We start from the raw sequence: 142,637 nt of genomic DNA, 5'->3' as shown, positions 1-142,637 counted from the left end.
TAAAATCTTTTACATATTGGCATTTGGAGACTGCTCGATTTGTTCAGCTTTCAATTTTTTAAAATAAGCATTGACTTTTACTTGTAAAAAAGCCACAGGTTAGTCAAACGTGGTTAAAACTGTAAAGCAAGTAAGTTCAAAGATACTACAAGAAGTTTCAAGGCTCTGTGGGTCCTGGATCATGATTTTTGAATTCAAGCTTGGCAGTGCTATCTTTGGGCTGCCAGGCTGGGCCCTGATATCTTAAACAGAAATCCTGATAGGAAATTGCCAGTTGATTCCCAGTCATAAGCAGGAACCACAATTTTTGTATATATCCTCATAAATCAGATTTCTGATGCCTGTTTTGACATTTGGCACATAAAGCAGGTAGTAAAGTAGTAAGAGTGAGAGTTCAGCGTTCAAAACTAATGAACTGGTGTGCTCAAAGTGCAAGATGCAGGTCAAAGTGAGCTTGAAGAATTTTTAAAGATTTTAAAGATTTATGATCTAATAGCGCCCACAAAAACATACAATGAAGAGCAAAGCTTGATTGCAGTGGAGAGGAGGAATTATACAAATCTAGGCATATTTATTACACAGTTAAGCCCAATGGGTTAAAATGCCCACAAATAAAGCACATTCAGAGCCACAGCCACTTCAAGGGTGAGCCATAACACTGAATTTAATTTTCATATAGGCAAAACACCTTCATTTTGAGGCTCTGTAAATGAGTTGGGAGGTGCTCTGAAACTCCAGGCCCCAAAGAGAAAGTCTGTGTGAGTTTGGGAGCTTTCCGGCTTCATTCAGCCTCACCGTGTTTAGATCCTTCTCTATTCACTGCATCACTAACAGTTACCAGCACTTCCCGTCAAAAGAAAGCTGGAAGAAGTTAGCAGTTTTCCAAATACAAATGTGCGTCAAAGAATGACTATACTTGTGTCTTAGTAAACAAACCAATAAGGGAACACTGTTGATTAATCCAACAGCACCGTACCTCCATTAGCTCCCCACTTTTGGCCTTATTTTCTTTTTGCCATGCATTCTAATAAAGTATTTGCTTTTTGTTGATCATTGTACATTGGAGCCCTGTGTTTAATTGCATAGCTTTCAATGTCACTCAGGTTTTTTATTTTATTATTATTATTATTATTTTCTTTTCTGAGTAGTTTCAGTTCATTTATAGTCTGGAAACATACTTCAAATGACTCCTAAATACATTACTGTGTACCCACCAGTACGTCTCCAGCCACCGAGCAGTGGCTGTGCCTGGTTTGCTTGGTGCCCTTTGCGACAGCTGTTCCCAACTCCTTGCGTATCGCCCTGTACTGCTGGCATAACAACACGTACTGTCAGTCCCTTCAGTCCCTTTCTTCAGCAGCCTCTGCTTACAATATTTTGTGGATGCAGCCATGGCACACACCAGTTGCATGATGCATTTGATGTGATACTACCAACTCTTTAATCTTTGTAATCTAATAATCTTAAATGGCTTGCAGGAATGTGGTATCTAGCGGGGGGGGGGGGGGGGGGGGGAGGTGGGGAGGAAACAACGCAAGGGGTTTTGAAGTCATCTAACCATAAGGATGTGTGTCCCTTGGTGAGCAAGAGCTTGGGATCAACAGTCTCAGCCCTGTGGTACCCCATGAATGGTTGGGGTCTAGGTGCTGCACCACGGACTCGCACAAAGATGCTGCTGTTTGTTGTCTTGTGTGCCAGAACATCAGCTGACAGCCCGCCTCGATGCGTTCAGGCAGACAGGGAGAAGTGTTTTGCCGTAAACGCAGTACGGGCTGTGTGATGTTTATTTAGAAAAGTGGAGACTGTAAAAAGGCTGCCACAGAATTTGATCTATTTCGGCAGTAAAAAAGCCTAAAGGAAATTTTTGGATTACATCTGCCATCGCTAGAATTGGATGGGGAGGTTATAGATAACAATCAGCTGTCTCGTGGACCAGATTATACTGTCTGGTAAATCTGAAGACACTCCATTGATTATAGGAGAAATGTTTATGATTTACTGGTGGTGGTGGAGGCAGGGCAGAGTAGAATCCAGCCCTGTAAAGATGCCTGCTTGTTAGACAGAGTGAGGGTGAGGAGACAAGGTAGAAGGGATGCTCTGTTTAGAAAAGATACAAGGGTCATTGTAAATGACAATTAGACAGCTCTCCCCCAGCTCTGACATGGCAGCTCTGTTTTCAACCTGAAAATCCTTTTTTTTTTTTTTTTCAAAAAGAAAATGCTCAGGGAAATAACTCAGGGGAAAGGAGCTCCATCTCATCAAAGATTATGCATTAAGCAGACAGATAAAAGATCTTTATTCCTAGGAAACGCAGTCCCTTCTCTCTCCAGTAATTACAGAAGTCAAATCAAAGTTGCTGTTAACGTTATTTAAGAAGTAATCTCTCTTGCAACAACACAAGTGACAGTTGTGAACTAATTTCATGCCAACGGGATCTAATCTGAGGGAACTCATGGGTCACACTTTCTGTAACCTTTTATTTATTCATATTTTTGCAGTCTTGTAATTTTAACACGAAATTGGTATCTCAGACCTTAGACCAACCCATCAGTTGACTCGATTTTTTATGAGCTGTCTTTGAATCGTGAAGCACCTTTTTACATGTCTCAAAATACTCAAAGCCTTTTTTTTTCACCCTGCAAATATCAAAATTCTTATAGTATGACAGGTGAGTCATTAATTTGTGTCAAACTCCTCCACTATGTTTTAAGCGAGGATATTATGTGTTTTTCTCTATGAATGAGGAAAAGAAAATGAGAAGGAGAGCTGCCGCAGGTGTGTTTGCAAACCTGAAAGAGAAGTGTGAAATGCTGGCTATGACGGGGTGGAATCAGACACGCAGCTCCGTGCCCTGTGCTCTGCACAGAAGCAGTGTGAAATTCCCCAAGCAGCAGACACACGGTTTTGGGATTTGGTTTTTCTCTCTCTCGCTCCCACCAAGCCGTGAGCCGCTAATGCATGCAGCACATCGACAAGTCCAAAGGTCCTGGGTGGCCGGGGATTTGTTCCAATATTTATTACCTTTGATGCATGCATGCATAACCTGCCGGCCCATCCGCTTTGTACCTAACCCACAGAGGACACACGGGTTTGTTACGGCTCTCAGCCTCAGTGTGCGGCACGGCAGCTCCAGCTGCCCTGACTCATCCTCGTAGCGTTTGAAGTCCCCTTTTCTGGCGTTGGCACCGGGTTAGGTGGCAGCTGACACACACCAAGTGTTCCTCGGCCAACCCCAAGGTTTCTCGTGGCTGGGCAAAGAATGAAGCAGAAGCTCAGCTCGTGTAATTTAGGTAGCACAGATGCTTAAGCACGATTCACGTTGCTGATGCTTTCCTTTTAATAGCCTTACACGGCTTACAATTTATGCAGTGCGAAAAGGTGTGACTTAAAAAAAAAAGTGCTTGTAGCAAAACAGAGTTACAAAATCTCCAGAACAACCAAGCTGTGTTTTTATCCAAAAAAAAAGTGCCTGTTGTCAGTTTGGGAGAAGACAATTAATTCTAAGTGCTTTTGGCTGTCTCAGTGGCAGGGTGACCTTTATGTGAATAAATACAATAATTCCATTTGATTACAGAAAGAAGCAGCTTGATAATGGTAGCTCCCCATCTTCTACCATCACCTAAAGTGCAGGGGGGAGCAAACACCAGCCTGTCATTCTGCTGGCATGCAGATAAGCCTAAAAATTTGATCTTGTGTTACAATAATTTAACATCTCCCATTGCTAGGAGTCAGAGCAGAGAGAGTGACTGACTGGAGAACAGTGCAGAGAATGCTCCTCTTTGCTTTCCTTTAAAAATCGAGATGCATTTAACTCTCTGTTTTTGATGGAATCACAATTAAAAGAGAAAAGGAAAATATCAACCTTCCATTTGTTAACTATAAAAATGCAATCTGGCAGTGCTGCTGGTGGTTTGCTATTTCCCAGGTCAATAAATGGCTCCCCTGACTTTAATAAACATTGATGCTGCAGGCTTGTTCTACAGTGATTGAACCTTTTTATAGTTTCAACCACTCACATCGCATGAAAGCCTGAAGATTTTGTTTGATTTTTTTTTTCTTCCTTTTTCAGGAGGGTTGGTTCTGATTGATTAAATTGTCATTTTCTGAGTTAGTTGCTGAATTATAACTTGGCATTTTTAACCGTGTGATTTGTTTAAAGAGACAGCTTTTTGATATAGCAAACCAGCTGAGAATTTTTAAGCAGTAAAAGGAAATTTTACTCACTTTGTTCTCAGCCTTTCATCACTGCCTGCCAAAAAAAAAAAAGCTCCTGAAAACAATGTAGGGGCTCTGATATGAGGAGAAGGTACTTAGATTCACACACATTTCTTCCTTGTTTCATCATAGATCTGATCTGGTGGTATTCTATTGCTTTTGATTAGTAGTTGGACACCTCCTCCTTGTTAACATGTTTATCCTTCCAAGAAGAGAAGGGGAGGGAAAAGGAAGGGAAGGGAAGTGTAAATGTGAGTGCTGCTCAAGGTGATATTAAGTGGCAGAACTGTACTCTGGACAAGCTGATTTATTCCTTAATAAGTAAATGGATTTCTTTGCACTAAAATGATGGGCTCTGAGCATTCCTAAGTCAAATAAATGCAAGGTTTTCACCTGCATACAGTCTGTGCCTGGTTCAAGGGACATAGACCTTGTAATTCTTTAGATACTGAGCAAATGAATGCATCACATAGACATGATTTTTTGATTTAACTAGCTGCCACTTTCCTTCTCGGTGGATAACTGCTTGGTTTCAAGGCCTGTTTTATTTATTTATTTATTTTTCTTTCCTTCTCTCCCCCAATTTAAATCAGTGTTTGAGACAGTAAAGCTGAAATGAATGAGACTCACATAAAAAAACATGTGTGTTCAGAATGTGTTTGGAAAGAAAGGCCAACAAAACCGTCTTGTAGCACATAATGGGGTGTCTTTGGCTTTTGATTTACAGTGCCTGCAGGGGAAATGGAATAATCTAATGGGCCGAATATGGGAGATCTTGCGTTTGTTCACTGCAGTGTTACCCTGGTTGGACTTTGAAACAGTGCTTAGCTGTGGAAATCTCACGGTGTCAATATGAAATACTGAAGTCCAATTATACTTCTGCTTGTACACTTTCCCCTCTCTGGCCATTTCAGCTTCTGCTCTGAAATAATAACTTACGACAGCAGAAAGCTGAATTTCAGCAGTGAATTATACCCCTGGCCTCTACATTTAATTGCATGATTCTGCAGGAAACCACAATCCGTCTTGGTCCCTCAAATCCTTTTTGCCTGTGTCCCTGTGTTTCTCTACCGTTCATTCAAAACCTTAAAAGTGCAAAATAGCTGCACGAAAAGAGGGCGAATTGTGAAACGAACATTTAAACTTCTTACCTGCCACCGATTCCTGAAGATTTTTCACTAAAAAGGAATGGGTAGAGCTCAGTATCACTGGGGTATGAAGTGCTGCAGAACGTGGATGCTTTCCTGCAGCGCTGCTCCTGCTGGTTGTCCAAAAGAGGGGTCAGGAGGCCACTTTGCATGTACCTGTCCGGGTACGATCCTGCTGGCCAGGTGCTTTACAGGATGGCCATTTTCCCCCACAGTACCAAACTGAAGGTTTGACAGCAAGATACCGATGCACGAACAAATGTTTAATAACAAAAGGAAGAAGCGAGGTGTTCTTCTGCAGCTGTTAGTAACCACAATACGATAACATTTTCAGGAGAGTCACTTGTGTTCATTTCAAAACCATCTTGAGGCCATTTTGCAAGGTAGGGAATAAGCTGGAACATGAAAAAGGGTAAAATATTCATTAAAGCTGTAATGATTTATATCATAACATTATGAGGTAGCACACTTTACCTCCGTACAGTTCCTCAATGAATGTTTTCCTAATTTCCATAAGTAATTGACCTCTCATTAGCAACTCATTAGAAAAATTGAGGTGATGTGACAAACGCAAACCCACTGTGACAGTGAGTCTGCAAGTGAATAAATTATTGAAAACTGATGGATTCAAAGTGAAGGACCACAGGAACTTATTTCTTTGACTGCAGAAGATTTCATTTACATCTGTAAAGTAAATAACGTTCATGTAAATATACATAGCTGCACACTCAACAGTTCTTAAAGCCATGCTTCAGCTCATGGCTGATTTTCAAACACCATGAACCTTCACATCTTCTCTTGCAAGTGCATAGGAAAAGGAATTAGCCAAATAGTTCAGAACATAGGCAAGTCCCTGGTTTGACGAAGATGCCAAAGCTGAAAAAAACGAGTACAAATTCTGAAACACGGGCTAAGCACATGGCTTAGTTCTTCAAGGAACTCAACATCAACTGGTACTTCTCAATGGCTCCAGTCTAGATGTGACACCTACCAAAACAGGGCTAATGCTGAATTCTTGCCTGTGAGCAGCTCTTTCAGAAGGGAGGTGGCTGCTGCCTTTTTTTTCGTAGCCATTGTCAACCAGCATGTGAATGTTAACAAGCTCAATAACAGATTTTGCACGTACCGAAGTGTTAACTTTAATAACCTTCTATATCTGCCTTTTTAGGGATCAATAAATTGATTTCAAGCTAGTTCTTCATCACTGTAATATTGGGAAGAGCGAGCCTGATGTTTAACATAAAGTTTTATGAGTCCTGGATGCCCCTGGACAAACCCAGAAAAGAGCCTTTTCTTTTTCAGTATGTCCCGATAACCACCTGAAACTTATTTGAAAGTAACCCAGTTTATGGGATCCAAGTTAGCTTTTCATTGTAAAGCTACATAAAGATGAGAAAGGCAAAAAAAATCCCTTTCCAAAAAGTCTTGTAGAACAAAGACGAGATAAACAGATGCACCGTCATGACCTTTTGCAATACCAGCTAGGAAACTGCAGATCCTCTAAGGAAAATAAAAGCAATGGAGTGCTAATGTAAAACAATGGGAAAAACCACTGGCTTAGGGCTGCCCTGGCAAAAAGGCCAGTGAGAATCTCTTTTAGCGTAGGTGACCATCTGTTTTGCTTTGCCAACTGAACTGCAGAAGAAAGGAGGCACTGAAGAGGTCATGAGGAATCTCCTATTATGGAAGAAAAATGTATTTTTAAAAGCTCACTCAAAAATCAGACTACTTAGCTTTCCATGACATTTTAAAAGAAAAGGTTGAAGAGAAAAGAGATGATAAGTAAACAGTGAAGTTTCATGGTATATTGATCGCACCATGCCATGGGGCTATACCAAGTAAGTAGTTCTGTGGCATTGCCCTTTTTTTTTTTTCTGCAAATCCTCCAGGACCTACTCATTGGTTTCAGCCCAAATACAGAGTGAAATCTCCTCTGTAAAGGGTTTTAGAACCAGCTATCACCTCTTTCTAGATCCATAGCTGAAATGAATTGCAGAGCTGGGTAGGAAACCAAGCATGATACGAAAAGGGAAAGCTTAGGATATGTTACCCAAACATCTGTCTTACATTCAACATCTCCTCTAGGATTTTCAGGACTGTCATAGAAACGACGCTTTTAAAGTCCTGGACAACCATTAAATTGGTGTAAACCTTCATAATGATGTTTATTATCAAGTCTCTCTGCATAGTGCTGTATGCTCTTCATTAGAGCCCACCCTTCCCACTCAGTTGCACACTCCTACACCGCACTACAAGGATGACTCACGGGCAGAATTTCTTTAGGATTTAGGAATACATTTGGATGTCAGCCAGTTGTGGAAAATATGCATACTTCCTCTTATACCCACGCACGTACTCAATATATTGCTTTACATATGGGATCTGAATCAGTAATACTAAAAGCCTGAAGTTGAAGGAAGAACAAAATGCACTTACAAACATGTTCCTTGCTAAGGTGATTTTTTTTAAAAATCATTTATTCCATCATTTTGTGAGAATGAAATATTGCATGGTATATTTCATGATGGAAGTAACTACCAAAAGAAAGAATATTTGGTGGAAATAACACCCCCAAAAGAAATAATGTTCTGTATATGGACTGAGTTTAAAGAAGTCATAGTGCTAGGCATAAAACTAATAATTTAACTGAAGAAATTAAAAACACTCCCCTCGCTTCCCCAAAAAACAGAAGGAAAATGCTCACTTGTGGCAAAGACTTTGGAGTATACCTGTACTGCCTGTTAGTGGGCTCTCTGGTTACCCTACAACTATCTGCCTTGCACCTTTATGCCAAAAGCTGCTAATGGGAAAATGAGAATATTATCATTACGTCTCCGAACATGATTTCCAGACCTGCAATATCATGTCAGAGTCCCATGTGGCTAGCAAATCTGCAGGTGTTCAGAAGCCCACCAAAATAGCCTTGAAAGGGCATCATAAGTAACACCAAGAAAACAGCTTTTCTCTTGTTGTTCTTGCAGCACATTTTAGTTGTTGTATGCAAAATGGTTTAATATCACCTTAATCCCAGCTTGCTATGTGAAAAATGACCCTGTCAATTTGATAGAGAGGTAGAATATCGAGAAGTGGAACATTTTGTCTAATAGGGGAGAGCTGACAAAGACAGACGGAATGATGCTTAAGTGGATAAAATTGACTTGATTGTGAATTCCAAATGAAATTAAAAATATTACACCAAGATTTACAGGGTTTGTTTTCTGTCTTTTCTGTGCTTGCTTGTGCCATTATTATTTCAGTTCAGCAGCAGTATTATTTTCTTTATTGATAAAAGCCAAAGGCTGAATATCGCAAGACATTTGGCAATGCTGATATAAGTTGGAACTCCCAGTTGTGAAGAGGTTGCCTATCGATGTTTTTATCATCAACCCTTATGAGGGCTAACCCTCACTGCAGCAGCCTCAGTGAACAAGCGCTGATGTAGGCAATAGCATCCCTTATTTCTCCAGCTGCTTAGAATAGCTCTGCAAGGATGGGACCCACAACCCTGCTAAGTTCCTGCAATGACTATTACCATAGCTGGTCAGGACAAGGCTTGGGTGGGAGACACCATAGGGAAATTGTCTGAGAAAATTATTTTCTTAAGATTTTCAGTAGCTGCTATAAAAAGTCTGAACTTTTATCTATTTCTCCCCTGCTCTGCTTTATAAACAAACATGACACTTTATTCTACAAAGTGATTTCTTTCTGAGTTATAGAACCACAGAAAAAGCATATAAAACCCACAGACCTTATTATTTTTGGATTCTTGAAACTCAGAATTGATTTAAACCAAGTTCAGCAAGTAATATTTCATCCTCATCTGAGAAACTATATCCTGGGTTTCAGACAAGAGTAAATTTTTATGGGCACGTTGTAATTATAAACCCTTGAGAAACAAATTTGTAATGGGGACACCAGCACCAAGCTCCGCTGTAGTTGCTCTGTAGAGTGCTGACACGAAGAGGCTGAAAATCCATCCTCCCAAGAAGGAGCTTATTAAAAGACTGCAGTAGTTTTAATGACATTTTTTTGTGACATCAAAATTATTTCATTTGGAATCACAGAGCATCTCTGCCGCTGCGTTTTTGCAGGTCTGAGGAGAAAATACTGCTGCAGCTTCAGCACTATGAACAGTGACTGAGGGAAGCAATCCAGGCAGATAAATCTGGGCTGCTACTCCATCCTCTGATGATGGGAGATGTAAATTTATCTGCTTAATTACAGCAGTGTATAATAATTATCACCAGGAAGGCAGGAAAAGTGTTTGGAAATACCATACAGGTTTTGCAAATGATCTGGGTTCCGCTTTTCCTCCTAAATTGATGAATAATAGCTGAAGTGTCAGTGATAACTGAACTCGAAATGAGGAGGTTTGGCTCACATCAGATATTTGGAGACTGATATTCAGCTCTGTAGAGATTCTGGATTGATTTTCATGCAATACTTCAAGCCAAATGGGTATTTTTCAAGCAATACCCATTTCTGATTGGGCTATCTTCTTACTATTTATCTAGTGTCATTTGTAGCCATGAATTCAAATTAAATCAGGACAAGGTGCTTGGCCCAAATGTATCACGCCATAAGAGACTAAGTCCTTTTCACTTGATCAATCTTTAGCCACACTTCTCAGCTCTACAGGTAGGACACATCTCACAGGTGAACAAATAACTTTATCCTCATTTTTGAGGTGCTCAGGGAGCCCCAGAGCACCTCCTGGCCCAGAGGCAGAGCTCCAGACTCAAGCTGTCCTCTGCTGCAAGGCACAGCCTCGTGTCCCATCCTACAGCCAGGCTTTCACCCACCTCAAAGCCCAACATCTCGCCTCTGGCGGCACATTTGGTGACTTTCATAGAATCTCCTCGAGTTTAGTCCCCAGAGGAAGGGGCTGAAGCTTTGCATGGGCTAAAATCAGACGTGTGAGACAACGTGTGGAGGCAACAGCATGCAGCGAGTTTGGGAAAGCAGGCAGACTGCTGTGGGCTGAATGGGAAAAACGATTCCTCTAGGAGACAGCCCAGTTTGTGTTACAGCCCATGAATCGAGGAACTTTCGGCATTATCTATTTAATTGGTCAGACAGTGAAGAGGGGAATGGAGAAGGGCAGAAAACCCAGCTTCTCCCACAGGGTGCCTGGGTAGCCAAAACCAGCTGTACAAATCGGGAAGCACAGCAGGGCTGGGGAAGTTTGGCAGGGTTTGAGGAGCTGAGTAATTCTGGGCCCGTATGCTGAGGGAAAAATCCCACAGGTTCCCTGTCATCTGGGCCAGTTCAGTCCTACACGCAGAGCTCACCCAGGGGCTGAATCCAGCCCCTTCTCAAGTTCATGGCAAGGCTCCCGCTGGCTTCAGCGGAGGCAGGATTTGTCCCTTCACTAGACGATCATATTTGTATTCAATACCCTGCAACTTAAAATGAGGATTAGCCGAATTAAACTCTAATTTGTATATCTCAGGCTGCCAAACTGCAATTAACTTTTGTGCATTTGAATTAACAGGGAAAATTTGTTAACCACCTTTTCCTCATGGAATTATCATTTTACACTTCTGGAAAATTTCTCCAGAATCTGAGAAGTAGCCCACACCCCTGTGAACCTACTCCTCTTAATATCCTGTAGTTATTAGAGCAGGGAACAATTTCTCACCCTGTTGCTTTCACAAGCACCTTCTGCTTGCCCAGCATCGTTGCGGTGCTGCGCACCTTGCTGATTTGCTTCGTGTTGGCCCCGGGCTGCACAGACCACACAGGGCACTTTTCACAGGAGTCAGGACTCACAGCTTTAAACCCACCCAAGAATAACACCTACGTGCATAGCCCCTAGCAGATATCACAAACAGCTGCTATTTTATGCTGTTTTTTAACCATGCAACATGCAAGCTAACAATCCCTTATTTCCTTCTCCCATGCAAAGCTACGAAGGGCATGCAGGTTTTCCCTGAGTGCTGGGCACACACATGAAGATTGGCATGGTAGAATAAAGGCAGCATAAAGCAATTGGAGTTTTCTGCCTTATTTTCTGCTCTTCTTTTCTTGTATGTGCCCAGCTGGACTCAGCCTTACATGTACTAGGGCTAGTAATGCTCCAGTTGGAGCTGAACACTTGCAGGGTGTCTGCTTTCCTGCAGCATTTTTCCATGGGCTGTAGCACACCCTCCCCAGTGTATGAAACAGGGGTTATCTTAACTTGAAACTTAACATTCCTGGGAAAAAAAAGAAAAACAAAAAAAACACATGTAATTTCAGTTGTTTTTTTTTTTTTTGTTAGGGGAGAATATATAAGAACAGATAGCTTTTGATTTATGTACCACCCTTTTATAATAAATACATTTGTAACAACTTAATGAAATTTTGGAACAAAAGTTCTTCTACAGAAGAATAATCTTTAACTGGTGTGAAATGCCTCCCTGGGACTTTGTCAGGTTTTAATTTCAGTTTGAATAAATTATTTGAGACACCAGGCTAGGAAAGATAAAGGTGAATTTCATCTACTTCCAGCTCACCATAATGGAAATAATGACTACTTTAGCCAAAAACAAGTTTCCAATTAGTTTCTCTAAAATAATACTATTCCCTTTTATACAGATACTGTAGCTCATTTTGGAACCTAATTTTGATAATATATAAACATTTCTAAAGCTGCTATTCCCACTGAAAGGATGGCAAGTGCAGACTTTGACAGCACACGTTGGGAGCATATCTGTACTAAAAAGCAGTCTTTGCTTTTCTTTAAAGAATAATAGTAGAAAAATCAAATTAAAATCTTCTTAGTGATGAAGTCATCTGTCCCCAAAGACTTTATTTTAAGTGGCTGGATAATGATCATTAGACAAGACATTCTGAAATTATAAAATTCATTTCTTCTAGAAGAGAGATAGTCAAACTTTAAAAAAAAAAGAGTGCTTTGTGGGGAGGGGGACTTCAAGACACAGGAAAAGCAAAATAATGCTGGCTCTGAAATGCAGCTGAAAGTGGCTAATTCATTTAACATCTTAAATTTGGAAGCAGACACTAATGTTGCTTGGAAAATGAAAAAAAAAAATCTCAAGACTAGGTTAATGTGCTTGAAAAGATCCTTTGAAGGGATGTAACAGGACTATGCTCTGCTCAGTCCCACCTAGCAACCTCTTCTGTTACACCACCATCAATACGTCTGTACAATTTAGCAAAAAGGAGTGCTTCTGTTTAGGCAGATAGCTTTTACACAAGACAAGAACACCAAGATCCAGTATCCCATACAACGTACTGTACTCACAAAGATAACATCCATGCAGCACAGCAATCCACAGCAGGCCTGATCAACAAGTCTCTGAATGAGTCCCTCCAGCAGGCAGGCGATCTGATCTTCTGTGCCCCTGCAAAGGTGGAGCTCTAGGATTTGTCTTGGACCTCACTTGGGAGCACATTTACCCCCCCCAAACCTCCCATACTCTCCTCTACACCCACACCTTGATAGAGCAAGGCTCAAAGCCCCCAAACCACACCTTTAAAGGCCCTGAAAAGAAGCGTGATTTGGCCAAAAGCACAGCAGCTGTGGAGCTCACCAAGGCCTTTCAGCTCCTGCTTAAAGCCTGCTTAAAGGCTGGAGGCATGTGCCCCGAGCATTAGCTGCCTAAACGAACTTTGCATCCCAGCACAGCATCACTTCGTTAGCTCTTCTGACTAATGCGATATAAACGTGGTGGTTTCTGCCCACACAGTAATGAATAAAAGCAGTGACACGTACGGTAACATGAGTATGGCTTGAACTCTGACCTCGTGTGAAGGCAGCCGAGATGTGTAGCCCTGTTGCTTTTTCCGTCCCTGCCAAAGCAAAGGAAAAAAAAAAAAAGGAATATTACGGAACAGAATTTCAAAGACAGAACAAAAAGGCAGCATGAGGTAAAACAGATGTATTAAAAAAAAATTTAAAACTACCTTTCATAATGTATAAGCCTCATTATCACATAATCACATAACATGTGTGTGCAAAACTATGATGGAAAAGATCTTCTGGGATACCCTGACAGTTCCGGTGATGTTTTTGGACATTTTATGGTTTACTCTAGCTGTAATAATGGATCTACTGTTAGAGAATAATGGAAAACTATTCCATACTGAAAGCCTGGACAAATAGCTGGGATGTATATTTTATGAAGGTAGCTCATGCTGACATCAAAACCTCCTCTTGGTCTTACTGGCTTGGGTGTGGGGGCCTTTTAAGCCAGTACCTTGTCTCTGCCAGCTGCCAACATGAAATACTGCAGAGGAAAGTGTAAAGATCAGGCAGGAGGCAATTGTAAAACAATTCACCCTTCACATTAGGCCCCGGTCTTCCTTTTTTTGTAACTTCTTGCTACCCAAGTTTTATGTGAGCAAATGATTGCGGAGTAAACCTCTGGCTTATGGTGTGACATGGTGTTAACAAGAGACTCTTCCAACTCCTGTGATGATACAAAAAAGTTTGTCATAAACCGCCACCAAAGGGCCATTTGTCACTGGTCAGACTGACATCTGCCCATAAAGCCATCCAAAAGGTTTTGAAATAAAGCATTTGCAAACATCAAGTGCTGCTAGCAGATGTAGAGACTGAAAAAGACCTCATGGCCCCATGAATTGCACTAAATAATTAGACCAGGCAGTTTGTCACGCAAAGAAGGAGGGTAAGAAAACGAGGGCAAAGCTGAGCAGAAGTTGGAATTAGCAATTGCTCTTTGTGTGTGTTAATGCAGAGCAAGATATATATTTATGTTTGCTTTAACCTTAGTTATTAAAGATGTTTTATGTGCGATTGGGACCCAACTCAGCCAGGGCAATGGCATTCTGCAGGTGGGATTAGCTGACAGGTGGGGTATGCTGAAATCTCACCTTGCCCTGCAGAAAAAGAAGGTGTATTTTACAGAGCTGTGTATTACTTGGTGCGAGGTAAAAGCAATCCTTTGAGAGCTGGAATATGGATTTTATATTCCATGAAAACTGCCTCATGAAACTGTGCATTAAATGGGTTCTTAGATACACGTAGCTCAATAAGTAAAACTAATAACTCTACCCATGCAATAAGGAAACGAGTCAGTGGCAGTGTGGAAAAATAAAGGAAGGAGAGGGCAGTTAATCATGTGTATGCTGAGGATCTTCCCCACTCGGGGAGCAGAAGGGGGCCCGTCATTTTGTCAAGTTGCATGTAGAAATCATTGGCTGGAGAAACAGTAAAACTTGTGTTTGATGGAATGGAAACTCAAAACCGGCATAAACAGAACCACTCAAAAATAATGAAATGGAGTTTAAAAGGCTTTATCGCATTCCAGGTTCAGCACCAGCAGCTGAATTTGCATATTGCAGAAAAGCAACTGCGGAGGTGGAAACCAAGAAAATGCTGTTAGAGACAGGAACACAGAGCCAAAAGAGTCCCAGGAGAGTGATAGCAAATTCAGAGTTGCTGAATGTTTCAGGGTAATCCTTGAGGACTTTGAGTTTCTCTCAGTCCTTCCCATGCAGAAAGAAAAGAGTTAATAAATACTGTTAGTGCTTGGGGAATCACTCACAAGGGATCTTTTGGCAGAGTAATCTTCATATTTAGAAGTATTTTCTCATTACATGTAATAGGATGATGAACTGAGAAATGATCTCAGCCACTTACGATTCTAAAAGCCCCCAGCCTGAATAATCTATGCTGATTTAGAGATAATAGCATCAAAGGCATAACTCATTTAGCACAATGTCCATTTACTTACTCTGAAGACTTTCGCTTCCCTACAACTATTTTTACAGACACTTATAAAAGTTGATAATGATATAAAAAGAATAACATAATCAAAAAATGACAAGCGTACAGCAAGAACCACTTTGTCCATGGATGCACTACAGACATACAAAACCTGTTCCTAATGAAGTGCAATACAAATTCAAAGAGAAAGAGAAAGTGGAGAGCACTCCCATTCTGCACTCATTAGAGTAAAAAAAACTGACAGAAAGGATGCTTTTGTGTGCAAGAAGCTGCGGTGGTATTTATGAGCTGAGAGCTGCACACTTCCCGTGCCAATAAGAACATGTACAGCTTCTCTGATGTGGTTTCTCTTCGATAAAGAAGTAATGCTAAGCCTTGATTTCCTGCTGCATCTGCTTAGACTTTGCTCTTTTGGTGGCAGAAGCCATACTTTATCATGTCTCTGTACATGGTCTACAAGAATATGTCTCTGCAGTGGGCTCTCTGTTCTCCTACAGCATGTGCACTAGCTCACTAGCAGAGGCAGCTGTCCCCAATTGCTCAGGATCACAGCCAACAGTTTCCCCGTTTTGCTTCCAAGTCCTCATGACTGTAACATCCTATTTTCAGGGAAAAAAATGTTTTCCTATGCATGGGACAACAAATGTCAGGCTGACCTAAAGAGCACTCTTTCCCTACGTTTCCCTTGGGTTCTCTCCTCTTCAGAAGGTGATGATGAGCTCTTTCAAATGCCGTTTGTGTCATCATAAATCATCCCCCCCCCCCCCTTTTTTTTTTTTTTAAATGTCACAGAGGTTGTGCTTTCACATGTCCCATTGATTTTAGGCAGGTTTTGTATCTCCAGAGCTGATCACTGTAGGGGGTTACTTGTAAACTGCATTTTATCCCTGGTTGTTATCCTGGGTGACTTGGGTTCAGGCACAGGGGCAATGGAGCAGCATGGCAGCAACAAGGGATGAGCGTTTCACTTTTACAAAAGAGGGATATTAATAAACGACACTGATTTAACCTTGCTGCTTGGAAAAAGCCAATCTATCTTCTAACCGATTCTCTTGATGTAGCTTTTTGTCATGTCCTTCCTTTCCTCTAACCAGCTCTGTCCTGTGAACGCACCCACCCTCACAGGTCAGTATGAGAAGCAGGCTGGTGGTGTGGCTGTCCATCTCCGCTTCTCTTAATTCCTCAAGGCTTTGCATTCTTGCACTTCATTTTTTTTAATCTTGTGCTGTTTTCTCCTGTGCTGAGTCCTTCTGGAGTTAGATTCCTGTTTGCTTATGTAATAAAACCATGAATTATTAACAGTATATAAAATATTGACAAACTGTTCTCTGAGATAGAACAGCTTTAAAGTATTGATTATGAATCCAGAGAGTTATAATTAGTTTCTGCATAAGAGATAATTAAGTTATTATTGTTTCTCTTTCTTCTAATATGGTGATGGATAGAAGGTATTTATACTGAACTCTGTGAAATCTTATTAAAATTAAGGCAATAGGTTTACAGGCACTCAAGATAATCAGGAAATAAAGCATGATGGGGAAGAGTTTACGTTTTCAAAGAGCTCAGCTGGCAATGTCCACTCGCTGTGTAAAGAAATCATCTCAGGGAACTCCTGGACACCGAGGCGTGATTGACTTCAGTGGAGGCAGAATCTCATTTCAGTTTGGTTCCACCAGAAATCACACCAAGGCTGCTGCACTTTGCATGCTCGTGCACATTCTGGACCTTGTGGCTGACATCAGTCAAATTTGACTGGGGGTACAGTTTTGGAGGTATTTAGTTTCCACAAATTTTTTGGATAAACTTACAGACGAAACCATTTCAATGTTAGTGTAGCTCTTGTAAGGCATCAGAAAATTCACAAAAGGGCTCAAATTCAAGATGACATGACACTGGTAAGTAGTTTTTATGGGTTATGCTGCTCCAAATTGATTTGTGCATCCTTACGGTTAGATGCTTTTGCCACAAGGGTATGTCTGATGAAAACCTAACTTTAGTCAGTGGAAATTACTGTATTGGCAGAGCATTCCCAAGCTGAACTGGGCAGCGTGGACTCATCCAGCCTAACTGAGTGTGTTTGCCAGTGCTCCACCACAGAGCCCTTGGCCAGAATCCCTCTACAGTAAATAGGGAGTGGGGGTTAATTCTCAGGTATAGTTCATCTGAGCAACTTTGGGAAGAGAAGAATCACTGCAGACATTTAAAGTTAGGGAAGGTAAGCCCCATCCTCAGAGTGCAGTGTTGCAGCACAGCCAATAGGAGATGCACTGCTGAAGTGATGTGAGTGACAAGACCCGTTGTATAGCCCAACAAACCGTACAGGTGTGGTGTCCATGGGCATCCTACAGTGGAAATTCAATCCCAAAAAATACTGCAATGGAGGAACTATGAGTAGAAAAGCATAAGAAATACATTTGCACATCTCAAGAACTGTCTTCAACAACTCAAAGAAGACACGAACTCTGCCAGTGAACATGCTATTAGGATTTCAACCAGATTTGTAAGAACAGACTCTTAAATCCCACCCTACGGGCCGAACCCACTCCACATCCCTGAAAACAAGCGAGGAAGCCTCATCCCTGGCTCTCGCTAATGCAAGAGGAGTCTGGGGGAAGGTCTGAGCCACACGCATGACGAACATCTCCCAGACAATGAAGCCAACTTGAAAGTGTGGCTGTCTGTCGGTGCACGGATGCAGTGGTGCTCTGCCAGCCGTTAATAGGATTTCATTGTTCAACAGCTGCTTGAAAGTACCCCTCTCTTCTGCTTTCGTGCCGAGATACGATCATCCTCGCAGAGGGCTCTGGTCCTGCACAATCACCGTTTTCCCACCAAACAGTTCAGACTACAATGTCTGCCCACCCCGTGAACAAAATGGGGCACCTAATTGAAAGCGAGCGCTTCCTTGCCCCCCTCCCTCCCCAGCACTACATCGCGTTTTCATCGTGCCTTTTGTCTGCTCTGCGTCAGCTGAACCCCCCCCCCTTTCTTGCTCGGAATAGAAATAATCCCTGCTTCCCCGCAGCAAACATGAAAACCTGTGCACAGAGCACCAGCACTAAATGAGAGCTGCTGTGTGCTTTGGGAGGCAGCAATGTTTCAGGGAACGAAAGCAATCCCTCATGTTTCTGAGGTGCATGGCACTGATTTGAACTTCAGCTCACGCCGTGGTTAAAGCAGGACAGAGGGGATGGGGACACATGGTGGGCAGAGGTTCGTGGGTGGCTGTCCTGCAGGATTTGTCCTCCAGCTATTGTTTTTCCAGCCCCCCAACTGGAAATGTCTGATTTGCTGTGAAAAAGGGTTGCAGGGAAAAAAAATATCTGTGGAGTATGACATTTTGGGAGCACACATTGCCTCTCGCTCCTCCAAAATGTGCTGTACGGGCAAAGACTGCAGCTGTGCTGGTTCAAAAGCTGCCTCTCAATGCTCTTCCCTGTAAGCCAGCAGCATTTTTGGGCTCAGAAGACCAAACAGGCAGGGTCTGGCAGAGTGGTGGCCAAGAGAGAGCAATGGCTGCGGGAAAGCAGCTGCGTCCTGGTTCTGCCAGGTGGCAGTGCCCTTACGGAGGGCAGGAGTGAGCTGGAAGCCATGGCTCTGGCAGCATTTGCAGGAGTGCCAGCCCACATTGTGCTGCCATCTGGGTCTCTGTGGCCACTGACGGAGGTGCCCAGCTCCACCAGGCGGTCCCGAGAGCCTCTGGTTAGCCTTTCTCCCTGGCTTCGCTTCCACCAGCAGTGCTGTCTTTCATGATTTTCCCAGCCCTATCCTTTGCAGATGAGAAATGTCAAACCTCTGGCCACGTGATTAGACCGAGAAATTCCAGCTCCCCGCTCCTGAACAGGCTGAGGGTAATGAATCCATTGAAAATCAATGCCCCCTATCAGCAGTGAAATTGTTGTTGCAGGAAGAAGGTCACTCACGGCTGCTGGCTTTGATGGCTCCCTCTTCCCTGGCCATTCACCTGCTGGGCTCAGACCCCCATTAAGGGGAAAGGGTTTTCTCCATAACAGAGGCGAGAGCACAGAGTGATGGTAAAGAGAGGGTTACCTCGAAAAAGTGAGGTTTGGGTCTGATGGAGGCTTTTCCCTGGGCTGTCACAACAAGCTCCTTCTAATCAGGGTTGCCCTCACAGAGTGCAATGTCCCTCTGTAGCAAAAAGGCAGCGAGGCACTGCTCAGAACAGCTGTTACTTGGAAGCAACAAGTAACTACATGTCTTGCTCTGTTTTTTCCCAGTGTGGATACAATTACAATATCTTGTACGTCTATAGGCAGACAACACACTTGAACAGAAAGCCTTGCATCCCTTGCATCTGTTATTATCCCTCGAACAACACATTTACATCATTATTAAGTCCCCCCAGCTCTCATACCAATAGCAATCATCTGTCTGGGTGTTATAATGGGACTAGCAAATGTATATGTCAGCAGTGTTTTTGGAAGGCTACGTTGTGCAAATGGGCAAGTATATGAACTTACTTCAATTTCAGTGTCTCTACTGTAAATTCCAGTGCCTCACTTGCACTTTGGACCAGAAAAGGAGGGGGTGGAATTGGCTACATTCACACAAACAAGGATTTGGCCATACATCTTCCAGACACGTTATGGAAATTAATTTCTTCCTGTCTTCCCCCTCTTTCTTGAAGATACAGAGATACATTTGCATGGATAACATAAAGGCAAAGCTCAGTTAATCGTTGTGCCTAACTCATCATGCCTTTTTGATGGGCTGATTTTTATTGGATTATTTACCTTGCAGAGCTTCACTATGTCTAAATTCTTAAAAAAATCCCTCCCATGTCCTTCCATAGAGCTGGATTCAACAGCAACAGTTGCCACCTGTTTCTTACCATGCAGTCTTTTTCCTCTCTTCTTTCTAAATGTTTGACACAACTGGGCAGAGTCGACATCCCATTTTCTCCATGTGTGACATTGCTCAGTGGCAGCTGCTAAAAGAAAAGCCCCATCATAATCAGCGTGTTTTGCCTGTAGCATAAGGCATTTCAGAAACATTGAAAAGCTGAAAGGAAATAGAAGATAAGTTGGAAATCATGAGCTGAAATGTGCACTTCCATTTCAGAGATTAAATTAGAAAAATATATTATCGTGTATTTAAAACAGTATCATCAGCCAGCTTGACAGCTCATCTGAGCTCACGCTGGGCTGCTATTGAAGAGTCTTGGGCTAGCATCCAGCCTTAGGACTTTCACATCTCTGATATCCAAAGGCTGGTTCAAACTGTAGGGCACTGCTGCTTGGTGGGGAGCAGAAGAGGTTTCTGCTGGAGCATCCTGCTGACTGCAGCACTTTGCAAACTCAAGGACAGGCCAGCATTACCATTTTAAAGTGCTGCTGACCCATCAAGTGCGAGGAGGAATAGGAAAATAATAATGAAAAATTTGCACAGCTGGAGAAACGGCTCAGATAGAACAGACCTATGGAGAACATAATGGGCAGGTAGGTGTAAATAAGCAACCATTTCCTGGTCATCAGGAAAAGGTCTTTCCTCATCAAGAAAAAACAGGGCAAGTCCAGAGAGCACTGAATCTGTAACAGAACTCCCTAGGGAGAAGGCTCTGGGCTTGCCAGTCCCTCAGTCTGGCTCCATCACTGAACGTGATGAAAGACTGCTGGGGGTCATGAGTTTACATCTGGACAATATCACTGATTCTTTCCCATTTGTACTCTGTCCTGGAAACATGCTTTTGGGCACAGTTAGAGGCAAGGTGGCAAGAGAGGTGGAGCTTGGGTGAACTTTCCTCCCGTGTCAGGATAGAGACAGAGTTTGCATTAATATATGCTGATCTCTGCATGTCTCCATTAAATGGTTTTACACATCTGTAATTATTTCCTATATAATTGAATGAAGGGACATTTATTTCAGAATTGCATATTGCTTGCCATCAAGATGAGCTTGGCTCGAACCACCCACGGAGTACAGAAATGAAGCATTTGTTCCCATCAGCCAACTCGGAAGCAAAACCACAATGATGTCTTTGGACATACTGATCCAAGTCAGGGGTCTGTCATTCAAAAGAGAGATTATAAAAAAGGATTGGCTATAGGCTTGATTTCACCAGTGTTACCCCTCTTGAACAGGGAAGCTGCTGAGCAAGGCAGTGTGAGGAGAGCAAGCAGAGCTGGCATTAGTTCTGTCCTGTGTGCACCAAGAGCGCAGTGCAGCCGTTCTTGCAAGGAGCACACGTGGGCTAATTACAGCTTTCATCTGATTGATTTTTTCTTTGTCCATTTCATATTTTTCCAGTAGTGCTTTTAATATCAGAAAGTCCTCTGGCTCTTTGACTCTCCCATTTCAGCTGCATCCTGGGCTCCATTCAAAATTATGATACAATCCCAAAACCTTGAGCGTAAGCCAGGCTTTCTCTTTCCCAAACTGGCAGGCTTCACGAGAAGCAATGAACATATTTTTCACAGTTATGCATCTTGCATCTGACTCAGGTTGTTGTTATTATGCAGTAAGTGTTTCAGTCTGAACATTAAAGAAAAGAAAAAATGTCAGGTCCTAAGGGGGGAACGAAATCCACTAATCCAACATAGGCTTTATTTGCTTGTTGACTACCAACCAGTGCTGAGGACGGCGGGACTCCCAGAGCTTCAAACAGGATTAGAGGGTAGGAAATAGGACATTTATTTCAACTCAGATTCTTATTTAAGTTTTTATTCTGGCTACACAGCTAGGTATTTGGACATCTGGCGAAAACTCTTGGCCACTCACAAGCTCTGAAAATGTTGTTAATCTGTAAAATCAATATTGTATTTAGGAAATTGCTCACCTACCTGCATGTTTGTGACTACTAATTCATCCATACACTATTTCTCGTGTTATTAACTATGTAGGAAAAGGCATTACTTTCTCTTCATCACTCTTGGACAACTTATGTCACCTTGTATTTATGACATGCAACACAATGTAAATTATTTTATTACTGTTGATTTGTATCAGCTGGAATGTTTCAAAAATGTAAGTAATTTCCGTAAGTGGGATCCATGTGCTGGTTAAAAAGTGCTTGAACACACCTAGCTGATTACATGAGAGTATGCTGGGCATGCACAGATGCAGTGTGGCCCCTCAGATCTCAAAAGACCAGTCGTCCCACCTGTAACCAGTGCTCTGATTCTCACACTGTTAAAATAATGAGCTGAATCTTGCTTTGCTTAAGAATCAGGAGGCTTGAAATAGAGACTGTGGAAGTCAAACAATGGGGTGGTTGCTGTAATTTCCTAAAGCTGTTGTGTTTGATTTGCCTTTAACTCAGTTAAGTATCTTGGCAAACCCGTAATTTGAAATCTGTAGAGGCTGAGCATCACACCCTGCTAGGCCTATCAACAGATGGAGGAATTCCTGGAGGCAAAATGTATATCCTCGTGCTACTTTTTTTTCCCTTCATTGTAATACTAATCATGCATTGAAATTATTAGTGAACTTGGAGACTGACAGATTTATGTGTAGCGGAGGGTGCCACTGGAAAAGCGTGGGACTAACAGATGCAGGTGGTAGGGGGTTGCCAGTCACCGGCTGAATTTTGTTGTTAGCAAAGTAAAAGCTGATAATAAACAAGGAAATCAGGTCTGCAGCCCAGAGAGCAGAGAGCTTGGAAAAGATGAAGGTGTTTGGATTGGAAACATGCAGCATGAGATGAGACCCGAGAGCTTGCCCATCTCTTGAGCTCAGACCAGAGCCATGAACCTCACGTGCTGGATGTGTAGGATGAGCCGTGGGAGTTACAGGGTCCTGCTCAGTCCATGCCCTTTCCTGAGGAGAATAAAGCCTGTCATTGTCTTTGTGATGCCCTGACACCGAGCTTTCCAAGCCTGCACCCTGGCAGCCCTTCTGCTTCACACCATTGCAATTAGCTCCTAAAGGAGACCCTGGGTGCACCAGGCTTGATTCAGGGTCTGCCAAAGACCTAGCAAAAAAACCTATAACTTCAGTCATGCAGCGGGGGCAAGCAGACATATATATTTTTGACAAATGAACTGGAACGAGCTTAAAGAAGTCTATGCATTTTCTCTTTACTTAGCTTGTTAGTGTTTTCTTCATTAATCATTGATATTGGAAATAGCTAAGTTACTGTGGGAGTGAGCTGACATTATTTTTTCCTCCAAAATAATGCAGGTTTATGCAGGTGCTTACAGAGCACACCTTACTGGAGTATTCAGTGATGGCACCAGCTGGGTTCACTCCTGCACCCTCAGGTGAGCTGGCAGGATTTCAGACCACCTACATCCCACAGCAATCTTCTGTGGCTTCCCTCTGGCATGGTGCATTGTGTCCATCTTCCCCGAAAGGACAGTTCTCTTTGCGAGCAAAGCTCTTTAATAGGATGCACATCCCAGGGTACTATTTGCTCCAGTTGCCCTCTGTGTGCTGTTATGGTTTTACTTTTAAAACCCTTCAAAATCATGTGCAGACTGAAAAAAAAAAACACACTCCACCCTCCAGAAAAACAAGTACAGGTGAACGTTAGTATACAACACAGATGGAAATGAAATTAATCATGCAGAAAGTGCCAATGACTTATTATACATGAACAGGACGGGAAGTACGTTTTGTCTAGTCCCAAGGCATTTTAAAATAACAGTTCAGCATCTTCTCACCTGAAATGTATCGTCTTATTGATTTTGAGCTGACTTCTGCAGATTGACTCCATCTGCCTATTTGGCTGTCATGCTTTGAAGTCCTCAACTGCCCAGAAAATGGTGCCCCTGCCATTCCCAAAGATGTTTTTAATGCAGCTGTTTTAAGGTGAACTAGAACAATAGCCCAAAATGAGAGTAGCCGAATAATAACACCAGCCAGCTGGGAATAACGAGCACACAGCCACAGCTGAGCTCTTCTGCTATGGGATGGAAAATCTGGGTCGTTTTCAGGATTAACCATCTACACAACCAGGATAAAATATTTTCAATTGGAACAAGATTTTGTCAATTTTCACTGTACAACATGGTCGAACAAGAAAGAAATGTCAGGTCACTTATTGCACCAATTTATCTGCCAGCTAAATTGTTCCTTCTCAGGCCTTCTGGCAACATTCAAGACTTCCTCAGATATCTTTCAGACTGCCCCAAGATTTCCTTTTATCAAGTATATAATTCTTTGCAATAAAAACAACCCCATTGGAGTAAAACACCAGGGGAAAAAAAAGAGAAAGAAGTAAAACTCTGTAGATATGGGAGTGAAATGAGAGCATCTCCCCCTTTCAGGCCTGGAATTGCATTTCAGGGTTGGTTCACTGATCACAGGCTCGGGCTGAAAGGGCTCCTGGCTGGCGCACGCAGCAAGCAAGTCTGGTGGAGCGTGCAAGGCAGAGGGAAGCCTGGCTGTGCGATTTCGCTGTGCTTATGTTTAACATAATCTTCAGTCATGACAAATTTATGCAGAGCTAGAACATTTCAAAAACGTTAATGCAAATGTAAAACGTACTTAAAAAAAAAAAGTACATCCCCTCCTTTGCAGCCTTTGTGAACGGGATCAGTTAACGGTGCTTAAGCCTGCAAATCCCAGGCTCATCTGCGCCACGGTCCCCTCCCGAGTGATCGGTGTGCTCCCCCACGTGCTGGTGGGACTCACAGGGTTTTCTCTGGTCCTGAAGCTGCCTCATGTCCAGAAACACCTTGCTCATAGCTGGACAAGCTTGGAAAATGCTTTTAGGTTCATTATCACTCAAGAAAACTCTGGAGCACAAAGTTGAGCTGAGGATCAGGGTGAAGGCTTTTTACCTGAATGAGGACCCGAAGGCTTTGTTCCTGCACAGTGGAGGACGAGGCAGAAATGATTCCAGCACCTGGCAGAACGAAGCAGGTGACTCTGAGGGTTTCAGCAGTGAAATCTCAAGCACAGATCCCCGACTCCAGCTCACCCGATACTTCCTTTCATCTCTATTGGAGATGATCCAGCTCTGCCCAGCAGCTCCCGTAGCTCAGCAAAACGATCAGAACAGCATGCCAGTAATCCTGGCATAACGAGAATGACACATTAATCTCACAGCTGGGCGTAGCCACCAATGGCCAAAACTCTGTGCATGAGGGAATCGAAGGAGCATTGCACCGTTTGTGGGTTGTGCTGTTCAAGGCAACCCAGGGCACGGGTACCCTAAAAGGCACGGGTGATTTTGAACACAAGGTGCTTAATGAGATGCAGAGATAAAAAACCAAACAAAACAAAGAAACAAAAAAAAACCACAAAACATTGCATGTCTTTATGTAGCTTTGGTTTTCGGAAATTAATCACAGCAGGTTAGAAGGTCCAACACATTTTTGGAAAGACACATAAGCATGGTAATTTTTCTTAAAATAAAGAAAAAAAAAAAGTGCGTGGTAGCAGTACCACTGCCAGCATTATTCCCAATGGGGAACAACAGGGGCTCTGCTAAGCAGACAGCACTTCACCTTAAGTATTAAGCTAATTCCCCTGTACCATCAGGAGACAGCTTTCCTGCCAATCACTTCTGGGTGCATGACAGCTTATGGCTTAACTGCACCTATCTTGTATCATTTAACCAGATAGTATCTGTTTTGACATTCATGACTGAGATACTTGGCTTGTAATTGGGGATGAGTATAACAGAGCAGAACAGAGTGATTTCCTTTCCCAAGGATGGTAGGTAGGGTGACGTGGCACTCTGGTGCTTAACTTAGCTGCACAACAGAAACCCTCCTATTAATGTCACCGACTAGGGAAAACAAAGACTTGTGTATGACTGCAAACTCCACGGGGAAAAGGTGACATGTCCCGGAGGTACACAAGCAAGCTAACACTGTCTGGTTGCCAGTGGTGTTGTCTATACTCGTGCACTGGGCTCTGCATCAGCAGAATGCAGACCTTTGCAGAGCGTTGGCACTAAGTGGGGGAACAAGTGGCTGCTGCGGGGCAGGCAGGATGCCCTGCTGCAGGATAAAGCTCTGAGCATCAGCATGACGTGGGCCCGACCGACATCCTGTGCTTGCATGGTGTGTTATTTGGTTTGCCTTGTAATATTTTAGGAGAAATTCTGGATTATGGAAGTATGCTGTCTCCTGACCTCCTTTTTTACCAAATGGAGGAAAAAGTGCAGATTCTGTGATGAAATCTGCCTTTGTGGCTTCTGCTTTCAGCTGAAGAGGACAAGTGGGCAGTGTCCGATCAAGATGAGCCAGTGCTGCCCTATTTCACACCAACCACACAGCTGGAGTGTTCTGCAATTCAAGTAGCCCAACACAAAAACTGACGCCGAATATTGGATTTTCACTTGTATCAGAACCAGGGTGGAGAAAGGACGGATTTTACACTTGCATGTCAGAACAATACTATTATTCTTCCTGCATGCCTTTGATAAAGGAAAACTGACAAAGGTATTGACAGCACAAACCAGGAAGAATTATGAGACTGGAAGAGGAGATTCAGTTCCTTGAGCTGTTTGATGTAACCATTACTGTCGGGTGAGGGTCCTAATTAATGCAGGTATCTCATTCTAATTGCATGGATCAGGCTGCTTTGTCTTTTCAATAATCTATAGAGCTGTACCTGGCATTAATCTTATTAATGGAACGATTACACTGCCTACAAATTAATTTCCAGCATGAGATTATCTATGGGATGTGCTTGTGTGCAAAGGGATTTCTTCCTTTTGAACTGTAAGAATGGGAATCTCCCAACGTCCTCCAGATTTTAGGATTTACACTCTCAGAGTTGGCCCCTGCTGTATTAAATAAATAAATAAATAAATAGCTGTCAGGTATACTCCTGTAGGGTCCATGTATTGCAAGTATGTGTTTAGATAGGCCATATATTTATATACTTTTCAAGATGAATAAGAAAGCAGGCATTAGGCTGAAAACTCTCTCAGAGGCATGCATTGCCTCTTAGCCTTGCTGGCAGCAATGATCTTGGACAGTATGCACGAGGGCAAACAGCTCCAAAGCTGCCACAAGCAGTGTTCACCCCTGGACAAAACAATAATCCCTCCTGCTCTCTGGAGGTAATCTTCCCAGCAAATGGGAGGCTCTTCTCGCCCAGGAAAAAAAATAACCAACACACACACATAAAACCCACAAACAATGTGGTATAAACTAACGGTCAAAAGAAAATCCCTTCTCAAAAACTGCCATTTCCAGAGTTCCAGTTGTTATAGGCAGTTGTGCTCTTTTCCTCCTCATGTTGTTGGTGCACGAAAGTTAAATGCCTCATCATTTAGATTTCCATTAGAAACACAAGCAAAAATTGAAGTGACAGCAATATAACCGTGGTATATTTCAGCCACTAGTGACATTGATGTCTGAAGCTTGGCACTGTCAGGACGTCTAATAAAAACAAGATTGAAGCGACAAAAAGAAACAACCCTGTGCCAAAGCTTTAATTTCTGTACACCTCCTTGTCTTTGGGTGCTGTGAGTCCGAGTGAGATGTGCTGAGCTGAGACCCTGTGCGTGGGGCCACTCGTGCCTCTGTTTAACCAAAAGACACCGAGCCCATCTGCATTAAAACCCTCGAAGCAAACCCATATGTCTCCATGTCATGGAGCAGAGGTGGACACCACCTGAATAACTGGAGGCACTTAATTTCCCTGAAAGTCACCGCGCGTTTAAGACATGTATCGATTTCCGTACCATGTTAGTACTTTATGAGTGATTTCTTATGTAAGTGTCAGGTGAGAGACATGAATGGAGACCTAATTAAAGTGTATACAAAGTACACGCAGTAAATCTCTTTGGCAATGTCAGCCTGCTTTAGAGCAGCCCAGGAGAGCAAACAAGATGGCATAAATGAAAGATAAAGAAATACTAATAGTCTGCGATGCTCCCAGAGCAGCAGCTTAGCTTGTGAGCCACTAGCATGAAGTGGCTGAGATACTGAAGGAGAAAAAGTGCAATTCCTGGGGCACATTCCGCAGCCCTAAACCACAAAACAATGGTAATTTTGCTCTTAAATAACAACCCTGTGTTCCTCTCCTGTGTTGTAGCCATTTTCCCACAATGATTTAAAATTAATGTTCTCTCTCCATCAACGATCCATCCCGGTAGATTTTTATACCCACAAGAGCATCTTAGAGAAAAAGAGTGCAGCAAATACCAGGGAGGTGAAAATAATTATTATTTTAGTATTAGAGGTAAGTCAGTACCAGGACAATGATCTGTCACTTGTTCTGTGACATTCAGCTGGTCCTGCTGTCCTTCTAGGAGAATTGGACCTTGCTTACCATGAGCTGGGCAGGATCCCGGGACCCTTGTGCTTAGATTTTGGGTGGCTTGAAAGGCTCACACGAACTAACCGCGAACTAACAGCTTTGTGGCAATGTATTCAAAAACAAAATGATTTTGTAAGTGTCTGTCAGGATGGATGAAAACAGATGCAAGTTTTCTCTGCCTTCAGTCCCAGCTAGGCAGAAATTCTGGTCTGGAAGTTTTACACAGTTGCTTTCTGCTTTTGGGAAATACCATGGCCAAGGTAATAAATACTAGTGGAAATAAATACCATGGTATATTGGCTTGGGCATAGCACTGCACTAACTTATCTCTACAGCTCTTTGGCTTGTGTTTCTGCACAAAGAAGCTAAGGTCCAGGTCAAGGTATTAAACACCTGACTCCCCAAGAGGACTGCACACATCTGAATAACTGTGGGCTTGGGGTGGATGTTTTCCTTACCTTCTCCTGAAGATGTGACTCAGGAGTTTTTCAAAAGATTATTACTTCTCTTATTTAAAAGGCTGGTCCAGATTTGGCACCATAGTCCCTCTAAACTCCCGCACTGGTCCTTGGACAAGGAGAAAGCTATTCCCAACTTTTTATTTTGGCTGGGTGGCCTGGGGCCTATTTAAATTTTATTCATCCATTCTCTTCATTAAGTCTGCACTGGGATGAAAGTCTTCTCTTTTAACCTCTGGGTTTCCTCACCTTGTGCCTGTACCCCTCCTGGATATTGTGATGGAGCTGTGCACGATGAGAAAATCTGCTCATTTTTGAAGCCAGTCATTAATAAGGAGCAAGATGGCTTTACCAGGGGGATGCCAGCATTACTTGGCTGACAATGTCCCTTACGATCCTGGAGAGATTTTAATGGATTGAACAGGTTGATGTTGTCATTTTCAATTTGCTGAACCATCTGACAGCGTTCCCAACAATTAGCACACACAAAATATGAAAATATGTTACCTTTTACATTAAAAAAAAAAAAAAGAAAAGAATATGGGAAGCTGCCTAGTCTCTAGAGTTGTATAATAACTTGTTATTATGAGGTGCTTGCTTTGACTTTAAATAGATTTTGGTACAGCAGAGTCACCCTAACCTTGGGATAAATTTAGCTGTCGCCTGAGTCAGTGCAGGGGTTTGGGATCATTAAAAGCTGATCAGGAATTAGTGCGTGGCACCTGCGGTTGGGGCTGCAGGATGCAGCAGCTATGCTCGTGCAGCCCAGGGTTGGGTGGCTCTGGTGGGCCCAAGGACATGGGGTGCAGGGGGGGATTGGTGCCCAGACCCCCACGCACTGTGCCCATGGTGTCACTGCTTGCACCTCTGCGAGTTCTAGCCCACTGTTACACAGCAAAGTGCAGGAGGGAGCAAAGGGATTGCCCAAGGTCATGGACAAAGGGGAAAACCAGGACAAATGAACACCCACAGACATGGAGGGTCTGCGAGGGAGGTTGCTCAGGCTGGCTTATCAGGATTAAAGGTTGCTTTTGTGGACATGAGATCGTGAAACACAGCTGTCAGCTAAGGAGAGACTGAAAAGAACATCTAACGTCAACACCCCAGAGGTAGCAAGCATTTTTTTTTTTTAATGCATTAGCAGCTGCAGTCATTTTAGACCCTCCATGACTTATATTACAAAGAAATACATCTGGCTCCTGGCAGTGGGGCTGATGCTAGCACCAGAGGGACACGGGGCGAGCTCCTCTGCAGACAGGGTGGGCTAAGGAGGCTCCCGAGCTCCCCAACAAACCATGGGGTTCACATGGAGGCTCTAGGCAGGAGGATCTGCGTACGAGAGGCAGGGCTCAGCCTTGGCTTTTTCCTTCCCATCCCTCAGTGTCTCACACAGCCATGTGTTGGGATGCCCCTGTCCTATCAGGCACCTCCACCGCTTCCACCTGGCTCTTTTCCTTCTGCACCAGCTGAGGAGTTGAAGGGGTTTGGAGAGCAACAGGGGAGCCATTCGGAGTGTGTGTGGCTTTTGGGCAGGCAGAAATCCTTTAAACAAAGCAGCCAGGCTGGGCTGGGTGACGTGCCCCCACCCAGGACGAGGGCAGGAGAAAGACCTCCTCTCTCCGAGCCCTGTCAGCGGGGAAGTGACCTCCATTCTTCACCGCCGAGCAGCAGATGATGAGTAACGGCTCAGGCTCTGCTACCTGTGCTAAGGCAGGTCCTGGAAAGCAGGAGGCTGGAGAATGCATCCATCTCAGTGCTGAGAGCAGCACGAGGAAACCCGCAGCCAAACTCCTCTTCCTCTGCCTACGCAGAGCCAGCTGGGCTTGCAGCCAGGAAGGGGGGACCGAAAGGGCAGAGGGGAGCCCCCGGCCTGGCACCTGACCTCTACGGGAGGATTCAGAGGTGCTGGTGGCTGCAGCTTCCCGTGCTGCAAATTTCCATTTATTTAACCTCAGGAGATTCCTCTGGTCCTTTGCCCGTCGCTCGTAGGACATGAAAGGCACAGCCAGAAGGGCTGCGCTGCGGCAGCCAAGCGTCTGAGCCTCCGAGCCTCAGCCTCGCGCGTGGGTGGCAGATAGAAGTCTCCTCCTCGAGCATCAAAATCCTGAGCCAGAAGTGTAGGAAGCTTTTTGTTTCCTTGCAGGTTTTCATGCTGCTTCTCCTAGAGACAGTTTTGAGAAAGACTGTCAGAATATCTTCAACAAAATACTAAAGAAACACACTGGGAACTGTGAAGGCTCAGATTTGAATATAAATATGAACTGACAAGCTGCTTCATGTGGTATCATTAAACTTCACAGTTAGACTTTTTTTGAAAACCAAATTATCATGTGAAAATATGTCTGCAATGTTAAACTTGAGATGAAAACTGCTTATTTTTCTGTTTAGGGCAATAACCACTAGAAGGAAAAGTTTCTGTGATTCAGTGTTTAACAGGGTTTTGATTTATGTTTACGTTTATCGCAGCTTAATTATGAACAATATTCTCGATACTGCAAACACGTGGGGGTTATAAAACCGACGAAAAACCGGGGGGGTTTGGAGATGGTTTGATGCTCCGAGGTCTGGCTGGGCTTGCACCGGGACAAGGCAGCGGAGCTCGGTGACCGCTGGATGTCACTGTTAAGTCACGCAAACACCGGCATGACCCGAGGGGTGCCCCTGTGCCTCCCGCATCCCCTGCCCCACACTGCCCGGGGGGCTCAGGGGGTAAGCTCCAGCAAAGCCCTCTCCTGCTTTTGGGACAAAAAAAAAATAAAGCTTTTTTTTTTTTCCTTTTTTTTTTTTCCTTTATTTCCCCCCACCCCCCATCATTTTAAAGAGTTATGCCAAGTTCAAAGCGCTGAGGCAAAGCTACTTGGGCGAAATTTAGGACAGCAGGAAAACAAAGCAAGGTTTTGCTTTATCCTCCCAAACAAATCCCCCTACTCCAACCACCCCAGGACAGCAATGTGGGGTTGGTCCGGATGCATAAGGCGTGGGGATTGCTGGCAACTTGATTTTGCTGCTATTAATGCCACAGGAGTGAACAGGAAAAGCTGTGTAATTCATTGCCACAAACCAACCAGCTTAGTGCTAGGTCAGAGCAGTGAATCCTACAGTGACCTGGGTGTAGCCCTCAGGACTTTTCTTCCCCAGTGCACAGATATGTGGATCAGGTCCTGAGATACCCCAAACACAAGCAAATATCTAGGTAGCGTTCTCCTAAATAAGGATATAAATGTGTTTCTCCTCTTTTCTCCCATTTCTCTTTGTTCACAGCTTTGACAACACGGTTGTTTTCTGTGCAGATTTTGGACAGTGTGTACTTCTCTGTATTTTTAATGCCAAAGCCATGGAAAATGGGCTCATATTATCAAAGCATCGCTCAGGAGCAGGCTTGCTTCCCTCGCCATTTTTACTAGAAAGTGGCCTGTTTTTTCTTAATATGCCATCACAAAAAAATTCCTTTGAAAAAAAGGCCTGTTCTTGAATTCACAATGGGCTATGACAAACTGTGAATTTCAAACAGTTTCACATTTCATTGCAAACATTTCCCGCTCCTCTTCACACGAGCAAGTCAACACAGATGCTTGCTCCAGCCCCATTGTAGCTCCCTGTCGGTGCTGCAGGGCTGATTCCCACCGATGTTAATCTGGGGTTGCTCCTCTGATGGCAGGGGCTTTGCTGCCGTAAAACTGAGTTCAGCCTCTAACACATCACATCTTGCTTTAAAAATCCCCTGCCCAGCGATGCTTTGAAGGATGCCTCGATGGCTGAAGGGCTGTTATCGTGCTGTTGTGGCTGTCCGTCGAGGCTGATCATTGATGCCTTGTAATGTTTTCCTGGGGCTCAATGCCTCGCGAGGATGTTTTGAGGTGATTTAGAGCAACAGGGGCTGGGGTAGGACCTGCTGAATGGACAGGGTTTATTTCTCTTACCTTTGGACAGTATATTCATGGTGATTTTCTGACGCTGTGTGCTAGTTAGTGTGATGGGACAATGACCTGTTGTGGTGCCTTCTCAGAGCAAACATACCATAATTTAATCTTTTTGGGGCCAGACTCACAAGTGCTCAATCATCTGTGATGGACAGCTTCTCTGTTTCTAACCTCTCCCCCCCCATAACCCCAGTTTCCCATGACCTTGGCTGCATTGTGAAACCCCAGGGGCAGAGGCAGTACCAAACACTGACCCTGGCACAACAGCTTTGTAGAAGCTACAGAATTGCTTGTAAAAAGCGTCACCCCCAAAGCAAATGGTGTTGATAAGATAAACCTCTTCATGAAAGTTACCTACCCCTTCCTTCGTCCGGCGAGTCCAAATTCACTTCACTTATCCCCTTCTTTCATGGATCCCAAATCAAAATGCTCACTTTTGTCCATTTGCCTCGATTGGTGTCAGCTGTAATAAAACATCGCTGTGCTTCAACCTAGGGAAACTTAGCCAGGTGTTTGAGGCTAACCAAAGTGTTTCATTCTCCCCAGCTGCCGTCAGCTAAAGTAATGACAAAATAGATCTCCAGAAAGGAGAAAACACTCTCAATCCCTGAAATATGTTTCGAGTGTACATATAAAAACGTAAGGTATGGGGAGGGCTTAGATCACAGCTCGTCTCGCTGTCATCTCCACCAATTTCTTTTATCGCCAAGCCTCCTTCCCACTGCCCCGGTTCTGCTCCCCACTCGTTTTAGCTCTTTCCTTCTCCCTCTGATCTCTGACATTGCCATGAATAGTTCAGTCCGTCTTTGCTGAGGAAAAAACTAAATCAGCTCACGCAACCCTGGTGCAGAAGAAGACAGCGATACTAACACCCGGAGAAAAGGCTCAATTTAAGTGCAGGGTAGGAGCCTCTGATCCCGTCCAATTTTCAGATTTGTGTGAGAAACTGGGGAAACATCAGCTGCAGTAGTTGTTTCTGACTTCATCAGGATCTCACTCCGTTAAACTAAGCGGAAAGTGAGGTGGGCAGGGAGGGAGCTGAGCTAACGGGGCCGGGAGGGCGGGCGCTGGAGGCAGAGGGCAGGGAGAACCTGGGCAGGAGCACCGCCGTGATGTGAGCTCTGATGTGTGGGGGAGTCAGAATGGGGCAAAACATAAGCAAATCAAGGTGGAAAAGGGTAAAAACACAGGACTAGGACAGATCAGAGCAATCACCCAGTACAGCTTGCCACCTCTGCGGGTGGTCGAGTGCTTGAAGCTCTGTTCAGAGCAGTCCCTGCAACACGGACCCCTGCCTCCAGCCACGCGCTCCCCATTGCCTGCTGGCAAAGTAAACCTCTGGGCTTCAAATCTGACACTGTCTGCTCCTGGGTGCCTAAGCCGGGCGCCAGCCCACCCATCACCTCTACTGAATGCCAACACAAAGAAAGATACAGACATACCTGAAGGGATGATTTTGTAGGTTGGCATAATTCAAAGTAAAGGGGCTACAGAGCTGACTCTGGGGTGCCAAGATGAAAGTAGCTGAGAGTGTTAGAAACATTCAGCATGGGAATAACACCAGCAAAAGACAACCTAACAGCAATAGTTTTCACAAAGACCTCAGATTAACAGTGGAGAGGAAATCAGACGCAGGAGTCTGTGTAGATGGAGACTGTTTAGAGGTCATGCTGCTGCTGTACAAGATGCAGGGGAGGGACCTGCTGCCGAGTACGTCTGTGTGTGTTACCCCTGGGGAGCAGGGAAAAAGCTGAGCATCCTTTAAGCACTCGAATGCTTTCAGCCATATAATGTTTGGATTAGGACCCACTTGAAGGTGCAGAGTGCACACTTGCTGAGTTTCAAACTGGCAGAGATGTACTGGTGCTTATTATAAGGTGAGAAGGAAAGAGGGAATGTCCTTATTGCTCAATCAGTTACGCGCAGGTAGAAGATAAGAGGAGCTTCTGAATGAGGAAATTAAAATTATTATTATCCAGACAAAGCCATTCTGTGATGCCCGTATTCCTTCCGAAATGACAGTAATGGGGAAAAGATATGTGAGGCTGCCAGCAGGAAGAAAACAACCCTGGGTTTTGCATTCGGAGGTGACAGGAGTGCAGGAGGGGCAGCAAGGGGAGAGCAAGCACTGTGGGGTGGATGCTCAGCACCATCCTGCGTGGTGCTGCTGCTGGGCTCCCCGTCCTGCTCACCAGCAGCCTGCAAACCAGAGGAAGCTCCGAGCAGAGCAGTGGTGCTGAGCTGATTAGGGGGCAGGAGAGATTGATTTATGATGAATGAATAAATAGGTGAGATTAAAGCGTGGCTAAACGGTGAGGAAGGGGAAAGAGCCTGGAAATATTTGAAGGATGTTAACGGAGAGAAGGGATAAATTAAGGCGGAACAAGGGGCTTTAGCTATGAGCAATAGGATGAAATTAAAAGGGAATAACCAGATTTTATGTATGTGGCTTACCTAAATAAGGGGACAGCTCAGAATAGCTACTCCTCGCTCGCTCCCCAGAGGATACCTTGTGCCGCACAAAGACTGCTTTGAGCACTCTGGATGTGACGTTAGCCCTGTGAAATAAGAGGCATTGCTACAGAATTGACAGTGCCCTTCACACTAACGCTTTGGCTTATTCCTTACCAGCCTCCCCATGTAGACAACAGGTATTTATCAGTGTACTTTCTTTTTTTTTAAGGAGTGAGATTTAAGCCTGCGAAATAATCCCCTCATTGGACATGCGGAAGTAACTGCAATACTTGGCAGATCTGAAAACAAGTCAGACAACAGAGAGGGGAATTTAAGCAAAGGACCACAGGGGAGGTCAGCTCCTGGCAGCCCCACATTGACCACCCTGCTGCAGACCACCCCCCACGGCAGCCTGGTGCCCACAGGTATGTGGCCATTGCCCACCCAACAGCCCGCCAGGATGGGATGCTGCCCCAGGAGGGGTTCGTGGCATTTCCCTTGACATTTTTCCCAGGCGAGGTCTTCCCTAGGGAGGACAAAGCACTTTTCCAGGAGTTGCAGAGAACATTCTTGTTGCAAATACGTGGACTTAGCCCCAACTCGTCCATCTTAATAGAAGTTATATAATTTTCCTTGGTGGTTCTGATTTTCTATCCCATTAATAATAAAAAAAGCTTCTCTGCTTATATATAATGCAATTCAACAGTAAGTCTCCGAGGAGGATCAAGACCACTTTGGCTTCCCATCAATTTGATACCAATCCCTCTCCTGTTAAACAACTCGAGCATGAGAACAGTGACGGGGAGTGGAGATTCAGCCCAGCACACACAGTTTTGAGCCTGGATTTTTTTTTGAAGACAGCAGGAATCCTCCAACTGATGTCAGCAGCCTTTCCATCACCCCTCGGAAGGCAGATCCAGGGGAAGAAAGCCTCTGCTTCCACCTGATTCCAGTCACGGTGCTGCAATGTCCTGGGTGGGGTGAGGCTGATCCCAGCTACCTGAGGACTGGCCCAGAAGACGCCACACGAACGAGCTGCGATGATTTTTCTGATGCACACATTTCAAACTGGTGTCTGGAAAAGGGCTTGTTAGTCAGTGTGTGCCAAATGGAATGCTTCATGACAGCACTAATTAAAATAAATGAAACTTGACTTTTCAAGATGATGGTTTTTTATAGCAAAGTACAGTAGTTTGGAAACATCTTTAATTTAATTGCAAAATACTTTCTCTGGTTATTTACTTAGAATTGTCTCCCATTGCAGAGCTGCACCAGTATTCAGGATGCACACTCTTGATTTCGACATTTCACATTACATTATCAAGTTAATCTACCCAAATCATTAACCCCCAGCAGGAAAGATTTTTAATTATGTAGATTCACCATGCGTTTTTCAAGAACTCTTATTTCTATGAGTTCAACTGCCATGTACTGTGGGCAGAGGGAGGGCACTGTCCTTCTGCACTTGATTTCATGAACCAGCATATTGAAATCCTCCAAATTTCAGCGGATATATCCTATTCACAACAGAAAACAGTTAATGCCCTGGAGAATTCCTGCCCTGCTGGAAAGGAGCAATGATGAGCACTTTGGTGAGCAGCAGGGCAATTTAGACCTATCTGAGCTTTTTTTTTTTTTTCTTTTTTCTTTTTTTCCCCTCTAACACAAGCTAGTTTTATTTCAGTGTAACTCAGTTCTGATTTACACCTCAGGATGTAATATGTGAATTGAACTGAAGCTAACTAAAAAGTGGTCATGAGTTTATAGTCATAGTTGGTCCTGCTCTTATGTAGGCTAGCAACCACATTGAAAATAATAGCAAAACCGTCTCTTAACATCATGGGGAAACGAAAGCTTTGGGAAGAGGATGGAGGGAGGATGCTGTGTCAGCTTTTCCACAGTTGATAGGTGTCGGTTTGAGCCCTTCTCTCTCTCACTGTCCCCAAAGGGGGGAATGGCAGGGTGGGGGTGTCAGCAGGGACTAAGCTGTCCTCTCCAGGGCTGGAGTCATCCTGGGAAAGGCTTAGTGCTGGGGGAGAAAAACATCAGTATTGTAAATGCTTGAAAAATCAGCAAGTCACAACTGGCAGAAGTCCAGCCCTCCACAAAATTGTGCCGATTTACTCATCCGAATCATTATCAGAGGCTGAATAGCATTCGAGAGGAAACAACTGCACAAAAGTGTGGTGTTCTCTCTATTAATGTCATTGGCAGGGTCAGGAGCAAGGATTCATACCATCAAATGTACAGCCTATACCGGATGATAAATGACGGCAATAATCCTACAGGAAGGGAGACATTTGAAATGCCAGGGTATGTCCTCCAAACGGGATGAAATGAAATTCTTCTGACTTGTGCAGCCAAGCCCCAAACACAATACAGAAATGAAGAGCTTAGAAAGCTAAGTGTGTTTTAATTGAATCAGAGAAATATCCTGTTTCTGGAGGCTCTGGACAATGAAGACATCAGAGCACAACTGGGAAGAATGAAGCATTTTGTGGCAACTGATTTTACAGCTTTCAGAGTGTCAAAGTGCTGAAGTGATTCCTTCTGTGGAAGATCATTATGTGGAAGTCCCAGAGATATATTGGCCGGTATCTTGGTACTTTTTGCAGGAATGTATGGCCAGCGTGGTACAATATAGACCACAAGCTACGTCTCTGAATGCAAGACCAACAATTAGGTGAGTTCCTTCTGAAAAAGTTTGCACACTATAAATTCATGATCTGTACAAATCCAAGTTTATCAAAAGCTTATTGAAGAGCTACAGCTCAGCTGCCACAGTTCATATCTCTATGTTGAAGTACCGGGTGCAGCCACCAGTGGGAATCACACCGATTTTACAGGTGTTTGGAAGCTTCCTGTGTGACAGCTTGTATCAAAAGAAGTTAATTTCAAGTCTTGTTTTCCTTATTCTTGCATCTGAAGCCAACAAAATCTCTCATCTGTCAGCCTGTGTAATGTTTTACCCATTGCTGTACCAAAGTTAGTAACAACATCTCTATCTACTGCTACAGACATCATTATTTTTTTGCCCTGCACTGCACTCAGAAGTTCCAGGTGGAACCAGAGTTATCACCAAGTCTGTACCTAATTTAAACGTCAGTCCAATATCAGACAAGCTACTGCACCAACAGTATAAATATGTGCTCTCTGATCCTGGGAACAGACTTGCAACCAGCAGCCCTTCAACACATTTCTTTCTTGGTTCACATCTTTCTTGCATTTCAGATTGACCAGGATCTTACTAAAGACAAATTTGACAACACCAAGAATGAACAAGCTGACTCTGTCCTCTTCACTTTTGTTACCTGCCTGTTGCTATCCCCAGAGCCATAGATGCTGGCTGCTACCTGCAGACGTATGATTACTGAACACAGGAATGAATGAAGGAAAAGAGAAAAACACAACACAGCTACTTCATTTCAGGACCCTGTAAGTGAAGAGGCTGAGGATGCTGTCTGTTGGGCTGTGGCAGAGAGATGCTGAAGCATCTACATGTGTTCCTCCTGGAAATTCTCCAGACATAGTAATCTAGTCATGGCTGCATGTCATCATATGTCTCCAGATTGGCAGACGATATCTAATTTAGAAAACTCCAACAAAACATAGAAAACAAACAAAAACAACCAACACAAAACAAAAAATTGGACTGGCTCTCCTAATGGTCCTTTAGGGAGACGAGTCGATGCTTCCAGGAGCTGCTGGGTGTGTGAGTTTATAGAGCTTTATATCAGGATTAACAGGAATGGAGAGAGCTCAACAACCCAGAAATAAAAAACAAACAAACAAACAAACAAAACCCCACAAACAGTAGCTTGGATGTGTTTTGTGCAATGTTTGCTGTAAATGAAGTAGAGAGTGTGGAATTATTTTAATGGATCTAATGGCAAAAACAGAACAAAACAAAACACACACACAGAAAAAACAAAACTTGGGACACATTATCTTCTCAGACTGGAATGTATCAGGAATAGCTTGGAAATCAGCAGCCCAAATCTTCAACTATTACCAATCTTCCTGGAATTTAAGTGAAATCAAACGAGCTCTGCCAACTTACAGGAGCTGAGGATATGGCCTGATGGAATTACACAAGCATGAATACACCGTACGCCTAAAGAGAATTAGACCCATTATTTTTAAAAAAGCAAAGCTTGATTAAGGATGTTCAGTATAGGTTTAGAAAAAAAGAGCACTGTCATGCCTCACTAACTTCACTGTTCTGTTGAAACACGACTACCAGGGAGATATTAAACTGCACTGGGATTCTCTAAAATACCAATCAAAGAAGAGCAGTTTCAGGGAGCCGTGGAACAGCACTTTTGTCAGTGCTAATTGCAGGCGTTAATAGGAGCAGTACCACAACTAACTGTCTGACACTCTGTGGAAGTTGGAAGCACAAGTGCACTTCACTTTATGGGTGCAGACATACAGAGATAATTTCACTTGCAGCGTGGAGAAGCAGGATCTGAGCTCAAGAGGAGATGTGCCGATAACTCCCAGCATGAGCAGTCAGAGGTTCGAAAGCTGCAATGGATGGAGGTGGGGTTCAGAAGGCATTTCTTAACAAGTAAACATAATTATTGCAGCTGTTTTCAAGGCATTATTCTAATATTTGTGAAATACAGATCAAGAGCTTTATTATTTTTAATTGTATTGGAGTAGGTTCTTGACAAAGGCATGTAAAAAATGTTTAACAGTAAAACCCAAGGAAGCCTTTGCAAACTGGGCACACAGTGGGAAAAAGTTAGATCCATCCCCATTAAAAAAAATACATAAAAATCTATGGAAGATGGTAGCTTGCTGAGGCTGGGATCTAGAACAGACAGCAAACACCACCACCACATATGTTCAGGGACTCTTACAGGAGAGCCACTGGGATGGGCTGGATCAGATTAACTCAGTGAACTTTAAAGTTCAGGCACAAGTTTTCCTGCCCAAAGTATGTTAAATCATGCTCTGAACCAAGTATCCAAGCAGTGCTAGAAAAAAATAGGAACATTTCTTTAATTAATAATGGGCATTTTTGTCTTGAAGGATCTTACGAGGATCCAGTTAGGGTTATAGAGAACAGCTATGTGTGAGCCTTAGTGGCTGCATGAAGAAAAATGTATTCATGTCCTCAAGGACGAGTTGGGTCTGATGGGCGAGTGAAAATTCACTATTAGCACTTTTGTCACTATAAGACAAGAGGTGCCAAATTTGCCCTACACCACCGCTTTACTTCAAGAGCCTTTTTTTTTTTAATCATACTCATTAGAGAGCTTCACAGATCAACTTCACATCATTCCAAGTACAATTATCTTATCGGAGATATTTTAGTATAATTTTTTTTTTTGTCCTTTTGTTTCAGTTAGAGTTCCCACATAAAATCTTGGACAAATGAGACCAGTGGAGAATTCGACCACTGCTGTTAGCAGAACCTCTATTGCAGTTCCCTTATTCTAGCAGTGTAATGCAAACAGATCGAAAAGTCTTTCAGATGTGGCATTTTATGCTGCTTACCACATCTCCTCTCATTCGTGTTTCTAACTAATCATCTTTAACATTAAAAGATTCCCCTATGATGGAAAAGTTCATTAGAGGCCAATGCCTCATTGCACCCTTGCATATACCTTCCCTGCAGCCACTGCAGCTCCGCAGAGTGCCCTGTGCTCTGTCTCTCTCCATCGTCTCTAGATATAGAAGGCACAGTCTGAATATCACAGGTCTCTGTGTCGGAGAAGTTAAGCACTGCAGCTGCCAAGGATTTCAGCTAGCAGCACGGAGCTCCTGAAAAGTCAAGTGTCTTCAGGAGGGGCAGATGTCTTCTGCCAGCCCTACTTCACCCTCCTTTTTCCTTCTGTTCAGATTGAACGGCTCTGTCCCTCTGCACAACTTTTTTGGTGGAGGGAAAGCCAGAACTTAAAGATGTTTATACTCTCCCACTCTTTCAAAGGGGAGCAAAAAAAAAGGCTTAATATAGCCCGAGAAACAAAGGCGACAGCATGGGTAAGTAAGAAAGCACAGGTGTAATTTCTGGGCACAGTAAGAAGTCTTTTAAAAGCTCTTAAATGAGTAGTGTGTACATGTTTACCACTGCTGCAGCTGACATATAACCACAGGAGCCCTGCACTACGGGGATAAAATGAGAACTTGTGGAGGGTTATTGAACACTGGGAATTTTCACAGCGAGGCAGAACAAAATTATTTAGCACTAGGGGGTTCTCTAATTTTGGTACACTGGGAAAATAAAGCAGTGCTTTTGTCCAGGAATAATATTTCCTCTCCAAGGGCCAAATCCATCTGTGGATGGAAAGTGCTGTTGCCTTTCTCAGGTGTAACCTGGGGTATGAAGGCTAGAATGTGTCACTTGGGCCGTTCAAGAAAATATGTGGAAATATTCGCCCAAGACTTACTAAAGAACTTTTTTGATTCCTTTTTTGTTTGGCCTACCTAACTTCTCTTAATTGTCCCACAGATTCCAACTTTAGAATATATTTTAAAATGTAAACAGATCTTCAAGGCTAGCAGCTTTGAGCCCAGGGAGTCTCCTGAATTATAAACAACCGAGCTGGTGAGACACTTGAAGTGTTTGCTGTGAGAGCAGATGAAAACCCTCCTGAGATGCAAGGAGCTTTGGCCCTGCTTCCAAGGCCATCACGCATTTTAGTTGGGTTTCACTGCGTTCGTTTGTGAAAGACAATCATGCAAAGACTTTGCAGCCAAGCACAGATTTTGTGGAGGACGACGCCCCAGTCACTCACCTAAGCAGTCCATCAGGCTGAGTTACGGACCTGCCACATGCCACCAGGCTGGGACTTCTGCTCGACAGCTTGTAGATCTTCACCCTCCTACCACTGAGGCTGTTATCACTGTTAGCATTGATTTGAAAGGCCACAGCACGGTGCCTTACAAGACGATCCCATTTTTATGGCTGAAATTACACTACCTACAGCCATTAAGTATCTTTTTTCTCCTCATTAAATTTTCATCGTTTTCTCTGATAAAATACAGCTTTGGAAGATTGCTGTTCCAGGTTCCAGCTTTTGCCTTACTCCTAAGGCTAGGGTTTTAAAGGTGTGATCCTGCAAATTACTCCTCGAGTAAGGATTTTTATGCAAATAGTCCTGTTAACTTTACACGAGAAAGAGTTTGCTAGATCATGCCGTTATCCCTAGGCTTACAGTGGAAACACAACTGACCTTTAGCCGTAATGAGTGCTAGTAAAAATATAAGTGTGACAAAATTACCTGGATCTTTGCAAGCTGATGCAAGCTGAGTGGTGTGCTGGTTGGGGACAGATCTCACAACACACCGAAGGAGTTAAGTCATTTCACAGTGTTAGATAACAGCTAATTGACAGCAGATATAATGCATGTTGATAACCAAATGTAATTTGGCAGCTAAGAATGAAAGAACCCAAATATCTGCTAAACCAAGCTGTAGGGAGTTATTATAGGAACACTCCCAAAGCTTTTGCAGCTGCAGGAAAAAGAAAAATAAAAAAAAAAAAAGAAAGAAAGAAAACATGATGCTGTGATGTAATACAAAAGAAAGAGGAATCAAAACAGATGGTGCAGTTGGTATGTAAGACACCAGTGAGATTGCACCTAAAACGTGGCACACTGAGAGCTGCGATTGCTGTGCAATGTAAAAATGCAGCAGGCTATGAGAAATGTGGCTGAGCGCAAGCGTTATGACACTGTGCTTATGAGATTACAGGGAGGATGAGCTACCTGGGTGAACTTGTGTGTGAAAACAAGGCAGAAAGATCTCCTATTTTATACCAAATCAAATTCAGCCACCAGGAGGTGAAGGGCAATAAGCCAGGTGGGCAGGTGATGAGCACTGAAGGAGGCAGTGCAAGCCCCAGGTGTGCTGCCAGCCCAGTGGGTCCTACCCCAGAGCTTGGCATCCTTTACCTCTCAGTGCCTTCCCTCCCCTTGGGTCCGAGGAGGCTGTGCGAGAGGCTCAGCACAGCTCAGCCTGTGGTGCTGATCAAACAGCATCCCGACACCGGCTGCCCCGCTCTGTCTCCCCTCGGGTAACCAAGCATTAGCATTATTAATGCAAACATTTGCCACCTCTCTTCAGCTAAAAGAAAAACAGGTCAGCAACATCGCCGCTACTCCACACTTCCCTTCACTTCCTTTCCACCCCATTTCTCCTCCCTGCTCGTGCCTGCCCGCGACCCTGCTCCATCAGTCACTGTGTGCCTCCTCGTCATTCTTCTTCCACCACTCTTGCTCTATCTTCCCTTCCTTCCCTCTTTGTCCTTTGTCACCCCATTATGCAGGTGCCTTTTTTTTTTCTTCTTTTTTCTTAATTTCCTTGCTTTTACCTTTCCTCTCTGCCATATTTTTTCCTTCCACTCTCTCGCGGTATTTTTGATGCTTTCCCCTTGCCTCTCTTTTTATTGCCCAGCTGCATTGTCTATTGTATTACTTGCCATTATCTCCAAATACATTTTGATATATTTTCCCCCTTTTTCCAGACTGATGTTTTGTTCCCTTTAAGGCACCAGAAAGCACTAAAGGTTAGAGAGGGAAACAGAAAAGCATTCCGGTAGTTTTCCATCAGTCTGCGTATAAAAGCACTTCTTCTCCCACTTGATGAGAAAGCAGCGAGCGGTTCCCCCCTGTATCAAGCTCTTTTACACAAAGAGGTTGCTGCAAAAAGAAACCAAGTAGATTTCTAACCAGCCTCCCGCTTATCTCTGCCTCGGAGCCCAGCGAACCGGCAGCCTTTTTGTGTGCTGCGGTTGTTGACGCCACGTGAAGCTGATGCAAGGGCGAGGGGGAGGTGGCTGCTCGCATCGCTCGGTGCCCGGCAGGTCATGGCAGGTCCCTTGGCTGGGGCACCGCGATGTATTTCCCACCTGGAGAACTTACAGCCTTGGTACGATCACAGGGAAAAGAGATCTTTAACTTTGCCCGGCCCGAAGCGGTTGCAAAATGGGAGGTAGAGGAGGAGATGCTTCGGTACAAAAGTGAAGCTTAGATCTTCAGGTTAAACATAGCCGACTATGTTATGTATCCAAACCACAGCTGTGACCACGAGGGTCTAAAACCAGCAATACGTGTGCAGGGAAGGGGCGCACATCACGCCGTATGGACTGAAATGGGTTTTTCAGACCGTTAATGACAAAGAGCTCCCCTCCTGGGCGCTGCTTCTATTAGAAGAAAGAAGAGCACCGTCCTGAGACCACGTACTGCTCATAGCTGTCCGCTCCCCTTCCCTTCTGCACCAGCAGCCAGTTGGGCCCCAGCCCTTCCCTGCAGCACACAACCCATAATTTAGGGGTCTGGGTCTGTCCGAGCCCCTCAGATCGGCCCCAGTTCAGCATATCTCACAGGTGGGGGCCATGACCAGAGGCTGTCCTGGAGTGGGTGTTTTCAGACCTGTAAGGAAGGTGGCAGAGCCCCAGAGCTGGCCAGAGGCAATGTTTTTTGACACAAAGCACCTGCACAGCGAGGAGGTGCTGCAATGGCACCGCATTCGTGCTGTAAACATTGCTGCGTGATTAGCAGGAGATGAGACAAAATGCAATCCTGAAATTATGCCTAATAAGGCGCAAGGAAAATGAGAACATACAGCCGGAAGGTGAAAGGCCCATTATGAAAAATTTGGTCTCCTGTTTTTCTTTAAAATATAATTTCAGTCAAATGGATCTTATTTGCACACTTGCATTTGTCATGCTGTCTCTTTTCTGCAACCACACAATACTTTTATCTCTGATGAGGAAATATTGTAACTGCTTTTGTCTCATTCTCTACCTTTGCTACGGTTCTCTGCTTTCTTCCCCAGCACTAAAGAAAAAAAAAAGTGTCCCTCATCTAAGGCACAGTACCAGAGGTTTAATGTTGACAGTGTGCTTTGTCACTTTGGCTCTGGAAAAGGCTTACAAAAGCTTTATTAACAGGCTCATTAGCACGGCCTGATTTACTTCTGCAGACTTTACTCTTTTACTAGTTTCCAGGAGCATCAGCATCAGTTGCAGGGCTAATGAATTCACTCAGATTTGCATGCTAATGAAGCTCCCATGACTCTCTGTGCTCTCTACTTCAAATCGATCTTTGCTGTTGCTTGAGGAATATTAATTGAAATAAAAGTAAAGGGGAGAACCAGGCGTTTCGGCTGGACTTGCTGTAATCCAAGGCTGCTGTGTAATTCGTATTTCATACATTACAGTGTTTCACATCTTATTTCTTTCATGCCTTATTGACTCTAACTGTACAGGAGACATCACCTTTAGGAAGTTCCTAATGTGGTGGTTGGCCAGAGACTCAAGGGACTACTTATCTAAAATCACATTTGGGCTCTCAATAAATAGGTCAGTCACCTGAAAGCGATTCCGTGCACCAAAGCAGTTCCAGTTATCTTTTCCCAAACATACGAATTTCATTTCCCTTAAACAGAAACAGAAAACCCGTCGGCTCCAGTTACCTTCAGAGCCCTCCACTGCCCGGCCGTGAAGCACATCCCACAAAAAGGGGGTGAGGAGCCCAGTGCAGGGGGGCTCTGGCTCCAAATGGGGGCTGCAGCAATGCAGGGAGCAGCGACATCTCCGGGGATGGCACCACAGGCTGCCCTGCGTGATGCAGCCGGGGTGCATGCATTATTCCCCAACAGCAGAAGAACATAACGAAGCATCTTTCCTGGGCAATCAGCTCATTGCACTGCAGCTGCCAATATGTAAGTTAATATATTTATATCATCTTGGAGCATAATGATTGTCATTTCACGGGCTGGCTCACTGAAAAGTCGGTTTGTGCCTGAATGCCTTTTTAACAGGGACTGCTCTGTTTTGGGCTGTTGTAACAGAAGCAAAGGAATTTGGGAGTGCAAGAAAGGATTCAGAGCCCCGAATCTTCTGCTCCGGTAGGTCTGTAAGGTTCTTGCCCCATAAGATCAAACGAACAGACACAACCAAAACAAGCTGTTAACTGGAGATATTACTCTTTCACCCCTGTTTAATTTTAGCAACGCTGGTAGCTGACTGATGCCCTAGGAAGAAACCCCATTGCACAGTCTTATTTTTACAAGAATATTTTTGGCTTCTGATAGTGCACTTAACACATCCAAATTAATGGAAAAGAAGATTCTTCACTGAGCAGCCTCCCATGCCTGCTTTTCATAATTTGATACAATAGCAAAGCATACATTGAGATTAAAATGCGCTTTTGGATGCTCAATTGCGAGAAATCATTCAGCAAAAAACAAGGCACCATTTTCACAATATCTCTTGTGAGTGAGCATAAATCTAACAGCTCCATTTTGCTTGCTGCAAAAATAACACCATCCCTACATACATTTTTTTTTTTTCCAAACAGAAGTAAAGAAAATTAAATAAAATGAAAAGCAAGCTGTGGACTAATTATCCTTTTCTAAATGACTTCATATTGTAAAATAGCCTATTGAATGCATAATGAACATCATTACCACCAACTGTTTGCAAGTGGAGGAAAGCCGAGCGGTCATCCCGTCATTATCAGCACTTGTTTCGCGCGTGATGCAGAGTGCCAAGGTGAGAGAGATGCTTCCTGCCCTGGCCACCAAAACAGCAAGGCAACCTGAAAGCTTAGCTATGTTTTGTGGCACCTAGCCCTGCCTCCAGCTCCATTTCTTTGTTCTTTCCTGAGCTTTGATGGCCCCACGTGCTGCAGCGTGCTTTGGGGACTGGTGGATTTCTCCAGCCGTGAGAAGGGGAGGAAGGGCTGAGGGGCTGCCTGGGTGGGAAGTGTCTGCTGCTGTGGGAGCTTTGAAGGGGACATGTATTTTAGGGCATCTGCCTTGGTTGGGGAGAGGGCTCCCAGCCATGACCTGGTGAGCATTTCCCAGTATTTATAGCAGATATTCCCTGCAAAGCTCTTCTGTGCTCTGTGGCGAAGAGGTCATTTGTAACCGTTTGGCCTGGATCACCCTGAATGAAAACATCCAATCAACCCCTAATTGTGACAAATTATATTAGTCTGTGTTTGTGCAACTCACATTGCAGCAACTTAATTCAGGCTGCGCTCGGGTCACAGGAAGCAGGTGAGGCTGCAGGGAGGAGCACGCAGGAGACCTGCACATCCCTGCCTCCACCCCGGGCATCCCCTCATCCCAAAGGGCTTGTGTGCTGCCACCTAGACACCACCTCCCTGGTGTGATAAACGGAGCAGGTTAGTCCCACTCCATGTTCAGTGCTGCCTGCAAGGCCTGGGAAGACAGAACACCCAACCTGTGATCCAACACCATGTCAAAGTGAGGTGCAGAAAGAGAGGAACACAAGGAGATTGCGTGCCCTTGCCCCGCTATTCCCTCTCCCTATAGAGCAGTACCCTGGGTCTTCAGAAGCTTTGCTCTTGCCCAAGATGTGACAGCGAAATTAGAAAAAAAAATATCCTAAAATTAATTTTCCTACATGACATATCTTAAAGGGCGCTGTCAATTGGCTTTATAATTACATTTCTAAGTCACTGGAAGATTACACTGAAGCTGAACTTTACAAAACCTGAATATTTTTATTTTTTTATTTTTTAAATTGAAAACCTTTTTGGGGATTTAAATACAATCCTCCAGTGCTGTAACCCCATGTAGCAGCAACAGCAAGGAAATGGCTGGAATATGCTATCCTTGTTCCTCCTGCTTTCTACCTCTGATTTCCCACTGAGGCTACTAAACCTTATGGGATTCAGTGCCTCCTTCTTTAGGGATGAGCAGCACGGTTAATTACAAGTGCTCAGGTCTCCCCACAAATCATGACACCACCCTCACTCCTCAGTATTGTGAGAAAAGGCTTTGAGTGTTAATATTGGAGGCAAGAGGTTTATTTTGCTATCTGGCTTTTGAGCCTCCCAGATATCCCCACTTCATGCCTTCAGGCTTTTCTCTGCAATGAGAAAAGCCAGAAGCATCTTAGCGGAGAGCTGAGCTTCTCACCTTATCAAATTGCTCCAGGTCTGAGTGAGAAGCTGGGTGTCAGGAGACTGAGCAGGGATATCTGCAGGTCTGCCTATGGGGAAAATTTTGTTCTGGAAACATTGAAATGAGCTGAAATGATGAGCTGCAGCATGGGTGGGCATCTCCTAGTGCCCCCAGCTAAAATTCTACCTCATTTCATACCTCATGCCTTGTGTTTTCTATTGAATGACAGAAAATACAGCAAGTTTTGTCTACATTTGTCCCCTATCTATTCAGGGGACACTCAGGAAGAGTGTTAAACAGAGATTTGATTTAAAAGCCCACTAGCTAAACTACATTAAATTTTTACATCACTGTTCCACATTGAAATCAGGCTGCTTTCCTTTGAGCTCCCTTCGCTTTGAGATGAAGCTTGGTTTAACAAGTTAACTTCCATGTGAGCAAACTCACCGCCTAGTAAGGCAGAAAAATAAAAGCACAAAGAAGCTTGACTTTGTAGCGGTTGGGCTTGCCAAATGCGCATAGGAAATGATGGAGCTCCCTGTGCTCATCCACTACAGGAATCTATATTAGGTTTTTTCAAAGTCTTACAAGCACAATAAGCTAATGCAGTCTCTCAGCACAGGTAAGATTTATTTCTCTCCTTCTCTAATATATTTGAACCCAGATTCTCTGCTTGTATAATCCATTGGCTTACATGGGTTTACAGTAGATATTGCCATTTGATCTATGACTGGTCTTGGTCTTCTGGCTCTAGTTTAAGTGAAAGAATAGAATTCAAAGGACAATTAACAGAAAAAAAATAGTCTTACATGTACTGAAGACAACAAAATTGCAGTCTGGTATCAAATAGTAGTCTAAATAAATAACCCTGGGAAAACCAATTACTTGCATATGAGAATGATATTGGCAGAAGTGTGAGTATTCTCCTGCGTCATACCCAAAAGGCAATATTTAGGCATAAAACGGGTATCTGGTTCTTGAAATAGCATAGCACTGCACCGATTATAATTTAAAAGAAAAATAATCGAAACTCAAGATAATCCTTCAGGTAATCAAAAGCTGCATCAGTAGCAAGTGCTCGTAACCTGCCGTGCCTCTCTTGCAGGGCTCCTGGAGCAGACAGCGAAGACACCTGATGGTGCTGGGGTTGGGAGGTGGTGGCATGGTGACTGATGGCACAGGGCAGCATGAAGAGAGAGCATCAGGAAATTGCCTGGAGAACTTGCAGGGAAAGAACAGCCCTCCGCACCTACGATAGAGCACCTCACATAAGCTGTGCAAATACATATGCATATATAGCACATTTCAATTCATTTGTAGGCTACATTGAAAATTTAGGTTGCATGGCTCTGACTAGACAAAGTGCATTGAATGATTTTGTTTCTAATATGAGAGTGTTGGCGATTTTAACAGCATTTGATCTGCTGAAATGAGATATGGCCTGGAATAACAAGCAGCAGTTCAAAGATTTATCTAAATATATTTGGCAGTTCCCCCACCCTTTGCTCGCAATATGTACATATCACAATTGAGACTATCCCCTGTAAATTACCACCCTCCATGGGGTTCTCCTGTTCAATTATTTCAAATAAGCGAGGCCAAATGCTCTCAACTTAGCCAGAGATAATCAACTAATGTAAAGCAATTTCCAACAGTTATATTCTTCTGCTTCGGGCTCATTAAAAAAAAAAAAAAGGAAAATTGGGGTGGAAAGAAATAGGGAATGTTATCGATTGTTTGCCAGTGCTGGATCAGCTGTCATGTGTGTACGTAAATATTAAGGACAGCAGCACTGGATACCAAGGCCAAGCCATCCTCTGTAACTCAACAGCAGCAAGACCGGGCTCAAAGCCCCCTGCACTTGCCATCGCTATGGAGACTACGTGGATGAGACGTGGATGAGATCCTTTCATTAGTTGGGAGATCCATCTGCTGGTATAAAGCTGCAGGAATTAGTTTCACTTCCAGGGCTTTTTAATTATGCTCAAATATAAGTGCACCAGCCAGACAAAGATGTTGCATTACCTCCTAAATTTCAGATCGTGACATTCTCTCCTTCAGGCATTATGTTTGCTGTTTGCATTGACTTTCAATTTACAATAGCCATTTCTTGCTGTAGTATAACACAAATTTCACTGCAAATTCAGAAACTCAATGCAATAGAGATGAAACTTTGTAATTTACATAATCGGAAATGTACCAAGCAATAGCTGAAAGTTCTGATTTTAGACATATTCCTGAAATAGAATGGGATTTTCTTTTTTTTCTTGTGTTTTGTAAGAAATGACCCATTATCTTTTAAATAATTGTAGAATTCTGCCTTAGTATTGCCAGTATTCCCCATTATCAGTCAAACTAATAGGCCTGGAGAATGAAACCCCCAAAGAAATCCTCCAAATTAGTGAAATAAATGCAGTTAATGATGATAATTAAGTCACTGGGGATAATTGAGAGATTATCCAATTACTATCTATAATTCTTCAGCTTGCAAATAAGATAAGAGTATGTAGAGCTAATCCATTCTGATAATAATAATAATAATTTAAAAAAAATAGGGAAAAAAGCACAAAGAGCCCCCAACTCAACGATCATTAAATTTCTTCATGACTGGAGGTATTTTGCCAGTTTAATTGCCTAATCTGTTTTTTTTCTAGTCTGGAATAATTTTTAGGCAGCTGTTGTGACATATTGCTCTTGAGGAATTAGAGATATTCTGGGTCAGGGCTGAATCCCTTGTGCAGGTCCTGAGGAACCCTGCTTTTCCCTGGGACTGAGAGGTGTGTTTAGAGCAAAAGTCCTACAATAACTATGTGTGAATTGCTTAAAAATAAGAAGGATGAGCTCAGTCTGGAGTTCCTGCTCTGAATTCCGATGATAAATTTAGGGCAAGATTTGTACCAGATGTTCCAGACAGAAGCTTTATGCCAGCAGACCCTATTGTGCAGAACGACCCGCAAATCCCCCTGACTTCACCACCAACTGCAGCGACATATCTTGTGGTTGCTGTAGTCCTGCAGAAGTTCACCACCACGTTGTCGCTGTGGCAAGGAGAGGCTGTTGACCTCCCAGGACCATGGGAGCTAAGGAGAGGTTTTGGTCCCAAATATTTCTCAGTCTGACACAGCCCAGGTCACAGTGGCTAGAGTTTTCTAATTTAGGAAATGGATTAGGAAGAGGAGCCAACAGGCAGGAAGACATGGTCAGTTTGTATGCGATAGGTAACATTTTTGGGGGAGATCACTACCTTTTTGCTCTCACTTTCGTTACAAGTATTTGTGGGGGTCTGTTTGGCACAGGTGATTTAAGGAGATCTAAATACAACCCCTAGCCAGTCAATTAAGGATGTGTTTAATTTTAACATGTGCATAGCTCCTTTGGATCTCATCCATGGAAATCAATGGCAAGGCTGCTGATGGTTTGATTGTCTTCGGATCGGAGCCAGCAATTTTGATTGTAGAGATCAAATGCTTCAAATTAGACATAAGACTAATGCTTCACTGGATTAGGGAACCAATTAATGGAAGTGGGGTTCTTGTTATAAGATTTCCCTTAACTTCCATGCAGATATTTGTCCTAAACACAGAGTGCATCTTCATTGCCCTTGAATGCATCTTGGTATCTTGGAAAAAAATGGAGAGGGTTAATACAACCAGAATCCTCTAATGAAGCTATTGCAAGGCATATGTGATTCTGTGCAGGAAATCAAATCCTTGCATTGAAAGACCTCACGCTAAAAAGGTAAGCATCAGAAAGCTGTTCCAGTCCTATTTATACAAAAAGCTCCCTAGAGCTATCTGGGATTGACAGAGCTGGACAAGCAAATCAGAAGGATCTGAGCAAAGTGCTACCCCCTTGCTGCACGTCTTTCCTCACCTTAAATAGCTGCTGGAGAATAAAACATCCCTCAACACAGACCTCATCCTCCTAACACAGACCTCTATGCGAGCATCCCAGCTCTGGCCTCTGCTCAGTCCCGCCAGCCCAGTAAAACTCCATTTCAGACTCAAACCCCCTCTGCACTCAGAAAAAGCCCTCAGAACTGAGTACCTCCAGAGGCTGCTGCTGAAAGGTAAAGCTCCTAGAGGAGCTCTCAGCCTACCCAGTGAGCTCAGCCCTAACTTGGGAGCATTTTATAGCAGTGTATTTTTATTTCCTTGGATGCCAAGGGAGCCCTGGGTGGCAAGCTTGGTTTTGGGGCAGTTCTGCTCCTAATGGTGCCCAGATGCCAGGCTGGAGCTGATGAAGGGCAGCTCCCTTTGGTAACAAACCAGCGCTTGTGGCCGGGCACATACTGACGCCTGTAACATCAGAACAGCATATTAAGCCACAAAATGTTTCTGTAAATACTGTTTCACACTTGGGTAAGCAAAGCATGCTTTTATCAGAGAGACAGTGCAGGGTGTAAATTACATTTTAATTGAGAAATTGTGAATGCCAGCTTTTACTTCTTTTTTTTTGTTGTTGTTTTGTTTGTTTGTTTTTTTGTATTTTGCTACTAAAAAGGCCTGGTTGCTGGTGGAAGAGCTGACTGATGCTCCCTGCAACGAGTCTGCTCTCTTTTTTGCAAACTTTCCCTCCTTCCTTCTGGCTCTGCTTGCTGCGATTCTCCTCCTCCTTCCTAACAGAGATATCTCCAGGCCCACGGGTGCTCAGGAGCCTCGTTTGCTTGCAGCCTGGCAGCCATCCCTGCAACATTTGCCGGCTGGGAGCGGGTGGCCTGGCTCTCCCTTTGCCCGCTGCCCCTCGTCTCCTTGCCGTTAGGCAGGTGCCAGCGAGGCTGACAGCCTGCTGAGACACAGCCGTGTCACCCGGGGGTGGAAATCAGAAGAAAAAGCTCTGTTGAGAGCCTGGGCATGGGGTGTTTTTCACTGTGCAGTCCATGAGCATGCTCGCCCCCTCCCCACAGCAGCTGGCAGTGTTGCAGCCACGGAGGGGCTCCCAGGAGCATCTCTCCTGTTGGACACCTGACCACGGCCATCCATTTGGGGCACGCCGTGGTACAGATGTTCTTTACTCCTCCAACATTAAAATACCACTCCTGGAAAGCTACAGTTGCAGCTGGGCAGCACCAGGAGGATCTTAAGACTTTGGGCATCTTTGCAGGTCTTTGCCTTCCCCTCGTTTTTCACACCTCAGTGTTGTACCCCAAAGGACCGCTATTCATCTAAGGTTTGGCAGCAGTGTGAGCTCCTGCAGGATCTCTTTTTCCCTGCTGATGGAAAAAGGCAATGGTTTGTAGCTGAAGCAGAAAACATTCTGCTCTCTGGAGTCTCAGATATCCCTCATTCCTGGAAAGGTTTCCCAGGGCCCCGCAAGGGAGGGGAGATGAGCAGCACCCCATCCCTCCGGGCACTCCATGAACCACCAGAGCAGGAGCTGGATGTGGCTGGGCAGGAGGAGAGGGCAGAGAAAGGAAGGGTGGATGGGGCCAGATGTACTGAATCGGAGTTCCTTGCGGGCAGCATTCGCTGGCAGGGCTCCGAGAGAGCCCAGGCGGGAGACGTGGAGCTGCGTCCCCCCGCTGGGAGATGTGCTGGGAGCATGAAGCACTTCCAGCTGGGAGCGCAGAGCTGCAATTGCAAATTGCACCCTCGGTGCTCAGGGGGGTGAGTCGAGCCCATTAGCCAGCTAATCCTCACAACAGGCTTTTGTGAGGCTACTATTTTGTTCTGGGGAAATGTATGATCTACTGATTACACAGTATCCCAACATGCCAAATGTATGCTTGAAACCAGTAAACAATAAATATTTAATTAGCCGGTCATTTTGACAATAACAACAGGCAACAATTAAGCTGGCTTTTCATTTCCCGTTCATTTAGTTGTCAGTGTCGTATAGTTACAGTTAAAAGCCAGCTCCTGACTTGACCACAACCTTTATTAAGATTGTGAAGACAGAGAATATGTAGGTTTGATCTGAGCTTTTGATCTGTGTCTCTGATTTCTCCTGCCGTTGTGCATATTGTGAGAATGACTCAAATAACCATTAATATTATGTGGGTTGAATATGAAATTTTGAAGTTTTTTTAAAGTCTGACAGTGCCAAAGAAGACTTCAGAGGCAGTACTGTCATGTTGCAACCCAAAACCACTCATCTACTCCATTCCCATCAGGGCTTCTCTCACGTCACCTGTCTGTGTCCGCACTCCTCTTCCACACCGAGCCTCCCTTCCATCCTCATCCCTCTGCGTGTTCCTCTTTACTCCTCTGCTCTTTTTTATCTGCAGTCCTTCTTCTGAGTCCTAGACAGGCTCGTCAGTGGGGTATCAAGTTCTGAAAGGAAAATGGAAGAAGAAAAGCTATTTTTCATGCAACAGATATAATTTCTATGCCAGTTATGTTGGTAGCTACAGACTCTGCATCCTGCTTCATCTTTCTGTTCTTGTCTTTGTGTAGATCACCAGACTTCACTGGTAGACATCCTTCTTGTCAGGCTTACTGAGAAAGCCTAGGGCTGGAAACCAAACTCTTCTTACATGTTAAACCTACCTTCTTCACATGTTAAACACTTCGGTCCAGAGGAGATGCTTAGCAGGGTGGGAGCAGGATTAGATAGGACCTTCTCCCACCACAGACGAAGCCCCTCCTGCCACTGACAATGATGCATCTACTCTTACAAACAAATCAGGGCTTCTCCTAGATGGCTGTCAGCCAGGTGGTGCAGGTATGATAAGGAAAGGAATGGGGATTTTGGCTGGTTGAATTCAGAGTACCAGACTGTAAATGAGGAGACTTGGTTGTAATCACAGTTCTCCTGCTGAATGGCTGTCTGAATGCAGACAAGTCATTTTGCATCTGTTTCCCTTTCCATCCTTTTCTGTGTTGTCTATGATTGCGAGATCTTTACAGCACATTAATGTCTCCCTGATGTACCCAAATGGCATTTAACACTGTGCAGTCACGACCCTGTTTGAGACATATAAGCACTGCTGTAATGGATGACACACACACTAGCCATGCATTCACTTATAGATATCGCTCCTTTTTACTTATTTCCCTTTCACCACGACAATGCCACATCCTGCCCAAAGTCTTCATATAATGGCAGACTTCTAATTTATCAGTTTTACTGAGTCTTGTTAGATTTTACTGAGTGTTGAAGTCAGTTCCAATTTAATTTTGACTTTGACTAGAACTGAAAACAGAGCCTTGAGTCCTCCCTATACAATAGAAGTAATGTCCTGCAAAATAAATGGAATTAATTGTGAAAGTCAGCTTTGAATCAAGTCCACTGTGTTTAGACCTACTAATCAGAAAGCATTTATAGAGTCACGAGAAGCTGATAAAACGTGTACACAGTTTTAAATATCCCATTGTAATGCATTGTAAACCTTAATTTAAAACCAGACAGCTTAAAAGCTTTATGGATTTGATTGATGATATACCCTTTATATTGATGGCTGAACCCAGCGTACTGTTATTTCTGCTTTGTCTTGCTAACAACAAAGTTTAGAATGATAATATATTTTTATAAAAAGCTTTACTATTACGCTACTGCAAAAGTGACATTAAATAATGATAATAGTCCTGAGCCACAACTTCACACAGAATCAGTTCTGGAGGCAACAAATTTACATACCGCAGGCACAGAAGCTGCTGGCATTGCAGGGAGAATGCTCCAGATCTCCAAAACATTAGCATGAGAGCATCCCACAAAGCAAAGGAGGAAAGAAAGGCAAATTTTGGCAGCTGAGGAATTCAAATCCTTCATCTCCAGCTGCCAGCATGAGGCTGGGGGTCTGTGGCTCTCCAGCCAGCCAGGCAGAGGTCACATCCCAAGGGACAGAGCAGCCAAGGGACACCTCTGAAAAACCCATGAGAAATGTTAAGTCCATGAAATCCCCCAGAGGAATTTCAGTTCTGCAGGGGGAAGAGCAAACCCAGTGGTTTGCTTTAATAATGCAGCATTTGTGGTTCATTTTCCTCCTCTAACCCTGCCTTTGTAACACGACTAGAGCAGAGTCAAGGCGAGCAGAGCAGAGCAGCAGCTCATCCACATAAGCCTCACCGAGGGATGTGTTGCCTGTCCTTGCAGAGGAAGCACAGGCCTGATCAAGCACCTTGGGAGCCCTCCAATGTTGGTGAAGACCTCGTGGTATGGTTTAGCTAGATAAGCAGAGGGACAGACATCTTCACACGTCTGAGCTGGATCACATTCGTGTCACCACACGATTCAGGGTGCACAAACCCTCATGACTCTGTTGCACGGATATATCAAATTCAGCCTCATTTTTTCAGGTCAGCAATGAAAAATATATAACTTGTGCTGATGGGCAGCCACCCTGTGCAGAACAGTGGCAGCAAATCACATCCAATTAGAAACAATTATGGCAGGAATAAAAATCCACCCTGAGAAATAACCAGGTTAAACAAGAAGTTGCAATGGAGCATGACAGCAAAAGGCATTTTTACATATTAAAACCTGTATGATTTATTCAAGCAGAGTTGAATGATGAATTGCAAATTTGGAAACAACACAGGTTTACAGTTTGTATAAATTAATATTATGATTCCACAAGGCAATATAGTTCAAAAGTCGACAACGATTCTTGAAATACTGTTCAAAGACTTAGGCTTAAATTAAACAAAAAGAAAGCACCTGTTCTAAGCTATACATGAAATGTTGTCCAAAAATCAAATAACATGTGCATCCTCCCAAACAGACAACAATTTTAAATTCTATCTTCAGCTGTACATTTACGGTGGATCAAATTTATGCTGATTATGTTATCACTGGAAAATACAATATGTAGCAAAAACTACATTATGTCAACAGCAGCTCAAGTTTTTAGGCAGAGCGACTTTCCAAATCTGCCCCTTTAGTTTGTAAGTTAAGAAAATAAATGGCTACCTTTAAAAAACATGTAATTAATGTTTACATGTCTCTGTATTTAAAATGTAAGCAAGCATTCATGTTCAAATTTACCTTACAAAACCTGTAATTATGATGCTTGCATGTGTAAACTGAGTAGTTAGTAGTTTCACTGTCTGGCACAATTTTAGGAGTCAGATTTTATGATCTCATGAACTTCTGCATTGTAGCCCAGAATCCCAGATTGAAATGAAGTCAATAGTATTCAGCATGACCAAATTACGCAGTTTTACGTGTGCTATTACGGGTGCATTTTGTGGAGCTAATAACAAGATGGAAAGCTGAAAGTAAATTTGCATTTCATATTCCTATATATGCACACATATACAAAGAAATGCAATTTATATATATATATATATATACACACACATACTTGCATACACAGCCAGTGGGACACCTGCCAATATAAAAAATGTATTTGCATGCAATGATATAGAAGTTTTCCACTGCATGGAAATAGAGCTGACTGAGACCTCATTCTTTCCTAGAAAAAGAAAAAAAAAAACACACAGATTTGGGAATCAGACAGAGGAGAGCTGAAATCTTACCTCTTTTGTAGAGGGGAGGTGCTGTGTTACAGACAGGCATGCAGAAACGCCCCGGGGTGCAGTGAAGGGATGCAAGCGCAGATGCTGAGGTGTGTCTGGACCCCAAAGGGGAGGCTCTGAGGACATTTACTGGGTTGAGCCTCAGCATAGAAATGCCAAGTTTCTGCCTAATGATTTGGTGTTGGAAAATATTTAGTAGTTCCAGCACCTTTAGGGCTGAAAACAATCCCTACGTGGGGTCTTCAAGATCTAAAGTGTGGCTGGAAACAGCCAGGCCCCACTTTAGGCACCAAAATCATTTTGTGTCTGGAGAACATGCTTCAGAAATGTGATTATTATCCTTACTGTGCTAAAAATGTGCCGGGCAGTTCACGGATGAGAAAACATCATGCCTCCTGTCCTGACAAGCCTGCAATCCAAGGCATCGGTCCGGCAGCTGGATGCACAGGTATCCTTCGCCACGAGCAGGGGGCTGCCACACGCGGGGACAGGCAGATCCCAGCTTGGGGAGAGCCTGCAGGGGTGGGAAAGGCACAGCAGGACCCTGGTCTGGAAATCAGCTCCCTTCAGATCCTGCTCCGAGTCAGAGAAAAGGATCATAACAGTCTCTTCTTGTATTAAAATCTCTGAATTTGGGAGAGAGGAGAGATGAGGGAGATAGGAATTTATGATTCAAGCAGAAGGGTTTTGATTTTACACATGCATGCAGGCTCCAGAAAAGCTGTAATGCTGGTTTTTTACTCTTCCTCAAATGGACACTAAATATTTCAGCCCCCAGATTTTGTCATTATTTCCCACCTCAAGAAAAACTCTATTACCACCTTCTGCATAAATGTTCCTTATTCAGGCACACAGAGAATTGCAATTTGGGGAAGACTTTCCTTTTTTTTTTTTTTTTCTTCTTTTTTTCCCTTACTCCCCTCTGGCTCTTTCATTTATGGATGCTGACAGAGCCCTGGGTTTTGCTCCATTCCCCCAAGTTATCCATCAGTTCCTGCGCCTCTGTTGTCCCAGGACACACTGAATTTAGAAAACTGATCATTAGCAAGTGTTTTCCAAGCCCTTCCTTGTGGAGAACAGAAAGCCATTTTTCAGGTAGCAGCTGACAGATCTGTAGGCACCTCTGGATCGCTCCATTTTGCTAGATTCAATGAACCACTTGACAAAAGTTAATTAGAGTATTGCTGTCTGGGATGGGAAGACCCGCTGAGAGATAGTGGAAGCATCCCGTTTCTCACAGCAGTTCAGCCAGAAAGCTACCCACCACGACTTTTATTATTAATAAACACACCATACCATAATTATACCTTTTACAAGCAGCATGGATTTGAATCCCATGTTGTTAAATCTCCTGCATTGCTCTGAAAACAAGTTGCACCGGGCCCCAAACGCTCTGCTGGGACGTGCTGTATACATAAAACTGCTACCGGTGTCAGTAATAACACCGGCAATAAATAGAGATGTGAGCCTGTCGCAAAAACTCCCTCATGCCAGCAAAACCGACTGTGCTCCTACAGGCACAGCTTCATAACACATCGGTTGCTTAATCTGGGAAGCAAAGACGGCTATGAGAAGAAGCAGGACTGGTTCCCCATCTCTCGTGTTTTATGGATTTTCTGATATTTACTCCTTTCCCACCTACAGGTGAAATTGGCCTATGAGCCAAATTATTGGGAGAACAGGGAAATAAACATCAGCCTAAAAATCTTAACAAAACCAGGTTATAAACAACTCACAACTGCCAAATAAATCAAAACCTCCTCTGGCATATGCTGGGAGGTCAGTTTGCCTGGGGAGCGGCTTTCGGCTAAGGGAGACAGCTCCATCCCTCAGCCTGGTCGGAGTGGCAATAACCAGCACAAAGCAAGCCTGGCACCGGGCTCCTAGTAATCAGCTTATAGTTGCCACTGAACAGATCCATCATTTTAGGTGTGTTTACCTAAATAATCATAATTTAGATGAGGAACCGCAGGCTGGATTACAACATGTCCTGGTGATGGGTTAGTCTTCATGAGTGTCACTGCCCTGATTTTACTAAAACTCCAGGTTTCTGCCCTTTAATAGATTGCCACTAGGTGACTCGAATTTTCCACACTGCAAAGACCGTTTGCAGCTCCCATGTGCTCCCAAAGGCTTGTTCAGGATTTGCAGTATTAGGGCTTTCCCACGCACACAGGGGAAGGATGGGGCAGAGCCGCACAGCTGCAGTGTCCTTGATGCAAAGGAGCTTCACCCTTGTCTCTGTCCTGGCTCCAGGTCTCTGACTCCTGTATTTTTTTGGAGATGTTGAGGAAGCCTGCCTTGTTTTCAGCTTGTACAGGTAAAATCTGGCCCCTCACTGAGCTTTTTTTTTCAGAGGAACAGTACTTAGCTCCACAAGCCAGTGGTGTGCTTAGTTGCAGGAACAGAAATAGGGCCTCAGTCCAGAGGAGAATATTTTGCAGATGTAGCTAAAATTGGGATCTGGCCCTGGGAGTGCATTTGCAGACATCTGGATATGATGCGCAGCAGCAATGCCTCTGTGGATCAGCAGCGTAATTGCAGTAAATAATTCAAGAAACAGCAAATGATGCTAAAAGTGAACCCTGCAGCTTCGCAAAACAGCCGATTGCACTCCTGCCTGCAGCGGGGCTGCCTGCCACAGTGGGCAGCACAGTGGATCCCCATGGGGCTGACAGTGATCAAATGGGGCTGCTGGCAGCTGGACAGCCTCTGACACCGTGTATATAGTCTGTAAATGTGGTAGGATTGCGCTTTTCAGGTCCCAGCTGGGCTTCTGGGCTCCCTTAACCCCCCCGATTTTCTCCAAGCTGAGGAACATACAGAAGTCCAGAGTTGCTCCTGTACCACCTCTGCCTTTGGCCCCTTCCTGATAAGGTGTCCTGGCCATACCTCCCAGCAGTGCTCCGGGCCAGAGAAGATAAACTCTGAGATCAGAGGACGTTAAACTTTACTTATCAGGACGGAAAGATGTTGTTCCCCTTTCAGTTGTTTCTCTGGTTCCTCCCAACCATTTCTGGCTGTGCTCTGCCCATGCTTCATGGCAAACCTCACCTTACAGGATCCCTGTATCGAGCTACCATCTACATTCTCACATTTTACATAATTAGGCATTTGATATTATGCAATATTATGTGAAAATACAGAACTGTTACATAAACCAGCAGTGATGGTGCTGCACTGGGACTCGGCACGTTTCCCATTTTGGAACGACCTCAGCAGATCCCCCTCGCCCTTCCCTTTAGGCTAGGGGTGGCTCATTCACAGAAGTCTAGGGCGACAGCAGTGACAATCACACCGGGGAGAGGGTCAGGAGTAAGAAGGCTTCCCAGCTTCACAGATCTGCACCATCTAGGATTAAGAGGTGAATTTATGTAGTATATTAAGATCTGTTCTCACTTCTCTTCTGCATGACCTGAGTGGATGTTTTGAATAGCCACCTTCCAGATCCCGGACAGAAGCCGGATGGGGATTTTCCTTTATGCCCATTACTCTTTTCTCAGGCAATCGAGACCTTGGCCAGGAAAATATGCAATAACTCACAGATACAAGGTATAAATACAGAGGGAGTGGAGAGCAGAATTTCTCTCCGTGCAGATGACACTCTGCTATACATCACAAAACCTGGCACATCAGCACCAGCAGCCTCTGATCTAATAGAGGAACGTGGCTTTGCTGCTGGTTACAAAATAAGACCAAACACAAGGCTGCAAGGAAGAGACTCCTTCCTCTGGGAAAGCAAGACCTTCAGTCATGTAAATGGAGCAGCAATGGCTCCTGCTCGCTTGGAATCCAAATAAGCAGAAAGATATTTTATTTATTTAAATGGGGTCTGGGAGTCCCCCCTTTCCCATCTCCTGCAGAGTACAGCATGCCATTGTAACCAGCTGCGTGCTGAATCCACTGCCCCAGACTATAGCTTTTGTTAACAATTATCAGATTAACATAAAGTCATTTGTCCCACTGCTGGAATACAATCTTAGTTTCATAAAAGTCTGTAATTGTAGTTCGTTCCTTGGAGCGCTCAAAATTCTGACTCACATTTGAATTACAGTTTTGGAAGGACTCCTGATACTTACAATGGGCAAAACCAAATCTGTCTTCTTCCTACCTAGAAGACCGAAAATCTATATGCAGTATGTGGTGGGTGAAGCACATTTGTAGTGAAGTGTAATTATATCCAGAATAATGAACATATGCAAAAGATTCCTCCTTGATCTAGTGCCTGCCTTTTGTGAATCTCACTTTCTTCACAGCATATGTTTTTTATGTTTATTTATTTATTTATTTTTTAATTTTTACTGGTGGTGTTAAATGATATAAGTGTGGAAAAAAGGTTTGGTTTTACTTTGCCCCTGTTATTGCCAGTGAACATCATCAGCTAATCTGTTCTTGGCAATGACTTACTTCAAGAAGTGGAAGGAAAGCTAGGTGTTCTCAGATCTCAAGTTGAATTTGTTAGGATCTGCTCTTGGAAACATCATACTTGCCTTGTAATAGGATATAGCTTCAGCCACAAGCCCTTGAGAGACAGATCAGACTAATTTTTTTCACTGTCTAGAAAAAATACCACAGCACATATATGCAAAACATCCCACATATTTACTACTGGCCCTAACCTTTCTCCTTGAACACTCTGCTCCTTCCAACAACTGTGATCTTCTCCTGAAGCACCACCTATGTTATGACGCTTTCTCCAAGAAAACGTAGAGGGAATGCAATGGCAATTTCAGCAAAGGAATCACAGGGAAGCAGAGGACAGAAATATTGCTGATCAATGGCAAGAAAGATTAAAGGTAGTACCATCCTTATGGCACTCTGCTGAGCAATGAGTGAAGAAGATCAAAGGGATTATCAAGTGCAAAGAGAGAGCTTGTGGCTATTAAGCTGATAAAAAAAAAAAAAAAGTCCTGTGGGAAATAGAAACAAAACTCTTAGCAAAAGATAAGAATCAGATTTTCTTGTTTCACAAAAGTATGTTGGAGGGATAGGTATCAGGAATTGCAAAGCCGCCTAACAAGGCTGTAAGGTCAGGCAGCTGGTCCTTAAAGAGCAAAGAGAAACAGATGTGAATCATGGAGGACATGTCACGGAGAATGGATAGAAGAGCTTCTGCAGGCACGAGGCTGGAAAGGTCTCTGCGAGGTGCCCCGCTCAGGTACAGCGAAGGCGGAGGAGGGCAGCTGAGATGCAGAGAGATTTTAATGCTTGGATGGTATTGCACACATTCAGATCTGACCTGGCCAAGAAAGGTCACAGTAGCCTTTACATACATTTAAGGTCTTTTTGCAGAAGAGGATTTAGCAGGTTTAAAGTTCAACTTATATTAAATGTTTTTGTAGATAACTTGAAGTGGAAGAAAGAGTGAGCTGGATTATGAATCTTCTTACACCCTTTTACAGCATTTATAATTAACTCCGAAGTCTATTTTTTTGCTACTGGGAAGCAGACTTGCTGTAATCTTCTAATTAATAAATGGCTCAATAAATCATGAAATCTTTTGTCCATGGAGAAACTTACACTTACTGTCAGAAATATTACACTCTAAAAGTGGTAGTTGACAACTAACCATTTTTTTCCTCCTGCTTTGACTTTTTCTTTTTCATTTATACTTAATTTGAAAATGTTAAATGACTAAATTAGTCAGTGAAATTATCCAGTGAGGTCTGGATGGAGTGCCATTTAAAATCTGTGTGAAAGCCCTCCTTGGCACCAAAGGGCTCTGGGTTGGGCCCTAAGAACAGCAACTGGGATTCAGCTTTCCCAGCAACAGCACAGAATCGCCCTCAATGCACTGACCAGGACAATCCCACGCCACGTGTCTCTGGCCATCATTTCAGTTGCACAGTGTGTTTCTGGGGGAAGAGCCTGGCCCAGTGCACGGCACAGTTGGCAAAAAGTGCAGGAGATGCGGGCTTTGCATTGCAGGCACGCCATCCCACCTGCCTTCTCTTGCCCTTTGGCTTTCCATCTCTTGCTCAGTTAAGCTGCAAGCTCTTTCTGGCATGGGCCATCTCTAACCCTGCCCTTTCGAAGCTCAGATTTCTGGAACATTAAATAAAGGAGCAATAAAACTTGCCATGGAGCAGCAGCAGCTGACAGGGACTTGGACTTTGGCATTCATTAGCTGGGCTGGAAGCAGCGCTTTCCTCTTGTCACCACCTCAGGTCCCCTTCCTTCCTCCTGAACAACATTACAATAAATATTTGCTAGTCTGTGTTTCCCAGACTTGACACATAAATAAACATCTCGCGCTCTTCTCTCCAGAGGGAATTGGGGATTCTTATCTTCATTTTCTGAATGTGGATGTGAAAGCAAAGACAGGTAGGGCAAGACTTTTCTGCTAAAAACATGCATCCCGTATTAATCTAGGCAATGGCTGTGACTTGACAGACCAGTGGCTTATCAGTACACGTAAAGCAGCCCGGCAGTAAGTAGCCAACGTGGCAGCTAACCAGCCTGCAGCCCTTCCTCCCACGTTCACTCCTGAGGCACAAGACATGGGGAACCACAGCACAAAGCAGAAGTCTTTGTGGTCTTGAACCATTTGAAAAAGGACATACCTGCCGTCAGACCATGAGAGCAACAGGACAGAACAGCTCCTTGGAGACGTGCTACAGAAATGCACATCTGGAGGGCTCTCAGCATCAGCTGGTGCTGGCCACTGCTGGAGCAAGTAATGGATTTGATGGACCCCAAAACTGTCCTTACGTGGTGTTTTCTTACGATTTACCACCCACAAAAACAGAGATCTTTATTCTGAACAGTGTAGATTGGGTATTCTATCACAGCTGTGTCTGAAAGTTGCAGCTGCTGCAGTTGGCTGTTCCTCCTGGGGAAGGTGGTTACAGTGCCTGTGGAGATGAGAGGGTGCACAAGGCAAAGCAGGAAAAATATTTTTGTTGTGCAAAATAAAATCTCTCTCTGAAAAGTTGCTATATTGAGAAAATGTTAGCACTGCATTTAAGACAGCCCCTAAATGTCAAGGGAGCATCAATCATTCACTTTATTTACACTAGTAAAAGACAGAGCCTTCTATATGAGTGCTGACAAATAAAAAGGGGGGTGTGCAACTATTTTTGTTTGAATTCTTAATTATTCCAGAAATATTTCAACTGAAGCTCATCAGCTGAATATAAATACTACCCTAGCTGCACACATAGGCGTGAAAAGAGAAGAATCCCCATTATCAAAGTAATCTGCAGCTCTGAAGTCTACGGTTTCCTGCACCAGCAAATTTCTATCCATTCCTAGTGACTGATGTATGCAATAGTTTAGGAAAGTGGATGAGTTCCTAATGGAGGATGTAAGGTGTCTGTTAAAGATCAGGTAGAAGAACATTAATTTACCTTTTAAAATACATTGGGAGACAAATAAGACAATGAAATCATTAGTATGCATGCATTGCCTCTGCTGGATCATGTCAGACGAGCTCAGCTGTGCCTCCTAATGCTTGCACTGCAAAACACTGCTTGATAGCCTCAACATTTTAATAATAATAATAATAGAAATAGTAATAATATTTACTGACGGGCAAGGTAGGATGTGGTTTAACAGGAGCAGAAATCTTGGGTTTTCTATCTAGCTTGCACACAGGTTCATTCCACTTCTACAAATAAAGCCCTGAACTCCTTTTGCTACTACAGCCAGCAGCAAAACAGGTAAAACAACAGCAAGCTGCCTAAAAACAGCCCAGGGAGCCTTAAGAAGTCAATATTGCAAACATCCTGCATGAAGCAGGAAAGCAGCAGAATAGAGAGGAATAAAAAAAGAGAGGGCAAACTCTTTTGTTTCGTATGTACAAGAAGCGAATAAACTCCATTCTGCCCAATAAAAGAGAGTTCACTTGCTATCATTTATATTTTACTGCAACCCTCCCTCCTCAGCTTCAGCCCCTTCAGCTGAGATTCCTACAGGGAGACCCTTACTTTGGCCTCTCAGCCACCCATGGGCAGTGATATATTACCACTTCAAGTGGCAAATTATACTCTGATTTGGGGTCTCTGAACACGGGGTAAGATCTTCCTTCAGGCGTTGGCCCGATGCAGCATTAGTGCGCACATCACCAAAAGATAAAACAATACTGCAGTGCTCTTTCATCTGGGTACTGTCATGCGGGAAGATGTGTCCCATGTCAGAAATGCTGCTGCAGGAAGGACTGGGTAGTAATTACCTGAAGATGCTTTAATGTGAAGTTTCCTGCTGAGATTAAGCATGGAAATGCAGCAATATATGTATATATTTATTCTGAAAAGAATAATCATGAGATGCGAGGAGCTGAAGAAGTGTGATCCTAGTCCAATGAGCCTAAGCACACAGAATATGGCTTTACAAAAAGTTACTTCAAAGGTAAAATTCTGGAGAACAGAAGGTAGAGGAATTGGTGTGAATCAGATAATATAGGGGAACCAGGCCTTAACAGCTAATTAATCAAGAGAATTTCTTCATGATATTTCCAGCACAGCAGCTCACGGCGACATGGGGCATCCTGCTGCAAGGAGGAGGAGGATGGAGGCAGCTCCGTGGCTGGCTGCTCTCAAGCCTCTCTCAATCCAGCAGCCACTCTTACACATCATTAAGAGCCAAGCTCCCCACGGGGAACACCAGCGGTCTCATCAACATGGAGAGCAGCCTTCTTGCTTTGCATCACTGAAGTCTTGAATATTCCCACACAGACCCTGTCTGAAACACAGCAGCTTTTTAAGGCAGCTCTGGGATTTTCATGACCAAAATAATACATTCAGGGAGGGTCAAATCAAGGAGATTCCTGATTGTCAGGGCAGCCTGGAAGCCAGGTGAAAGCACAGTCTGGTCCATTCAGTGCTGGTTCATCAAGAATTTGTCATAATTTGTGGCAGGGTGCTCAGATGGAGCCCTATATATATGAATTTTAATTGAAATTTGATTGCAGGAGACATAAACCAACACAAACGTCAGTGCACTGTTGCTTCCCACAAAGGTCAGGACAGCATGCTGAAGTCATACTCCAAAATGATACCTTTGCCAGCAACGTCTTTGTAGCAGAACTCACCAATTCCAGCCTGGAAACTGGCAGGGCAGAATGGGAAAACAGCCTCAGTGAGAGCAGCGCCACGGGGCTGGGGATGGAGAACCCTTTTTGGATTGAGCTGTAACAAAAGAGTATTCTGATATGTTCCAAAAGCACAGTCCAAGTTATCACAACAACATTAATTTGCCATTAGGGCTTGCTGGAATCAGAGAAGAAGACTTTGATTTTTAAAAGCAGAGTCAAAGGAAAGCACAAGTGAAAAAAAAATATATTCAGTCCTTTTAAAGTCTGACCTAAAAAACCTTGCGGTGTAAAATATACACTGAAATATTTATGTCAGGTGTCTAAGGTTCATGTGTGTACGTATACGACAGCAAACTCGCCCTTGCTCCTGCTGGCCTTACACACCGTGTGACTCAAGGAGCGCTTCCTAGTGGGAGGGGAAGGGCTAACCACGGCCAGCAGAGGCTGTGTTACGGTGCTGGGAGCCCAGTGGGACAGTACGGCTACCGGGCCACTGCCCCAGCCTTGGTGGGATTTGGCTGGTGTGGAGAAGAGAGTTCCAGGCATCTCCTCTGCTCTCCAGCACACTCTGGGGATGTTGCTGTCTGAACTCCTGCGGTGCACCAGCTCCTCTGGGGACAGGGTGGTTCCCTTCCCTACAGCAGCCCAGCTTTCCACAGGCTCAAGCTAACCTCGTGAACCCGCTGATATGAACTTCACTCTGTCCTTGTGCCAAAATAGATGTGTACACCCCTGGTTTGGAGGTAACTCATCTCCCCCAGGTGCTGATGGAAACAGCCCCACAGACATTCACGAGCAGCTCGAAGGGCCCTGCAGAAAGCATGGCAAACCAGAGCAGACAGTGTGAAAAGGATGGATCTAGTGGGTGAAATTTTAGAAGAGGCAAGAAAATGCCTTGCCTTTTAACCAGCAGAAAAAGCCAGGCCCCATCCCAGAGAGAGGATTTGAGTCTCTGGAAAAACAGCAAATGCCCAGCTCTGCATGGAAACGAAGGGCCAGATTCAGATCTCATCCAGGGGTGATGGTGGGGAAAAGCCAGAGTAAAACCTCAACGTTAATGAGTTGCTTCGTATTTCAAGGAGTGTAACAGAGCCAAGCCTCTATACGAGCGTGCCTCTTGGTTTCTAAGGAACCGGCTGTTATTTATCCAGTCTATTTACACGTTCTCTTGGCTCTTTACACAGAGGAAACATTTTATCGTGTGAGCTCCCTCGCTCTTTTTCCTTCCATATACACACATACATCTACTACAAACAGAGAAGTTAGGGCAAAGACGTGTAAAAGAATTCCACATCAGTTTGTTTTAAAGGAAGATATTTCAGGTTGTCAGTGTGAAATTGTCATAAAATATACAGAATTATTATTGTTTGTGCATTTCTCCCTCCTAAGAGGATTGTGCTAATTAAACAAGAAGAGATTATCAAACTTTGTCTACAGCTGATAAAATCCAGCTACAAATTAAAATGCATGTTAAAGCTAATCCATCACAAACTGAAAAATTAAGCTAGTGCATTTGTAATGTTTTTAACATCCTTTGTCCTTCACACAGTGCTCAAATACTAGAATTTGAGTTAGTATTTCACATTTTAGTAAAACTGTACATTCTATAGAGTTTCTAAAAGCTCATCTTCTTTGCATGCTTAAGACTATGTCACTAATTTACATTGCTTTTTACAAATGGAATTGTAAAAGAAAGGGGAAAATGTAAGCAAGCTGGATTAAAATAAACATTTGCCTCTTTCCAGTGCCAATAAGTTTTGAAAAGTTTCCTCTTGTTATTACATACCTCTCAATGATTCACAGCAGCAGAAAGCCAAAATGCCACCAAAGAAAGGCTTTTTCCTTTATTATTATTGGAACAAGCAAGAACAAGGAGTTCTAGAAATTCAGGGGGAGATCCATTGGGTCCCAGCCCTGTTTGCACGTATGAGCCTGAATCATTTTAGCTGTGATTAACCACATCAAAATGAGGATGGAGCTGGTCCAAAGTGGCACACCCAAACCAAGGCACTGCTGAAGGATTTGAAGCTCAGGGGTGCTGAACTAAAGCACCCTGTCTTCAGATTTTCATCTGACACTAATAACTAAAGAGCACTTTCCTTCTGGCTCAAGTTCACTGCCGTCAGAAATGGTGCTGGGTCTGAGTGTGACAATAGCTAAAGGGCAAAGAAACTGATCTGAGTAGAAAACAACTGAGAGGCCATGTAATCTGGAAGAAAAATCACAGCTATCAGCCACAGGACACCAGGTCTCTTCCTCGCTCTGCTGCCCACTCACTTCACAACCCTGGGACAAGCCATGGAACCTTTTTCCTACCGATCCTTTTTTCATTCTCATTACTTGACATTTTGGTCCTCTTTTGAGCAGGGTCTTTGTTTCACTAGAGTTTGGTGATGCTGAATACTAATCTTGGCAGTGACCTTTACGGCCTAAGATGATTCAAATAATAAAGTGAGGAAAAAATAAAATATATGTGGTATGTGCTGTCTTTCAACATAACAATCCCATAGCTTTTAAAGCAACAGTTTAAATGACTGACTCATTGCTAAAGTATTTATTGCTTTAGTTTTTGTTCTGCCTGTGAAGGATAGCATGCCTCTGTTGGAGTCATGATTGCGAGAAGTATAAATTTCTCCTCTTAAACAGAGAACACGAAAACAAACTCCTTACGAAATCCGAGTTTTAAGGAAAAGGGGGAACATGGGTGAAATATTTTTACCCACAAGTCCTCTTCATTTGCTATATAACATTTCGAGCACTGCTTTTTTTTCTTGCCCACGTCGTTGCCTGCTGAATGCACGTGTTGTGGTCATATCTCTGCCCAGCAGGTGGGAAAGTGGCTGCAGGTGCGTGGCCCACGTGTCTCACAAACCTAGGCAGGTTTGCTCCAAGAGCTCGGACCGGGTTTAAGCTATGTTTGCACAGAAGACTTTACACATCCCCACTGCTCATCCCACGTCATGGGGAATTGTCCCGTTGGCCATCCACAAGGAGCCAACCTCTCCACTGTGCGCTCACCAAGGCCCTGTGGTGACCTGGCATGGCCAAGATACAAGTTAGCACTAGCTGCTAGGTGTCTTCCCTCAAAAACTCACAGCTTCAGTTCAACTGATTTGTTAAGACCTGCTCCAGCTTCTTGTGTCCTGTCCCTCCAGGCAGAAATTAAGTTCCTGTCGTATGTGGAAAAGAATAGTTGCAAGCCTCTGGCTTTGCTCCAGCTTAAAGCAGAGTTAATTCCACATAGTTCTAAGAATCAGAATAAAAAATTCCACATGTCCCTGCAATTGCTTTGACCTTGCACTATGATTTGTGCTAGAGTAAGGTCCATTTAGAGTACAAAACACAAGGGTAGTATTTATTTAACTGATTATGCTGCATTCTTGTCTTATGAATCACTCGCCACAGATGGTACTTATGCTATGTCCTACTTTTTCATTTGACAAATGACTACTCTAAGACTCTTATATTGGCTCTAGCATGAATGTAACTGCATCGAATGCAATGGATTTATTTTTTATTTATATTGGTGTCAACAACATTGGACACAGGACCTGTAAAAGTAAAAAAAAAAAGTGCCCCAGATACCTGTAGAATTCAATATGACACATTCATTATTTATAAAATGATTGTTTCTGTTGCAAAACATTATTGATATTGTTATTTTGTGAGGTTTCCACATGTACAACTGGTACCTACAACTGTACGTAGTTAATATTGCTTGAGATTAATAAAACTGGTAGAAGGTTTTTCAATCAATATATTCTCTCCAAAGAATATGCAACAGTGTGTATGGGGGAATTGATTCTGTTTTCACAGACGTGTAAATTAAGAGATCCTTAGAAGTGAAAGGAATTGTAAAAGCAGGAAACAAGGAGGCCATATGCGATGTAAAGATTAACATATATTTTAAATACAGCTTTGTGGCGCTTTGGAGACCATTTCTGGATTACAGTAATTATATATTCAGCAAAAAGCAGCTTTCAAATATAGAGCCACAAATTACTTCTAGTGAGAAAAGAAGGAAAAAGTTTTGGTTTTTTTTTTTTTTTTTTTTCCCCCCAGGAATGGGTTTGTCAGCTTACTCCTGCAAACCCTTACTCCCTCAAAGAGGGCCTGTTGACATGAATACACCACCAGAAGGAGAAGCCAGGGAGAACTAGCTGTGCAAAGACTAGGTGTGTGAAAAGTAGTCTATGGAGTTCAAAGGATTATTTCTTATTGCAGAACACCTTCCAATCTCTAAGGGAGAAAATGGAGGTGCATCCACCCTGTGGTCCAGGGATTGTTAAGAAGACCCCTCCAGAATCCGTATGATGACAGGAGTGAGAAATAGTAGTAAGAAACTTTCTTCTTTTTTCCCCTTAGTGCTTTCCCTCACTCATCCTCCTCTGATTACTGTTCATAGCCTCAGGACTGGTTGCCTGACTGAAGAAACATCTCCTAACTAGTGCCCAAATACTGGAGTTCCTCAGCCCTAGCACAGCCAGAGGGGAGAGGAAAGCCTTGTGGCTCTTTTGCTGGTTGCACAGGTGTCTTCTTGGAGGCACTTTTGTAACATTAATATGTGCACGTCGCTACCGCTCACCTCTTCTGGAGAATGTTTCCACCCAATGGAACAAATGAGGGTATAAGACCCATGTGTGTCACAGGAATTTAAGGGTGTTATTGATCCCTCCAGTCACACTGTTTTGGGCAGCTTTTGTAAGGTAATAGGCTTGGGTTTAGACAGCTTTGGGAAAGGAGGCTGTTAAGGAAAAAGGAAAGTATTGCATGAAACGGGCTAAGCAATTGAGGTGATTACACTTGTCCTTTGGAGGAGAACTAGCTGTGCTGGGGGAGGTGCTGTCTCCAGACGAGCTGTTAGATACATGTCCCGGGCACTGAAAGGAACTGACAACCTGGTGGCACTTTATCCGAGATATTTGTGGTGTCCTGGCCAAGATACAATTTGAGTAATTACATCCTTCCCACCTCTGCTGCTGTTATATTTTCAATCAGATGCAATATTCTTCATATCCTGTCCAAAACAACCATGTGCTATAAAAATAGCTATTTTTATTTATTTATTTTCCCACAGAAGTGACTGTTTTTCAGCTGTGGCTTACGGCTCTTGCAGACATAAAAAATAAATAAATAGGACTTCCACGTAGAGTTATTCTAGACAAGCTGTATTCTCTTTTTACATCGACTATAACACCTGATCTTCCTGTATTAACTCAGGACCTCATTAGTTTTTTCCTACCGAGTGCCTGGAAACACAGAGTCACTTCGGTCTGCTTGGCACCGTGCGGATGCACAGGGTGGGAAGACACTTCCCCAGCTGGGAGGTGTCTGCATCCCAAATACCTAAATCAGCCCAGGTAGTACAGAAGCCCAGCAAAAGCAGAGGGGCCTGGCCAGGGTCATCCACAGCTTTCTGTCTCGGCAGCGGCACGGGGACCTCCCTTCATTCAGGGGTTAAGGCTGCAGCAAGTTTAGCAACAAACTGAAAAGCTTTGGAAGTCCCTCCAGAGGCAGGATGACACCTGGAATTTAGATTCGTCCTTGCTGTGAGGAGAGGAAGACCTAGTCTAGGGAGACCTAGTCCCTACCCAGAGCATCTTCCAGCAAGAGGAGACAAGCCACAAAGCAGGGGCAAAAGTCCCCAGGGTTGCCAAAGATCATACAATATATAGCTCTGCTTTGTTCCCTTTACCTTCTCTCACATTTTTTTCCTCCCCTCAAGGACTGGTCAGAGCTGCCAAGCTTCCCAGCAGCAATGTGTGCAGAGAAGAGGTTTTGAAGACAGGGAAGATGGTTGGCATGTGAGGATGGCAGCTCCCAGCCTGGGCTGCAGAGAGAAGCGCAGGAAACATGGGGTGTAACAGGGGAAGATGAGGGAAAGAAATGGGAAATCCTCATGAGCAGATCCTCAAGTTTGGACAAAGCTCCAGCAGAGCTCAGGGAGGGCTTTGTCTGACTCGAGACTAAACAAGACACTCAAGAACTGACTTATAATAAGAGAGCTAAACAGTTAAGATTAAGCTTCTGGCTCCATTCAAAGATTTTGCTGTACGCATCGGAGATCAGAATTCAGGTTGGAATCTGATACAGCAATAAAATACAGGCTTCATTTTAGGATGGAAAGTGTAATTATTATATTTCAGTCAAAATAATCACCTGGTTGAATTCAAATATATGCCAATATCTTGCTGAATCACAACCTTCAAAAACAAAGGAGAGGAACCTGATGGACATGCAGGCTGAACAATTTAACACTGAACTGGTTCCAGTTAGCAATGGGAAAGCGTGGCTCTTGTAACCTGCAGCTCCAGAAGAGGAACAGTAGCGGGTTAGAGTAAAGACATTTCATGCTTGAGGACCTGGCCCAGAAACCGTCCCGAGACCATTTTTTGATGTATTTCACAAACCTAGAGTCAAGCCTAAGGCATTCAGAGAGGCAAAATTTCCACTCTAAAACCTGCTGGCTGCAGCACAGCTGTGGAGCAGTCCTAACTGTTATAACCACCCTGCAATGACTGGTGTTCAAAATAAATTGTCATCTCCTTTCTCCAACTGCTATTACCATTTCTGTGCATGAAAAGTAAATGGATGTTTCATTTTGTCTGCTACTTGTGGAAGTGAAGTGCTCTTGTATCTGCCATACTCACAGTCTCAGGAATAATGGTAAAGTACAACTTGCATGCTTAAGCTTCATCTATATTTCAATTTTTGCTAGCCCAGCTCTGACACTTAGGAGCATGAAGGGAAAAAAACTAAAAATCACACCTTCTAACATAACAGCAGTGTATAAAAATCCTCATATATTTTGCCAAAATCACTTGAAAATCTGGTTTAATTTATCAGTAAAGAACTTTATTTTGTGATGGTATCTATTTTTTGCTAGGGAAGATTGCTAGGTTGACGTCAATATGACCGTGAATATGAACTTCAATTCTGAAGCAGCCAGCAGCTCTTAGTTTTTGAACCCAATGTCTAAATCTGATGGACTCATATTCATCTGCGTTCAGCCTGCAAAGTCCGACGTCACACACCACCAGCTGCCACTGAAGTGAGATCAGGACCCAGCTCCGTGTTTCAGCACAGCTAGCATCTCTGTTTGCTTACTAGAGACAGAGGTGGAAGGAGACGCACCAGCTTCTATTAGACTGTCTGCAACAGCAGGAAGAAACAGGTGCTGTATGGATACACACACACTCTTTGCCATTTTTGTATTTTTTTTTCTTTTCTTACAAGCTATTTATCAGCCCACTGTTGTGCTGATAGGCATTACAGAAACCTGTGAAACACACTTCTAGTTTTGCTGCCTCCTTCTTGCTAGTGCTTTTCCCAAATCCCAACTTACCTTCCCCAGCTGCATCCCAGGTGCAGAACCCAAAATGACAGTCTATACAACTGTTATGGTTTTGGCTGGGATAGAGTTGGTTTTCTTTGTAGAGGCTCACACAATGCTGTGCTTTGGGTTTTTGATGAAAGTAGTGTTGGTAACACACCGATGTTTTCAGGTGATGCAGAACCAAGGACAAACCTGCCTCTCATGCTGCCCTGCCAGCGAGGGGGCTGGGGGTGCACCAGCAGCTGGGAGGGGACACAGCCAGGACAGCTGGCCCAGGCTGGCCAAAGGGATGTCCCACAGCACGTAGTATCACTCTGAAAAATAAAAGCTGGGGTAAAGAAGGAGGAGAAGACAATGTTCGGAGTGATGGTGGATTTCTTCCCAGGAAACCATTAAGTGTGATGAGCTCTGCTTTCCTGGACATGGCTGAGCACCCACCTGCCGATGGGAAGCAGTGAATGAATTCCTTGGTTTGCTCTGCTGGCATGTGTGGTTTTTGCTTTACTTAGTAAACTGTCTTTACCTCAACTCATGAGCTCTCACACTTTTACCTTTCTGATTCTCTCCCCCATCCCACATGGGGAGAGTGAGCAAGTGGTTGGGTGGTGTCCAGCTGCCTGCTGGGTTAAACCACAACTACGAGGGACCCCTGAATATGACCTGAGATAAGCACACCCGGAGGTGTTGAGGTTGCACTTCCCACCGCGCTTCTGCTGTGGCCCATCGGGCTGTCTGTGCCACAGTAAAAATTGCAGGTGCTCCACCTTGGCTGTGCTGAGACAAGCAGCAAATAGAAAAACGGAGAACTTAGCATGATCCCTACACAGAACAACATTTCCATAGATTTTCTCCATAAGATCCACAGTTCCTTTAACACTACAAAGAGATTTGTGAGCAGAACAGAGCTGCTCCTTGCTGACCAACTCCAGTGGCAGAGGTCTTAGCTGGGCAGGGAGGTTCAGCAAGGGCACGCTCAGTTGCACTTGCTATGAAAAGGCTTCCCAAAGTATGCCGTCAGCTCACCAGTGCAACACTGCACTGCTAAAGTTTGCTTTTGCTGGGTAAAACTTCTAAAAATAACTTCTTCTTTAACATTAAGCTCAGAGCATAGGTATTGCTTTTGGCAATTTGTTCGCTGAGTTACAGCTGGAAGGAAAAGTTTCCCACGATCTGTTCTTCTGATCCATGTTATACATAACACAACAGGAATAATATAACACTCTAAAACAACGGTGACAGGAAAACATCTAAGTTCTGCAGCTTTTTTCTTATCTGAGCCTCTTCTGCTTAGATATTACACTTCACATGGTACCACACATAAGAGCTTATCCAAGTAGGACTTGCTAATGGGCAAACCACAACTAATTGGAAATAACAACCTTTGCCTTTCCTCCAAACTCAGGACAAAATATTTTTTTTCATATTAAAAATATATGCGTTTCATCTTTAAAAGGGGAATGAAGAATATGATAGAGAGCTAGTGGTGAAAAGAGCAGGGCTTGATGTATGCCAGTGGTTTGTGTGTGTGAAAATATACGTTGAGTCTGAGTGTATCTGTGAGTGTTTGCAGGTGAGAGAAAGCAAAAGAAACCAGCGTAGTTCTGAAAAGATGTAGTTGGTTTTCACCCCCTCCTCCGGGGCAAATTTCAGCAGCTGGAGGATGGCTCCCAAAAAGGGGCACTCTGGGGCTCTTCCAGGCATTTGTGACATCTACTTGGCAGCTGCCTCCCTTCAGAAGAAACCATCTGTGACAGCAAAGGGAGAGGACATCTCCCAGGCAAAGTAAAAGCCCATTTTGCAGCACAGCTTAGAATGACAGCTGGGAGATTTTGAACTGGATGTACTTGGTGAGAAACAGGAGCAAAGGAGGTGAGGGCGACAAGCTGCTTCTCGAGGAGCTCTGCCCTTATCTGAACAAACATCAGCTCTCCAAGACTGCACAGTCTGAACTGATCATACCCAACTGAAGTCACCAATGATGGATGAATCTCCGTGGGTGGAGGTGGATGGGTTAAAGTTATCCTTCTTTACGTGAAGGGAAGCAAACACTTTTAGTCATTCATTTATCGCTGTTATGATGAAACAAAACAGCATGGATTATGAATCTAGTCCATCCTTGCAGCTCTACCATTGCCAGTGCCCATCCTCTTCCACCCACTGCAGACACTCGCTGCTTCCTGGAGCTGTTGCCCTGCAGTGTGCCAGCTGGGTTGCACCAGGAAGGGTGACACACACAGAAGCAAGGCTGACGAAGGCAAGAAATGATGCCCACCTCCAGCTCACACAGCACAAAAGCCAGAAAGAAGCCTGTTCCTTTCCATAATTTCGCCTAAGTTTAACTAAAGTTCAATTGCCTAGAGTGGAAATCTCCTGCTCTTTCATTCTCTAGTCCAATTATCCTAATAAATAAATTTGCTGGCACAGGTTCGTAAAAATAAATAGATAAAATTTTTTTGGTGAGTAGATAAAATGACAGTCAAAGCAAGGAAACAACAAGAGAGCTACAGAAGAGCAACACAAACATTATCAGGGAGAAACCGATCAAACAAGGTTCCCAAGGGATTTTAAAATGCCATGCTCTGCTTTGAATGCACACGTTTCACCAATAAAACCTTAACACACTTCTTTTTCACAGCATGAAGAAGCCAAAGGTCTAGTTAAATTTCAGCTCAAATAGGAATTTTAAAGATAAAGACCTACCCTATTAAACATCCACATAAATACACACAAATGCATGCACACACTGAATACTCTCCAGCCTTCCCAGAGTTTTCCTTTCATTTTAGGATAACGAAACACTAATTGAAGACTTGACTTATAACGAGACTTTGATGAATTTTGGTTCCCTCACCACTGAAAATGTGACCTCAAGTCAGACAAATCTGTTTCTGCAAACAGCTTTTAGCATTTTATACGTTAAAAACGCTGAGCTTATTTGAACTGCTGTCTTTCACAATGCATTTTATTTAAAGATACTTTTAAGTTCTTGAAAAATCTTCTTTACAGATAAGGGAAGAAAAACTTTTTTTTGAGCTGAAACAAATTTTTTACCTTTCTGTTTACAAAAAACAAACAAACAAAATACCCAAACTAATTTATATATATATACATATTTGCTAGGGCTATTTAAGAATACACAACTGCCAGAAAATCAATACGAAATGGCTATTTTTATTTTATTATTGATATATGTCATCTTTAAGATCACTTCTGAACAAGACAGTAGGTATTTCTCCCTGCCAAGTTTCCTTTCTGCCCTTTCTCTCTAGTTATTGCTTGCCCTCTTTTGTAAGTAAATAATGAAACTAGCTTTTCCTGCTGTTCTGATGAATTAGCCCTCTGTCAAGTTGGGCAGGATCACATACAAGACAGTACCAGTTAGGACATTAATTACAGGTGTCAGGTCTGTTATTATCAGTGGTGTTTGCTGGTGTACTGCAATGCACAACATACAATTATCTTCAGAGAAACAAAGTAAAGGCAAAACTAGAATTCTAGAACATCCAGGTTTCAGTGTAGTCAACAATAAAATTAAATTTTCCACTTTGGCAAATCATCCTAGCCCTGCCTCTCTTGCTGAAAATGTTCTAGGTAGTGACGTCACAAGGTTCAGAGATGTCACAGAAATTGATGCTATCACGTCACCGAGGCAGGTATTTTGGGATATCACCAATGAAGTGGGAAGAAAAAGGAGTGGGAAAAGATGGTAGAAAGGCAGTAAAAACTCAGGCTAACTGGGATTTATTTTCTCTATTAAATACACTAACCCAAGGCATCATGTAAGAAATTTACCCATGGCTAACCCCCAGTACAGGACGCAGGCAAAGGCACAGCTTTCTCTGGAGCAGCTCCTGGTACCCTGGCTTTGGCCACCTACCGCAAACCTCACCATTTTTCCTTGTTACTTCCTTCTGTTTATTTTGTTAGGCCACTCTTTTCAGTCTGAAGAAAAAAAAAAAAAAGGAAAAAGAAAAAGAAAAAAGGCAATCGTAACTTGCCTTGGCTCCCGATCTGCCAGGCTGTGGGAACGAGCCAAGGAGGCTCATGAAGACTTTCTTGGTGAGAAAGTCCCCCCCTCCCCTTCCTCCTGGCATTTCCTCACAGAGAGAACTGCAGAGCTGAAGGCAGAGGGAGCCTTTGCTACAACAATTAATTTAGGGAGAGAGATTTCTGTTTTTTCAAGGCTGTCAGGATAAAACAGCCATCGGGCTGTCCTAGTCTGGCAGACTGCAGGGTAACCCCTGGAGCCCGCTGGCTCAGCTTGGCACGGCGTGGTCATCTTCAAGCACTGTGAGGGCAAGGGATGCTTTGCAGTAATGAGCTTTTACAGAAGCTGGGTAGACAGAGAAATACTATGATCCCAGAGAAACCGTCAGTCCTGATGAAGTTACAACACACGTACCAGAAAGTTTGGCACTGGTGTTGCTGAAGGTTCAGAGGCGTTAGCCCAAAGCTACGCACAAGAAGGAAGGAAGGTGCTGCCTCCACTACTGGCAGGTCTAGCCATGCCCCCAGAAGGATAAGGCGTCTGGGCCAGTTTAGCCCACTTAGAAGCAGCTACGGGAACCACCACTGGTCCTCACCTTCACCCACAAGCTATGTCTTTGGAGCAGAGGAAGTGCTCCTCAGCAGGGAGGCAAAAAATGCTTAATGCTCATTCTGAGTGAAACCACCAGCAATGTACCATTGCATACCCCCCAGCTACTGGGGCTTCAGGCCCCAGTGCACATCTGTCTCCCTGCATTTTTGCATTTGTTAAAGGTGTGAATAATCCAGCACACACACACTGTCCTGATTCCTCCCAATTTTCAAGGCATTAAGCACTCATGTTGTTTTAAGTACACTTGAAAAGACACACATTATTTGGACATCGATGGCAAGCTACTATGTCTACTTTAAAACTAGACTAAATGCTTGGAACAATTTTTTTCCCCAGTAAAAATACCTAGTCAATTGATAATCTACGAGTTTGTCAAATGTAGTACATTTATAGAAAGAAAAAGCCTATTAAAAAAAAAAAAACTTAAAAATATTTTAAATGATACATACTAAAAACAAAATGGTATTTCCAACTATATGTTTACACTTTTTTGGAGCTCAAAAATAACAAGAACAGCCAAAGCCTAAACAAATAGAAGAATTTGTTTTCAGCTGAGTGAAAAACTGTATTTGCTCCAGAATGATTTTTGATTAGTCTTTTGGTGGTAAAATTTATATTCTTCGCTCACGTAGCATTCCCCCACCCCCACCCCCATTTTATCTCCTTCTCATTTTTCAAGTGAACCTGCAAATCAAAATAAGAAAAAAAAAATCAATTATCCATTTTTTTTCCCACTTCTCTAACAAGGATCAGTCTTACGTGACAAAATACCTGCACAGCATAACTGTAAATTTTGTCATATACCACACACACTTGGGTCAATTGAGTAACAGCTACATGCTCTTAAAAATCAATCTATATTTATCACGTAACCTAACCATTCTGAACAAAAAGTGGGACACATTTTTTAAATGTGTTACAATCTAGGATGCGTGCACGTGTGTGTCAGTAGATGTGTGTGCGCGTGTGCCGGAAAACATTTTGACCACAAATGGGGCTGATTATCAATATAATTATGCTGCAATCACACCAGAGGAGAGTACTCAGTAAATCAAACCCAACTGTCCGCCCACTTGCAGTGAAGAGACTAAAACCTGTCAAATCAGGAAAGGAGGAACAGGTGGCCTCATTTGCAAAAAAAGGCTGCTCCTCGCACCGCCGGGTGCCGTACATCAATACTCAGATGCATACACACATTTATTAAATACAGAATATCACCACTTTGTGTGCAGCACATTAAATATGCTTGTGGTGCTCACAACAATATAAAATCTGACACACAGGTCTCTTAATACGCCAAGAAAATAACCTGGGACTTACTAAGCACTGCCATAAGTTTTTGCCTTTTTAACTTTTCAAATGGCTTCTGACAGCGATGGGCAGCCGGCTATGGCAGCTCTACCCTGGCTGCAGCAGGTCCATCAACAAGTGGGTGCTCCTCTCTTCCCCCAGGGGAACAACTCCCATTTCTGGGTGCTGCCTTCTAGTTAGGGCTCACACACACAGGATCTCAAAAAAAGCCACACTGTCCCACCCAAGTGGTCACCGATCCTTTGCTGGACTTTGGAAAATTTGAATATAAAATTTCACTTCATTCTCTCTCCTCTGCTGACATGTTGGGTGGGGAGAAACACCTGACTTCTTTTAGCAGGGGTTTAAGGAGTAAAGCTAGAGGATGTATTTTTATTCAGTTCTATGTAAGGGGCTGGACGGGCACTGTGTGGTCTAACGACAGTTCATTATTTACTTGTGGTGGTAGCAGAGCCAGCATCCAAGGAAAGACTGAAACAGCCAGTGTGACAAAGCAGACAGAAAAATAAAGCCCCAAACTGCTGGAAGCTACCATCAATTCAACCCTTATTGGAACTGGAAGAAAAGGCATAGAGGGCACATGCCCAGCCAACCTATTTTGTCACGAAGGAGATAGTCAGTGGCAACAGGTAAAGGAAAACACTACCACGAATTGGGATGTAGGCAGCTCTGTTCACCTGCTCACACAAGACTGATCTCTAAGCTGTGGATATTGTAACGACCAAACTATGAATCTTCAAACTCAAGGTTAATTCACATTTTCTGTAATGGATGGGAAAAGCTGGAAATCCATCAAACCTACAAATAGGAAGAAAATGTTTCTGAAAGCAAATGTCTCGAGAAAGTACTAGGTATTAAATGAAATGCAGGCATGACAAATGCTGTGGGCCCTCAAGATTCAAGTATGCTCTCTTTCCAGGGTTATCCAAAGAAAAAGATGAAAATAGCTGAGATGTGTTAGAAGTGAGGTTATGGCAGCTGCCCTGTAACAGGAGCTTCTGAAAGGCTCCAGTCACAGCGATGCCTCTATCACATAATAACTAAAGGGAGAAAACTTCAGCATTTAACAGTACAGAGCATACAGCCTGAGGTAGCCAGGAAGTGCAGTTATGAGCCCAAGTACTGAACAAGACAGATTTTTAAATGATCTTCAGAGTCATTAAGTCCTTATTTTCCTAGTGGCAGATGATCTCATCTTTCAATTCCTTTTGCAAGCATAAAACAGCTGTATTTAGGTGTTGGCACTCAGGTTGTAACCCCAGAGATCTATAGAAACATGACAAATCTGGTATGTATGTATATTCCTTATGTCCAGGGCTGAAAGAATACTTTTTAGTCCAAGGTGGAAAACTCCAGGAGAAAAAACTCTATAAAAAGCCACAAAGACCTATCTGAAGGGGAAAGAAGACATTTGCCTTGACAATGATTCATTTTTAATTGTTTTGTGTGATTTCAATGGACACAAACTGATTAGGGAAAGAGACAATTTGCAAAGTACTCCTGGTTAGTAGCAGCATCCACTTCACATTTTAATCTGTAAAATGCTTCTCATAATATCCTGTAATGGCTTTCCCCTCTCAGTAATGTAGCGGGCAGTTGCCCACGTAAATCCCGCACGAGATAGGTGACCCCTTTATGACACAGCACATACACCAGATGAGAGAGATCCTGCTTCGCTCATAAAACCAATCATTCTCCCCTAATAGTCTACAATTTGCAGCTATCATAAAAACACCCTAACCATATTTAGTAGGCAGCGGCACAATTCTGAGCTTGAAGGTTGAAGACCTGCACACATCCATCCCTGTAGCCGGACTGCTAACAGAAGTCAGTAATTCACAGCAAACTACCACCAAATGGCACTGAAAAATAAGAAGCCCTAGCGTGAGAGCAGGGGCCTCCTGGATCTTGCAGAGTTATGTGCCACCAGCCTGCGCAGCACTGGGGGATGTCGATAAACTCTGCAGACACAATACCCAGGGGTATCAGCACGAGCATTTTCTTTCTGCAATAGCCAGTGAGGTCTGTAATGCAGAATATAACTTTCCAGCCAACTCAACATCTCACCACCTTCTTCTCCAAGGCAAGCCATACTGATGACATCTTCCTTATCATCGATAAAAATGATGTACGGCAGATTGCAGAGTTATTCAACAAACAATTTCCAAAGATCACCTTTACTACAGCATATAAAACAGATCTAGGACTCCCCTTCCAGGATGTCAGAATTTTATGAAGCATCAACACTACACTTGCAGCTACCTGGTATGAAAAGAACAGCGCTTTGGGTAGATATACAGTGTTTTGCTTGCCTCAGCACATTCCCATGACCGCACAAGAAGGTTGCCTTGATGGGGCTTGTGATTAAAAGCACCATGGAGGTGACGCAAGACATGGAAAATCATTTGCAAAATGCACCTGGAAAGAGCTGAGCAGATATTGCTTCCTACCTGCCCAAGCCTAAAGACCACCCTCAATGTGAATGGCCCGACCAATCACCACAAATGCAGATAAGCTCTACTATTGATGTGCCTTCTCCTAATTAACGTTGTTGAAACTGAAAAGATGGCCTTACGAATTGATTATGCAAATCCCCCAAACGGGTAGAAGTTTTTGCCAACAAGACTGAGCATCACGGAATGATTATTTCTGCCATCAGTCAAAGCACTTAAGAAGGTGGCTTGCCATGATCCCAGCAGCAGCGAGGGCAAGCTTGGAGCTAAGCACATGCTTAGAGCTAAGCCCAGGCTGTTAAAGGCATTTCTCTGAATCAAGGACTGAATCTCTTCACGCGGATGCAGTGTTTATTTCTAATTGTAGAGATTAGTCACGAAGAGTCAAAAGACATACCCAAAACACATTCGTTACCCTGCTGCTCTGGAGAGGAAATATTTTTCCCATCATAGCACCACACACCCATCCTCGATTTTCCTATCAGCACCTCCCCTCCCATAGTTATGTTTTCAAATCCAGGGACATCATCATTTTTCAGGAACAGGCCCTTGAGCAAAGATGAAATGAAAGCAAAATTACCAACACAGCACTGACCAAGCACGCTAAATCCTACTCTACCTGGAAGAAACAACTGCCTTTGGGTGATTTCTGTAACCTGCAATTTACATCTTATTTGGAAATGGTAAATACAAGAAAGTTAATGCAAAGGAATCAACACTGGATTAAAAAATAGGGTACCATAACAGTTACCTTCTGCATTTTAGAGTGCAGGTAGTAGGATATACTGCATGGAAAAAAAGGTAAATGGATTTGCATTTAAGTTTCATCACTTTTAAGGTCCCCAGTATCCAAGCCTCCCTTTAAAAGAGCCCTTGTGGACAATAAACTCTTTTAGAAAATACACAGCAAAGAAGCAGCGTCTAATAAACAGACATAAAATTAGACTGCTGTAATGTTTCAGCTGTTCGCTTCCTTTGATGCAGGCAGCTGGCAGCAAGACATTTGAAAAGACAGAAGAACAAGTAACTTCTAATAGATAAATATATATATTTTCCAACATATATATATTTTAAACACTTATAAATTCACTCACACACACACGTACTAACAGGATAAATTTACAGGGCAAACAGAAGTGAACAGTCACCAATGTAGACACTGAGCTACCATTAAGCATTTAAAATAATTACAGCTTTTTAACCATGGAAACAAGAATTTTACATGAATATTTTTGGTATCTTTTCCTTCAGAGCAAAAATTTCTCAGCCATTTGTGTCTGAGCGAAACCAGAATTTCGCTACTGGAAAATCAGGAGTGCTGTTATTTTACAAAAATGAGTGACAAATCCAGGGGCACGAAGGACCAGGAGTGCCTCTGAGACTTTGAAGACCACCACCAGCAGGACTTCAAAGCCCACCCTCCGTGCACGGGTGCCCTCCGCCTCTCACGGTGCAAGAACAAGGCTGGCAGCTTTTGCTCTGCAAAGCTGGGGCAAGGGTTTTCTGCTGGAGCTTTGCAACAAAACTGCATCCCCAAATTAACCCCCCCCACTGAAACGTCCCTGGAAAGCAAGTTCTGCTAACGCCTCAGTACATGATTCGACTTTGTATTTTGGTGTAAATTCACTGAATGGCAACCCTGTTTTCTTTTAGTCCCTTTATCCTTGAAAATGGTAGCTTTTGCCCTTACTGCTTTCACGTGAGGCCCTGGCCAGGCGTTCTTCACAGACTGACAAGATCTGTTCCCAGGTGGTGGTGGCAGCTGCCCTCTCCCTCTGCATGTTCCCTTTCTTATGCAGAATTGTGCTCCCAGGTACAAGTCCCCATGAAACTTCCTTCAAAGGGAAAAAATTGGATGGACAGCCCTGCACAACGAGTTTCTCAGTAAAATACTCACACAGGAATCAAAGGATATTAATTTTCCAGGAAAGACAATTTCCCATTGTAAGCGTTTCATTCAGCAAATTAAACTGACCTGTCTTTATGCAGTAGTGATCAACTAGTGAACCTCTGAAGAATAAAAAAAGCCTACCAAAAATAAACAAAAATAAATAAAACTACCAAAAAAATCATTGATTTTTTTTGCTTTAAAAACCAGCAGCTACCACAAGAAGCCAAGATTCCTGCTTTATGCAGTAGGTCTCTGGCCTTGCTTTTCTGCTGCCCCAGCACAGTGCTAGGGACCTGGACCACCCTGGCTTGCAGCTCAACTGCGGCCATGCAGCATGGGATGGGTGGCTTTCAGGGTAGTCCCCAGCAGTCTGTCTCCTCTGAGCTTTCCTGAAGCAGCAGGAGAAACTGTTCATTACTCAGCTCCGATATGCTGTAATTTCCTTCTGGATTTTATGTATTTATTTTCACAAGTGCAACCTGCCTTCCACGTCAGGCAGAAAAGTCCGTATGTTATCGGGCACCCCACTTGTGTCTGTCTGTATGCCTTATCTGGGTGCAAGCCCACCCCAGACAGTCTGGAATAGATGATCTTTTCTAGAAGAAAAAACATTTGGCTTGAATGCACGGTCAAACAGCTTTGTGGTTCTTTTTGCACCTGGACATATACAATATAAAAAAAACCTACATTGCCATGGATTGCCCCCTCTGAAACACTGCAGGCGTTTTTATCAGATGCATGCCATAAAGGTACAAGTCCTTGAGATGTTTCCTCATTTACAGGATCTATCATCTCTCCTTTTTGCACTTGCGTGATGAAAATAAAAATAAATCAGAGATATATTTTTTCCGTTGCCAAGACCGGTTTAGGATGCACAGGTGTGTAGTCAGAAGGAGGGGAAGACACGAATCAAAGTATGCACCACAGCTCCGCCAGGCAGAAGCAGCTTTGGTGCTTTGATTAGCAAGCCCTGCCCCAATACTTCCCCATCTCATGGGGCTGCTCGGAGCCCACAAAGGACCTCAGAGGCTTTAAGCAATGGTGATTATTGAATTGGCTGATCTTGATTACCAGCGGTATAATACAATATTGAAATTCCATTTTGAATTTCCTGGTTCTGAGACATGGTGTGCTTTAACGGTAAGACAAGCCTGAGGCATGAACTGAATACACACAAGCACACAAAATATCTGCAACTGTTATCAACAAGAATCACAACTATGAAAAAAAAATAAAAACTACATGACCAAAACAACTTCATAGCTTCTTATCTTTTTCCATTTGAAAAACATTCCTCTTATAGTGCCTAACACCTTACAGCTTTGCTTTAACATGAGCTATGGCTTAGGAGAGTGAAACACTGGGGGACAAGTTGCCCAGAGGATGCTAATGCCTCTGTGGATTTGGATGATGATCTGAGAAACCAGACAGCTCCATGGCAGGCGGGAGAGGGCTGCCCATGCCTGACCCATGAGTAGATTTTAGGACATTTCATATAGATCTGGGAGTTAGCCTAGACACCAGCTGCTCCTTCACTCACATTGAAAAGAAGAGCATTGCTGCTCCCTACAAGGAACCTGTGCTGCTCTGTATGTTCCTTGGGTGCAGCTGTAATGATTACCGCGTCCTTAGTCACATTATGCAGATACCCTGAGAGAGAAGGATGGAAAGAAAGCAGACAGAAAAACTGAGGAGTAAAGGGTAATGCTTTCAGATGGTTACAACTTCACTCTCTGATTGAAATTCCTGGAATTCTCAGTTGTTTCTTATCAAAGGGCTTAAAAAGAAAATTCTTCTTTTAATAAAAATAAATGAAGAAAAATTGATCTCTCATTTCCAAGAGATACAATGGAGATCACCTTGTAGTCTGGCAGCAGAATTACTATGATTTGCATTACCAAGGATGACTAAATGGAGTGTTAAATTATCTCAAAAAAAAAAAAAAAAAGAGAAGGGGGGGAGAGATGTAAATTGATATTCATGACATCAACAAGGTTAGAAAAGAAAAAAAGATAGTCCTTACATGTATTCTTGTACTATACAAGCATTAATCTTACATTCAATGGGCACTACACTACTCAAAACGGCATCTTGTACTTCTGCATGATACCTCTAGGAAATGGTTCACAATTATATACACTAGTGCTGAAACGCAACGCTGCAGCAATCAGTCTTGTCTATAAAAACATTAATTATTTCTGATAAATTCATTCTTTGGGCGCATTCTGAACACAAAGGAAGTTTAGCAAGCTGTGAATTTGATTTTGGAATAAATATGTTGCATTATAAAGTTTCTGGCATAGAAGGGGTATGGGAGGAGATGGGGTACTGCCTCTGGCACATGTGCACGGGAATGTCTCCAAAAATATTTGAGAAATATCTAAACCATTTAATTATTTTAAAATGTTTTACTGACAGTTCATTTAGATTTCACCATCATCCATATGTTTACCTATACATATATGTACATACATGGAATATTGCAGGAGTACATAGTGAAGTTTTGCTTTGACCACACCACACAAGATATTTCCTATACAGGTTATTTGCAGCTATGTGAGCATAAAGCTATATTTTGCCCCCACACATTTATTCTGTGATTCTGAGATTATTAAGCTTGGATTTGCCCTGGGCTAGCATTGTCCCATAACTGGTAGTCAGCTCAGAACATGGGCAAAGGATCCATGGACCAGAAGTTTCTGTTGCATGCACCAAAGGGTCTTGGAAACATAGTAGAGGTCACACTTTAAAAAACATAAGATGAGTTTAATTGAGAAAAAAGGACAATAACCTCTGCTTAGTATTGCCCAACCTCTTCCATCAGCTTTAAGGATTTTATTTCAAGTCTTATGACAATTGAAGTGTGTTTCTTTTTTTTTTTTTTTTTTAAATGAAGTCCTTGCTCTTGGAGTCATGGGATTATAAGTTAAAATCCAGCCAATTTAGGATTTTATGACTGCATAGGAATCCAATTCCTGTTTGTAATTGTTCAGAGAAAACTGCTTAGAATTATATTAATGATATAATGTTAAACCTGTAATTTCTCCAGTCTTCTATGGCCCAAATGCAGTGTGGATTTCACCCGGAGCAATACAAATCCCTCCCCTCCCCAGCAGCACAAAACAGTTCATAGGCCAAATATCTCCACAGTCTGAGGTCTGTCCCTGCTGTCTTCTTTCATGGTGTATGAATGATTTTTCCTTAGTGTCAATTTTCACATTTTCCTGTTGGTCTTCCATTTTGTCAGCTTTCCAGCAACAGTACAGATCTGACAATATTCAAGATATTTTCCTCTCCGGTGTCCAACATTGAATGAAAAAGGGAAGCATGTTAGGATTAGGGAAAAAATATTAATGTTTGGTGAATATCACAAAAAAAAGGAAAAATGTTGTTGAACACTTTCCTGTTAGGTAAATAACATTGTCTACTTCTTTATATTCATTTTTGAAAAGAGAAGCTGCAAAGAAATGTTAAAACTTTGTTTATTTTAGAGTGGAATCAAAAATTCTTGGAGTGCTTGAAGGTGGCATCACTGAATTGTTTACTCTTCCTCCCTCTTCTTCATTCCCAGACTTACTGTATCTCAACAGAAATACAGCAAGCCCATTAAATCTACTGCTCACCTCACTGCCAAGAAATTTATTTATAAGAGCTGATTGAAAAATGTTTTCTATAATTCAGAATATCGGTGAAAAGATTTATTTCACCTCTTTATCCTCCAATATTTTTGTATAGCTGTTAATTATTCTATTTTATGTAGATGCTACCTTTAGGTTTGCAGATACACATTTATGAATAAAATATTTCACAGGCGAGATCATAGATTAGGGCTAACAAATGCAGTAGTTATTTTTTCATTTGTAGTAACACAGTGACCTTTTTTGCATTGCAAATTTCCTTGTATTTGGGTTGGGGTGAGGATATGAAATATGTAACATCAAATAAGGATATATAATATACTGAAAGTAGGTATCGGAGGAACAAGACATCTAGAATTCCCCTTGAATAGATTTAAATATTTTCAATGTCTTAGCGTCATACCACCCTAGTTTGGTTCCTAATGAAACTCAGGAAATTACCCTCTGATGTACTCAAATAACCTTTATATGATGGGTTTGATGGAAGCAACGTCTGACATAGCTTTACACCATTTATCATATGTCAGGAAGAGCATCATCTACTCCAGAGCCCTTTCATACCGGTAGGCATTAATGACAATCAGCCCAGAAAAGTTTTCAGCAGTGCAGTGCGGTTTGCAGGGAAATGTAAAATGCCATATTTAACAACGTGTCCATTAGCAGACCCCTAGATGAAAGCTAAATCAAACACCTGCATTCAGATCCTCCTAAACAGCATTTCCTGCTGTACTGACAAATAACACCTAGTTATTTTCCATGAGGAATGATATCTCTTTAGAGGAAATCTGTTGGAGAGAAATCAGTCCCAAATTCTCAAACACGTGAGGATGTCTCTGCACATTCTTGTCCTCAAATGTCTCCACAAAAGAAACTGCGTCTGCCTTCTGTCTCTATCATGGCAGAATAACAGCAGTGATTTAGAGAAGAGTAAACAGAAAGATGTAAGAAAGTGAAATTATTCCTTTGTTTCCGAGGAAGAAAAATGTTTGTCATGTCTCAAACAAAATACATTCTAATGTCTGGTCCCAAATATATTTACAATCAATTTCTATAGAATACTTGAGACCAGAAAGAGTCCACTTAGGCACCTCTGCATTATCTCATGTACTGTGTTCACAGTATTTTAGACCTATCACTTCTTTTTGAAGAATATTTCTCAGTCGACCTTCATCCTGAGAAAGGACTTTGAATTTCAACCTTCATTTCACCTAGTTGCTTTTCACTCCAGTTTTTATGCTGCCCCCCACCCTCAACCTTCCTGATCTGTGTTTAATTCCAGTTTTTGGTGCTACCCACAGATAACTGATGCTTAGGCAATTATCTAGCCAAACATCCGTGCAGCCAACATGTAGTCAATTATTTTAATATTGTCTTCTAAATGAATCACTCTAATCATTCTGTCTGCCTACCTCTGAAGCCAAATTAACTTGTCAACGTCTTTTGTATCTTAAAGGTCAATTTTAGAAAGGTCTCAGCAATGGCCCAAAATCTACTTCCATTGAAATCAATGGCAAAGCTCCCAGGATCCTCACTGGAAGCAGGTTTTGGCAAGTACGGTGTGTTTATGAGAATTCCAGCCTTCAGGACAAAGTGTCCTAAATATTTTAATGGTGGCCTCTTTTGTGGCTTTAGAAAATCATCTACCTGTGATGGGACTTGATGCACCTGCGCAAACAGCACTAAACAGGGCTGGCTTTTCTGTGCTCCCACTCTGCATGGCAATATCATACTTTCTGTGATTGCCTGAGGCCATTCCTACTTTCTAAGTCCCCTTTTCCCCCATGCTGTTTATTTACTTCTCAGATTATTTATTTTGTGATTGTTTTAACTGCATACAATGAAGACCAGAATTTTACCTTGTTGTCCAAGCTTCTTCCTCCCCCATTTCTATTTACCATTTATTCTATTTTCCACAGTGATGCAAACCTTCATGATTTAGCAAAACCTTGCATTAATCTGCTGTTTACCCCATCTTCCAGTTCATTAAACAGAACAATGCTTAACACCAATCCCCAAAGTACTTCTAATGAATCTCCCTCTCCAAACTGATACACCACTGTTTGTCCTTCAGCCAGCATGGACTCCATGTGATCATGCTTTCAGCCAGCTTCCTTTGCTCATCTTTTCCAAGTAGGATTTTGAGAGGCTCTGGAGTCAGCCTGTTATAAAATGTAGATGGATTGTAAGTACTGCTTTTCCTCTAATGACCAGTTTTGTAATTTTAATAAAGAGCCAATCAAGCTAACAATGGTTTGGCAAATGTCCTCTCTGAGGGATCCAGATTTCAACCTTGGGTGCACAAGCCTGGAAGAACAGATCTACACACAGAAAGCAAAGTGTTCATTTCAGCCACCTATTACCTTTCATGACGTATTTTTCAGCAACAAAATCAGGATTTTGTTAATTTAGGACACCCAAATGAATATGTTGTGCTATTTACTAGGACCAAGAAAGGAGATCTTGCCCAACGATAATCTTAAGAAATTACTTAAAAGCCTCAATTAAATACAGGGAATACTTATCCCACTATATTACTTATGTGCATCTGCTCAGCAGTGTCCTCACTGCCTCTGATGGGGCCACTATGGGGCAAACACGGCCTGAGGCAGCCCTATACCTTGCACCATGGTCATCTCTATCATGGAGGACAGCAACAGTGCTTGACTCTGCCCCTGACCTTGACTCCGTAGTTAAGAGCTGCATCTTGTGCTTCTCCACAAGCTGTTTGCTGTAGTTAAAGCTCTGGAAGATCCATCTCTCATCCAGCACCAGTAATTTGCTCCTTCAGCATGGCTTCCCAATTTTTCTGATAAACTCCTTAGAGTACCTTTCGTAATCTGTGGTCAACTGCATTTGTCAACCAGCAGATACCTGATCTGAGAAACTCCTCTCCTACACTTGAGAGCACAGTAACCCCTGTTTCCATTTTCTCCAGAGCAGCTCCATGAATATTTCATCCTCACACTGCTGTAAATACCAGGAAACCTATGGGGCTGTACTGCAAAATGTAGCTGACAAAATTTAAATCAATGTGTTGAACAAGCCAGAAGTAGCTTGCTTTCAAAGAACTGGAACAACCAGTAAGCAAAGAATAGAAATACCACATTGATTAAAAATAAATAAAATTTTCATCTTTTTTCATCTTCATTATATGTAATCCAAGCACAATAATCAGCCATTTAATTTCTTTTAAAAAGCACCACCAACCCCACCACACACAGAGAAAATGCAGGCGATATATTCTTTAACGTATTTTTCCTGAACTGACCATGACCTCACTAGGTGTATATTTCTCTCTATTTGACATTATCACAGAGTGAAAGATTAGTTTTACCTTGCACATAAGACTTAAAAAGAGTAAGTCATTGATCTTGGTTTTCATTTCTGCCACAAAGGGAACGCACAGGCATTTTTTCTTCCACAAATACGGATTTGGGTAAAAGCCAGCTGTACTTCCTTGGTAATATACACCACCAGTTTGTGTGACTGGCAACTGATGCTCCAGCCTATGAAACAGGAGAGCAGTGGCATTTGTCATGACATGTCTTTGACATTTTCCACAGCAAGGGGCAGATAATATCAAACTCTTGCTCATACATTCAACTTCCTGGGGAGAAACAGACTTCAAAAAATAAACACAAGAAAAAATAGACTGTTCGACACTTGTCCTAAATGCTGCAAGGAAAAGAAGTGTTTATAAATGTACCACACTGCAGGAACAGAGTTTATCTTTGATTTGCCCTCGTCAGCTCCTGTTTGTGTAATGACGCACCATCCTCTGCTAGGGTAAGACTTGGCCCCAGGGTCCTGGTGGAGCAAAGAAGAGATGTGGGTTTAAGCCCTTCAAGAGAAACCTCCATCAGAATCTCTGCAGTGAGAACGACACTACATTTTAAAGCTTTAATATATCTCCTATTGACAATGAAAAGAAACATCAGCAGAAGCAAAGCTGAGCACCCCATGCGGTTCATCTGTTAGTAACTCCCCATGCACCAAATCCCCCAGCAACTGGAAGAGCCACAGGGTCCACCATAACCTTTTTAAGCATCCCCCAATCCATGGGGCTGCACAACGACTGCAAGCTGTGCTGCAGAGAGCCTCTGCTAGGGAAATGTTGTGACATAGTACAGACATACAATTCCTAAAAATACTTCGAATCCCCACCAAACGCAGCTATCAGCCTGGGCAACACCCCATGCTCCAGCCACTCAGGTGGACACGCAGCATTCTGTATTAAATGTTTGTGATGTCGACTTGTTTAACCAAGCAGTGGTTGGATTGCAAATGCATCTTTAAGCTGCAGTTCCTGCTGCTGAGGGAAGTGAGCCAAATGCTGGGAATGCCAACGGCAGCGCTCAGCATGCCTTGGGTCAGGTTCACCGACGCAGCAGGATCTGTCTGGTTCTCTCTTGGTCATTTAAATAGTTGCTATTTCTTGCCTTTCCAAAAACATGACACTTTAAAGCAATTATATAGCAATAATGAGCAATAGAGAAGTCTTATATAGCTACAGCTCCATTATTTTTATTAAATCTCCTACAGTTCATTTTTTTTCCCCATAATGTGCCTCCTTATACTCTGTGTTGTTTTAGTGAATTTGCACACTTGACAATTCACAACGGTTGCAACCTGAAGCCATAATTCATCCATATAAATGTGTATTAAAAAGTTAAATCCAGAGTTTTAATCCTTGTCCTAACCCTCTATGAGTTCAGGATTTTTTTTTTTATTTTTTTTTTTGCCACAGTGATCTCCTTCATTTAGCACATCTAGTCTATAGGCTGCAGCCCCACAAATGTTTATAGGCATGCTGAAGTTCACATGTTGGAAGGAGTTTCATTGAAGTCTACTGTGTGCAAAGCTAAATGTGTAGCCTTATTTTGTAAACTCTTTGCAATGGAAACTAATCTTCTGTGTATTTAAACAGTGTTGTACCTGTGGTTGTTGATGTCTGAGCACGCAAAATTTTTAAAATGTAAAAATATGAGTATATAAAATAATCAGAGTAATAATCTCACGTAATCTGCATGTTCAAATATAGAATATGCATGTATAACTTAGCTGCAGCTTCTAAAGTAGAGAATTCAAGATTTAAACAGAAACCTAACACAAAAGATAGCTGTTAAGAAAAGGGAGAAACAGAGAATGACCCAGGACTGAGCCTCAGTGACCTCCAATCTATCAAGACTTTGTGCAGAACAAGAGAAAAATGCCACAACAACAAGAAAATAATACAGTGCTAACCTGTGGTAAATCAAATTAAGACTTCACCACTTGACTGTTTTGAATGAATGTGTGTTTTGCAGATAGTTACTTTACTTAGCATTACAAATTTAAGTTAGAGCATGTTGCATATAAGCACATCCATATTTCATGAACTTCTATGTAGCTTCGTAGTATTATCATAAAAGCGGTACAGATTCCTTTCCTGGCTGTAATGGCAGAGTGTTTTCATTTTAATGATCCTTAATACCATGCAGACTGCAGGAATTCAAAAGATCATCAGGACTTGTACCTTAGAGATTTCCTCGCTATCCTTTTTTTCCTCACTGGATGTTTTTCTGCATGATTTTGCCTTGATTTTTCACACTGGTCATATTCTGCAGCTAACATCTAACTGATATGGACTGACTCCACAGCACCTTTGTGTCACTCAAGGATCATGACGTGTTGGTAGGTGGGATGTCGGGGGCAGAGCACTGGGCTCTGGCTCGGCTGGGCCAGCAGCCTTCAGACCATCAGCACTGTGTGATGTACCCCAGTCTGGTTTTCAGATATCTGAATTTTCTGAGAGAGAATAAAAGGAATCTTGATTGAATGTAAATGATGCTTTTGTATGGTAATATATTACTTGGTTTGGACTGAGCATTCAGTGGCACAAAGTACATTTTAGACATAAAAGAAAACAAAAATCCTTGCACTGAAGAATTTATAGCTTAGAAGAATGAGCCCTGGGTTTTATCCAAGAAAAAAAAAAACAAACAACAAAACAACACTCCACGGTTTGAAGATATATTTGCAAGAGAGTTTTTCAGGATATTCTATCGATAACACTAATATCTAGGAAACTCTCCCACCACAGCCAAAGCCCTTCTAGTGATAATACCTGGATGGGGCCCATATGACACTGTCAATAAGGGAATAGCATCAAATACATAGGAGTGATAGCCAACCTGGATCTTCCTCCCACTCTTCTAATTTCCCTTACATGAGCAGAATGCTCCATGAGTATGTCTATTCCCCTCAAAGACGAAAAAGAGGAAAATATTATTAGCCCACCTATATTTGTGTGATCATCTGAGATGTCTAGATGGCAGGTGACATAAAGGCTTGGTGCCCCAGGTCCTCAGAGGGGTTGGGCTCCCATTGCGTGGGAGGGAGAGGCAACACAGCACCCAGGGGCTCTGAGCTGGTGCTGTCTTCTCTCTATTTTCCCATACAGGGAGACCCCAAAACACTCCACACATTGGTCACACTCATGACTCAGTACAGATGCCGAAATTGCTGCTAACAGGGAAGAAGGAAAAAAAAACATTCTCCTTTGCTTCCAGAGCCTCTGAATCAATGATGTGTTTGGCCTTTGTGCTGCAGTCTCCTAGGTGCAAACCTGTCTGCATCCATGTTCCTGAAGCAATTTGTTTCATGCTGGGCATTTGTTTTGCTCAAAAGCAAAAAGCAGTTTTGCTCGGAGCCTTTAACATGTGGTTATTTCACACGTGGTGTTGCTGGGTCAAACCACCTGCAGTGGGACAGCCGCTGCAGGGTTCACACATCTGGGAATTGCCACATCTTCTTGTCCCACCTCCGCAGACTGGATCGAGTACAGCACATTGCTGTGTTAAAACAGTAGCACCAGGGAAGAACTTGGCCAAAATGCTTACAGCAGTGTGTATAACCTGTGTGGAAAATGAATCCAGCTCAGTGGAGCATGCATTATTAGCTAATGGGATATTACATCCCATCTATTTGCTTTTACCTTCTTTTAAAATAACATGATTATGCCAAATGCATAGTTAGGGTGGGATTTACAGGAACGCTCAGCCTAATGTCTCCCTGTGAGCAAAATCCCTATCTGCAAGATATCACCAGAAACAGCAGCACACGAAAATAAGGATTGTTGAAGAGGACAAGCTGTTGAAAGGATGCACTCTATTACCAGTACATTGAGCATGTGCTGTCAGTATTTTATATGTGGCTATATTGGTTTAAACAAACAAGAGACTGGTGCAGAGCAAAGAGCCAACAGAAAGAATGATTTAAGATGAACCATCCTTCAGCAAGCACTTAAGGGCTGTTAGGAGACAAGCTCTGGGTAATTGGATGGGAGACTCCACGTTGAGCCCCTGCTGAGCAGCAGAACCAGCTCTGGCCAAGCTCACAGCCAGGAAAAGCAGAAAAACATCAGCAAAGCTTAACAGCATACAGGAAGCCCCAGTATTTGATAGGCTGAATCTGAACACAAGTGACTAATCAGAGACAAAGAGAAGGGTTCAGATGAGACGGATGCGTATAGGCTGTAGGTTCTTTTAAAAGCACTTTCAGTGCTTTGCTTCCACTACTAAACAGAGACGGTACCTCTGTGCTAGTGTTCTATGGCAGATCAGCAGTGCACTGTTGAACTGCACCTCTCGATTATCCCCACTGGGGTTTGGTTCACATCATGGAGCAGCCCCGAGGATGTAAACGCTGGGCTGAAACAATGCTGGATGATGTGACCCAGAGGCACACGGTGTACTCCCAGCGCTAACAGGCAGGCAGTCAACATGGACAAATTAGAGCTAACTGGGAGCAAAATCCCTTGAAATTAGTACTGTGTGGATGGCAGGTCCTGAGCAACAAGTGCTTTACTCTGTAATACAATTTGCTCCTAGTGGGCTGCACTATCTCCTGATGTAACCGAACCGTGCTGGTATTGCAAGCGAGTCTGCCTATCATGGATGGCCCAAAAAAGGACTTCTGAAAGGAAGCAGCTTGCTTGCCCAGTCCCAGTTAGACATAGGTGTTAGACATGGGACTATATTACCTTGAATGTACCATCCTTGTCTTAACCAATGGCAGATAATCAGAGAGCTGGTAGAGGTTTCACCTCTTTAATCCTCTCGGATATGGCTTACCCAGCCACAGTGCTGCCCCTGATAAGCTTCTTTTGCAAGATGCTGATTCTTGCATAATCTGTTTCTATTCCACGCAAAAGCAACAGCGCTGGACACTGCCTCCCGGGCTTGCCCATACCCTTCCAGAAAGGCTACTGAGAGCCTACAGAGCCCCTTTGACAGCCAGAATCTTTGCAGCAGCCTGAAGTTATGCGTCTCCACTATGACAGTTATTTAGCTTTCACGATAAAAGTGCCTTTCTGATCTAAATGAACATATTGTTTGGTCAACAGTGAAATTGTCTGGTGGAAAACAACCAATCCAGGCAAAGGAATGCTGTCAGCTCTGTCCGCCCCATGGCACAGAAGCCAAAAAGGTTATCCAGTGCAAGCAAGGAATTCTAAAAGGTGAAAATAATAGAATACAACTATACCTCATGCAAGCATAACAATTATATAAAAAAGGAGCTACTCCTAAATAACTAAAAATTATTCATATGCACTCTCTGAGAAGTCTGCGCTGATCACTCAATGGATGTAATTAGAAATAAAGCTGCATTAACCGATCCTACTATTCAGCAGGCAGGCTCAGGGGTATATCCCCTAAAACAGACATGAAAGTTTTGTTAAATATGATGCAGGACATCATCATACAAGCTACCTTAAACATCTGTCCTCTAATAATAAATGGAGGTCAAATGTAACATTACAGACGGAAAAAAAAATATAAGAGCAACACTAAGAAAATTTAAAATTCTACTCCAGATTACAGGAGAATCTCAGCAAACCAATGATATTCTGATTTTCTAAAGAGAAGTGAGAGCTTTTCAATAGAGAATATATATATTTGAAAATCCATGCCAAAGCCAGTAATTATTAGTCTGTATTCATTTTTCTCTTTCCTTTATTCTCCTAAGAGCTGAGTCACATAGCACAAGGCATTAAATGGAGAATTGCTGCACTGCTGAAGTGCCACATGTTGACTCCATCCCTCCCCAGCCCAAGGGCAGGAACTGAGCACTCACCTCTGGGACACTCTTCACAGCCTGTCACGGCCACACGAGCCCAAAGCCGCAACGAACACGTAGTCCAGTCTGCTGTAAAACTTCCCCAGAGTCACCACACATCATAAAGAGGAACAAATATCAGATGATAACACCTCTGATAACATACACACACCCTGCAGAGTTTAACCACGGTACCTGGAAGGTGATATTTGAAGTTTATAGAATGCAAATTCAAGTAAGCTCTAAGTCAATCAGAAGTGACTGAAATCTGCTTTGGTCCAAATACTTGTTCAAAAAGGTCACAGCTGGTGTAATTATCCTTGCTAGACTTAGCATGCATTCAGCTGTACGCTTAAGACTGCCAAGAGCTGGAGTACATTCAGAATGCTTAAGTGTCACCTTGTTAAAAAAAAAAAAATAGTTTTCTTTAAATCCAAAGAGGGTCATTAAGAAAAGTTAGCAAGCAAGAAATAATTTCTTCAGGAAAGCAGTTGGAGTACGTTTCTGACAAATCTTTCCTTTCCCCCACAGAAATTCAAATTTGCAGAGACAAACCTGGTCAGAAACATGAAGCAGAACTCTTGTTGAAAGGGATCACGTGCTAATGACAACATGATGGAAAGGGAATAAGAAACCTAAGCCTCCAAAATGTTAATTATATCTCAAAGCGAAAGTAAAATCAATAAATGCTATTTCTAAAAAAACTGGTACACAACAGCAAATATAGGTGAAATAAGTGAGCAAAAATATTGTTTTATAAGAATGGCAATTTCAGAGTAGTTTTGCTACTGTAATGGGAATGGATTCCTTTTATTTATTGTCATCACCACGGCATTTTGCCCATCTCTTTGCAAACAGTATTATGATAGCCTTCCCCAGTTATGTCCTGCGCTAGGAACGGGCAGCACCAGCAAACTGCAGTGATGTGACAGTGCATGGCTTTAAAGGCAAAACCATAAAGATTTTAATGGCGACCTCCAGGACTCCTAAAGTGGACAGTAATGAACTCAAAATCTATAGGGGTACAGATTACTTTGGACAGAGTAAAAGCCAAGGGGAGAGGTTAGTCTGAAATGTCAGAAATATTAGCCGCAGAGAAATATAGTAAATGAATCAAAGAGAATAGAGCTACTGGGTAAAAAGATTAAATGGCTAATAAAAGGGATATGCTACTGACCTCCAACATAGGAAGGAGTTGATAATGAGATAAGTAAAGCTTATGAAGATAATAAGGGTGTAATTATGGTCGAGTTCAAACTACTAAGTGTATATTAGGAAACCCCCGAGATATATGGATATAAAATTCTGGATAGCCAGTAGTAAATGATTACCTTTTAGTCCAAAGTGTAAGAGGCTGTAGTGGTACAAGACATATGACTGGGTTTGAGCTTAACCTATAACCCAACAGCAGGACTATACAAGTCATTTTACATTTTTTTTTTTATTATTTTTTTTAAAGAAACATACAGGAGAAGGCACAGAGATTGTGCAATGACTTACAGTTTGTATCCACTATGATTTCTGTTGCCACCTGGCCACACATAGATGGGGCTTCTACATGTACAGAAATGTAACAGGAGAGAGGCTTTGCCCAAGAAACAATACCTAGCACCTAAGGAAAGGAAAGTGAGTTGGACAGGGTATATTTCTTGCCCAGTTCTCATCCCAGAACCTGTGATCTTACTCTCATAACTGAGATTTTCCAGAGCATAACAGCGTACATAGGGCTGAACCCTATAAAAACGTCCCTTCCTTCTAGCAGCTTCTTTGTATCTCCACATCCTTACGTTTCCCCATTTTTCAATTATTATTATTTTTAAATCTGAAGCAAGAGATACCATCCACTGAATACCATCCAGATCAGACGTTATCCAACAGTGCATGACAAATCTTGTATTTATTGGAAAAAGCACAAGCAACTTGAGGGGTCACATTTTTAGAGGGACTTAATCTCAGGCTCCCGCATCAATCCTGCAATCAGCTGACAGTGCGAATAGTAGGATTTGATTTCTTATCATCTAATTTGTGGGTGCAAACAACAGCCTTACACTGAAAAGCTTTGTGCACTTACAGTTCCCATCGACTTCATTTATACTTGCTATTTGTGCTTACAAATCAGGGAGATGCTTGATCTTTAAGTTCTATAATTTCCTCCTGCAATTGGTTGTACTCACAAAATCGCACCTGCAGTTGATTGCTGGAGCAGATTTAAGCCTGGTTCTGGAGATGCAGTCTATGATTTCAGAAAAGCTAACTTTCAAGGCATGTTGGAAGAGAGAAAAACAGCCCACATAAAAATGAGAGTCATGTTTTAGCAAAAGAGACAGGTACATGATTGAGTAAAATGGAAGTGACAGACAATACAAGTTCTTAAGAGATACAGTATACACTTCTATCTGGAAAATACAAACAAACACAGCCCAGAGAAACACTTTCCTGCGGAGCTGTCAATCAGAAAGTGGCACAGAAAGTAAAAAAAATGCAGATTTCATATTTTAACATCTGAACTCTATTTTTCTTAGCTAGAGCATAAAGTATGGTGTATTATATTGCACATGTGCCACTGTGTATGAAAGTGAGGAACTTGTACGGACAAATGAGTACTTCATTGCAGAGCCTGTAATTGTGTTACTTGCATGTAGCCTCCATCATTGCATCTTCACATTAGGTGTATCACTGAGCACAGGATTCTGCATTTATACTAAAAATATCTATCCTTCCATTGTCTGGTGTGGCTATAAAACAGCGGGACATGCATAACTAAAAGATTAAGCAAGATTTTTTTTTAAAGGACTTTCTTGGATCACAAAAAATATAAAAAATAAAGAAAGATGAGTTGGAGGTACAATGACTTAGCTAACCTCACTTATTAAAAAGGTACAGGTGTGTGCTATAAGAGGGAGAGATGGGAACTGACTGTGAATACAGGGCAGTGAATTATTTACATGAAATGTATTTTTAGGACCATGGAAACTGCAGCTGAAAAAAGCTATTAGGCTACTTTGTCCATACTTTGCTTCTAATCCAACCAAAACCATTAGTGCTGAACCAGATCATGCATTTTTAATGCTTTTTTCCACTGTTCTTAAATGCACCAAACACAATTCTTCCCACTTCGGAAGACATTTCTACTCTCTGGGGGGAGGGGAAGGCAAGAGAAGGAGCTTTAACAAGCCAAATCTCTTCTGCCAGCATCCCATGGCTGCTCTTCTATTCCTTTTGAAATGTCACACTACATAGGTGCCTTCAGATGGACGTGGTGAGGAGCTACAGCAAACTGTAAGAAACTTTATACCTAAGAACAGTTCTTCAGCTCATCTTTCACGTAACTTATTTCTGCAGGTAGTCGCAAGAGGAGAGAAGAAAGCTGGAAGGGAAAAAACTTCAGGAAAGGTGAAATAGGTAGCATGAAACAAAGGCAATACTTGTCTCCTATGTGTCACTTTTAACTCCCTCAAACCTTGATATCAGATGTGCCCCGTTTCCAACTCAAAAGCATCTTTGTGTGTCAGATCTGCAGACTCCACTTTGGATCCAAAACTCACATTGATTTCTCCTCTTTTCTTCTCCCCTTTTGTCTCTTTTCACATTTACAAATAGCAAAGGAATTTTAGGTCAAACAAGGTTCCCAGATCATCAATTCACCATTTTTTTAAGCAGACTCCTACAAATTTAACTCGTTTCAGCTCACGTTATTGTGAGAGAGACAAGACTGAAAGCTAGGGTCCAACACTTATGCTGTACTTATTCTTGATTTCCATCACTGATTGCTCATAAGGAGGATGAAACAATCTTGTTGCTGACATGGACAGACAGATCCTGGAGTGAAGAGGCTGACCTTTTTGCCCTGAATTTGTCTTTTCTGGGGAAATGCCTTAAATAAGAATGAGGAACTGAGGAAAAAGTTTTCACTATGCAATGTCCTCGTGGGTCAATATGCAAGAATGATATACACTTCTACATCCTATGCTACATGGGAAGCCAGAGAAATTGATCTAGTGTCCCAGCTGGCTTTAGCAGTCTAATGAATCATTTTGGCCCAGATTTTGTCCTCATTCACTTGGCACTGCCTTGTTTTCCCATTGGAGTCATCTCTCTTGAGGAATTTGCTGCCTCTCCGTTTATGCCTCTCTGATGTATATGTGACAAATTTTACAAGATAGGTCTTTCTTAGATTGGGCTAGGAAACTTATTCTTTAAAAGAAATCCATGAAAATAAATTAAAACATCAAAATTATTACAGAAAACTTATACTTTTGTGATTTTAATAAATTAATAATTAAAAATAGCTGGATAAACTTCAATAAAAACTGTGTTTTGGTTTTAGTTTTAGTTTTTAGATCAGCTCCAACGCTGAGGTAGCTCTTCAAATAACACCAGGGAGACAAGCATGGCCAAAGCTCTTCTGGGCCTTCATGCCATTTACACAGCTTTGCCTGCTGATTTCAAGAGGGAAGCAAGCCAGCAAGCAGAGCTCTTGACCCTTTAAGTGTCTAGTCCTGAGGTTGAGAGCAAGAAGGGTCCTTAATCACCCAGCTACAAGCAGCTGGGTTCAAAGTGTGTGCTTAAATAGTCAAGCTTATAAATGCCTTACTTTATGCTATCAATTAAAAAAAGAAGGGATTTGGATTTTTCTTAAAAAAAAATGTCCTTCGCATCTCTTTATGGGCATGAGATGAGAAACAAGCCTCTTAGTCTTGTCTCTATATTCTGTGTTGCACTTTTGAACACTGCAGAGCAAACCCCCAGGGCTGAATTTTCTTTGCTCTGTGTGATGGATCATCAGACATACAATTCCCATTATTGCTAATGGCAGTTGTGTGTCAAATTACTACACACGGCATTTAGATGCTTCTCCTCAGAGCTACCTACGTTCCTCTTGCAGTACAAGCACATAGAATAATATGCTGGGATATTGTTACTTTTGGAGGTCGTTGGCTGTGAAAGTTTGTGAAATAAAAATTTTGCTGAAAGTTGTCATTACCTTAATACTAAAAAACTACAAGCAATTTTCACTTTTACTGCAAAGCCACCACCACTTGATACTGTAGAAAAAGTCCAGGAAATGCCAGGGAACAAAATTTAAAGTTGATCCATAGGCCGCTATCAATGATAATTCTGGGAACTCTGCTAGAGGTTAACACCAGTATATGAGAAGTAAAATGCCATTGAAAAAGATTTGGGATTTTTTTTTTTTTCCCCAGTGATATCTTCCAAAGAAACAGTCTGGCCTTGAAACTGCTGAGTAAATGAAACAGCAAGAGTCACAGAAAGGGCAATTGCTGTTACAGGCACACACACTACCATTGATTTTGACGTGTTGAATCAAAGCTGCTTGTGTATCACAGACAGCACATGAGGACAACTCTTCTCCTCCAGCATTGTGTGGGAGCCGTGCATCCTGCGGCAGGGCATTGCAAGATCAGTCCCACTGATGCAGCCAGCATAGCCCAGGTGCAAGGCAGGGACAGCATGAGTTTTTTTTTTTTTTTTAATTTAGTTCTTTGTGTGGTTTCCTATCTTCTGTGGGGAGCACGCAAAAATTGCTCTTAAACCCTTGAGGTCTCATCTCTGCCCTTCTTCCTCTACACCATACATTATTTTCACATTCTGCCCACGCAATTTCAGCAAATTTACTGATGTACAAAGGAAAATTTAAACCAATGTACATCTGCTTATAGCTACACTCTGTTTTGTTTAAAGTGTAAGTAGGCATCTGCAATGGGAATAGACAGGTTACTGCTCTAAGCTATGAAATATTCATAAAAACACCAGTGCAATGCCTCACCTTTGCCCCTTCAAATAGATGATGCTTTGACTGCCTCCCCAGAGCCAAGTTCCAGTGTCACAGAGACAGTAAGTAGCTTATTGTCGTTAATATATGATTATATCATCTTTTAACTCTCTCCACTAAAGAGACCGAAGCCTACAAGCCTGAAAATTCCCAACTTCAAATGAAGTTGGGAACTTCTTTTCCCATTTGTAAAGCAGCTCAATTGTAAGATGAGCTGAATGGGGATTCACAGGGAAAATGTTCTGCAACTCTTTTGCAGGAATCTATTTAAAAGGCATCAGAACAGGAATTCTTCATTACATCGTAAATCTTCTGCAGAAGGGGGGAAGAGAACACCCTGCTACTGGTACTCTCCTCTTGATCTACAGGACAACAATGGTTTAGGAAGCAGGTTAGGTAGGAAGCTCATTGCTTCCTTCAGTGGAGTTTCACTGACAAATTGTACCTGAATAAGCCGTGAGACCTACCCTGCTATGGCCACTGAAATACAAACCTCGTGACCTCTTCCTTCTTAAAAGGGAAGAGGGACAACTTGTTTTCTACCACAAGACACTAATAAAACCTTTACAGAATCTGTCTGCTTCCTGGTCCCAAGTCAACTCCTCTTACCACCATTTGAGATCTGTACTTTATCAAACCCACTGGTCTTACAAGACCTCCCTGCAGCAATAGCTAGTGAGATAAGTGTCCTCTGGAGACTGCAGATCACACCAGCTTCTCAATAGGATGGTTGAACTCATTGTTCACTGTCCAAAAGTCCTTGGGAGTTTATGGTCCTACGTTAAAATCTAAATCTTTTCATTTGAAGTGATACTTCATGATGGATAGTGTAAATTAGTTTAAAGTAAGTTTTTGTCAGCCAAAATAGATAAATTTAGGCAATGCCTTTCTAAGTGCCTCTGTGAATTAACATTTTCATAGTTCCCCCCTGGAACCTGGGGGAAATAAAATCCTACTGGTGATTATTTTCCCACTTTTCATTGTCCCAAGTGGAATTTTTATTATTATTATTAAGACCCTTAGTAGAAGCCTTCTGATTTATCTAGCTGACATGTTAATGGCCACTAACCTGAGCTCACTTTTCTTTCTTATTTTACAAAATACATGTTCTGAAATCTGTCAACTCTTGTTTTAGGAACAGTCTGAGAAAAATCTTTTTGAACACTTTTTTAAAGTTAAGGAATTGTGGATCTGAGGAAGAGAAGAACAGAGAGACTTCTGTATCAAAGTTTTGGCCTAAAAAAGTGGCTCTCATCAAGTCTCTTTGGCTGTCTGGTATTTCACGTGGATTTCTTGGGTCATATTTTTCATAAGAATAGCCAACATCAAACATCAGCAAAGCAGTACTCATATTACTGGCCACTGTTAATCTCCTCTATTTCAGATGAGTCATTTTTGACTTTTATTAGTAGGTGGGAAAATCTCTTTCATCTAATTCCCAGCATCTTCATTCATGCATGACAACTTGTCTCCACTCTCCGCCTCTGCAGTATGTGTGAAACAAGATGTCTCAAAGTTTAATTCAAGAATTTAAGTACTGAGCTGAAAAAAATGCTGAAGTTCCTTATATTTTTGTAGCACAAGCTAGAATTATTAATAATCATAAAATACAAGGCCTTTTGCAGACAGCTGTTCTGCAGGTGGAGATACAGTGAACCTGACAAGAAATTTGGCTTCCGACTATTCTATCTGAAGTGCTAGAAGAGAATAAGAGGTCTAATTCTTCAAGGACATACATAACTTAAACCTCGTTCCTGCCAGCAGACTTCAATAGGCCAAGTTAGCATGATAGATTTAATTGTATGCCTGGGACATTGCTGAATTGAGGCCTAAGACTCCAGTGGTTGATTGATAATCTAAATTGCAAGAGTTCACAAAACTTGCTAAACAGCTGTTCCCAAATGCAGCTTGACTTCTGCCTTGTAAGACGATAACGGCAGTGTCTGCTAGCATTCATGTGTCTGCAAAAGAGAATGAAAAAGGAAAAGGCAGGCAAGGCTAAGCAGAAAAAAAAATAAAATAAATCACTGCATTGGAAGGAGCTTGGATGCTACCAAAGGTGAGGATATATTACTCTGTCCAGACTGGCTGTCTCAATATTTCTGACTGCCCAGGTCAAGATCGGACACCTACCTGGGCCAGCCCGTGCAGTCTCTGAGAAAAAAGAGCAGCGTTTAAGGACAGACTAGAGGTGTTTGGGAGGCTCAAAGATGTAGGTAAGCTAGTTCAATTAAGTACTCATTAAATTTTGGTGGAGTGTCTTCATTCAGAAATATCCCTAAGCCATTGCAAGTAAAAAATGAACATATTTCATAGAAAATTCCTCAATGAATTTTGGTGTCACAGGTTTTGCACATTCTACAGTCCCACTGGTTGCTGCTGGACCTACTGTGTAATCCAACCTATATAGGCACTGAAGGCATTCATTTGGTATGCCAGCATTTTGAAAACATCTCTTACTCCAGAGAAGTAAAACCAGAACAGTAAAAAATATCCCATCCTCATTTTGCCTTTCAAATAGATCTGGTTGGGTGGGGAGTGACATGCTAAAAGGTCATATTAGTTGTGCAGGTGAAAGATAAGCAATCCAAAATTCCTTTTTGGTGTATTTGATTTCAGTGAAGCCACTCATTGGAAATGAATCTGGCTTCGTTTTCTCACACACGTGTGATGTTAAAAAATTTGCTCAAGTTCTGGAAAACCTCTACAGTTCTGGTAAGCCCACAGTTGTTCTCCAGAGGGAAGTTTCTGTGAAATGACATGCCTTTATTCACCTCAGAGTTTCTAAGAATAGGATTAATTAGTTTTAGACATCCTACTATCAAAAAGGTTAAGTTCTTCTTCATTAGGAACGACCTCATCTTGTCTCCAATCTCACACTGCTATCATCTGTAACGACGCACCAGAGAGGCATCAGTTGTACCATGACCGAAAAGGCTGTTGGATGACTTGTTTATAACCAAAGCTTTAATTCATTAAATAATGGAGAAAACAACTTTTTAATGTGAGTTGTGTTATTGCTTTGCAGACTGAGTGCTTGTCTCATTGCTGCTGTCACATCTGGGGCTAATTTAATGAATAATTAAATAATTTAGCTTTTAACTAAATTAATCATTTAGTTAATTCATTAATAATAATCCATTGCACTTCTATGGTGCCTTCCAGGCTAAGATATCAAAGTGTTTCATGAGCATTATGGGGAAGTTCACCCTTCTTCCTCCCGCATATAGCCTGAGTAAATGGGTTTTATACGATAAACTACATTAGCCAGCTTCAAAGAGAGAAGGAATCCAGCTGATTATGTGGGTGGGTGACAAAGGATGGCTCATACAACCAACCTGACATTTTTAGCAGGTGCAGACTTTCCTCTCCAAGATTCTCTTCCTTTGCTAAAACAGCTCACGTGGTTTACCCTTCGGACAGCAACAGGGGTTTGTTTCCTTATTCTGCTAAAGTCTTCTTGGGTGCTCCACAGTCCATGAATGCCTCAGCGGTCTATCAAAACAACAGGGCAGGTGGAAACAGCTCCTCATTTCAGGAAAAAATACACTTAAGGTTGTGAGGTTTTTACAAGCAACGGTAAAGTATGCCACACGTACAGCCAGCTACGTGAGAACACTTGTAACCAAGCTGCAAACTTGCAAATGGTAGCTTGGTTGTAAATGATCATCCCCATGAATCTGGATGTCTGCAACTTGTCTTCGTGCCCTGGGAAAGCGGAGCCAAAAGGCTGCTAAACTCAGACAGCAGGTTGGTGACAGAAGCTGGCACAAAAACAGCACTTCTAGTCCTTTGTGTGCCCAATGGATCCACACTCCACTCACCTAAGTAAGGTACTGACACTGTCCTATTTCAAGACAAGCTCTGGAGTTGATTATATTTTTAAGCCGTTATTAATAATTTCCCCATCAATACTCTATTGTTCCTCTTATTTTTATCTCTTTGATACATGAATAACCTGTGAAGGTGGTTTTCAGACATTTAATATCATATTTCCATTTATAGTAATTTCACTGTCTCAGTTTGATTCAAGGAGGTGCTGTTTTTAAGGCATAATGGAAATTATTTTTTGTACATATTGAAAGAGGCTGATTACGTAGAATGTCGTGGCCTGTTGTGCAGAAGCACAATCACGAATCTCTCTTTTTTTCCTTCAAGTTTAAGCAATGCTAAAATTTCTAATGATGCTCCATAGCGACTATGTGAAGGAAAAAAAGAAAACCTTTCAGCATTCAGGCAAAGTAAGCGGACAAGAACCCAAATAGACTTAAATGTAATTCTGAAGGAGAAGGAAACGACCGTTTAAAAGAGCCATTATGTTCTTCAGTGAAGATGTGCTCATGCAATGTTTAATGAGGGAAGAGCAGAGGCTAAACTGATGTATAAAGTGGGGTAACACGATGCCCCAGAAAGCCTTGTGAGAGGCACAATAAAAAGCCTGTTCTCTCCTGAGTGATGTGACAGTCAAGTACACAATTGAAGGTCCTTAAGGGGATGGTGCCACAGAGCAAACATGACGAAGCACCTTCTTGTGAAGATGGCAAAGAGGAAGAATGACTCTGAGAAGCAGGCAGCAGCAGAGCTGCTAAACATCCGAAGCGTTTGTTAAGTTAAGAGTAGCACTAACACTTCTGGTAGCGAAAGCAACTTTCAGATTGTTCAAAATGCCCTGAAGATTTTAGTGACTGAAATTGCTATGCATATGGGAAATATTCACCTAGGGATGCTGGAGGGTGGATGGGAGCATTGTACAAAGAACTGGAGGAAAAAGAAAGATATCCCAGGGTGTCCTGAGCACCAGCCTGGTTAAGGAATGAGCAGCTCAGAGGTAGATCGTTCTGATCCAGTATGAACCCCTGCATACTGCTTCAGGACTGACAGGAGCCACCAGTGCTAAACACATGATGGAAATTAAAGCTTTATGACTCACATCTGCAAAATTACTGTGTTCTACTCCAGATCTACATAGGTAGCCACCTCCGGACTATTTTTTTTCAGTGAAACCTCATGGGAAGGGCAGTAATGGGATAAATCCTCAAGGAGCTTGCAAGAGGTTGAAACAGCATTGCTCCTGTTATGATTGAAGTGTTAGGTGATCTACAACTAGAAACCAAAGGAAATAATAACAAAAATATTGGCCTGCCTCTTTAAAGGCATGCAACTACTCACTGCAAGGCTACTGTTATCCTGAAATTTACTTATTTGCTTAAGTGCTTTGTAGGACAGAAACATCATCCTGAAGCTTAAACCTGAGCATATGTTGAAGTGCTTTTCTGAACAGAAGCAAAGCTTACAGGAAACCTCAGCTGTAGTGAGCATCCAGTCTATTTAGGAGCCAGAACACATCAGCTCAGGTGTTTCCTCAAGCCAAAACCAAACATCAAAGCTCTACATAAACAGCCAATTTTTTTTTTTAAAAGATGATTATGCAGAAGTACTCACTGTATGCTCGGCCCACAAAATCAGCGGGCAAACCCATTGCCAGCATAAGCTTCTGTAGGCCAATGAGGCCAGTAGTCCAATGACAGCTTATGGCAGATCACGATCCATTTGCTAGATATTTAAGAGTCTCACAATGCTTGCATTTTTGCTGGCTGTTGCAAATAAAGATAATATTTATTGATTTGACATCTAATGTTATTCAACTCTTCACAATCAGTGGCTTGCTTCTTCATTGATAATTATTATTAGGTGAATCAGAGTGAAAAGAAAAAGAAGTTAAAAGGACCTTTTTGAAGACATGCCACTGTACTGTCTTGCCAAAAAAGATGAATTTGTCCTTAATTAGGCCAGGGGAAAGAAAAAGGCTTCTACGGCCTATTAGCATGCTTTTATCACTGCACTCGAAGTTACAAATAATTAACAAAGTGAACCTCGTGGAAGTCTGATTGGTCCTGTGAAACATCCCTTGTTAGTTGTCACCAAGAACTGCCATGAGGTCCTGTCAAATTTTTGCTAATGTGCATATTAATGGATTTTTAGTAGGACCATTTGCTACTTCAAAGATCATGTATGTTGTCTATTTAACCTTGAAAAGCCCAGTGGCTAAAAGTATTTAGGAATATGAAGTGCTTTTCTGCCTAATTTGTTCCATAAGCATCAAATGGAAGATGTGTCATTTGGAAATGTAATTTAGCATGACAGCTAGTGTAACACTCCAGCACAGGACTTCTTTAACAATTGTTTATCAGCCATCTTATTTGTTGACCATCCAATCTAGAAATTAAAAAGTAAACAACTCTTCATTTTGAAATACTTTGATTTTTTTTTATTATTGTAATAACATTTGCAACACAGAGTTGAAATCACAAGTGAGCGTACAAACCAGTTTAGCTGCTCAAATAATTAATCTTTACACTGACATTTGGAGAAAAGAAATGAAAATCCTGAATCACTGAAGCCAAATCAAAATATACGGTGAATCTTGCATTTGCATGTTAATATCACTTATTAAATTACTAAATCAACTAATATTTGTCAAACTCTTTGAAGATTAAAAGCACTCAATGTTAAACACCATTCTTCTCACCATTACATATTTTAATGTTTTAGCACACAAAATGCATTTCATACAGATGTAGAGGATGCTTAAAATTAGCTTGTTTATACATTTTGAGGATGCAGTTAATTTATGTAGGTTAATGACTCCTGTGGCATATTGAGGATGGTACACAGAAAATAAATGTTTGCAAGCCAACTGATCAAGTAAAAGAAGATTTCAGGATTCTGTTAATTGTCAGCAACAGCAAAAATCTCAAATAAAATTCTACTCCTTGGGAAAAACTCCAGCAAACCTCTTCTGGTTGCAAGAACACTAGAATTTCACTGCTTTTCAGGTTGGACATCTGCATGTTTCCCCGATGAGGAGCCAACATTAATAAAGCAAAGTCTTCAGATATGGAAACCCTGTCTCAGCAAGGGAGAGCACCAAGACAAGACCTGACTGCCACATCTCCTGTCCCACTCCAGCAGGGTTAATAACACCCAGAAATTGTGTCCTGAAGGTGGTCCAGAGAACTGTTCAACCTACCTCAATCCCAGAGGTCTACTTGGCTGATAGGATATGAAAGGGGGGGCGGGGGTGACACGGACAGGACCCTGTTCACTAACTTTTGTGGAGGGGAGAGAGAAAGTATCATGATTAAAGAAATATTGAGGAAAGAGGGTAATCTTAAGAGCAAGCAGGGAAACTCCTTGAAAAATTGGTAAGGAGATGCTTGTCAGAACAATGAATTGCTTCAGTTCTCTTTGATGGAGAGGAATCAATGCTTAAGCAGATTTACCAGGAGCAAGACAAAAGTTCCCATTTGTTCAAGCACACAGAAGAAACAGCATGCTCAAGTTCAGAACACAAATAAGAATCCCTAAACTAGAACTAGGTAAAAGCGTGACCTTTTTAGGTCAGGGGGGCCAAGCAGCCACTCAGCTGCTGAAACCAAGGTGGAAGCTGCCCTTTGCCCAGACCACCTCACAGCCCGCTATACGGGGAGATTTCTTCGTAAAGAAGGACTGGAACTTTTGAGGCTGAAGAAGGTACAAAAGCAGGTGTTTCACTTCCTTCCTCAATATTTACTCAAATATTTAGATTATTACTAAGTGGATTACCCGTCATTCACTGTAGTTTCATTGTTCCCCCCCTCCTCCTCTCCAGGCTCACTGAATCCAATCTCAGCCTGTTTTGAGTCCTGAAAGCACTTCAATACTACTTCACTTTGGCTTTCAAAGCCACCAGCTGACTGCTCATACCAGGTCTGATTTTGGTACAGACAGAATAAAACCTGCCAACACATGGGAAATCACCAGGACAAACAGACATATATAATTCATGACCAGAGAGGCTATCGGTCTAACAGTCACCACATAGGGCTTCCTTGGATGGTAATTTGGATTTAGTAGTCCCAGGCAAGTAATTTAGTAGCACAAGTCTCATAAATCTGTTATATAAATTAATCTAAGTTTGCTGGTAAATTTGCAACTATACACATTTTCTACATCCTGGAAGTGCTGGAGTTACCGCAGCAGTTTATTTAAAAAAAGAGACTGATGGCTATTAGTAAAGAAAGGTTGGTGGGGAGAATTCTTTAATTAGACCAGTGGATATTGTTTTGATAACTCTAGGTTCATTACATAATGGTTGATCACATACCACATTTCTCCTCTCAGATGTCCCAGATAAAATACTACCTACTGCAGACCTACATTTCCATACTCCCATAACATTTCCTTAAGCTTCAGCCGTGCATAACTTGCTGACAAACTTAATTAAAAGTACAATTCTTTTCCAGTATGCACTATACCCAGTTTAAAATTAGATCTGGTTTCTCCTTCACTTTCTGCAGCAACTGAAACTTTTGATTTTCTCAAGCTTTTTTCTATCTTGGAAAACTGTAAGATAAATTTATGTTAACATAAGCCCACCCTCATGTGTGTTTTAATGTCTTTAAAAAGACAAGTACACCTGGCAGCAGGGAAAACATTACCAGGTAGTACACAGGGTAGATCCAGCATTAAGAAAAGTTTCAAACAGGCTGGAAAAAAAAAAGTAATATTTTTAAAGCCACATTTGGAAAAGACTGAATATAATTAACCTGTGAAATGCTATGCTTGTTGGCTTGCCCGGTTCAGAACTTCCCAGGGACCATTTATTTCAACAGGAAAGCATAAATGCTATATAACACTGACTTTATCAGTGCTATTTTAACTGAATGGTGTCCCCAGAGCAACTTAAGGGTTAATCCTTTGCGCCACATGAAAGGTAATGGATTTTGATTAAAAGGAGCACATTAGCAACTAGCAAGCCTAAAGCAGATACACATACCCCAGCTCTATATTTAATTTAAAGCCAGCACCCTCAAAGATGAATGTAAGACATTTATACCACTAGCAACTAATCCTAAAAATGTAGCACAACTGACCTCAGTGAAATGGAAATTATGACCACGGCTTAGCTGTAATAATTATTTGCATAAGGTTTTAGTGGCAAGTACGTTTAGAGAATAATAGTGCATAGATTCTTAATGAAAACCAGCCCAACTTTCGGAAGAAGAGCTCAGTATGCTTTTTCCAGGTACATTTTGAAATGACAGACCCTTCCCACCAGAGATTTGCCTGCATGGAGAAGGAAGGCAACAAGCTCTGCTTTCCATGGACAAAGCAGGTGGTGGAACCCCAACCATTTTGCTGCTCCTCCCACTACCAGACTCGTCTGCTGCCTTGCACTAGCCCTGGACCCTAGGCCAATTTAAACAGCAACTGAATTAGTCTTTGCTCTCTAGCTGGTTGGTTGGAATAGAATTTTTCACCTTCGTTTTCTCGGCCTGGTGACCGTCCACAGCACAGGAAAGAAGCTGAAGTTATTACCATGCAGTAGCTGATTGCTGGCTTGTGCAAAATGGCTTGATAGCTCAATTAGGGGACAGATGTGCATGGCAGAGGTCCCCCTGCAGGACTGGTGGAGATCAACCAAAGAGGAACAAAACACATCAGGACCACCTTGCTACAAAAACTCTGGTTTTAGGTAGAATTACAAAAATGTTTGCACAGGTTTTCATGCCAGGGTAATACTGGGGGAACAGCTGCACATTATCTCACCTTTGAGACCTACACATGGTATCACCTCGCAGTGCACTAGCCTTATAAACAAGAGTGGGCTGTCTTCATGTGGACAGGGAGGATTTTTATCCAAGGCACATCTGTCCCCTCAACTGGTATTCTTCCAAAGCTCTGACAAATTATTGAAGGTTGTCCATTGATAACAGCTCAGGAAGGAAGAAAATACCCAGCCCCAGACTATGTCCAGACCAAAAGCCAATGGAACCAACCACAAAAGAAGGAAATAAAACAGATGTAGAGTACGTGGTCAGCAAGCAAAAGGCCATCCTTGTTTTAGATTTTAATTATGAAAATTTTTCTCTTCTGACAAGTGAAATGAATTTAGTCACTCATGCATGGTGTGAAAGTTGAATCGTTTGAGAATTAAATCAAAATAAAAATGAAAACTACAAATGGGGCTTTCACTTCTACCAACAAGGGATCCATCCTTTAGAGGTGACATTTCACAGAAGTCCCTGAGAAATGTGATTGTTCCTAGCATTAAGTAAATTATAGTCCCTGAACAGTGTGGAAATAATGAAATGTTTGCTGTTTTTAAATAAATGCTATAAACCCCAAAAGGCTGTTTGAGCCTTGAAGTAGAGGAGAATAAAGTGTTTCATCCAGGAAAAGGTATGTGTAAAACACCTGATGGCTGGCAATCTTAAGACTTCACCCTGGTATTAGCTGATAGTAGTTTCCTGTTTTCTGCTAATGGGCTCAGTTTTAGGAAGTTTCTTTTCTTCCCTCCTCTCCAGCTGACACTTATACATGAAATGGCAATACTTAACTAGACGTGCCTTTCGCAGAAACAGGAATGTCAGTGCATAAGCCCAAACATAACACAAATAAAGGCCACATGCCATGTAATGTCACCCCAGTCAAAGAGGCAGAAAATACAAGTCTGACGGCTGCTTGCGACCCCGGTGCTTCTCCCCATCACTTCAGGAGCAAGGTTAGGCTTGCTGATGCTTTGTTTGTAAAGAGCTTACACCTTTGACAACAGGATTCTGCTGTAATCCTAGGCAGCTTGTTTTATTCATACATAACCTGCCACATCTCATTGCTAATCAGTATCTTCTGATATTCTTCTTGCAATGCTTTTAAATCCTCATCATACCCTATTTGCCATTTCTTCTTCCAACTGTCTGATTATTGTGAAGAATAAAAAAACCTACAATTGTTGAAAACATGTAAAATTGTTGCTTAGAGTACACTTGTCATTTTGTCTTATCACAACAGCGTAAGACTCCAGCCTCAACACAGATATATTTAATACAACCAGATTGTGACACATTCCTTCATTAAGGAGTCTCTAACACATCCACCCAGCACTCCTCCTGACACAGCGTTAACCAAGCTGGCTAACACACAGCCACCACGCTCTACGATCACAGATTTAACAAACCATTCCTAGAAACTCGGGCTACCATTCCCTGGTGCCAAACACAGGTGTGCTGCAGCAAACATGCTTGTTCCTTCTGTACGTGCAGTGCCTTCCTGGACTCTTCCCAAGAAGCAGCAACAGAAGAAGGAGAATGAGCTCGCTTGGCTCAACACCAGCCGTGACCCCACCTGCACAGAGCAGCTGCAAGACATGGCATTAACTCCTGACAAGTGGATTACTCACAACAAGGAGACAATTCGGTTACTCAGAGGAAGGAACAAAATATGTCACCGAAAGGTTTAGGGACTATGGAGCAAACATACAAACATTGTTTAGGCACCTATTTATGCATATATGAGCCTAGTGGGATTTGCAAAAACACCTGCAGAAGTTAGTCACCTAATTTGTACCAGCCGTAAAGGTATTCAGAGCCTAATTGCTTAAGTGGTTTTGAAACTCCCAGTAGACATCAGAAGACCTTTGTAAATCTGCTCCCCTGTGCAACTGGGTTTTTATGGACACAGACTATAAACACCTATGTACAAATGCTTATTCATGCAATTTTGATTTTTTTTTTTTTTTTTTTTTTTTTTAAGATTCAGGGGTTCAAACAAGTCCAGTTGCAAATTCATTACTAATCTGCATATAAAGCTGAGCTACATGGTGTATCATTGCATGCAGTTATTGTTTAAGCAAAACTTTGCATGAGCAGAAATATTATTCCATCCTTAACTACAGATAGGGTATTTTCATTAAGACAGTGAAACCACTCTCAACATACTGATATTTGAGTTTTGTTTTAAAAAGCAGGCTTTCCTCTTCACTGGTTACAGTTTGTCCTTCTGTGAACTAAGTTCCTTTACAAACAACATACATCTTGTACACAACTCACAGAAGAAATTATCTGTTCTTTTTCATTGCAAAGATTTGTGTGGATAGCCTGACTCCATTAATTTCAACTGGATTGACTCTGTGCCATCTGTTTTCTGTGCAGCTGCTGTATTGTGGGAGAGAGGAAGACAAAAAAGTACCCTTCTAAGCTGTACGGATAGTATCCAGAAATAAGACTATAATTGGTGGAAAACCTTCTGAAGTCTGCTGTAATCATAACAGGCAAAGGGATTAGAGTGTGATCTAAAAGAAGAGATGCAGATTACTTTTTTTTCCCCAAGAGGTTTTTAAACCTACCTACATATGGGTTTCTGACCCTTATCCCTTAGAAATAAAAGGAAACAAACCCACCAGTGCGAGAAGCAATTAAACTCAAATCTGCGCAAGCTTTCTCATTGTTTTGCAGCGTACAGTAGACAGGTAACAATCCATCAAACGGTGACTACAGTGCCGGTAACAGGAAGGCAATATACTAACATACGTCTGCTGCAAACAGTCATTACAAGGGCAGTACATTAATCTTAGAACACCATCCTGGTTTCGAGTAATCCTAATCTCCACTCTTATATCAGTGATCTTAATGATTTGCTTGCACAGAAGCAAACCAACTGGTGCAGCCATCCAGAGAAGGGAATACTAACTCCCAGTTTCAAGGGGATGAATCATTTCCCAACAGGAGCTGGGAAAACAACCCCTCGGGGCATGCAATCAGATGCACAACTGCAGTACAAAAGATTCATTCAACTCATCGCATGCAATATATCACTATCAGGCAGCGCATACTTTTGGTTTTCATTTGTGACGTTGCATGGTCTGTGCCTTGCTGTATCTGTTAAGCATACTTAGTATCAAGAATAACAGTGCCAATTTCAAGACTACCCTCAGCAACACTATTTCATGCTCTAAAAACACTGCATCTTCATCTTAATGCTGCTGGTAGTTTTGGTCAACTTTGTAAATGTGTTACTGGGCCCAGAAACAATTTATTTGTGCTTGAACACCTTTTGTGATAAGAGCACTGCCTTTGCAGGATTAAGCGATGTTACCCATGTATTTATGACTTGGGTATCTTTTTTTTTTTCCCCCCAGCTTTAATAAATAATGAAGTCCGGATGGTTTTGCAGTTGGGTTCTTGCCTTCCTGGAGCCATGACGTGAGCCGGAGCAGAGCACCGAGGGCAGCAGCTCACCAGGACAAAACCACTACTTCACAAGGACAGCAGCTGTAAATATAGCAGAGGCCTGGTAAGGAGCTGAATGGGAAAAATGGGCTGCAGCTGAGCATCTCCCCTTGTACCAAGCACCTTTCTGGAGGCTGCTGTCTCCTCCACAATGCTGAGCACCCTGTTCCTGCCTATATCAAACTCTGCCTAGAAGGCAAGCTGAGACCAGCAAGCGAGGTGAAGCTTGACACATAGCGAATACTTTAATAATCCAGACAGCAACAATTAACTGAGGACACATCCCGCCCATCCAGGGCTTTCAGACCTGCTGCATGGGGAGACGCTGTGTATGTTTTTTGGCGCTGTTAGGAAGCGATGATTACAATCTTTATCACATACAAGTTCCAAGGGAAGCAATCCTTTTCTTATAAGCAGGACGGTCATTGTGACTTACATCGACAGATCGATAGAGAGGTGTCAAACATCCTCTGAGAACCTACATGTTCACAAAGACACTTTCCAGAGGTTTTTCAGTTTCAGACTTACATTTTCTGTGCTTATTGTCTACACAACTTTGTGGTCAATAAGCTTACGCTGGTGATGGTCTAACGACTAGCCTGTTCCCCCAGGACAGTCATCTGTATGGCTCTGTTGGAGCTCTTTAAACAATTTTGTTTGCATTTCAGCCGCAGAGACTGCTGATAAAAACCTGAAACTCTTTTCTGAAACTTGGTCCCCGAGGTGCACAAAGTCCTGCGTGACCCTGTCACGCTCATTCAGTGTAAAGCTTCCCTCTCCTCTGCGGGCTTTACAGGCAGACGATTAGCAGAACAGCACACACCTCCGCTGACAGCCCTGGTACCTCCGATTCGAGGTTTTCAGAGTTTCCAGTGCCTTTATCTCAACTTCCATCAGCAACAGTGAAGTCCTTTTGGCTGAACTAAGGCACACAGAGAATTAAAGCAGATTGTGGCAGAGCAAAGAATTCAATGTCAGCCTCTTGAGACTCCAATTTGTCCTGCACCCTGCAAATATGCACCACAGCTACAGCACAGCGCTTGAACCAACCCACCTGAACATCAGCCTTAAGTGGCTGCCTAGGAAGGAGGGAGTTTTTAAACCCCCATGTTCATTTATGCAGCCATTTTATATTTAGTCCTAATCTATTCATACTGAAAGTAATACATTTGTTTGGATGAATGGGACTTGAGCTCTGAGTACTTAAAAGTGCTCATAGTGTAGATATTTACATGTTGTACATGGCAGAGTAATATTGTATTTACCTCAAACTTTAAAAACCTGAAACATTTCAGATGCTTAAATATATGCCTTAAAGCTAACACCGTAAACACCTTGTAAAAACAAAATTCCCAAGTGTTGGCAAGTAAACAAGCTGCAGGGAGAAAACAAAGAAAACACACACAAAAGAAGAATCATTGCAAGCTAACAGCAAATGAATAAAACACAGCCACAGAAGTACCGTAGCCTCATTTAACAAGTCACATCTTTTTACTCCCCTTACCACAGCAAACCATGCAGCATTCTTAGTTATACCGGTATAAAGCCAGAGAAACCCTCTCAGAAGCCTGAGTTACTCTGAGCTCACAAAACCACACCTGAGAGCCAGCACAGCTGGTTTTCCCATCCATCTCCTTCTTTCTCTGGTTACGTGTAGCACAGATATTGATAGCTCAGGCTCAAGCTTTCAAAAACCTTTGGGACTGCATTACTCCAGAAGGAACATAAAGCAAAGCAAAGGCATGAGGAACACTAGGGCAATATATTTACTGCGAGAAATGGACCAAAGCACAGTTATCATCATTAAGAAGAGAGAAAAGCTAGCCCCTTTTGCCACTCTGCTCCCAGCACCCATGCGTGGTTGTTGTTACCTCCACAGTGATTTGCTGGCACTAGAATGGGCATTGCAGACTTTTTTTCCACCAAAAGGATGCAAGTCTTAGAAGAGATGAAGGCTGTATGTCCTGCCTTGGTCAGAGGGAGGCAAAGAGCTTCTCTGTGAGAGCAACACTACGTGCTGGGACAGGGGAAGCTGCGGGGTGGGAGGTGGTCAGAGCCAACGAGTGGCCAAGGCACAGGTGGGGACACTGCAGAAAGCAGCTGCACAGGCCACAGACATCACGCTCCTGCAGAGCCTTGTCCTCAGTGTAACACCTGTCCCAGCCCAAATGGCACCAAAATTTGCTGCAGCGAGAGCAACTTGCCTCCAAGTTCTCAATTCCGCAAATGAGTTGCAAAATTCTCTCATTTCTGTGCTGCTGCCTTTGGAAGTTTTTGCTCCAGCAGTTGAGGAAGTTTTGGTTCCTGCAGTATGCTTGTGAGCAGGCATACATCCTCAACATTGTGGTCTGCTTAGAGAACACCTCACAGCTTAGAAAGGTGAATTATTGACATTGAATACTAACTAAAATATGTGTGTGTATGCATTTAAATATAAACATTCATCTGCATGCATTATATAACTATGAATAACAATCATTTTATACATTTGCCCTAAAGCCTTGATCCAACAGAGCTGCCAAGCAGAGGAAAATAATCCCAGAGCCCCATGTTGTACATACACACATCCTGACAGTTTGTAAACCACCATTTTGTTACAGAAAATATTTGTTGCTACATGCATAGGAACACAACCATGAAAATATGTCCCCAGTGTTACAAGGCCCGTCTGCACTAGGCACAGGGCAGCCTATATGTCTGATTTCCTGCCTCCTGGGAGCTCCTGCAGGAGAGACGTTTCCATTTGGACACATCAGTGTCTGGTTTACGCAGAACTGACTTGATCCAAAGTGTTTGCTTAATATGTACAGCTTTGGAGTTCCTACTGTGCATGTAAAAAAAACTTACTTTATTACTACAGTGGCAATAAAAGCAATGAGGAGACTTTACATGCAAGAAGAAATACATAAAGACTGGGTGCAGCTGGACTTTGAATAATGTATGAAATCCAAATTTTAAGGCTGACTTGGAAGATAAATGCAGTTCCCCAAAACAACTGGAACTGTCTGATCACTCTGGCTCATTGATCTTCAAGGGTTTTAGTGCAAATACTCTGGTCCAAGATACTACCTTTCTCTGTCAAACCTCTGAAAGAGTCAATATTTAGTTGAATTTCAAGCTACGGTGAGAATATCACAGGCCACTCAGGCAGCTCTAAATCCTTCTACACGGCTCTAGGGAGTGAAACATGAGCAAAGTGAGAAGCCAGTTTTTGGCCATGTAGCCAAAGACCAGATCTGTGATGCTCTCCCCCTCCTGCAGACTGATGGACCAAGGACGGAGGAGCGTGGAGGTCAGCTCCAGAAAGGTTCTTCGACTGGGATGTCCCACCTTTTATAACACCCATTGTATACAAATAACCATTGCTGTCCCCTCCTTACCAGCTATGGTGTTGCAACCACTATGTTGAGGTTTAAACCCAAATCTTCCATCCTTCAGCTGATTAATCGATGCATGTCTACATCAGTGGAGAAAGGCTGGAAGAAAACATCAATATAGCAAAGGGTGAAAAACTAAAATTCAGTGCTTGGGATCTTCCCTGCAGCTCCCATTGCACCTTATATGAAGGGTATGGTCTGGGCTTGAATTTACCCTTTACACAGAGAATTGGCAAAGCTCTCAACCTTTGACCCTTTCCATGCTGCTGAAGCCTCTGTCTCAGCTTTTTGGATCTGTGAGTCCACAATTTGCTTGTGGCCATGCTGGGAGGGTGCAATGACAGTATTTTCTGGCTCAGGTAGTAGGTCGGGCTGCCTAACTTGCATTTGCTGATACAACATGCAAACTGCATGTTTACAAGAATTAGTCATCCATTCATACTCATTCCTTGGGCTTTCATAAGTGATATTCTAAATGTTTAGATCTACATCAAAAAATGGAAAACAGTAATTAATGGGGAAAATGTGTAGAATTCTTATTTGTGGTGGTGAAGGAATGAAGATTATAAATTTACTTTAAAGTCAAGTATTTAATGTGGAGAAACTTCACAACTGGTAAATGTGAAAAGCAATCTCTTCATCTTCTAACCCGTGCTGCTTGCTGAATACAAAGAACCAAGTGATTGCCTCAGTAATGGGTAAACAAACCATGGTCAGGCACTAATAACAAAACAGGAATGGACTTTAAGCAGTTGGTCATAAATATAAAAATCAGAGCCCTGTGGATCACCAGGGATGCAAATGGGCTCGACTTACTGAGTTTTAGCTCCCAGATCTTTTTGTTTCCAGTAAGAGGGTAAAGGGTGTGTAGCAAAGCAGGATGTGTGATGGACAGTACCGTTTCACTCACTTTGGCCAGATAGCATGGGTGAAAACAGGCATTAATTATCTCTCCCTCCTTGTTACCAGCCTGTTACAGGCTGAAAGCTGTACATCTCAGGCAGCACCTGATGTCTTTTGGGCAGATACGTGATTAATCCCTGTGCTCCGTGGACCTGACATCGTGCTCCTCCCAGATGCCAGGAAAAGCACAAAAAAGTTTGTGCACACCTCCAGCTCCTCAGCAAAGGGCTGTTGACATGCTGCCATCGGTGACAGGAGGTGACCATCAAGAGATGGGTGGTGAGAAGGCATCTCACAGCTGGTGTGCTGCTTTAGGGGTGCTGGGATTAAAGAAGGAGAGGAATTAGTGGGGTGCGCAGGGGACCTGCTCAGTAGGCTCTAATTTCTGGAGGCTTCCTGGATGCTGTCGGCTGGCATGGTGCCTTTCTAATCACATGTGCTCCTGGTGGACATGGGACAGCCTGAGGGACACCAAGGTGCTGCTCGCTGTAATGCCAGCATCTGGGCTGTAGGGGATAAAGGGGTGCAAAGGTACAGAAGTGGTGGGATTGTGTTATAAATTATTGCCTGTGTTCAGCTGACACATTCTGGACTTCAAAAGAGGCATAAGCACTACTCATGGGTTTAAACTGTAAATCCTTTAAAAAAAACATACCTTGAAAAACAAAGACAAAGCCAAATCTTCCCTCATTTCATTTATAGGTTAGGGTATTTCAGCTTGTCAGTAGGAGGTAATTTGTTGTCTCTGCTCAGAAGGTGCTCAGAACTGCCACAAAACTGCCAAGAGACACCAACTTTTGTTTTATTTTGTCCTTGCTACTCTATAACTTTAGAATAGATCAACAATAAACAATATTTAATGTAAAGTATTAAAAGCAAAGTTCTCCCCAGGCTGAAACCTGGTGCATGGACTTTCAGGTCTTCATGATCATGTTATAAATCAACTGTGAATTAAAACTATGTCAAAACCTGGGATAAAATGGCTCTTCTGGTTGCCACTGTTGTTATAGATAGTACAATATACCATGATTGGTTTCACAATTGAATTTCCTGCATTGCTAACAAGTGTGTTTCCCATTTGAGAATGATGCCCATTAACAGAGGTACTTTTATATAGCAGACCAGGCAAACAGATACCCTGCGCTGAGTTTTCTGTTGTTCACAGTTTAATAGATTTACAGATTTTAGGTTCATTAGATCATTGTAGCTGATTTCCTCTGTGGTACGCATCTTAGAGTCACAGAACAGAATAGGTTCTTTGTAGTTGTGCCGTTGTGAATGCTGTCTGAATTTTATATCCATTACATTAAAAAAAAAAAAGAAAAAAAAAGAAAAAAAAAAGAAAAAAAAAAGAAAAGAACGAAAAATTATAATTGGCTAGGGATTCAGAAGAAAATGCCAGGAGAACACCACACTTTGTCTATTGCTGAATGCTAAGTCCCCAGTACTGTGGAAACAGTAGATGTGAGACATATCGCTGTGTGTCTTCACAAACACATTTAAAAGGTCTGTGCTAATAGTCACTGGTTACTTATGCTTTTGCTGAAAATATTTGGGGCCAAATCTCCTCAAAGTGAAAGTTTTGAATAAAACTGCATTTTGATATGGAAATAACATTTTCTTTTATAACTACTGCCATCTCCTTTTTACATCAGAGGTTACATTTTGCAAAATAGATGTGTAACTTCTACCTGCAAAACATGCATATGCATATAAGTACAAATAGATTTAATTACCCAGCTGCAAATATTCTCTATTCACAAGCTAAAATGCTGAGCAAAATGCAGGTGGCCAGATTTGGCTCGTAAACTGCATACGAAAACAGCAGTCCAGGGTATTGCTGTCTACCTGGATTCCATACTTGTACCTCGGCTGTTTCTCGACATGCTGTGATGTGCTTCAGAAGTCAGGACATCCATGACAGCAAAATTAAACCCTAGGGAAGGCAAACAGCTTTTTGATGTGTTTTCTCTCCATGAGTCTGAGTGTATAACTTCAGCTCAGATTAGTGAGTATTCAGCATGTGTCCACCGGTATCAATGGAGAAATCATCAAAGCTGCCCATAGCTTGGACAAGATAAATTGAATTATAGCTTTAATTTCTGAGTATTTTGGAGTGTTTTACTCAGATGTCTTGCACGCGAATAGCTACTACTTGTATATGGGCATCAAAGACCATACACAGACATTTGTTCATGCAGATGGTGTGGTAAACTGATCTTCTGTCTTTGACAACTGCCCCCTTGGTATAACAAAATTCTTCCAGATCTCAAGTACACACATCTTACAAAAGTTGGGTAGGGAAGACAGATATGTCTGAGTTTTGGCTTTGCAATAAACTCGTTCTCTACTCCCTGCTGTTTTGAGCTCAAGATTCATAAACGCCCATTATCTTTTCACAGAATAAGAAAGTGCAATTCATTAATTGTCATGGTCTGGAGATGATGAGGAAGAGCAACACATATTACCATATCCTTTCTCGCCCCTTTCTCACCGATTTTGCTTGAAAATTATTTGGACTGTTTTTTTTTTTTTTTTTCTTTTTCCATCAGAAAAAAACCCTATTTGCCAAAATGAACAAGGTTTCATAAATATGCACATGGGTTTGGCTCCTTTCTGCCAGAGCGCAGATGTGTTTTCCCCAGCCTCCTGGCAGCTCCTTGGCTGCGTGCTGAGGTACTGAGGCACCCACAGGAGCAGCCCCCTGTCTGAAAAAAGCCCTGTCCAGGACTGCATGACTTGGACCCAGAAAGATACCTGTAAGACGGGTCCTCTGGGAGCCTGAGATTTTGAGCCTACAAATGCTGGGTGCCTCAGCTCAGCCCTGGGTTGCTGCACTTCTTGTTCCATCTCCCACCACGAGCTCAAATTGCTTCCTACAGCCAGGTGGCTGGCTTTAATGCGGTGTGATCTATCCAGATTAATTTATCTGGGATTTTTCTTCTGATAGGAAATTGCATGTGGTCTGATTTTAAACATTTTTTTTTAATCTACTAGGATGGCCAGCAGAAGGGCATTTTAAAGTGCATGCCATCTCTGCTTTTCATTTTTAGAATAACTTGTTCATTTGCATTTCTTCACATTTAACCTGGTCAGTTTTTTGTTCTATTTTCTCATGATCTGCTTCTCCTCGTTGTCTCCTGCTCCCAATTAATATTTAACATAAGCTCAGAAGTATCCTGAGCACAAGGACTTCTCTTCCCCTCCAGGACTCCTCTCATTTCCCTCAACACCCTTTCCTTCCCTCTGCCCCTAGTTTTCTTTTGTTTATTTAGCTGCAAAATAGGATCCTCAGAAATCAGTCTGCCGCTGAAATTCACTTCTTTTGGATGTTTCCTCTTCCATTCTGGGGGCTCTTGGATTCCCTACTTCCCTCTTGCTCTTACTGCCCAATCTCCAAACATTCTCTAGAGCATTTATTTCTTATGGTGGGAAAGAAAGAAAGTCAGGCAAAGGACCATGTTATTGAGTAGGTCATTCTGTTAGCAGAAACCGATGGCAAGAATAAAAATAAATCACAGAGCTCTGACACTTACTCATTTTAAAAGGACTGATGGGAGACAAGCATAAAAAACAAAAGCCCAAAAGCAGATTTGAACAAGAGGGCAAGAAACATAGATCTAAAAACTTAATAAAGCCTCAGCCAAAACAATCCTAGAGAGGAAAGAGTTCCAGCAGAAGGGAGCATGAAGAGCATATGCTTGACTCAGTCTGATTAGAGGAAATAAACAGGGACACAGCCAGCCTGTGAAAGGAAAATGTCCTGAGTCAGCATACTCAGACCAACCCAGGGGCAAGACTATGATAGAGAAGTACAAGACTCCCAGTGACCTTGTATATGTCATGCATTTAATTTTGGCATTCTTGTTTCAAAAAAAGAAACTGCAAATATAGATTGAATCCAAGGAAAAGCCAAAAAAAAAAAGGGGGGGGGGGGGGGGGGGAATGAAAATAGGTGGAGTTTAAATAAAAGGAGACATTCAAAAATCATTCATTTTTATAATAGAAAAACAAGATGAAGTTAACTTACTGAATAAAAGATGCTAGAAGGCCAGTCATATTATCCTATTCACTATTTCTCAGAACAAGAACAAGATGATACTGAACATAATGAAAAATAATAGGATTTTTGATTTTTTCTGTGTACAATGTGTAATTAGCATGTAGCATATTCTAACTGGATTTAAGGGGAAATGCATGTTGGTATTCTGAGCAGTTATGTGTACACATCAATTTCCCAGTTTTAAAAAATGAGCATTCATGTAATTTTTCAGGCTTTTTTTTTTTTTTTTCTTGTTTGCAAACAAGACCAGGATGACCATTAAGATGTTAATGAATCAAAGAGTAAGACAATGGATTAGTCCAGAGGGAAGGATTAGTCCGGAGGGAAGGTCGCTAAAACACAATCTCTTCCAGTGCATGCACAACACACTGTCAAAACCAGGGTTTAAAACGGGCACCAGTCCAAGAGCAACATTCATTGAGGCTGGAAGAAAGATTCCCATTGACTTAATAGATATTGGATCAGGCCTTCAGGAGGAAACATAATGATCACACTTAATGCCAAGCACCGACCATCAAGGAAGCACGAGGTTCGGGCGAGCGCTCCATTCAGGTACACTGCCAACCTCAATGTGCCCCAGTGTGCCCACTTCTCCGGGCTCCTGAAGTGTTTACAAGAGCTGTGCTTTTGCACTGCATTCAAGTCTGTCTGAAGAGGTAGAGCCCCAGGACAAGCTGATATTCTTTCACTGTAAAAAGAAATACAAGATGAATGAGTGGTTTTGCAGGGGGCTTTTTCATGCATTGGAACAATGGCTTGAAGACATCCAGTAATGGCTCTCTACCGAGCAAAAGTGCCTTTTTTTTTTTTCTTTTTTTTTTTTTTCTCTGGATGTTTTGGGCTTTCCAAATGTATACTCAGAGCGTCCCTAATTTCTGACTTAAATTCAAGTGAAATAGAATTGATTGATCGATTTGAGCATAAATTTACACTGATGTAAAATTGATATAAGCAGAAGGGCAGATTTATTTCTAACAAATTGGATGGGAGCAGCAGAGAATGATAAGTCCAACACCAGTTCTGTTTCAAGTCTCATGGAGTTGGCCTCCATGGTTTACATGTGCATCCAGAAATAATAAATCATATAGAAGAACAATTATGCATCATACATATCTGTCTTTCTAGAGTGTGGTACTGAGATTAGTTACCGGATTTTTGCTGTGATTTAGTTAAAAAATATTTGTATAGCATACAACTTTTCATATACGTAAATGTATTTTTAAACAAAGAATGAAAAGTCATTCAAAATAAAAATCACCCTAAAAAAATCTATAAAGGCTATAGCCCAGCTATATAATTGGATAAACAAAGTGTGTAATAACTGTAGGAGACTCATCTGTAGCTAAAGCACCACGTAAAGATGTAATTCTCTATTCTTTTTAATGTCAGCTTCAGCTAGCCCTTAAAGTTTCTATAAAGCACAATTCACAATTCAGGGTTTTGCTGAGATGTTAAATTATACTTTCAAAATATTTAAGATTCATTTCCCACTAAGTGCCAAACTACATTTCAGAAAAAAAGATGTAAATTCATAGTGAGAATTTAAGTAATGTATTCTGTGAGAGAAAAGCAGAGTGCCACATTTCTTTTATAGTGACACATTAACCTCCTCATATCAGAATGTTGAAAGGAAAAAAAAATCCCTTCTATTCAAGAAGACCAAAAAGCTTTATTTTTCCCCATTACTGTTTGTTTGCATTTTTAAGATTCCTTTAAAGTAAAAAGCTTAATGCATCCACAGGAAGAGGACTTAAATAACTTCCATCCCAGACTTCTGAAAGAACTGGCAAAACAAACTGCAGGTCCAGCAATGTACTGGTGAAACCGGTATGAGACTGGTGTGACTGGGGAATAGCAAATACAGTATCACTGAGGCAAGAATAGGTATCTTTATTTAACCCATTTTATTTAACCCAATGGCTAATCACTGGTTGTAGGGGCAAGTTTTGGCATGGAGAGTGATTTGGGATGACACCAGTTAGAGGACAACAGGGTGTTGAAAAAATACATGCATTTGCCACAATCTACCAGAAGGGTTCATCATTACTGGTAAAGCCTCTGTGCAAGGTTCAGAGCTAACTGTGGTGGAAAAAACCCTTCTGGAGAGCAGAGAACAGAACATGCAGCTAAGACTTTCTAAAAATAGCTCATGCCAAAATATCCTGATATTTTACTTGAAAACAAAAACCCAAAAGCAATAGATTAAGTAAGCAGAGGAAATGCAGCTGATCTTATTTATCTCAGAGTCTATAAAGCAGCTGGTATAAATTGTTCTGGATGCTGGAGAAAGCGGGGAGCTTTGAAGTCCTGCTTATTTGCCTGGCAAAAGGCAGTCGTGAGAGGAAGGTGAGAGACTAAAAATCATGCCTGCCAAGGGCCCTGCTGAATATTCCCATTAATGATGCAGATACAAGGAGGAGAAGGGTGTGGATTATATTCCCTAATGACACATGTTGGGAAGCACTGCAGGTCACTGGAGGAGGGATCACAGTGCTCATTTCTCCTTGGCATGCCTGGCCTTGTTTTCCTTCTCTGTCTCTGGCCCCATGAATCCTGCAATCTTTGCTGTACAGTTATTCCTAAAGAAGAAAGGGAAAACAGCCTCTGAGGTTAACACACGCCCTCCTGGAGAGGGAAAGATATACTTTTACCTCTTCAAAACTGAGCAGGATTGCAGATGCAGGTTCGCAGCTTCCCAGGAATGTGTTTTAGCTACTAAGCTATTACAAAAGGTGGCTGTGGTTGCTGCCTCCACTTCCCACTCCAGCTGGCCTCTGACCCTGGCATCAGCAGCAAACAGAAGTCTTTTACTCAGTGACAAATTAATTCTGGAAAGGGGTTATGGGCTCTGAATCCCATTTTCACAGCCTCTCCTATCTCCTGGATGTGGGTCAATGCTAAACCCAGGATATATGGAGGATTTCAACTACACCCCTCTCTTTAGTATTTCCTAAGGCAGGCTTAAGTGTTCCCTGCTTTACTTTCTGCCTGCTTTGAATCTCATTCTGAGGCACTTAATCCTCTCCGTTCACCCCAGAGGAAATTCAGGCATCTCTCTCAGCTCTGCGAACTCTGCTGCTGGAAGGAGGCCTGCAACTGCCAGGCACCGCTTCGCTCGGAAATGCCAATTTCTGCTTATGAGGCTGAGTTTTGGGTTCTAACAACAGTAATCATCCGAGAGGGCATGTACAGACACCTTGCATGATAGAACTCAGCTGTTGCCCTGGAACCTCTTATTCAGCTCTCGATGCAGAGCTGTGAGGCAAATACTTGGCTCTGGCAGAAGCTGCTCATCAATCCATTTAGAACAAGAGAGGTTCCTAAAAGGGGCAACATCCTCAGAGGCAGAGGAGGAATAGGAGAGATTATCTGCTCTAGAAACAGTTCTCCAAGAACAATTTTTTTTTTTTTTTTCCCCCACCCAAGGAAAATTTAAATCCAAATCACATGTGAACAAGGGATTTCTTGAAAATAAGGTTAAGGGGTGGTGGAGAGTAATTTTGTCTGAGCAGAATTGTCCCTACGCAAAACAGGGAGGTTATTCCCCTTCAGATTATTTGGATCCCAGCATGGTTTCTGAATTGAGGCAGTCAGCAACATGAAATGCAGTCAAACAAGACAGCAGTCATAGCAATACTTAAACCTGTCCCTTCCCCGTGGGAAGGCAAGCATGTATTTTCCAATGAGCATGAATTTGAAGTGGAATCCCTTCCCATCCTGGAGCAGAGTCCCAGGTGAGCCCACAGCATCACACTATCCTACTCAAATCTGTTTAGCATGTATGGGTCACTATAGGCTGAAGTCCATATTTTCTGTGCCTGAGACCTTGGTAGAGAGGCTACCTGGTGCCCTTGCCTGCTCCCCCATCTTGCCCACAACAGGTCTCAGGACAAAGTAGGCAACTCTGACTCACAGTCAAGTGAAGTGGATAGGAAATATTGCCAGAATATAAATATTCATATATTTATATATGAATAATAAGCAGTAATACTACTTTTATTTACAGTCAGCATGAAGTGTTCACCCACAATAAACAGTTATTTCCTTTTCCCTTGCTGTACTTCAGCTATGCCCACACTTTCCCTCTCTGGATCTCAAGGGAGTCTGCCAGCCTCTCCTAGCCAGGCACTGCTGCCTAAACTGAGTGGCTTCAGGCTCAGGAGTATTTCGCACTTTCAAAGAAAGATTCAGAAACTCATCAGCCACTGAAACATTTCAGCTTTGCAGTGTAATAAATATTACAAGCAGACTAAATTCTAAATTGAGTTCTTGGTTTCTCAGCATTTTCTCTCCTGGTAAGGAAACTTTCCTCTTCACATCCATTTTGCTGGGCATTTTAAAAGCTTTTTTTTTCTACGACTATTTTCTTTTCAGGTATCTTTCACCTGTCATGAGGGTTTAGTTGCTTAAACATTTCTAGAGCTGCCACTCAACAATATTCATGTGGTGCTGATGCTCTGCCAAGTGAGGAGCGGGAGCACCGCCCTTCCCTGGTGCTTCCTTCCCATCACACTGGCTTCGGATTACATCTGCACACAGGTGCTTTTCTGTCATCTCACGAGCTCTCAGAATCATCCAATTTTCATGGCTTCTGAAAGCTTTTATAATTATTTCTCCACCTTCCATAACATCTCCTTGTCCTTTAGTTAAGTGTGCTAAGTGTAAGTACCAAGAACACAGCTGGGTGGATAGCGCAGGACTAAGACTGAATAGAGAAAGTGCCGGGAGCTATCGATCCAGGCATCTTGCCTTTTAACACCATCCAGGAATATGAGGTCGGACTCTAACAGCCACTGAAATTCAGCACTGAAGTTTTAAAAGGGTTTATTTAAATGTATTTTCCTCAGCATTTTCCTTATAAGGTATAAAAAGCCACTCTCTTGCTTCAGTAGTTATAATGCATATATTCTCTTGGACCTACAAACTCATTCTCTCTTGTTTGGATGCCAAACAAATTTATCTCCAGCTTTCATCTACTTCAAAAAGGATTTTTTTTGTTGTTGTTGTTTGCTACTGTTATGTCTGGTGTAAATACCAACACTGTAAAGGCTTATCAAGTGTTAACAGTGTTTATCTCTAAATTTTGCAATTGTTTTCAGATACATTATAACGTGTTTTTCTCATGTTCTGCTATATTTCATTAAGAGAATATTATGGCTTTTATAATCTTTGAGTGCTAGTTTTAAGATAGATGTATGCGAATATCTGTCACATTTAATTATCTCCTCCATCAAATTCAGTAAGTGGTCTATTAAGAGCGAAATGACTGGTTCATATACTCATTAGAAAAGGGAGATTTCATGGTACAACAAAGAGGAAAGGATTTTTTTATTTCTGATTCTACAAAAGAGAAAGAAGAAATCACGTTGCTTAAAGAGGAATGTTTAATCACTTGTGTGAGCTAAACCAATCCAGAATATTTGTTTTATGCTATTGGTATGAGTTATAAATCCTTTGATCACTGTTTCAAATCCAGCTCTGTAGGTGAAGAATGTAAGCTATTATAATTAAATAGATAGTTGGTGGCCTATATAAGTGAGCTGCTGTCAGTTTACTTTTCAATGGGTAGGGCACAAAAACCCACTTGGGCTCACTCCTCACTCCACAACCTATGCGTTATTTTAAACCAAGATTACTTATTGGAAATGGCTGAACTCTATGACAAAGCACCAAAGTAATTTTCCCTTTGCAGTACAGTCAAGGGCAGTATTATATTCCCTATCTGGACTTGACCTTGAGCAGCTAAGAAAACTAGCTGGCTTTCCACAAAGAAGTTATTCTGTGATGGATATCCTTGCATCAAAAACATAGTTCTCTTTGGTCATGAAGGCACAGCATCAGTGGTCACGTTGCCCTTGATCCTGACATCTCTTCGGTCCACAGATGCTGAACCTTCCTGGCCATGCCGAGCAGACACGTGGTGACGGTCCCCAGAGCCCATGACAGCAGCTGTGTGGCACCACCATCTCCTCTCCTTCACTTCTCCTTGCAGTGCCATTCCTGTGGTTGCCACATGCCTGCCTCCTCCGTAATTTAATGTATGCACTATATTATAGCTCAGTAGTGAGGGATTTTTTTTCCTTCTTGCTCTTGCACTGTCTTAGCTCAGAATCTGTATATGGTGTGAAAGAATAAAGTTCAGATAACATCGTGATTCATTTTATAGAAACCATGGTTGAAATTATTACTGTTTGCCACTCCAAACTATTCTCACTGTCAGCCTGCAGCTTTTCATAACTAACTCCCAAAAAGAACAGTTGATTTATCACTTTATTATTTTTATAATCTGATAGTTTTCCAGGATACTAAGTTGTTCCATTGTTTTCCTAAACTGGACTTCCTCCTCTGCTTTCCCTCCCTCTGGTACGCCTCCAGGAATACCCTGGGTTTCTCTGACCTCCTCTCTTGCCCCTGCTGAATAGGATTCAGCAGAGGGAGAGACAGGGGCCAGGGAGATGGTTTGGGAAGGGATGCTTGGTGAGATATCCCGTTCTGGGCAAATTAGCCATCGTTAGCTGTATTTATTGTAACAATGCTTCCCCCTTCTACTTTTTTCTTTACTTTAAGATCTCTAAAAGTTTAGATGTAAAATTTTTGTTATCATCTGCCTGGCACCCAAAAACCCAATATTCCTTTCTTGTTGGGAATGGTTCTGTGCACCCACAAACCTTCTTTTATATTTCAGTTGTCTTCTCATCCTCCTGATCTCCATGGCCCAGTAATCCCATTTGGCCTTCTATTCAATCCCTTGACATTGTACTGCAGGTATTTCTGCAGACAGATAATCTTACTTTACAATTTAGGCATCTAGGTAAAATGGATCAAGAAGCCTGTTCTGCTGCTGAAACCAGTGAATACTATTTTTCATCATCATCAACAGTAAAGTGTGTTTTCAAGTACTAGATTTGCTGCTGTGCTTCTGAGTATTGGATTTATAACCTTAGAAAATCAGGATCTGAGGATGTACATATATTATCTACAAAGAGCATAGCTATACGTAGTAATAGGGAGATTTTTCTACAGATAGCTCGTAGTGTGAGACTAATAAAGGTTTCATATAACAAAGCTACCCAAGGCTTTAGAGCGAGATTTCAATACAAGTCCTAATTTATATTTCACATTTAAATAAACGGCCAGATTTTCAGAAGTGTTAACAGAAAAGTTTGCCTCTTTTGGGTTCATGAGCCAGAATCTGAAGTGAGAATATGAAAGAGAAGCACGTTGCCTGAGAGACAGACAGAAACCGCAACAAGTGAATATTTCTTCCTCTTCCCCTCATTTCCTAGGCTCCCAACAGCCTGGTCTGTACTAGCTGTTAAAGGAGGGTGAGATAGACAGACTCCAGTCAAGTTTCACCCAAATTTCTTCTTTACAGACTGCTATAGTTCACCAGGGACATGATCCCTCTACAGGGAATGGAGAACTCCCAGAGGCGCTGCAACAGATAGGAGCACCCCAGCCCCTTCTCATCTTTACTTGCTGCTCCTGAGTGTACAGTAAAACCCCAAACCATCCAAACAACAACAACAAAAAGATCCACAATGCTTTGTGGGCGCACAAAATCAAAAAAACAACAACAACAAAAAAAAAAAAAGACAAACCAAACCAAACCAAAACAAAAAAACTGCCATCACCAACGCCAAATCTGGGTAGAAGGTTTTAAGAAATCTCTTCCATGGCCTATCCTATCATTTTTATGAAAAACAACTACAAGCTGTCTGATGTCGTTATTATCTTTTTAATGCAATTTTAACTGTTTAAAAGAAATTAAACATAATAGTATATATAGAAAAAATACCTGCTGTTCATCCTGATAAAACAATACCTATGTACTTGCAGGTGTTCCACAATCTGCTTGGAAAATCTGTAAAAAAAAAAAAAGGCCTCGTGCTATATTTAGCTAGTAAGAGAGTGGGAGAAATCACTACATTCTTTCATTTCGTTATTGTTTGATCATTTGATTGTTTTGCAAGCCTTACACCATATGTTGCTAATTGACATACAAAGGATGTGTGCTCTGTTGTCCTCATTAATTTGTAGAAACTAAATATTTTGTCTTCCACTTAAACTTGCTAAGATCCAGTCTGAAAAAAAAATCTATAATTAGGCTCATACTGTTTGTGAGGTGCAGTGAGGATGTCCTGGCTCTGTCAGCTGGAAGGAGGAGGACAAAGAGAAGAATAAAGCTTCATGAATGAAAACTGCAGGCAAAAGAGGTACTGGCTTGAGCAATTATATTTTGCAGTGTCCCTCTCTTAATAGGGCTGGAAAAGAGAAAACCGAGCTCGTCTGTAGTACACATTAATTGTGGTAACCGTCCCTGTGGGTGCTGACCACATCTGATGTGCCAGGGAGCACCAACCCCCCTACCACGGTACAGCCCCAACCTCTGAGCCCCTTCAGAAGATTAATTAGAGGGAGGTGAAACAGGCTTGGTCCTTTCCCCACTTTGGCTACTTTTGCCTAATTCCCACTGCAGCTGGGAGGCTGGCATGCACAGCAATATGACAGAGCCTCTGGAAGTTGCTTTTTTTTCTTCCCTTAAATCAAGATGATTCAGTGGTTAGTTTAAAAGACCACAATCTCTGGACTGCTAAACTGTTGCCCAAACTCCACTTTTGCCCCCAGCACTGTGACTTTATGGCGCACAGCTCTGGAAAGCCTGAATTCACCCTCCATAAGAAATCCGGTATCACTATAAAGTTACAAGGCCTCATTAACGTGAGTAAAATCCTCACATGAAAGGCACCATAGAGCGACAGAATTTTATCTTTTCCCTTTCTTGTAGTGATTACTTTTCCATTCCTGTCACTCAGTGGAATGAACTTCATATTTATTTAGAACCTGAAAATTCAGATTTACTATGCAGAAAAGTCTGCAGAGCTGGCAGCCCGCTTTCCTCCTAGGTGACCCGTAATGGATGCATGGAGGCACTCCACCACCTTCTCCAGTACAAATTCTGGATAGTGTCCAGTGTCCTTGTATATTATCATCGTCTTTTTATGCCTTAAGAGCAGGAAGTAATCTGTGCTCTAAAAAAAGGGAAAAAATTGACCGCCTATCTCACTGACTATATATCCAGAAAAAGAACTGAACACAGCAGAGCAGCAGCTGAAGTTGATCAATCTTATATGCCGTGGCTCTCACAGATATATCTTCCCAAAGATGAATTTTCTGTCACAAGTCCAAACCACTAAAGCATAAAGAATAGCAGTAGTAGATACAGCTGACTATAAGAAGCAGGAGTCTGTGATAGTTATCTAAATACCTCATCAAAAATCATTATTTTCTGTCTCTAGGCTTGCCTTCCAGGTAGAAATGGAATATTGCCTCTAAACTTTATTAAGGAACAGATGGGTCTATGCTCCAGATCAGCTTTCCTTCCAACAACAGCAATGCTCTTCATCATGGAAACACGAAAGATTTCCCTGAAACTCATGAATTACTAACCAGTGCTGTGCTCAGTAAAGGGCTTTGTCAGTAGATCTTTGAGAAACAGAACAACAACTACAACAACAACAAAAGGCCCTGAAAAGCCCCTCAGCCAAATTTTTGGATAGTAGCATCAAAACACAGTTAGAGAATGTACATATATTTCTCTAAAGGAGAATCAGAGCAGCTGATAGCAGCAGTTTGTGATAGCTAAAGGACACTGACTTAGCAGCAATAGCCTACAACCTGGAGCACCAACGGCTGCAGCTGGCACCTCTGCAGAGGTTTCGGCTGTGGCTCTGTGCCAGGACTGGGGCACATCTTGGACATGTGTGCCCTGGCAGAGAAGGCAAAGGCCGATTTCGCTTCGCATTGCCTACGGCTGGTTGTCGGTAGCATGCTGAAGCAGGACTCTGTGTCCCCAGGTATCCTAGACCATGGTTGTTGTGCTGGTACAGCATGACCTAGAGCACTATCAAGGCTACTACAAGCTGTGCTACATTGGTGTTAACCAATACGCAAATCAGAGAAAATGTACAGGTTCTCTGATTTCTCCTGGATGCTGAGTATCCAAAAAAATATGTTGGTTTCAAAAATGGCTAAAGTCTCTTCAAATAAGCCAAATGGTGTCCTTTGAGATAGATGGGTTTAGAACCGCTTCAGAGAGGACTATGTAGATGCACACAGCTCCTGACTCAAAGCTTGTGGAGTATAATGGAGAACCTCTAGCTGGAATAAGTAGGTGCCACTTAACAAGGAACACCTTTTCCTTGTTTTATGATCCGTCCATTAGCCTATTCTAAATCACAAATTGCTGAATCAGGCTTTTAGCAATTCATGTAATGACTGTACCTCCTCTGTCATTAGAAATACCAGGTCAATTCTCAGACACTGTTCTCAGTTAATGAAGAAAACAGAATTTGGTTCATTGCAAGAATGTGCTGCATCTTTGGATGTTGTCCCCAGCTGTATTTTAACATCAGTGTTTTATTTCATGACAACTTTTCTTCTGTGTAGACACCAGTTTACTTTCTTTGGAGTTGTGTGCAATAGAATGTAAGAAAATTTACTGTTTTCCGGGCAAGAAAGGCTCTTGCTGCTCAGTGTTAACAGTGCACCCCAGTTTGTTCATATAAAATCCCTACTAGATATGTCAATGTGTTATCAGTTTTCTTGACATTTCAAGATGTCTATTTAAAAACGGTGCATTTAAAAAAAAAAGCCATATTTTTCCCCAACAATTATAAATATCAATGAAGTCAAAAGGTTACATTATCCCATATACTTTGAAATTTGATTTTGAAATGAATGGGACAATTGATTTAAAGTTCAGATAGAAAGCAAAGTCTTGAAACGACTCAAAAGCCTGGCAATTTTTCAGCCCAAGCCATGATGTTTTAAGGGCCTCATTCATCCCATGGACATTTTGTACTGGACAATCCATTAAGATTTTTGCTGTTCTGTTCTTCTCATAAAGACATCAGGGCTCCCTCCTTCTGTCTATTTTAAAAGAAGAAAAAAAATAATAAAATCCAATTCCTCCAGTTAAGTCATTCTTTGGCACTGGGAACACAGGAAGTAATTTCTCACTGCCAGCTGGAAAACCATAAAGTCTGACTAGGTCAAGCCCTTAATCCTTCTTCAGCATCACTGATCACATTACCACCATTATAGCAGTACTATATATAGGAAGAGGACAGGAAAGATGGTGCTAACACAGTCTTTCTCTCCTGACAAGTGGCCTTAGACAACTTTTCTTTGAACTCTTAGACTGAAAGCAAGAATACACCTTTTTGTTCCTTCAGAGTTAAGAAATACCTGGTAAGAAGAGCTTGGGAGAAAAAAAAAATACAATTTTGAAGTCCAAATGTTGTTCGCTGAAGTACTGTACCATGTAAATAAATGAGCTATACAGTCTGCAGCATAGACAAATAAGTTAGAAAAAAAAAAGAAAAGAGCATTTTGACTGGTAGGATCCATTTCAGATCCAGTAATTCCTGTAGTTCCTTCTCCAGAAACTCAGATCCCACCATCTGAGACTGACAGTCAGTGCTTTACACTCCACAGTTTTTAAATATCAAAATGACAGTTTCTCACATGTTGTTGTCCATCAGTAGGAGCCATGATTGCTTGCTGTTCAGAGAAGATGTGATTGCCAACCTGTGGCTGGTGTGATTGCTCTTTGCAGTCTGCTGTTCCTGAATGCTTTTTTTTTTTTTTTTTGGGGGGGGGGGTAGGGTTGGAGGGAGGTAAGTGGTTGGGCTGCAGTGCACTTCCCATATAAATGTTTCTGTCCTGTTTTCTGACTGTAATGCTTATGTAATTATGCTCTGTATATGTTTCAATCTATTGGTCTGTTTTAAATATTGGCTATTTGGATAGGTATTAGGATCCTGTAAGTTTTCCATGGGCAAACTGGAAGAATAGGGAGACTTTATTAATATTCTCATTGAGATAGGGTTACCATGTGTGACTAGTGTCTAGGAATGATTTTCCTAAGACGTTTAACTTTTCGGAAGGAGAAAAAAAGGAGAAAATCCTTTAGTATCAGATCGGGAAAGTGGCATTATTAAAAGAGAATTCACAGCAGCTCTGATTTGAGACAGCTGCATGAAGCTTTTTTTGGTTCCACTGTACACAGAGCTATTTGTTTCCAGACATTGTCTTGTATAGTGAGTGTATATGCAAACCTTGTTCCGGCCTCCAGCATAACTATATATCTACAGTGAAAAGCACGACTGTAATTGCTAGAAGAACATAGGAGTTATTGGCTCTTTACTCTGCCTAGTCCAGAAGAAAATGATCCTAGGGAAAGTTCTTCTAAACCTTATTAGTGGCAGTTGACTTATGACCTATATCACAGTAATTTTTACTTCATATGAATAAAATCAATTGTGTTTCTCTGTAGTGTAACTATCTACATCCACATTATTTGCATATCTAATCTGGTTTTGGATTGATATTTCATTTTGGCTAGTGCTGCTATGGATCATGCTGCTTTCTTTTAATTTTTTATCAGCTGTTAATTTGTTGCCTTTCAGATCAATTGATTGCGACTTCATTAAGTGAGAGGATAAACAGTGGTAACAGATGTATTTTTCCTATCCCACTGAATAGATCTTGCTGGGTCCCTTCCATGGGGTTTCTCTTGCTTCTAGATTAAATGGTCTATTCTTTTTTTCTGCCTCCCTCTAAATAGAAGCCTCTCTAGACTGCTAATCACTTTTATTGCCTATATCTGCACATTGTGTCTTCTCTGAGATAGGGTGGTCGAGTTCATAAAATTTTGCAGAGGAGAGCAAGAAAGGATGTTGTTGAACTGATGTTAATGATGAATCTCATAGGCCAGTGGTTCCAATTCAAGCTACAATGTCACAGCTGAAACAATGTCAGGACCCATTTCACAACCTATTACAAAAGAAAAACCACACAACAACAGAAGCTCATAACCCTTTGGATGTTGCCCCGAAGACCCATTCACATAGACAGGTTCTGCACGATATTGGATGCTCTCATCTCACTGAGCAGAAAGCATTCAGTGTTTTGCAGGGAGGGTTGGGCTTCTGGGAGGTTTGAGCCCCTTTCTGCTGCTGTAAAAACAATCTGAAGAGAAGGTCCAAAGTCTCGGATAAATGCCACAGAAATAGAATGGAAAAAGCAGAAGGAAATATAAAACTTACTGCATCCAAGAAGTGGATTTGAGCCCATGCCAGGAAAAAAAAAGTCAATACACATGTATGGAAAGAAAAGAATATTTTATAGAAATTCAGAGTCACCATTTATCAGATGTTTTGTTTTACCACTGGAGAATAATAGATACACAAATAGCGAAGACCTTCCTCTTTCAAGAGAGTGAAAAAGATTCTCAACTGCATTGAATTTATGACACTTTGCCTTTATTTAGTGGCAGATCACTTGCCCAGGCAGCAGGCTGTAGTGCCACCAGTTGCTTTTCTGTGCACATTCACATATTGATTAATGTCCATCTTGATTTATTTACGGAGGGCATAGGCAATGTCCTATAACATACACTTGCACTAAGTAACTGTTGATTCGTTTTGGACGTATGATCAAAACCCTTCTGAGGCTTCAAAGCACTTTCTCTTACATTTCTAAGCTTTTTTTTTTCTCTCTCTCGTTTTGTCCTTGGGGGAAAAAAAGGCAGCAAAGGCATGCAAATGTAATCACACTAGCCTCAGATGATGAATATTAAAACTTTGAAAGGTTGCAGCTTTTTTTCTGCTTTATGTTGAAGTATGTTTGTTGCCATGGGTATGTGTGGGCAATGTGTAGGTGGTTGTATTAATGCTTTGCAGCTCATCAAAAAGTTTATCTGTTTGAAGCCAACAATGATTATTGTGCTTGTCCATGTGATATTTACCCTTATATCTTATGTTGTACACTAATTAAACTGATGTAAGAGTGAATAGGTCGACACTATAAAAGTTAATGGCCCACTACTTTAGAACTCCAGACATTTTTAGGGTCATATTTATGGTATTAATTTTGAATGTCGAGCTGTTTGAACTCTGCTGAGTGCACTATTCAGGGATATGTCAAAGCAGCATCTTAACCATGAATTTAGCACTAGAATACTTCCCCTCTTGTCTACGGAGAATATCCACCACATAGAGCAGGGTAAGTTAGGACAGAGTTAATTCTTGAGATGCTCCCTCTGACTCTGGTGCTCTGAATTGAAATCAGTATCTGTATAACGTTAATGCTGTAATTAAATTTCATTAGATTTAAAGCTCAACCTTTTCACGGTGAGTTAAAGAATACTCCTATATTGTTTTACTGATCATCACAGTAAATTGCTTGAGAAACTAAGTCTTGAAGGCTAAGATCCTCAAAAGGGTATTGAGACCTCCCTTTGACTCTGGCAGAATTGAAGTGTTTGGGTTAAAGACTGCAGCTCCCCACTCTCCTTCCTCTCTCCTTAGGTGCACTAATACGGATACATAGGAGGAGAGGGCAAGGGGGGCTGTATCTACCCCTAAGCATTATCCCACGAGGGTGACCTGGAGTCACTCTGACTCTGCAATCCCCCTCCCCAAAAACAATTGTGTGTGGTTGGGCTTATGGCATGGAGTGCCTATGCTCTTGGGGCTTGGAGTGCAGCTCAGTACCCCACCTAACCCCTACCCCTCTTCCCCAGCTGGAGGATGACAGGAATACTTCTGGATTAGCCCAGAACTGCACACAGGCTAACCTGCTCGTCTTACTGCCAGCCTCTGACCAAACACAGGGCTGTGTGGATTCCTGAGGGTCCCCAAAAGCCAGGCTTTGCAGTAGTTAGCATCGCAGTGCCTGTGTCCTTTTGTCTCTCTTGCACTTCTTTAACTGCTATCAGACCCTCACTGAAGAAGCTTTCTGTTGACACTGATTGTCTCACTGGCTATTAGCCTGTCTCTAACCTTTGAGTTTATTGGAAAAATTATTGAGACAAAGGTAGCAAGGCAATTTGGGCATCATCTGACAGCTTCTGACTTCCATCAGCTCTCATGGGCAGAGCGAGCGCTGGCTACTTCAGCATATCCCAAGCAGCGAGCAGAGGTGAGGAGTCCACGCTGATTCAATTACTGCAACTATCTGTAGTGCCCTCGAAGGTTTGAGGTAACTTGCAGATCAGAAAGAAAGACGAGCTTGTAACTAGCTCGGTCCAAAGGCTTCTGAAGTTGAGAGAAGTCTTTTCATTGAATTCTGTGAGTTTTGGATCAGGGCCATTAAGAGAGCTTTGACAAGTGTGCACAGAGAAACATTAGAGATTCTTTTCCCACCAGGTATTAAACAGAGGTGGAAGCAGGGAACTAAATGCAGCATCACCTCACCAGTATAGCACATGCTGTATTTCTATCTAAAGAAAACAGGTTATCTCTGCGTATATTCTGTTGGCCTTACGAACTAAATCCTGCAGCTTTCCCTCGCTCTCTCTAGTATCCTACTGTACTTTGTAGGTGAGTTCTCAGTAAGAAAATACTGTAATTGCAATTAATCAATCGTGCTGTGTTGTAATTAAATGACTATATCACAGAGGAAGAAATTAAAACTGGAATACTTAAAACAACTATTCAGTGATATAATTACAGCATACCATACAGAAGCAAATTAGCTTCTGCCTATGTGAGATCTGACAAACTAATAAACACCTTGCTGTGTAAATGGAGACCAGGTATATTTTCAGACTTTTAATCACTGAAGCTTACAAAAGAGCAAAATGGCGAATCTTTTTTTTTTTTTTTTTTCTTTTCTCCTTTGTGACTGAAGCGCATTCAGTTTTAGGCTTACTTCTTCATACACCTTTGGCTAGTTTTTTCCACATGCCTTCCTGAGATGCTCTGTTCTTTCTTTTTGTCATCAGGATGTTTGCCTCCAGAAGAAAATGTCTAATTCATTTATTCACTGCTTCTTGGCAAGGAGAATTCATCAATGTAAAAAATAACACAGCAACAGTAAGGGTTATGAACCCAATGGCCTATATAATCCCTTTATTGGTGCTTTTTAGAAAAGAATCACATTCAAACTTCTGAGAATGCATCAGAAATCTTAGTGATTAACAATATGCACAAAGCAAAAAAATGGTCAACAGGTAACCTTACATTTTTTTTCTTAATATAATATCAGAGATCTTAATATATGTGAATCATCCTACTACAGAAAAAAAAAAAACAACAAAAACCAAAACCACACAACAACAATAAAATGTTGAAAAGCAATTATTTTAGGAACTGAATGCAAAAAGGGAAAATCAGAGTTCAGCGAATCATTTTAATTTACTGTCACAAGAGACATAAAGCTAATGAGAAGATAGCATATTCATGCTGAAACGTGCAGTAAATATGACAGTGCATCAGAAGAAATGCTCTGATATAATTCACTTAAAGCTTGTTCAAATCAATATATTGCTTTTTCAAAATGTGTAGGAGCTGTTAAGTTTATTTTAAGGAAATATATGGGCTTTAAGGAAGGAACAGTCACTGTGACAGACATTAAAACACTTGACTGAATTAAGGAACATTATATTGGATGTATAGCAAATGAAAGCATGATATCTCTGGAAGGGTTTTACAGTATGAGAAATCTTTAATGAGGCATTTGAACTGCATGGAAGAACAGCTCTCATAGCCTTTGGAATATGACTACAAAGAAGATATTGATCCGTAGATGTTATCTGATCGTATTCCAGATTAAAAGATGACAAGATCTTCGGGAGGTAGCTGAGAAGATTAACCTGTCAAGGGGACACCCCATAATGAGATTATCCCAAAGTGAGACTTTTCACAGAGGTGGAGAGATTATTAAGAAGGAGAAACAGTGTTAAAAGGGATTTTCAGAGTGAGCTGGTTTTTGTTTGTGTCTGTGTATGTGGGTGCATGTGTACACACTCCAGCTTGACAGCTGGGGTTGGAATGCATGAAGGGAAAACACCAATCTACATGACAGGACGTACAAAGATGAAGCTCTGAGAATGTTTCTCTTTTTAAAGTTCATTACAAAGCCCACTCTTCACTCTCCCCATGACCCTAGGCTCCACCATTGCTGTATTAAGCAAAATACATTTTACAACCCCAGAGAGCATTTCTGACAAATAATCACCTCTGTGCTTTTGTTAATACCTGCAGGGGCTATAGGTCAGTACACTACAATTGACTCCTACTTGACTACTCTTCCAGATTTATAGGAACTGCATTGTGCATTTAATTCATTCCATGTACAGATCTATATATTTATACATCTGTATATCTATACAGCCATATAGCTAGATATCTTTGTATCTGTATATCTACATATCTGTACATATATTAGTTCTGTATACATTTATATACTGTAAGCCTGTCTCCTTACCTACTAATCTATCAGAATATTTATTTTGTGATTTGTATTCACTGCACATGCAGATTTTGCTTTTATCTTGTAAATTTCTGGACAAGCATTTACCTTTTAGAGATTTTCAGAGTCTTAGCAGATACAACAGAACAGCTCCTATATCTGCTGTTGTTCCAGGCAGGAACAACTACACCTAGCTAGTTGCATTTAAATGGTTGCCATTAAAAAGTTATCAGTCACCAAATTCAGAACAGATGTGTTTTCTGTGTTACAGTCTAGCATATGTAGTGTCATATCAGTTTATTGATAAAGGGAGATGAACTGATTAGGTAAGTGTATTTTCCTAGTGTGTTAGGATATTTTGTCATCTTGACTCATTGCTTTCTAAGGATGAGTTTATAATATACATCACTTGGCTTTTCTGATGTCTGTGTGCTGTGGTAGCTATTCAAATGTTTGTTGTTAAAACAGCATGAAGGTGCTAGAGAAAGACAGCACGTCAAGGAAGTTATATCAAGGATTAATCAGATCTCTCTGCTGATTTGTTGCCCTGTAATGAAGCAATATAGTACTGAGTTAACTTTGAAGTTGGAATGATTACCACTCTGTAGTTGCCCTCTTGTTCCCGACCATCATTTATATTCTCAAGGCTGAAGTCTATAATTCACATGCTGAACGATCTCGTGCTGTCTGGGGAGTCCTGACTGCTCATAGATGGCTGTGCTTCCAAAGATGCTGCTGAAAAACTAGAGCTGGAGCAAATTCAGGAGTGTTTATTAATTGATTCTTTCCCTCTTTTTCAAAGATTGCCTCCTATCTATGTTCCAGCTTCCTCCTGTGGAAAATCTGTATTTCAGCTGGAAGAAGCTCACAAGGCTAGACCTGATAGCACTGAAGAACAAAGATGCTCCAGCTTAATTGTGTGGATGCAAAAAGGCCTGTCAATCTCAAGAGCTCTGTGAGATACCTGATGAGTTTATGAGATACCAGGTCTTTCTGGTTAAGGTCTCTTAGGCAGCAAGGAAAGGTCAACCTGCTGTGGCATCTTGACAAATGTTCAACTAGTGCAATGATGAAAATCCTCTCAAATTATCTTTAAAATCTTCCATTTGAAAGTGTGCTCAGCATTGGAGCATGGTTTGCGCCATGCCTTGTTTTCTTTCCTTTAATCTGTCACAGAACTGTTCATCCTCCCTTCTCCTCTCCCTGGGAAAACAAAGCAAAGCAAACTCTTCCCTAAATATCGGCAGTACCTCTTCTGAATTTTTATTTTCTGCTTTCTCTAGTAACGAGGTGAAGCAATATTTCTACCATTTGCTATCTTCCTGTGAAATTAAGGGCTGCCCCACAGGACGATCATGGGGCCGTGCAGCTGAACTTGGCACACATGGCAGTCTCCTGCCTCACTCCCATGAGGGATGTGTGTGAAATTGCTGCGTACAT

General features: G+C 42.2%; 1 long non-coding RNA gene across 1 annotated transcript; it reads right to left on the bottom strand.

Moving 5' to 3' along the window:
- Positions 1-28,119: 28,119 nt before the first annotated feature.
- Positions 28,120-122,347, bottom strand: LOC308176331. Its single transcript, XR_013938233.1, has 10 exons — positions 117,464-122,347; positions 93,166-116,599; positions 91,357-91,457; positions 83,812-91,156; positions 66,419-66,515; positions 54,098-54,240; positions 41,824-49,217; positions 35,078-35,181; positions 32,982-33,086; positions 28,120-30,864 (listed from the first exon to the last, which is right to left on the bottom strand). It is a non-coding gene; the product is annotated as an uncharacterized lncRNA (long non-coding RNA).
- Between the last annotated feature and the right edge of the window lie 20,290 nt (positions 122,348-142,637).

Source organism: Anser brachyrhynchus (assembly GCF_964034855.1).
Source record: "Anser brachyrhynchus genome assembly, chromosome: 12".
NCBI lineage: Eukaryota > Metazoa > Chordata > Aves > Anseriformes > Anatidae > Anser > Anser brachyrhynchus.
Note: the sequence above shows the minus strand (reverse complement) of the source record. Positions and strands in the feature narration are given on the sequence as shown.